This window comes from Canis aureus, chromosome 15, assembly GCF_053574225.1.
Source record: "Canis aureus isolate CA01 chromosome 15, VMU_Caureus_v.1.0, whole genome shotgun sequence".
Classification (NCBI taxonomy): Eukaryota; Metazoa; Chordata; class Mammalia; order Carnivora; family Canidae; genus Canis; species Canis aureus.
The window spans coordinates 64121696-64265874 of NC_135625.1; the positions used below are offsets into that span (position 1 = coordinate 64121696).

General features: G+C 35.8%; 1 long non-coding RNA gene across 4 annotated transcripts; it reads right to left on the reverse strand.

The window, feature by feature from the left end:
* Nucleotides 1-1043: 1043 nt before the first annotated feature.
* LOC144285043 (uncharacterized) lies at nt 1044-65620 on the reverse strand. 4 transcript variants are annotated; one of them, XR_013353442.1, is made up of 5 exons: nt 65488-65620; nt 44149-44283; nt 32152-32365; nt 6761-6800; nt 1044-2787 (listed from the first exon to the last, which is right to left on the reverse strand). It is a non-coding gene; the product is annotated as an uncharacterized LOC144285043 (long non-coding RNA). The 4 variants fall into 4 exon arrangements; XR_013353443.1 differs by having other exon boundaries at nt 6756-6800; XR_013353441.1 differs by lacking the exon at nt 6761-6800 and having other exon boundaries at nt 2228-2787.
* Between the last annotated feature and the right edge of the window lie 78559 nt (nt 65621-144179).

Consider the following 144179-nt stretch of genomic DNA (forward strand, 5'->3'; position numbering starts at 1 on the left):
GTTCTTTCTTAAATTCATATATTGAAGTCCTATTCCTTAATCTCCAATGTGATGAGATTTGGAGGTGGGGCCTTTAGGAGGAAATCAGGTTTAGATAAGGTCATAAAAATGGAGCCCCATGATAGTGTCAGTGTCCTTATAAGAAGAGGGAAAAACCAGAGCTGTCTCTCAATCCCTCATTTAAGGACATAGCAGGAAGAAGTCTGTCTACAGGTAAGGAAGAGGGCTCACACCAGACACCAAAGCTTCTGGCACTTTGACTTGGACTTCTTGGCCTTAAATGTGAAAGTAGATGTGTGTCGTCAAAGCCACCCAGGATATGGTATTTTGTTACAGCCCAAATTGACTAAGAGAGTAACTATATTAGGATTTTCCAGAGAAACTGGACCATCAGGAGATATAAATACAGTTCTTCTTGAAATTACCATGGGGTTACTTCCCAAAAGCCCATTATGATTTGAAAATAAAGGTGAAAATGCATTATAATACACCTAACCTACTGAAAATCATAGTTCAGCCTCACCCACTTTAAATGTGCTCAGAACTCTTTTGCCTATAGTTGGGCAAAATTATCTAACACAAAGTCTGTCTTAAAATAAAGTATTGAATATCTCACGTAATTTATTGAATACTATACTGAAAGTGAAAAGCAATGTTCCTGTGGGTACAGAATGGTTGTAAACATACCAGTTGTTGATCCTTGTGATTCTGTGGCTGGGAGCTGCAGCTTGCTGCTGCTGCCCAATATCATGAAAGAATATCCTACCATATTTCTAGCCTGGAAAAGATCAAAATTAAAAGTAGTTTCCACTAAATGTCTATTTCTTTCACCCCATTCTAAAGTCAAAAAGCAGTAAGTTGAACCATCATAATAAGTCAGGGACCATTGTATGTATATATGGATACAGAGAGAGAGAGATGTTTTATTATAAGGAATTGGCTCCCATGATTCTGGAGGCTGAGAAGTCTCATAGTCTGTATCTCTACCTGCAGGCTGGAGACCCAGGCAGGCCAGCAGTGTAGTTCCAGTCTAAATCCAAAATCCTGAGGATAGGGAAAATCAATGGTATAAGTTTCAGTCTGCAGGCAAGGGAAGACCTATGTCCAGCTCAAGCAGTCAGGCAGATAGAGTACATTTGCCCTTCCTCAGCCTTTTTGTTCTATCAGGCCCTCAACAGATTGGATGGTGCTCACCCAGATTGGGAAGGGCAATCTGCTTTATTCAGCCTACCAATGCAAATGCTAATCTCATCTGGAAACATCCTCACAGACATACCCAGAAATGTTTATTTAATTCAATATCTGCGCACCCTGTGGCCCTCTTGAGCTGACGTATAAAGTTAACCATTACAATAATCCTTCTTATTGTAACTGCTAGAAGCAGCTTCCTTGTTTTTCCTCATTATTTTACATTTTTGTAAGATCTTATATTCATCTATTCATTCATTTATTTGCCTTATCAGTTAACTATCATACAGTGTGAGGACTACTATATTTATCTTGTAAACCACATTATAATAAGATGATGAAAGGCAAGATGGAACTTTCCTAAGAACATCAGGAGTGTCTTACAGAGGAGGTAATGTTTTAACTGGGTCTTAAAGAATGAACACAATTTCATAAGAAAAGAAAGGACATAGCAAGAAAATAGTCTATGATAAGGCACAGAAGTTGGAAGGACCACGTTCTGTGTGATGAAATGGGAGGACTCTATGCATTTAGGTTCATATTAAGATGCTACAACAGACAAGCATAAGATTGTAATATGAATCCTCCGAGAAATTACTGTGTTTAGTTATCTAGCAGCAGCAACCATATCAACCACTTTCTTCTGCAACTCTCGCTCTAAATGCCTCTTCTCTACCTCTTTGAGATTTAGGAGAATAAATAAGTGTGGTCATTCTGTAGAATGCTTTCATTAGTCTCAACCTCCAATGATACTGTAATTCCTTCAGGTTGACCATATTACTTGGGATTGGTATTGCAGATAAATATGATTTCTCAGAAGGGCAGTAAAATGGACCATTAAAAACTTAGCACAAATTAGCTTTTTCAGTGTAATTGACTGCACACAGAAGGACCATAAGGGATTTGGGACCTGACGCAGACCCATTTCAATGCAAATGAAAAGGAACAAAAGCATGCAGATATGAGATGCTATTTGGTTAGGGCAGATCTCACAGAAACCTGAAAGAGAATTTTTGGAATATAAGAGGAAACATGAGACTTTTAATTCTCAAAACACAGGAGGTTACTATGGCAGTTATTGACAGGTCCTGAAACAAAATATGATTCAGCCAAAGCAGACCAGTTCCAAGCTCTTCCAGGTTGAAGAACTGGAGAGGAAGACAAATTGTCTTAATTTTAGTTTACTATCAGTTTAGCACACAAGAAGCGCAAAAGATTCACATAATATTAAGTTTAATAGAAGTGGTGTGGCTCACTGCTGTTTTCCTTTATTCTTCATAAAAATATATTCAATTTTCTCTGATCTAAGCAGCCCTGATGGAACCCTTATCCACAGGTGAGAGAACCCAGGGGTATAGACCCTGAGCCTTTGCTTTTTGTACCACATTTGGCTAGATGGTTGGAGGGATATGTCAGTACTCAAGGATCCACACTATTTTCCATGTAAGGAAATATTTACAGGGCCATAGTTATATAATCACACATTTTATATTTTACTGAGTCATTGTATCAATTAGAGGTGTCCATGTTGCTAGCCTGGCCATGTAGTCCACCACAGTTGGATGCTTCCATTTTCATTTCTGTCTAGGGCTGTCCAGTCTGTAGAAAAGAATAGGTATTTGAAAGAGATTCTTTTTCAACAAAAATTACTTTGTTTAATAACTTTACTTAATATTTAAATTTTTTTAAAGATTTTATTTATTTATTCGTTCATGAAAGAGAGAGAGAGAGGCAGAGACACAGGCAGAGTGAGAAGCAGGCTCCATGTAGGGAGCCTGATGTGGGACTCGATCCTGGGTCTACAGGATCAGGCCCTAGGCTGAAGGCGCCACTAAACCGCTGAGCCACCCGGGCTGCCTAATATTTAATTTTTTTATATGGAAAGAAACTATTGTCTGATTTCTTATTCTATGGGAAGTCACATATATAATTCTTAATTCTTCTTTGAATTTTGCAGTTTGTTTCTCCAGACCATCCAAACTATTGGCTGTTGTAACAGTTCCCTGTTCTCTGCATTTAGAAGTATAAACAATATAAATCTGTTAATTCTGTAAGTAATTTTTATAATTATGATGTAACTCTATCCTATCCTTAAAACATTTAAAATAAACCCTTTATGTGCAAAAAAAAAAAAAAAAAATTATCTATCCTCCTGTTAGTCAATTTATGCTTGAGTTAGGAGAGTTCTTGAGTTTAAATTCTGACTCCAGGGGTGCCTGGGTGGCTCAGTGGTTGAATGTCTGCCTTTGGTTCAGGTCATGACCCTAGAGTCCTGGGATCCAGTTCCACATCAGGCTCCCTGTGGGGACTACTTCTCCCTCTGCCTATGTCTCTGCCTTTCTCTCATTGTCTCTCATGAATAAACAAATACAATCTTAAAAAAAAAATTCTGACTCAATGTTTGAAAATCTAAATGCAGACCGTTAACTCAGTTTCTCTAAGCCTTTCACACAGGGAATGAAATTAAACCTTGCGTTACGAGAATTTTGGGTGAATTAAGCAAGGTGAAACATAAAATACATAATATATATGCATATACTAATAAATACATACTTATTAATTCTGAATCCTGTATTACTATCATTCTGACGTACTCACTCTGATTTCTACTAATATATTATTTTTATTGTTATATTGAATATTTAATTTGTAATTTGTAACTTACATACTTAAAGATTGTCATGGAGGTATGCTCGAAAGCATTTTTGAATATCACTCCAGGGCTTGATTTATGGCAGTTAGTAACAAACATTAAGCAACTAAGTGAATAAATATTGTGGCAGAGATAACTATAGAAATGTGCAAAAAAATTCTCATGATTCATATTGGTTTTGGACATTTAAATCATCATGATAGCAAAGTAAAAGGAAATCTGGATAAAATATCAAGGCAATTGATAAATGGCAATCGGAAATTGACAAATATATTATGAGGATGGTTAAAAAAGCAGCTGATAGTCTAACATTAAAAACTCATAAATAATATGAAATCCTAAAGACTGAGATTCAGAGACAAAGACGTTTTTCTGATTTAGTGTTACTGGTCTATTTATTTTTTAATTTATTTTTATTTATTTATTTTATAAATTTATTTTTTATTGGTGTTCAATTTGCCAACATATAGAATAATACCCAGTGCTCATCCCATCAAGTGCCCACCTCAGTGCCATTATATGGTCTCATTCATTTGGAGTATATAAAAAATGGTCCATTTATTTTTAAGAACTAATAAAATCAAAATTTCAAGAATATAGATAGAATGATTTTATTTTTAAAGTGTATATTTTCTTTTAATCCCCACTTCCAATCTCATCTCCTTGCTCGTTTAAGTAATTCCTGTGATATATGTAGAGTTTCTTAAGTCCACCAGATATTTGTTTAGATGTAAACCTTTGAATGATATTCTCCTCTGCTTTACATATACTTTAATATATGCTATTACATTACAAATAATAAATATGTTACATTTTCCACTTTTTCTTAAACTTTTATGCATTTGAGATCTACCAATTTGCTTTAGAAAATCTAAACATGTAACTGTTTTCTCCATAAAATTGTGTTCACTTATTTTAGATAATTTCCAAGATATTCTATAGATTGTGTTGTTATTTGAAATAGTTTTGTTTTTATTTTCTTGTTGATTATTAGAGAGGAATGCTATTGATATTTATGTATTGAGCCCACATAAAATATAATATAGTGTCTTCCCCGCTATCCTTTTTCCACTTATTTCACTTCACTTGTTTTATTGTTTACTCTAAGATTTCCAGCATCTTTTTGAACACTACTAGTGACAAGTAAGAAGGCAACCTTCTTTTCATACTGGAAAGAAATTCATCAACATTTCTACATTTAAAATGGTGTTTGCAGTAGTATTCTTATATTCCAAATTTATCAAGTTAAGAAGCCCCTGGTATTCTGACTTTTCTGGGTTTGTTTCTTAAATCATTAATTGGTGTTGTATGTTCATATGCATATATCCCACTTGAATTCTTTCTTTGCAATTAAATCTCTACACCATCCTCCATTCCTCCATATAGCAGGTGGTGAACTTTTTTTTTTTTTTCTTTCCTAGCTGGCTTTGCTGTCTTGTTCCTTTGTATTAACCAATGGTAAGCAATGATCTGACCAGGACTGTGCATGAGAGATGAAGAATAACAATTTCAATGCCTCACTTTTCCATCTTAATCTCAATCCATGGTTCCTGGCCCTTTCCAACTCAAAGCCAGTGTTCCTCCCATACCAGCCTCTGCATATCTCCCCTCTCTCACTGGTCAGTACTCAAGTGAAGGAGTGACTGTGTTCAAAAAGCCATGAATTAAGTCATGCAATGTGACAAAATATAATCCATTCAGGAAGTTTATGAGGATTTAATTAAGCCTTCTTAATAGATTTTTAGTAGAGTGTTCTTCTTGCATTATTTTTGATATGTAATTTTTTTCATTATGAACCATTTTAATTATCCCTAGCTCACATAAAACATTGGTTACAGAGTGAATTATTCATACACTTATTCTGTCTACAAAGGAATAATTGAATAGTTACATTATGTCAAACAATATGCTAAATTTGGGGAAATAAATCAACTTAACAAAAATCAACAGGGACCCTGTTTTCATGAAGCTTTTATTTTAATGAAGTATAAGGAAGGAAATCAATCAATCATATTAATATTCGAACATATTTAGTATTCAGAAGTAAAGGAACATATATGTTACCATAGAACCAAGAGATTTGATCGGATATGCTGCTATGGAAGTCATTCCTTTTGAAAATTATGATTAAGTATGATTGATGGGTGAATAGAAATTAATTAGGCAAATTGGGGTTGATTGATGGAGTGGGGAGAATAAAACATTCTAGCAGAAAAGAAAAAGTAGGGGCAAAATATCTGCTTGGAAGAAATTAGTGTATTTGAAGAATGGGAAGATCATTGTGGCTAAAATGAGAGTGGCTAACCTGAGATGAAGGCAGGGAGGAAGGACTTGGATTTTAATGAAAATTCTGAATAAAGCCTGCAATGAGACTACATTAAATGGTTTCTAGAAACTAGGCAATAGGATCATATTGGCATTTTAAAAGATTACTCTGCCTACTTGTAAGTAATGACTTTAAAGTGTGATCCTATTAATAAGAGAGCCCAGTAGTGAGGTCTTTACAGCGGTCCATGAAGAGATGATAACCCAGAAACCATAGTGACAGTAGAGATGAATACAAATACGTAGATTTGATAGGGATAATAAAGGGAACCTAGACATTATATTGTTTGTTTTCTTGGCTCTTTTGCTGTTTTTGAGAGAGTGAAGCACTAAGGATGAGTTCTATAAACTGAATATTTGTGTTCCCCCTACCACCCAAACTGTGAAGCCCCAATCTCCAATGTGATGGTGTTTAGAGGTTGGATCTTTGGAAGGTGATTAGGTCATGAGAGTGAAGCTCTCAGGATTAGAATTGGTACCCATATAAAAAAATAGACTGGAAAGAGATGATCTCTCCTCCTCCTATAAAGATATAACAAGATGGACATCTGCAAACTAGGAGGAACCAGGTAGTGGGTTTTTACCAGACCTTACTCTGTCAGCACCTTGATCTTGGATTTCCCAGCTTCTGGAACTGTGAGAAAAAAAAAAATTCATTGTTTTAGCCACCCACTATATAATATATATATAATCTTCTGTTATAAACTGATAGTAGTCTTACTCACTGAGGCAAGAAACATTTGAAACTATAAGACATTTAGACATTAACAAATACTTGTTGGACAGGTTGAATTTGAGATTACTGTGAGATATCTGATGGGCCTAATAAGTAGGATTATTAACAGAGAAAAAGTATTTGAAACTAAGGTTCAGATGAGGTCTTATAGGAAATGAATGTAGACTAAGAATTAAACAAGGCCTAAGGCCACTTTTAGAGAAAGGGAGAAAACCTATCAAGAGTAAGTGATGAAGTAAGAAGTAAAATGAGTATCTGATATGACAAAAAATAAAGGAACATTGCTTAAGGAAATAGGAAAAGGTTAATACCATTGAATGCCTCTGAGTGGTAAAGATGAGGATTGAAAATGAACTTTAGTGGCTTTAGCAAAAACTATTTTAATGAAATATTTAGGATGGAAAGAAAATTGAATTAAATAAAGAAATCTGGAAATATAAAGAGTAAAAGACAGAAACTCAAATTTCTAGAGAATGGACTGCAACAAGAGGAAAGATAGGATAGCAGTGCCTAAAGGGTCAGAAGGGTGTGTCAGCACTCAAGAATCCATACTATTTCCATTAAGGAAACATTTGCGAGACCATCATTAGGTAATAATACATTTTTTTGCTAAGTCTTCATATATATTAGATGCTCCCATGTGATTAGCCTGGCCATGGCCCACCAGTCATATAATCCTTGTATGTGAAGAATCTGTGAAAGTAGTTTAAAAATATACAATAAATTTTTAAAAATATACATCCTATTTCTTCAATATGCATTATCCTAGATTTTAGAGAACTTAAGAGTCATTCTCATAAATTGATGTCCCATTAATATCACATTCCTTAACTCCCCATAAATTTATGTCCGATCAAAACCACATTTCTAACTATTTTCATCACTTTCAAAGATAAATTTTTACACAGTCTAATTCACATTCATAATTACTTCAAATTATTCCAAAATAATACTTGGAATAATACTTAAAATTATTCCAAAATTTTTTTCAGTTTCTGCATTGTTTAGAAGACGCATATTACACACTTGAGGCTATCACTCTAACCAACTTACTGACATAAGTCTACCCACTTTGAGTAAGGTACAAAGTAAGATATGACTCCGCAGCCTATGTTCAAACTGTGCTATATCAATGAGGAGGAAAGACCCAGTGTAGAAGTTATGGAAGCCCAAAAGTACAATCACAATGCAGACTCACAGTGCGCTAAGTTAGGACATGCTATTCTTAGTGGAAGATTTGCATCAATTGACAAACAGTTCCTCACTTACCACTGGCTCCAGAAAGGAGAGTGCCTGACCATGGGATCCACAAGATCATGAGTTCACCCACTAATGTTTTTCATGTTCATCTTTCCAGGAAAAGAAACCAACTAAATCCTCAAAGAGCTTTTCCCAGAATGTATTATTTGAAGTAAGGAGATTAAGTGATCATTGTGGTATATCACCCAGATCCTTATTTCAGACCTGGGTATTCATTGCTCCAGATACTGTGGACTACTTGTGACTGAGAGGTCTCAGCTCAATCTCTCAGCAGGGATTGCTATCAGCCTAGGAGTACCGCCTTGCCTAAAGTCATGCTACCTCCTTTGAGGCTACTCTAAAAACAGTCACTACTAGTTATAGAAAGTAGAAAAGCCTGGGATGCTTGCCTGAAGATGGGACAACTATGAAGAAATTTTAGCTTCTAGAACCTTAAAATATCAGCTATAATCTTGTTTTGTGATTGCTCAGCAGTTCATGTTCACCTGATCCCACTTTCTTTACTTCTTCATGGGTATTAACTCCAAGGACTGTCTTTATTTTTTTTTTTAAGTTATTTATTCATGAGAGACAGAAAGAGAGAGATGCAGAGACACAGACAGAGGGAGAAGCAGGCTCCCTGCAGGGAGCCCGATGTGAGATTCAATCCCAGGACCCTGGGATCATGCCCTGAGCTGAAGGCAGACGCTCAACCACTAGCCACTCAGGGGTCCCCAACGACTGTCTTTAATAAACTTCTTCCATGTGAAGCTCTGCCTTTGATTCAGCTTACTGGGAATGTAACCTAAGACAGGATGTGATTTGAACATGAGATGATGGTGGTTTGAACCAAAGTGGTAAAAATGGGAGTTTGGTCATATCCTCAACATATTATGAATGTAGAACCCAAGAGACTTCTTGATAGATTATACTGTAGTGAAAAATAATAGTTTTTCCCAAAAAAGCAGTGAAATGGAAAGGTGGAACTTTCACAAATGTTCAAGAGGTGAAATAATTTAAAAAATGCATTTCTAGTGCTTTTAAATTGCTTCCCATTGTTATTAGACTAACATTTATATGCTTCATCAAAGCCTATGTGACCTTACCTGATCTCTATTGCCATATTGGCTTCTTGCATGTTGGCCTTTAATGTTTTATTGTAATTTTTAAAGATTTATTTATTTTGAGAGAGAGAGAGAGCAGGGGAGGGGCAGAGGGAGAGGGGGAGAGAAAGAATCTCAAACACTCCCCTATGAGTGTGGATTTCAACATATGGCTTGGTCTCATGACCCTGAGATCATGACCTAAGCCAAAACGAAGAGTCCAGTGCTCAACCAGCTGAGTTACTCAGGTGCCCCTTAAATGTAATTTCTTTGAGCAAGGACACTGTTTCACACAGCTGGCTGTTTGTCATCATTTGTGAGTTAACTGAAATATCAGTCCCTCTATACCTAATTTGGCAAATGGGTTGTATGCTCCACTACAATGCTCCACTACACTATTGTTAGTACTTCTTCAAACAGTATCTATCACATTATTGTTTTACACTTTAGCCCTCACAATATATGAAATTATTCTAGTTTTTTGTACATTTATTGTCTAACTTTGCTCACAAAAATTTGCACTCAGTATTGGCAGGATTCTAAAGTTCAATAGGAACTCAGGTATTTGTGGACATTGATGAACAAATACTATATATTTATTCATTCACCTTATAGTATCTTAGATGTATTTGTGTTGGGTGAAAAAGAGGAATAAAAAGTAATGCTTGACTGCTCAAGTTTGGAACATGTGTGTGGTGAGTGTATATGTATGTGTGTATGAATATGAATATAAATATGGATGAGTACAGGTAGAGATATTCCAAAAACTTCAGCATCTCAACATGACCAAACTATGGGAGTTAAGATGTTCCATATCAAATCATCAAAATCATGATAATATCGATGATCACTAAAACAAGGATTATTTATCCTACACTGTCATTCAAAGAAGTAGTTACTTTTATTTATTCCCCTTTACCTATGTGGAAATGGACAGAGGATTCAATGAACTAGTTCTTTCTGAGTTCTATGAGAACCATTTATTTACCTCACAACACAGGAAAAGCATAATTTGAACTTAAATTCATGTCTGAGTTCAAAATTCAATTTTTGAATTTTGGATTTTTTAAATAACACAATTTTCAAAGGTGGCCATGCAGTGTCCCCATAAAGAATACAATGTATGGGCCAAAGGTCACCTCCAAACAGTTGTCCCAAGCTCTAGTCAATATTTTAAAGTATTATATTTTTGATTTCATAAAATAGAGGAATGAAGAAACAAAACGCACTTGCTAAAAGGTAAGTTGCATCTCCAAGCCATCATATTTACTCTGGTTCTGATCTGACTGGCTCTTCTATGCCTTCTAAGACAGTGGTGGGGGACTCATTTTTGGTTAATAACACTTGATCTGTCTGTAGAAATGTGCATGCCATTAAAGTACTTTCTACATCCATGGATATATGAACCTATGGGATCTGGTGCTAAATATGTACCTATGAGGGGCAGAGAAAATCATTGCTCACTCCGTGGTAATCTATGGCTCATCTTTATCAAAAATAATAAACTCTTGTTTTAAGACTATGGATTTCAAAGCATCTCATTAGAACAACCCATGTGATACTTTAGGGGAAAAAGTGAGGTACTGCACCTACTGGATGGATAAATATATCTCTCTTTTGCTTTCTGAAAGGATCTCCCATTGAATCTGTTGTTAGAGGTTCAGGAAAGGGACAGTGAGAAAGCACATATGAAAGCCATTGGTCATGTGAAGTGCCCAGTGTCCTCAAAGGCACCAACACTAACAATAATTCTTGGAAACCAGACAAGGACTTTATATGGGAAGGCATTTTAAATGTCTCATGTATGTGAGCTAGGTTTCTCCAAAAGTGGCCTATATGATTCCTACTCATGACATATGTCTTCCAACCTAAGACAAGCACCTCTCTAACGAATATACATATTTAACTGCTTAATCCAGGGTTCATTCCAGAACAAATATTACAACCTTAAACTAAAGAACTAAATGGGGGCAAAAAAAATTGTCTTAAACTCTGAGGGACTTTATTCATTAATTTCCCCATTCTAATTTTGTGAAAAGTAGGCCAGGCAGTATGTCCTTCTTAGAAAAATTAACATCAGATCCTAAATGAACTGCATGAATATATATTTAAGCTGAACTGCTAATATTTTGTGCAGAAATGGGTTTATATTTGAAATGACAGATAAAATGGCAGATCAGAAGCACTGAGTTATGATATAAGTGTGGGACTGAACCAAAATACCTATCATGTAAACTTTGTCTTCTACTAATCATTAATTATTTTCCCCTTACATATTCTACTTGTTAAGGTGAAGAATTTGGACTTTTTGACCTTGGGTTCTTTCTCAGTAGGTTTCCATAATTATTAAATAGTAGAGCCACAGTAACTTCTTGCAAGATACATCCACGAAGGCAAAAGAAACAAAAGCAAAAATGAACTATTGGGACTTCATCAAGATAAGAAGCTTTTGCACAGCAAAGGATACAGTCAACAAACTAAAAGACAACCTACAGAATGGGAGAAGATATTTGCAAATGACCTATCAGATAAAGGGCTAGTTTCCAAGATCTATAAAGAACTTATTAAACTCAACACCAAAGAAACAAACAATCCAATCATGAAATGGGCAAAAGACATGAACAGAAATCTCACAGAGGAAGACATAGACATGGCCAACATGCACATGAGAAAATGCTCTGCATCACTGGCCATCAGGGAAATACAAATCAAAACCACAATGAGATACCACCTCACGCCAGTGAGAATGGGGCAAATTAACAAGGCAGGAAACAACAAATGTTGGAGAGGATGCGGAGAAAAGGGAACCCTCTTGCCCTGTTGGTGGGAATGTGAACTGGTGCAGCCACTCTGGAAAACTGTGTGGAGGTTCCTCAAAGAGTCAAAAATAGACCTGCCCTACGACCCAGCAATTGTACTGTTGGGGATTTACCCCAAAGATACAGATGTAATGAAACGCAGGGATACCTGCACCCCGATGTTTCTAGCAGCAATGTCCACAATAGCCAAACTGTGGAAGGAGCCTCGGTGTCCATCGAAAGATGAATGGATAAAGAAGATGTGGTTTATGTATACAATGGAATATTCCTCAGCCATTAGAAATGACAAATACCCACCATTTGCTTCAACGTGGATGGAACTGGAGGGTATTATGCTGAGTGAAGTAAGTCAATCGGAGAAGGACAAACATTATATGTTCTCATTCATGTGGGGAATATAAATAATAGTGAAAGGGAATATAAAGGAAGGGAGAAGAAATGTGTGGGAAATATCAGAAAGGGAGACAGAACGTAAAGACTCCTAACTCTGGGAAATGAACTAGGGGTGGTAGAAGGGGAAGAGGGCGGGGGGGGGGGGAGTGAATGGGTGACGGGCACTGGGGGTTATTCTGTATGTTGGTAAATTGAACACCAATAAAAAATAAAACTAAAAAAAAATAAATAAATAAAAAATAAAAACATTAAAAAAAATAGTAAGGCAGACAAAGGAAATGATAGGAGTAGTGACCATATCGCATAGTTTCATATGAAATTCCTTGTTAACTGCATAAAGTCCAATATCTTTCTCTTGATCAGAATAAAGTCTGAAGGCTGTATAGAAGTGGCTTCAAGCCATAGTTGTATTTCACTCATAATATAGACACTCATTTAACTTTAAAAACTAAAGTAAAGCAGAGGTCATATTGAAACCACTGAAAATACACTTCTATAGTTTCCTTTCTCCCAGAGATATGGAAAAGTTAATTCCAAATTTTGACTAAATGGAAAAATTTAGAGCACAATTTTTGATAAAATTCTGTGGTTTCTTTTGTACCACCTGGAAGTCATTAGGAAGTTTAAGGAAGATGGCAGAAGTCACCTTCTTCCTCCCTTCCTTTAAGTGATTTAAGTGGAAGCAGGTGTTTGCACCTTATCAGATGTAAATGACCCTTTGCAAACACCTGCCAACTAAAACCCTCAGGGCTCCTTGAGCTTTGGTGTGCCACCAAAACTTATCAAAAAAGTTAGTTTATATTTAGTATTTTCCAGTTCATCTAACTCTGTACAGATTTTTATCAGATGGATACGAGAAAAATAGCAAAACATCAGTTAAGGAGTCAAGTAGACTCTGGGGTCATTGAGCATGTCTAGAAAAAAAACACCCTGTTGTCTTCAGCAGCCTACATACAGAAGTTGCTGAACATATGGTCCTGGACAAATCATTTTTAAAATGCACTTGATTATAAAAACCATTGAAGTTATACGCCACCTATTTAAGTCTGTATACATATAAACAGTAATAAAAAAAGAAATTAATCAAGAAATAGTCTCTGAACTCATATAGGTAGATTGTGGAACTCAAAGTCAAAATGTGTTAAGAATAGGAAAAAATAAACTTGTGCAATGCCAAAGAAATTCATAAGAAACATAATCTTTGATTTGCTGTTTCTTCTTCCTATGATTCTCTAAATCATGGCAAGTTATATATCAATAAAGAAATGGATATAAAAAAAGAAATGGATATAGTTGTAGATATAAATACATAGATAAGTGTACATAGACTACCTAAATATATCAGTTTTCTACAGTCTGCTTTACCATGCTTCATAAATATTTCAATTTTTTGAGTCACCCTTGGTTATAAGGGTTTTCAACCTAATAAGATATAAAGGCCATTTTTTTTGCCATATAAATCAAAATCATTGTCATAAAAATAGAGATGTTATCACTTCTGAAATTTCAAACTCCACATACTCAGCCCTAGTTCATTGCTAATTTTAATTTTTAATATATTAATTTTAGGCTTTTAATTTCAGTACTGGATCTTTATATGTTAGTACTGATGTATTTTAATACAGCTCAGGGCCCCTTCTAGTTAATGGCTCCTCTGCTACTAGACAAAAACCATTCAAATTTCTGTTTCCATTATAAAATATTTGCCTATTGTCGAACTTTACATATGTGGAGAAACATAATATGCAGTCTTCTGTGTCTGCCATCTTCCACAGTTTCCAATGCTCTTGAGACTTATCCATGTTTCTTCATATATTAGTGAATCATTTGTTATTGCAGAATAGTGTTCCATTGTACAGGAATGCCACAGTCTGTCCATTCATTCCGCAATGGATGGACATATGGGTTATTTCTAGGTTGGGTATTTATTAATAAAGCTAATCTAATTTTTTGTATGATTATTTTTGCATATATATGCTTAATAAATCTAGAAGTAGAATTGTTGTGTCATAAGGTTAGCATAAGATTAAATGCATAAAACACTAAAAAATAGTACCTGAGGGGCATCTGTTTGGCTCAAACACCTGACTTGGTTTTGGCTTAGGTCATGATCTCATGGTCATGAGATTAAGCCCCAGGTCAGACTCTGTGCTGAGCATGGATCTACATCAGATTCCCTGTCTCTCTCTCTAGCTCTATCTCTCTCTCACTCACTCGCTCGCTCATAAATAAATAAATAAATAAGATATTTTTAAAAGATACTATCTGAAAGAAGTTCTATTATTTTAAATACGAACTGTCACTTTTTGGGCTCTATCCTTATACCATATATCCTTCCTAGCAATAGATATGGTCGATGTATGTGCTTATGTGTGTGTGTTTCATTTTCACAATTCTAGTGAACATAGGGTGGTGTCTTGAGGTTTTAATTTGCACTTCCATAGTGACAAATGATATTGAGTATTTATTTATTTATGTGTTTGGCATTCTGACATCTTTTTTTATATTAAATACTAGTTGATGGCTTTTGCGCATTTTTTAAATTAGGTTATTTGAGTATTATGCTTTATAAGACAATATTATATATTTTGCCCGAGTCCTTTGTTAAGGAGATGTGATATGTATCACAGATGTTTTCTTGCAGTCTACTGCTACTGCTTTCATTTTCATTTCACTTTCTTAATTGTACCTTTTGCTGAGAAAATTTTTTCAATTTTTATGGGAAAAGCAATTTATAATTTTAGGATTTTTTTTCTTTTATGGTTAGGCCTATATTAGTTCACTAGGGCAGCCATAACAAAGTACCACAAACTGATTGGTTTAAACAAGAGCAATTTATTGGCAGAATTTTGGAAGCTAGAAGTTTGAGATAAAGGTATCAAGAGGGTTGATTTCTCTGAGGCCTTTCTCTTTGCTTTGTGGATAGCTGTCTTTTCCCTGTGTCTTTATACCATCTTTCTGAGTAAGTCTATCTCCAAATGTCCCCTTCCTATAGGAACACCAATAATTTTGGAGTAAAGCCTGCTTCAATGGCCTCATCTTAATTTAACTAATTATATCTGCAAAATTTTTCTTCCAAATAAGGTCATAATCTGAGGTACTGAGAATTAGGACTTCAACAGACGAATCTGGGGAGGGGGACATAATGTAATCCATAACAGTGCCTTTTGTGTCATAACAATCTCTACTTACCACAATGTGAGAAAGTATTCTTCCATACGTTCTTCTAAAAACTCCCCAAATTGTAGCTCTCATATTTAGGTCAAAGATTTATTTCTAGTAATTTTTTCTTTGGTGCCATTAGAAATTAAACTTCATTCTTTTCATATAGTATCCAGTGTTACAGTACTAGTTGTTGAAAATAATTCTCTTTCCTCATTGATTTCTTTTGGTGCTGTTGTGTAAAATTAAAATTGGCCATACATTTGTAAATCCATGTCTGGATTCTCTGGTCTATTCCTTTGAGCTATTTTTCTATTTTGATGCCAATACCCACCTTCTCTTAATTATCACAGCTTTATACACAGTAGCTTTATAATAAATCTTGAAACTCTCTCCAATACCATGTCTTGCAAATTCCAACTGCCTTAGCAATTCCACATTCCATTCTCTGTTTTCTCCATCCAGTGAGATTGGCTTTTGTTCTTGTATTTTATTTCTCTGCATCATAGTTCAGAAAATGCTCCCAGGCAAAAGGCTGCAGTAAATGTAGAGCTTACTTCATTTCTCTTAAGACTAGCAGTCTTGCATTATCTGCTGCATAATAACGGTTTCTTCATAAATTTTTCCAGTTATATAATTGTTTTCTATAAGAGGTAAGTTTAAAACCAGCTACTTCATCATGTCAAGATCAGAAGTTTGCCTTCAGTTGCTTTGATTCATCAATTATTCTGTTCCAACATCTTAAGGAAATAGATTATGTTTGTTAACAAATAATAGGTTTTGTTTGCAAACTCTGTATCCTTACTTGCTACTTAGAATGACAACCTTAGTGATATTTCTTATCATTTGGCATTCTATAGTACTAAAAACTGAGTGTGGTTAATAACCAGATGGGTGTGGTAGTACAAACTCTCAATGGGGAAACAGCATAGGCAGATGAGTTGGGCATCAGTAATTTATCTGAGAAGAAACACACGCATAAAAACCATACCATAGACTTCAGTTAAGAGAGAGGCCTTATCTAGATATCAGAATCTGAAAAAGCCTGCAGAGCTGTTTTTTTTTTTTAATTACTTTTTCTTCCATGAGTGATAATGCAGTGAAAAGAGCAAGTCTTCACAGATTTACAAATCCAGTAGAAACCTGGTTTGAATCCTTATTATTCTATATTGTAACTGTCCCGATGCAGTTTTGAAATATAGGTACAGTTTGGGATGAGGTCCAGAAAGAATTCTTGAGACATCTTTGATGCAAAATGGTGGTTTTTTTAAAGCACAGGGACAAGACCCACGGACGGGAAGAGCAGCTACCCCAGGGTTGTGAGGAGTGGCTGGCTGAGTATGTACTTAGGAGTTGGGGGAAGTAAGGAAAAGGGAGGTTTTCAAAAGAATTTTTGCCTGCTAAAGAGGGCCTATGAGACACAGGAGGCCTTGCCATTGTCAAGTTAAGGTTGTTTTTCCTTCTAATAAAGCATTAACTTTAAGATAGTTGGGAGTATTCTTCTGGAAATCAGGTTTTTAATAAGAATGCTTTTTTTCTTGTAAATCACAAAGACATTTTGTAAACTGAGACTCATGTCTACAAGACTGTAATTTCTATAAATTAAGTATTTGTTTTTCCTTTCCCTTAGCTTTAGGGGAGCCAGGAATGTCTGAGGAATGTCACACATATCCCATTTCGGGGAGGGGCTCATTTCTGGGGTGTCAGCTTGTGCTCTGTCCTCAGCTAGCCTTCCCTCATCACTCCAACTATTAATCTTGATGAGTTAAAATGATATCATAGCAATCCTTTTTAAAATATTTAAGGATTAAAACAGCTAATTCATTTAGCACGTTTATCAAATAGCTGGCTCTCACTCTTTACTTAGTAAATGGTAGTTATTATTATTTTAACTGATGGTGAATGCAACTATTTGGCTGGATAGCAGAAGCCACCAAATGACATCACTTCCTGGCAAATATTCACAAGTGGCCTGGCAATTTAATAATGTGTGCCAGCACATTAAAAGATAACAAAGCAGGAGGAAGCATTATTTGGAGGTTTGGAGGGAGTAGAGAAGAAAGCACAAAATTCACATTGGTCCCCAACAAACACTAGTATATTTTGAGAAAATAATTCATTTGAAACTTACTCTTCTAGCATAACCTAAATTCCTTCACTTTCTGCATGGTTCTAAGGTGGTATATGCAGGTAGTGAATGAAAGCAAGAAGGAGCATTTAACACAGAGAATGTGCATAATATTTGCATAAATATGCATAGTTAGAGTCAATAAATGACTAATTTTGCATTCTTGTTAGTTTAATATTTATCAATTTTCCCACTTCAGACAAACATAATTTAATCTTTGAACACAGTACCCCTTAAGAATTACAATTTTATTTTGTGGCTATGGAAATTCTCTATTTCATGTGTTGTTGGAAAACTTTCACATAAAAATTTAAAAATTATACCACCTTAGAATTTTGGTAAAATTTAAAGAATCAGCAGATGAGAGAATATTTTCTAATTACTTACCACTCCTTGGTGATATTTAACTTAACAGATATTTAGTAAACATTTACATTTTTCTCGGCAACTTTACACACACACACAAACACACACACACACAATTAAATAGAAGGCACAATTCCAGGTCCTGAGGACCTCATACTCTTGCAAAAGAACTCCCCTGTGAAGCTATTGTAAATGTATTGCTATTGTTGTGCCCAAGATTGCGAATCTGAGAAACCACCAAGGAGCTGACACCAATACAAGTACATGAGGGTTTATCAACAAGCTCGAGCTTGGGTCCCAGTATACACGACACAGCGGAGCAGGGACTTGGACCCCGAGGTGGGTGTGCTAACGCTAAACTTAAGGTGGAATGGCCTTAATTTTCTTGGCCTCCACAACTACATTTACAGTGTAAAAAATAAAAGTTAAATCAACCCAGATAGTATCTATTTTCTTTTTCAGAAAAGTTGACAAAGGCTCACAGGGAAAGAGGCATCTTGTGTTTTAACATATCAATTATATTCTCTCAGGAGATCAAATAACAGGTAGAATCCTCTAGGTCAAGGTAAAATCACAAGCAAATGCATAGAATTATAAAAACATATGCCACAGTTAGAAAATAGGTTAAGTTAGAGTATAAACTTTATGGAAGAGAGTAAAAGAATGTGGTTTCAGAAAGATAGGTTGGGAACAGATTACAAAAGTTGTTTTTTTTTTTTTTTTTTAGGATTTTATTTATTTATTTGAGAGAGAGAGAGCACAGAGTAAGGAGGCAAAGGAAGAGGGGGAAGCAGATTACACACTGAACACAGCCTACTGAGGGGATAGATCACAGGATCCTGAGATCATGACCTGAGCCAAAGGCAAATGGCTTAACCAACTGAGGCACCTAGGCACCCCACAGATTACAGCTGTTAATGCCATTCTAACAAGTTAGATTTTATATTTGCATAGTTTAAGAGCAGATGAATTGTGACTAGATCTTCCTCAAAAATATGAAGTATGAAATAATCCACAGATAATATATAATAAAATACACATGTAATATATATTACATATACATTACATATAATATTGATAATATATACTATTACGTAGATTTAATATTCTATAGATAACTGCAGAGACAAAGAAAAATTTTTAACATACTAAGATCTGAATAAAATGTACTCATTTACTGCATGGAGAAAACTGTAAAATAGTAACTTTATGCCACAGAATGTATAAATGCATTTGTGTCTTAAATCCAGACTAAGGTATTTTTCTATTTTTTAAAGATCAGAAAGCATTTCAATATACTCTTCTGTATTACCTAGAATTTTGTTTGAGCATGTTAAAGGTACAGAGTGGATATTCATCATCTTAATTTCTCCATATTCTATGAACCATCTATTACTGTTTGGGAAGTTACCCATTTTCTAAATCTTGAGACTGCCACCCACAAACAAAGCTGTATCTCCTGAAAGCTTGTGTGAACACATGACCTAGGTACCTGCCTAAAATATTAATTCTGGAGGCAGTAACCAAAAAAAATGCAGGAAAGCAGGGATGGAGCATTTTCCTTATGGTTACTCTTTGTTTTATCTGAAGAGGTATTTTCTCTAGAGGAACAGTTGCAAAAGTGTACTGTCAGTGGGATCATGAGCTGTGACTTTTCACTCTGGATCTGCCTTGACAGCTGCTCTTTCTTCCTGCTCCCTGAGTTTGGTTCTTCCAAGTGCCTGGGCTTGCAGAAATTCCATGAGCCACTCAAACGATTTTCTAAACATTTAATGCCTGCATGTATCCTGCATTGATACATTTTTTTACATGAAAATCAGATCTCAAGGCAGGAAACAACAAATGTTGGAGACGATGTGGAGAAAAGGGAACCCTCTTACACTGTTGGTGGGAATGTGAACTGGTGCAGCCACTCTGGAAAACTGTGTGGAGGTTCCTCAAACAGTTAAAAATATACCTGCCCTACGACCCAGCAATTGCACTGGTGGGGATTTACCCCAAAGATACAAATGCAATGAAACGCCGGGACACCTGCACCCCGATGTTTATAGCAGCAATGGCCACGATAGCCAAACTGTGGAAGGAGCCTCGGTGTCCAACGAAAGATGAATGGATAAAGAAGATGTGGTTTATGTATACAATGGAATATTACTCAGCTATTAGAAATGACAAATACCCACCATTTGCTTCAACGTGGATGGAACTGGAGGGTATTATGCTGAGTGAAGTAAGTCAGTCGGTGAAGGACAAACATTATATGTTTTCATTCATTTGGGGAATATAAATAATAGTGAAAGGGAATATAAGGGAAGGGAGAAGAAATATGTGGGAAAAATCAGAAAGGGAGACAGAACGTAAAGACTGCTAACTCTGGGAAACGAACTAGGGGTGGTGGAAGGGGAGAAGGGCAGGGGGTGGGAGTGAATGGGTGACGGGCACTGGGGGTTATTCTGTATGTTAGTAAATTGAACACCAATAAAAAATAAATTAAAAAAAAAAGAAAATCAGATCTCAAATGCAAAGTATGTCAACTCTTTGAGAGCAGGGGTAGTGAAGTAGATGATGAACTAAACTTTGTACCTTTTATGAAAAGCATATGGCCACAGAATTGCTGCTGATGCCCTAGGTGAAGGATGGAGGGTTATATTGTCCAAATCATTGCTGGCAATGACAAACAAGTCTTCCCTACGAAGGAAGGTGTCTTGACCATGGCCATATCCTCCTGTTGTTGAGTAAGCAGCATTCTTGCTATGGACCAAGGTGGACTGGAGAAAGAAAGTGTAGTTCTGTTTGGGGTTCCATTGTGGCTGCCAAACTCAGTGTTCTCAACTTGGTCAGTATGATAAAGTCCTGGACTCACTAATACTACTCTGCTTTGTCACTCTGAAGAAATAGCTTACTAAGAAAAATAAGGAAGAGACTGAAGAATATGTGGAACTTTTGGCCAAGAGAATGAAGGAGGCCAAAGAAAAATAGCAGGAATAGATTGCCAAGAGACAGAGGCTGTTCTCTCTGAGAGCTTCTACCTCCAAATCTGAGTCCAGTCAAAAATGAGATTTTCTAAAAGTAACAAATGAATAAGATCAGATATCAAAGCTAAAAAAAGCATATATATTTGATAAATTAATAAATAAATGGTAAGCTAAAATTACACTCATGATTTGAAAATTATAGATAACTTTTGCAGGCTTCTTTACTAGAAACGGCATGCTTTGAAAAAAAGAATGTATAAAGTACTTTTGTGTCCAAGGAAATATCGAGAAGCCTCCAGAATTAAATAGCAGCATCTTAGAAATGGAAGACCTTTTGATGAGCTATTTAGTTTTGATTAGCCTTGTTCTACATAATTTGAGTATCACTGTGAGATAGTGCCATATGGTGTCAATAAATAAGTCTTCAGTGTGTTCACTTATCCTCTAAAATGTATATAAAAAGGTCAATTATCTCTAATTAAGTCACTATTTTTTTTGGTAAGGATATGTGTGTTTTTCTAATCAAACACCCAGTGAGGTTACTGAGTATTTCTGCATGGCTGACTAAGGACATGTCAAAGATATGACTCAGAAGAAAAGTTTAAATGCTTTGCTCTCTTAAAAAAACATATATTGGAATTGTTTTTGCACATTTTTATCACTCTCTTATCTCATCTATCCTCTACCAAAATACTCTTAAATTTCTATGCCTATTACCTGTGTTAATGGTATATAAGAATATCCTGGAATAGGATCATATAAGGTCTTTTTCTCAAGGATTTGGCATGCAAGGGTTCAGCATAAATACACAAGAGTTCATGGTATGAAGTAAGGAATATCTGAGAAAGGGGCACAGGAGCAAGCTGCTGGAACTCAATCACACTGAAGCTGGAATCCAGTGGAGCACTATCATTATGTGCTACACTCCCTTTCTAAGAATGCAGAAGGGAAAACCCACCTCACTTAAACACATGCAATTGAAAGGGTTACCTTCAAATCCCATAATAAATTAGTATGAGAAGCAATAAATGGGCAGGAAAATATGTATACAGACAAAGAAATGGCAGAAAAATATGCCCCACAAATGAAAGCTGTGAATTAACATTTAAAAAATGAACTAAAATAATTTTTAAAAAAGAAGGTATAAAAGCACTGCAAAAAAAAAACTATTTAGAGAAGATATGAAATAAAACTATTGGGCAAGAAGAATCATTGAAAAAAGAGCTAAGAAAACACAGAGAAAGAATTGGAACTAAAAATTCATGTAATAAGTTTAAACTACTTATATAATAGGCAAAAGAATATGTAGTAAAGGATAAGCTAGGAAGAACATAAGAGTAAATAAACATGATAAACAAAATAGTGTCATAAAAGAAATACAAAATGAAAAAAAGGAAATAAGCAACATTAACAAATGAAGAAAGACAACAGTTTAAGGAAATACATATAAATAATTTTTTATTTTTTTATTATTATTTTTTTTAATGTGGCATTCCCTCTTTTTTTTTAATAAATTTTTATTTATTTATGATAGTCACACACAGATAGAGAGAGAGGCAGAGACACAGGCAGAGGGAGAAGCAGGCTCCATGTACCGGGAGCCTGACGTGGGATTCGATCCCGGGTCTCCAGGATCGCGCCCTGGGCCAAAGGCAGGCGCCAAACCGCTGCACCACCCAGGGATCCCTAAATAATTTTTTAAAAGAATGAAGAAGTAAAATGAAAGCATGAGAATAAAACAACAATAACATTGAAATTAAAGAAGAAATTATTCTGAAGAAATGCATTCTGAAATTAAAGAAGACTTAAAGGTGTGTATTTATATAGATAGAACATTTCAAAGAAGGTAAGAATAGAATGGAAGGAAAAATAGAAACTAGAAATTATTAAATATACTTTGTTTTGTAGATTTGACTTCAGATATATGTTAAACAGGTTACAAAAGGTAAGTTAAGCAGAGTCATCCCATGTAGCAAGATGGCAGCTTAGGAAGATCCTAGGCTTTACCTCATCCCATGGATACAACTAGATAACATCTATATCAGTGTAAATAACTAGAACCCCAAAACTGGCAGAACTTACCCCCACAACTAAATGCAGAAAAGAGACCATATCAAAGAGGGTAGGAGGGATGAAGACATTGTCCAGAGCTAAACAGACTCATGGGACTATCCATGGGAAGGAGGGAAGCCACAGGCAAGGAGAGGGGACAGAAATAGACCCTCATATGAAGCACCCCAGACATGGGGAACCCACACAGGAAAGAAAAATCCTCATAACATTTGGCTTGGAAAACCAGAGGGACATAATTTTGTGAGTTCATACAATCAGTAGGGTCTAATACCTGGAACTATAAAGAACACTCACCTCAGGTCTGGAATCCCTAGGAGAGTGATAGGAAGCAATCCCTGCCATTAAAGAGAGAGTACAACAAACAGACTCACTGAGATACTGCATAGGGCAGCAGTTTGAAAAATGCCTGAGGTATATAGAAAGGAGATTTATTTACTACTCAGAGCATACACTGGAGGGACAAGTATTTTTAGGAAACTTACCCAGGGAAACAGGAGCTAACAGGCACAACTTTCCTACTTCTTACCCCAGCTTAGACACGTGGATACCTACAGGAACCAGTTCAGCTCCAGTGATCTCTACCAAAATTACTAAAAGTGCACTCTGCCCCTGTGTTCTCCTATGGCCATGTGCCTTCTAATAAGTTATTGGCCAGAGCCTATCCAAAATGGTGCCATAGGACAGAGAGTGTACAAGCATCCCCAACAGGGGCCAACACCATTCCAAAGAGACTCCTGTCCTGGGGAGAGGGGAAGATGACCTCACACACTTATTTCACTCTGGCCCCAGCATCTTATAGAGGCCGGCATCTGGTCTGACTGCAGGTCCTGCCCACCAACAAAAGCTTCCCAAAGGACAAAATTAGAAAGGCCCATCAGTTTGGTGCTACTGCATCTCTGGAAAACATCTGACCCAACTCAAGCCCAAGGCAGCTCCAGACTGACCCACTAACAACACAGGAACCAAACCCTGCCAACAACAGGCAAAGAGAGCCATTGCAGACAACCGGACTGAAGGAAAATGTGGCTCAACCACAATAGCAGGGTGCAGGCAACACATATCGGAGACATCCCTGAAGCATCAGTTTATGGAGAAAGGGGACATTGCACTGCAGGGTATCTTCTTCAGAAGGCCAGTACTTTCAAGAATAGGAGACATAGCTGACTTTCCTAACATAGAAACAGACACAAAGAGTTAGACAAAATAGGAGACAGAAAAAATATGTCTCAAATGAAAAAATACAGAGAGCTAAATGAAACAGATAAGTAATATGTCTGATAGGGAATTTAAAGTAATAGTCATAAAGATCCTCACTGGACCTGAGAAAAGAGTGGAGAACCTCAGTGAAATCCTTAATGAAGTGATAGAAAATATTTAAAAAAGAACCAATCAGAGATGGGGAACTCAGTAATTATACACTACATGGAATAAATGGTAGATATAGGGAATAGAAAAATGGTTCAGCAGCATGGAGGACAGAGTAATGAAAAGTAATCAAGTGAACAGCAGAAAGAACAATAAATGAAAATAGACAGGAAATGCAGCAATACCATCAGTACAGTAACATTCACATTATAGGGATAGTAGAAAGACAAAACAGAGAAAAGGGGTTGAAATTTTAAGAAATAGTAGCTAAAACCATCCCAAATCTGAAGGAACCAGAAATTCAAACAGGACGCACAGAGACCCACCAACAAAATCAATTCAAGGAGGTCAACCAAGACATATAGTAATTAAAATGGCAAAAAATAGTGAGAATGGGAATTATTAAGTATGGCAAGAAAAGAAGATGGGGGCACCTGGGTGGCTCAGTGGTTGAGCATCTGCCTTCAGGTGTGTTTAAGTGTTTAAGTCCCACATCAGGCTCCCCACAGGGAGACTGCTTGGAGAAGCAGTCTGTCTATGTATGTCTCTGCCTCTCTCTGTGTCTCTCATGAATAAATAAATAAAATCTTAAAAAAAGAAAAGAAGATGGTTACAAATAAGGGAAACCCCCATAATGTTATCAGTTGATGTTTCAGCAGAAATTTTGCAGGCAAGAAGAGAGTGGCATACAATATTCAAAATACTGAAAAATAAAAAATCTGCAATGAAGAACACTCTAACCCAGCAAGGCTATCATTCAAAATAGAGGAGAATCCAATAATACATTAAAAAAACATTCACCACAATCAAGGATTTATTCCTTGTGTGTAAGTGTGGTTCAATATTCACAAATCAATCAGTGTGATACATCACATCAAGACAAAGGAAAAAAAAAAAACATGATCATTTCAATGGATACAGAAAAATCATTTGACAAAGTACAACATACATTGTATCCATCCTGATAAAAGCCCTCAACCAAATAGGTTTAAAGAGAACATACTTCAATATGGTAAAGGCCACATATCAAAAACCCATAGCTAACATCCTACTCAATGTGCAAAACTGAAAGATATTCCCCTAAGATCAGGGACAACACAGAGATGCCCAGTCTCACCACTTTTGTTCAACAGGGTACTAGAAGTCTTAGCCACAGCCATCAGAGGTGAAAAGGAAATAAAAAGCATCCATGTTGATAAGGAAAAAGTAAAACCTTCACTATTTGCAGGTGACATGATACTATCTATAGAAAACCTAAAAGACTCCACCTAAAACCTACAACTGATAAATGAATTCAGTAAGGTCGTAAGATACAAAATTAATACACAGAATTCCATTGCATTTCTATAAACTAATGATGAAGATGCAGAAAGAGAAATTAAGAAAAGAGCCTATTTACCATTGCACTAAAAATAATAAAATACCTAGGAATAAGCTTAACCAAGGAGGCGAAAGACCTGTACTCTGAAAACAATAAAGCATTGATGAAAGGCATTAGTGACAACACAAATGGAAAGATAGTCCATACTCATGGGTTGGAAGAACAGATATTGTTAAAATGTCCACACTACAAAAAGCAATCTACATATTTAATGCAATCTATGTCAAAATACCAACAGCATTTTTTTGAGAACTAGAAAAAAATAGTTTTAAAATAAAAGAGCTACAGCAATCTTGAAAAAGAACAAAACTGAAGGTAGCCTAATTTCAGATTTTGAGATATACTACAAAGCTGTATTGTACAAAACAATATGGCACTGGCACAAAAACAGACACATAGATCAATGGAGCAGAATGCAGCCCCAAAATAAACCCAGAATTATATGGTCAATTAATTTTTGACAAAGGAGAACAAGCACATGCAATGAGAGAGACACCTGAGTGGCTCAGTCGGTTAAATGTTTCACTCTTTATTTTTTGCTTAGGTCATGATCTCAGGCTTATGAGATTGAGCCATGCCATAGGCTTCCATGCTCAACGTGGTGTCTGCTTGAGATTCTCTCTCTCCTTCTGCCTCTGCACCTACCCCGATTTCACGCTCATTCTGTCTCTCTCAAAATAATAAAATCTTTAAAAAATAAAAGAATATGTGGGGATCCCTGGGTGGCCCAGTGGTTTAGCGCCTGCCTTCAGCCCAGGGCATGATCCTGGAGTCCTGGGATTGAGTCCCACATCAGGCTCCCTGCATGGAGCCTGCTTCTCCCTCTGCTTGTGTCTCTGCCTCTCTCTCTCATTTTCTGTGTCTCTCATGAATAAATAAATAAAATCTTTAAAAAAAAAGAATAAAAGAATATAAAATGAGAAAAAGACAGTCTTTTCAACAAATGGTGTTGAGAAAACTGGACAGCTACATGTAAAAGAATAAAACTGGACCATTTTCTTACATCATACACAAAAATAAACTAAAAATGGATGAAGGACTTCAATGAGAGAACTGAAACCATACAAATCCTAAAAGAGCACCAGCAATCATTTCTCTAACATGAGCCATAGCAACATTTTCCTGAATTTGTCTTCTAAGGCAAAGGAAAAACAAACAAACAAACAAACTATTGGGATACACCAAAATAAAAACTTCTGGGGCACCTGGGTGGGAAAGCTGGTTAAGTGGCCAACTCTTGATTTTAGCTCAGGTCATGATCTCAGGGTTATAAGATCGAGGCCCTTCTAGGCTCCACACTCAGAAGGGAGTCTGTTTTTCTCCTTCTCCATCTGCCCCTCCCTCCATGCTCTCACTCTCTCAAATAAATAAATTAATCTAAATAAATAAATAAATAACTTCTTTATAGCAAAGGGGAAAAAAGCAAAAATAAACTATGAGACTGTATCAAACAAAAAGCTTTGCCCAGCAAAGGAAACAATAAAACTAAAAGACACCTGCTGAATGGAAGAAGATATTTACAAATTGTATATCCAATAAGAGATTAATTCAGAAACATATAAAGAACTTATGCAACTTAATACCAAAGTAACAATATTAACAATCCAATTATAAATGAGCAGAAGACATGAATAGACATTTGTAGACATCATGATATGAATAGACATTTCTCCAAAGAAGACATACAGGTGACCAACAGACACATGAAAAAATGGTCAACATCACTAATCATCAGGGAAATGCAAATCAAAAGCACAATGAGATATCAACTTATACCTGTCAGAATGGCTAAAATAAAAAATAAACAAGTGTTGGCAAGGATGTAGAAAAGGAAACTTTTTGTTTTCTTGTGAATGTAAATTCATGCAACCACTATGGAAAATAATATGGAGGTTCCTCAAAAAATTAAAAATAGAATTACCAGATTATCCAGCAATTCTACTATAGAACATTTACCTAAAGAATGCAAAAGCATTAGTATGAAAAGATATATGCATCCTTATGTTTATTGCAGAATTATTTATAATAACCCAATTATGGAAGCAGCCCAGATGTCAATCAATCGATGAATGGATAAAGAAGCAGTGTGTGTGCATGTGTGTGCGTTTGTATGACGGAATGTTACGCAGCCATCCAAAGGGAATGAAATCTTCCCTTTTGCAATAACATCGATGGATCTAGAGAGTATACTGCTGAGTGAAATAAGTCAGAGAAAGATGGATGCCACATGATTTGATTCATGTGTAATTTAAGAAACACGTAAATGAGAGAGAGAGAGAGAGAGAGAAATCAAAAAGCAGACTCTTAACTATAAAGAAAAAATTAATGGTTACCAGGAGGGAGATGGGTGGGGAGATGGGTGAAATAAGTAAATGAGATTAAGAGTATCCTTAAGATAAGCACTGAGTAACGTATAGAGTTGTTGAATTACTGCATTGTACACCTAAAACTAATAGAACACTGTATGTAAACTACAGTGGAATTTTAAAAGTAGGTAAAATGAACAATCACTAATAATAAAGGAATAATTAAAAGAAATAAATCTATTTATTTAGTTGGTAGCCCTCCCACCCAAATCCACCGAAAGAAGAATATGCCAAGTGACTCCACACAAATTACCTACAAAAGTAATTTTACTATACATCTCTTAATAGCATTCACTTTAAAGATAATAAAGTTCTGAAAAAAAAAAACAAACCTTTGTGCTGTTTTCTGATAATGTATGATTGATGGTATTGTTGATAGACTTAATCTAAGATTCTTTTGTTGTGCATTGTGGAAGAGAGCTAATAAGTATTGTGTTTATTTCATTGAGCATTCACTTACGGTCATGGAAAAAAGGGGGTACAAATGCAGGATTAAAGAACTCAGGTCAAAAATAAAATAAAATATTAAAAAACTCAATCTCTTCTGATTTTGCATCAGAAGCATCATCATGAACTCATACTGTATTATATTTTTTTAAACCCACGTATTTCCGCCCTTTCCATTAAAACACTTAAAAACAATGAGCAACACGCTAAGCACCCCAATGGCCATATTTCTGACTCTGGACAGCAGTAAGTGAACAAGAAGTCCTTGAACATGTATACCTGGTTTTAGAAACAGTGAAAGAAATGAGTCAGATGGTTCCAGACTACTTTTTCAACTTGATGCTCCTACTAACGAATGATGAATCAGTTTGAGCATCATGAGGAATAAGAATTGCAGTGCATTGAAAATTATCAAAATGGTAAATACATGAATCCATAGTAATTACATATACAGAGATATATGCAGAGCAGATAGATGATAGATAGATACTAATAGGTTGCCATTTTCTCATGATATTGGGGATTCAACTCATTATTTTGAAAATGATAATGGGTGGAAATGACTTTTCCTGTAAGAATTCAAAATAACCAAATGGCTGAGGAGGTAAAATATCTCTTTACAGATGTATAGCAACTACTGAAATGAGGATAAAATTAGATCACTATTTTATAATCCCTAATGAGATAAATGATGTGAGCAGCGACCATGGTTTCTAACCCTACAGTAAGTGAGAGTAGACATCATATCCTTCCCAATTTATGTACACTACATTACCTATGGAGTGCTCTTGGGAGGGGCTAACCTGACTAGCTGCAGACCCCTAACTACCCATTTATAGGCAAAACAGCATGCCAAGGAATATGTTAATGCCACCACAGCGAAGCAATAACACAATTTGGAATGAGGAACTCTGCGATTTGTTGTTATTGTTGTAACAAATTGAAAAGAAGGGGAACAAATAATATATGAAACTCATTTTTATCATGATTCTAATAAACAATTATGGGGTGTTGAAATTTCCCAAAGGCAGAATGAATATATAAAAGATGGCTCAGCAATTCCATAGAATATTTTGCAACCATTAGTAATGATGTTTTAAAGATTAGTCAAGGGGTGCCTGGGTGGCCAACTCTTGATTTCGACTCAGGTCATGATCTCAGGATTGTGAGAACAGCCCTGCCTAGAATGGAGCCTGCTTGAGATTCTCTCTCTCCCTCTCCCTCTGCCCCACCCCACTTACTCCTGCTCTCTCTTTAAAAAAAAAAAAAAAAAAAAAAAAAAAAAAAACTTAACTGAAAAATTAGAAATGCTTATGATTTTACCTTACGTAAGGTAAGCATGACTATCACATGATTGTACATAAAAGGTAGTATACATATATGGATGGATGGATAGAAGATAAAAAAACAAAGATACATTTCATACAGTGATGAAATTGCAAATGGGTTTTCTTTCTTGTGATTTCTACCTCATATATATCTGAATATATATTTCAGTATATTTTGTTCAATAAAAATATATTAGTGCAATAAAACAAAATCAAAATTAAATGACTTTTCAAGTCTTTTGCCTTGATCAAAATCCCTTCCTTTCAATGATGACAGCATGACATGAAAAGAACAGGGTTCTTGCAGTCTTACCTGGGGACAAATCTCAGACCTGCCATTATTTTAAACCTGGGGTTGTAGACATCATGATATCATTTAACACTTTAATCACAGAGAATTTCTTTAGGAATTCTTTGGCAGTTCACGTGGCATCAGATTTTACATCTATACATTTTAATTCTCCTTCTTTCTTATTCCCTCTTTTTAAACTCAAATTTGAAAATCTTTTATTTTTTACCATTTACAAAAATGTGTTAAAATCAAACCAAGCTCTACCTGAAGATTCAAGTACAAATGTTTGCATTCATTTTTTTTATTCACAAAACATTTATTGGTAAGTTATTATTTTCCATGCACAGACTTATGCATTGTCTATAATTCATCTTCACCAGAATCCCTTTGTAGTCTTTCTGATAATAAGAAACATGTTAAGAAAATTTACATTCCTGGTATTCATTTTCTATGGTGAAAATCCAATTTAGTGGTCTTTTTATTCTTTATCATTTTAGGGCTGTGTAAATTACAGCTGTCCTCATTCTTTTACCACATTAAAAAATCTCTCTGCCTGTCTTTTTTAAAGGACAAATGATATTTTGAAACATGGGCTTTGCTTTGGCCTACAATTTAATCAGGCCTCTGCATCCTGCCAATCACCTTCAGACTGAAACAGCTCTTCTGTTCAGATCAAAATATCACCTTTAGTGCTCGTCTGTCATTTCAAGTTCATGCCATTGTAAGTCAAGATGGTGTCCTTTGTAACTCTGCACTGAGATGACTTTAAGGAGCTCTCAATTTTATTCTGCTTCTCATATTTCAGACAACTTTAGACTTTCAATGACTCTCTTCTGAACTCATCCTCTTAGCCTTCTCTAGGCTCCATGAGCTGTCCAGAGTACTTTGAACTCATCCTTATTAGTCTCATTATTATCCTCTCCATATTTAAAGACCTACTTTCAGATCTGCCTCTGAATGCTATTCTGTAAAAAAAAAAAAACAAAAAAACAAAAAAACAAAAAAAAAATACAGTATACATTGCCCTTAGTCATAATTTTTTTTTTTTAATTCATGATAGGCACACAGTGAGAGAGAGAGAGAGAGAGGCAGAGACACAGGCAGAGGGAGAAGCAGGCTCCATGCACCGGGAGCCCGACGTGGGACTCGATCCCGGGTCTCCAGGATCGCGCCCTGGGCCAAAGGCAGGCGCCAAACCGCTGCACCACCCAGGGATCCCCTGTCCTTAGTTATATATTACAGCAGAGCAGAGTTCTCACAGCTGAAAAGTTGTCTAAGTATTGATTGCTGTAAATTAAAATTGATAGACATCGCTGACTTCCTTACTTAGCTTACTCCCTACAACTTCTTGGGGGAAAAAAAAGTCTGTTTCTAACTAAATTCAAGAGCCTAAATTCATAAGTGTTCACAGATTAATTAGTAACCATTCTTTCTGTATAACTTGAATCTCTCCCCTTCAACCTGCACTCCCAACGCTTCTACCCTGCTCTTTTTCCTCTTTTCCATAGCATCTATCACAATTTAACATCCCAGATATTTTTTTTTAATTAGGCTAATTCACATTATTTTTTCTCTTGCTAGAAATTATGTTTCACTAGGTCAAAGATCTTCACGTCTTTTATTCACTATTACATATCAAGGGCCTAGCAGTGTCTGGCACATAGTAGATAGTCAACAATCCCAATAATGGAATCAATACATATTTTTCTTTGTTTTGTTTGACAGGGGGAACCTGTGCAATGCTGTTTCACTGAGGTGGATAGAATAACCAAGGTTATACACAGTACACCACCCTTGCCAATAAATGTAACTTACTTTATTATAAAGGAGGTGACTAACTCAAGTGAAGCTTTGAGCAAAATTTTACTGTAATTGTGTCTTGTCTTGGCCTAATCCTCTGCTTTCTGTGGTTCTTGGTCACTTGGATACTTTGGTAGTGTCCTCCTCTTCCACTTGCACACTTCATCATTCTTACTGTACAGATGGGCTCTCAGAAAAAAATGCCCTTAGATGTCCCTGCAACACAAAGCTACAAAAACTGGTAAGATTAAATCTGTAACCTTTGCAAAAAGAAACTGAATTTTCATACAGAAAGAATAAAGCCTTAGACAAAAAACGCTGGAATGAGACAGAACTTAAAATGCATATATATGAGGAAAGCAAAAGTATTTTGGCAGAATGACTACTTTCTTGACTCTGAAATAATTACATAACTGTTAAGATTATGACCCTACCGATCCCTGCCCATTAATCCTCAAGGTGACTTATAAAATGATCTATGCTCTTATAGATTACTTCATTTCTTTCTTCAAATTTGGTCATCCGTAGGTCTTCTTTGGAAAATTGTCTAGTCATGTCTTCTGCCCATTTCAATTGGATCATTCATGTTTGGGGTGTTGAGTTTTATAAGTTCTTTAATGATTTGGGAAACTAACTCTTTATCCGATATGTCATTGGCAAATACTACTCCCATTCACTAGGTCGCCTTTTAGTTTTGTTGGTTGTTTCCTTCACTGTGCAGAAGCTTTTTTATCTTGTTATGGTCCTAATAGCTTATTTCTGATTTTATTTCCCTTGCCTCAGGAGACATATCTAGAAAATGTTGCTATGGCCAAAGTCAAGGAAGTTACTACCTCTGTTCTCTTCCAGGATTCTTATGGTTGTAGGTCACACATTTAGGTCTTTCATCCATTTTGAATTTGTTTTTGTGTGTGGTATAAGGAAGTGGTCCAGTTTCATTCTTCTGCATGTTGTCCAGTTTGCCAACATTACTTCTTGAAGAGACAGTCTTCTCTCTTTCATGAATATTCTTTCAGGCTTTGCTGAAGATTAATTGACCATATAATTGTGGGTCCATTTCTGGATTTTCTATTCTGTTCTGTTGATCTATGTGCCTATTTTTGTGCCAGTACCATAGTGTTTTGATCACTACAGTTTTATAATATAACTTCAAGTCTGGAACTGTGATGCCTCTAGCTTTGCTTTTCTTTTTCAAGATTGCTTTGGCTATTCAGGGTCTTTTGTGGTTCCATACAAAGTTTAGGATTGTTTTTTCTAGTTCTGTGAAAAATGTTGTTGATATTTTGATAGGGATTGCATTAAATGTGTGGATTGCTTTGGGGAGTATGGATATTTGAACAATATTTATTCTTCCAGAGACACCTGGGTGGCTCAGCGGTTGAGCATCTGCCTTTTGCTCAGGTTAAACTCACAGGGTCCAGGATCCAGTCCTGCATCCGGCTCCTTGTGGGGAGCCTGCTTCTGCCTATGTCTCTGCCTCTTTCTCTTTCTCTGTCTCTCATGAATAAACAAACAAAATCTTTAGAAAAAATTGTTCTTCCAATCCACGAGCATGGAATGTCTTTCCATTTCTTTGTGTCTTCTTCAATTTCTTTCATCAGTGTTTTATAGTTTTCAGAGCACAGATCTTTCACATCTTTGGTTAGGTTTACTCCTAGGTATCTTATGGTTTTTGGTGCAATTGTAAATCGGATTGATTCTTGGATTTCTCTCTCTGTTGCTTCATTATTGGTGCATAGAAATGCAGCAGATTTCTGTACATGTATCCTGTGACTTTACTGATTTCAGTTATCAGTTCTAGCAATCTTTTGGTGGAGTCTTTTGGGTTTTCTACATAGATCATGTCATCTGCCAATGATGAAAGTGAAAGTTTGACTTCTTCCTTGCCAATTTGGATACCTTTTATTTCTTTTTGTTGTCTGATTACTGAGGCTAGGACCTCCACTATGTTAAATTACTATGTTAAATTACTATGGTCTTGTTCCCGACTACTGAGGAAAAGCTATCAGTTTTTTTCTTTTTAAGCTATCAGTTTTTCCTCATTGACGATGACATTAGCTGTGGGTCTTTTGTACATGGCTCTTATTATGTTGGGGCATGTTCCTTCTATCCCTACTTTATTGAGGGTTTTTCTCAAGAACGGATGCTCTGTTTTGTCAAATGCTTTTTTGCTGTGTCTGTTGAGAGGATCATGTGGTTCTGATCCTTTCTTTTATTAATGGGAGGTATCACATTGATTGATTTATGAATATTGAGCCACCCCTGCAGCCTAGGAATAAATCCCACTTGATTGTGGTGAAAAATTTGTTTAATGTACTGAATTAGATTCAATTTGCTAGTATTTAGTTGAGAATTTTTGCATTCATGTTCATCAGGGATATTGACCTGTAATTTTCCTTTATAGTGGAGCCTTTGGTTTTGGAATAAAGCTAATGCTGACCTCATAGAAGGAGTTTGGAAATTTTCCTTCCTTTATTTTTTGAAACAGTTTGAGAATAGATATTAACTCTTCTTTAAATGTTTGGTGGAATTCCGCTGGGAAGCCATCTGGTCCAGGACTTTTGCTTGTTAAGAGAGTTTGATTATTGATCCAATTCCTTTGCTGGTTATGCGTCTGTTCAAATTTTCTATTTCATCCTGTTTCATCTTTGGTAGTTTGTATGTTTCTAGGAATTTGTCCATTTCTTCCAGATTGCCTATTTTGTTGGCATATTATTTTTCCTAATATTCTCTTATAGTTGTTTGTATTTCTATGGTGTTGGTTGTGATCTCTCCTCTTGCATTCATGATTTTACTTTATTGGATCCTTTCTCTCTTTTCTTTTGATAGAGGTTTATCAATTTTATTAATTTTTTCAAAGAACCAGCTCCTGGTTTTATTGATCTGTTCTATTGTTGTTTTTTTTTAAGTTATATATCACTTATTTCTGCTCTAATTTCTATTATTTCCTTCCCTCTGCTGGCCTGGGCTTTATTTTTTGTTCTTTTTCCAACTTTAAGTGTAAGTTTAGGTTATTCATTTGAGATTTTTCTCACTTCTTGAAGTAGGCCTATATTGCTATATACTTTCCTCTTATGACCACTTTTGTTGCATCCCAAAGATTTTATTTGTTTATTTATTTTAATCCCAAAGGTTTTAGACTGCCATGTTTTCATTTTCATTTGTTTCCATGTATTTTTTATTTCATCTTTGATTACCTGGTTGACTCATTCATTGTTCAATAGCATGTTTTTAACCTCCATGTGTTTGTGATCTATTCACATTTTTTTTCTTTTGATTGATTTCTAGTTTCATAGCATTGTGGTCATAAAAGATGCATGGTATAACTTCAATTTTTTTGTATATATTGTAACATGTGATCTATTCTGGAGATGGTCTATGTGTACTCAAAAAGACTGTGTAGTTTGCTGCTTTAGAATGTAATGTTCTAAATATATCTGTTACATCTATCTGGCTCAGTGTGTCATTCAAACTTGCTGTTTTCTTATTTATTTTCTGCATAGATGATCTATCCATTAGTGTATGTTGGATATTGAAATCACTATTATTATTGTTATTATTAATTATTTCGTTTATTGTTTCTTATTGTTTTATATATCTCCGTGCTCCCATGTTGGGTACAAAATATTTGCAATTGTTATATCTTTTTGTTGGACTGTCTCCTTTCTTGATATAGTGCCCTTTGTCTCTTGTTCCAGTCTTTGTTTTGAAATCTAGTTTGTCCAATATAAGAATTGCTACTCTGACTTTCTTTTGACATACATTTGCATGATACATGTTTCTCCATCCCCTCACTTTCAATCTGCAGATACCTTTAGATCTAAATTGAGTATATAGATGGGTCGTTTTTATATATATTCTGACACCTTATGTCTTTTGATTGGAGCATTTAGTCCATTTACATTCAAAGTAATTATTGATAGATATGTATTTATTGCCATTTTATTACCTTTTTTTTGTGGTGGTTTCTAGAGCTTTACCCTGATCCTTTTTTGTCTTTCTCTCTTTCATGTTTTCCTGATTATCTTTAGTAATATATTTGTATTTCTTTCTTTTTAGTCTTTGCATGTTTATTCGTGGCTTTTGATATATGGTTACCAGTAGGTTGTTTACAACATCTTTTGCAAATAGGTATAAAGTCGATGGCCATTCAAATTTGAACCCATTCTTTTCTATCTTTCCCACATTTTAGATATATGTTATTATTGTATATCCTTTCTTGTGTGTGTATTTGATTGATTTTTACAGAAATATTTATTTGTAGTGCTTTTGCATTTCCTTCCTTTATACTGTCACTTTTGGTCTCTCCTTTGCACTCAGAGTCTCTTATTTATAATATTTCTTGTGGGGCTGGCTTAGTGGTCATGAATTCCTTTAATTTTTGTTTGTCTGGAAAACCCCTGATCTCTCCCTCTATTCTGAATGACAGCCTTGCTAGATAGAGTATCCTTGGTTGCAGACTTTTCCCATTCAGCACTCTGAGTATATCATGCCACCCTCTTCTGGCTTGTCAAATTTTTGTTAAAAGAATCTACAGCTAGACTAATAGGCTTTTCCTTGTAATTTAGAAACTTCTTTTGTCTTGCTGCTTTTAAGAATTTATCATTATTACTATATTTTGCAAATTTAATTACAGTATGTGCTGGTCTTGGCCTGCTTTTGTTGATTTGATAGGAGTTTGCTGTGCCTCCTGAATCTAGATGTCTGTTTCCTTCCCCAGATCAGGTATTATATCTTCAAATAAATTTTCTGCCCTCTTCTCATTCTCTTCTTCTGAGACTCCTATAATATGAATGTTATTACATTTTATGCAATCACTGAGTTCCCTAAATCTACTCTCGTTTTGCATAATTCTGCTTTCTCTCTCTTCGTTCAGCTCTTCCGTTGCTTACCATTTTTTTTTTGTCTTCTAAGTCATTAATTCCTTCCTCTGCTTCTTCTAGCCTGCCAGAAAATGTAATGTTCATTGCATCAAACATCAATGTTTTTAATCTCATTTATTGCACTCCTCATCTCTGACTCTTTTTTAAATTCTTTATCTCAGTGGTAAGGTCTCAATGATGTCTTCTTTTCTTGAACCCAGCTAGTATCTTTATCAATCTTTATGATTGCAACTTTAAATTCTCCATCTGTTTTGCTTAGATATCTGGCCATGGCCTTATCTTGTTTATTATTTGGGATAAATTCCTGTCTTCACATTTCAATAAGTCTCTGCCTTTCCTCTCTGTCTTAGAAAAACCAGTTATGTCTCCTGCTCCTGAAAGTAATGGCCTTATGAAGAAGAGGTCATGTGGCACCCAGGACCTGGCACTTCAGGGAATATCTCCAGCATGTGTTGCATGTGCTCTGTTGTTATTATGGATATTCTATCCTGCAGGCTAGTCTTCTGTAGAGGCTCTCCTTGTTTGCTGTGGGCATTGTTTTGACCCTGGCCTGAATGTGGCAAGTTTTAGTGAGGTATGCTCTGGTCTGTTTGTGAAATGAGACCTTACATCATCTGCACTGGATCATAGACCCTGTAAAACTCTGTGGTCAGGAGATGTGGTGTAGGCAGGGGTTTGTGCTGGTCTTCTGGTTCCATATGCTGAAGGGCAGGGGAGGGTAATGGTACCAGCCAGCTCCTTTGTTTCTGGAGATGTGTCTCCATGAATGCTGCCTCTTGGGTGGAACTTATAATTTGAGCTGTATTTGGCAGAATCACTTTCCTCATACACACTTGAAAAGCCGATCTCTGGCAAAACCTGAAAGTAAGACTAGCATATTTCATATATTTCCTTCATACTAGCCCTTTTAGGATATACTAGGAAGAGTGAATGAAAGAAGTTCAAAGTGCTCCATACTGTACTCAGCATCCTTACTTCTTTTAATAAAACTATTTTTATCTTAGCAGACTGCTCAATAATCTATTATTAGTTAAAGGCATGATCTTCCAGATAATGATAACTTTATAGAACATTCCTGAACAAGGGATTTATTTCAAACACTGAAATTTTCAGAAATGAATAAGCATTTGGGGTCAGAGTATTTATAGGCATAAAAAGGGCTATTAAAATTTTATCTGTTCTCTGTATCCAAAGAAACAATTTAAGTTCAATATATAAGAATTTTCTCTCATTTTAAATCAAGAATTACTTCACTCTATTAAATCTAAAGCTCTACATACATTTTGGATAATATTATTAACAAATATTACAATATACCTATAACTTTGTATTTAGTATTTCTCAACCTGGAATATCCACCAAGCTCCTTTCTACCCCTTTAAAGAGCTCTCTGTTCAAATACTTCTCCTTGCAAAAAAATTCCTCAGTCACATGGACTTATCTCCCATGGCATAGCACTCTTATTTCTTAAATGGCCCCTTTGGAATTTTATCCTGGGATATTATTATTAAAATCTAATGGTTTTAAGTAAACTATGAATAATGAATGTACTTAAAATATTTCCATGCCTTCTGCAAAATTGTTTTGAACATAATAGGTACTTAATAACTGTTTGTTAATTTAAGTAAGTTTCTATATTTTTGATTCCTATATATATAGGTAAGTTTTTATTGCACATATGCCATATCTCACAACCAGATTATATTTTTAGTCCAGAGACATTTGTTATATCTTTGTATCCACATAGGGCCTAACTCAGTAATGTATATATAAACATAATAAACCTCTAGTTAGATAATGAGGATGTGGTTATTCCTGAGCAAAGTATATCTTTAAGTTAATTTTCTTTAATGGAACATAGACCACAAATTGCTACCCCACCAGAGCTCTCTGAAACTAATAATCTAATGCAGCATCATGTAATTTCTTTATGATTTTGTTTACTCTTAGATCTTTTGTTATCTGTACAGTAAGTGGGGCTATGTAAGATTGAGATAAATTATTAATATTCTACCCATCAATTTCCTGCTTATAAATTGTTTATAATGCCATTGACCTGATGCACAGAATTTATTAGTATGAACAGCAGTAAATCTATGATCCCTGGACCTGTAGACATCTTCTGATTGAGGAGAGGTCCATTAATGGTCTGCTTTTTGACCACATGATACAAATTGATTAATGATTTTTCAGAACTCAGTTTCCCATACATATCATTGAGATTTTAGATTTTATGAGCCTATCTTTATGTTCTATAAAAATACATAACATTATTGTCTATGCTATTGTGTTGTATGCAACTGTCAATCAATCGACAGGTATTTTTTTAGGATCTAGGGTACCCACTATGCTACAAGTAGTGTTCTAAGCATTGGGAATACATCTATGAACCAAAGCAAGGATTTGTCCTTATGAAACACTATATGGAAGAAAACAACACACTTAAAATGTTATAGTAGTTTGTCAGGTAATGGTAAACTCTATAACAAAAGTAAAAAAGAAGAGACAAGGATTCAAGATAGGTCAGGAAAGTGATGTTTGAGTAGAGACATGAATGAATTTAAGGATTGAACTGAGTGAAATCTGGGAGACAAAACTTCCAGCAGAAGAAATAGCTGTACTTGCGTTCTTATTTAGAACAATGGTAAAACAGCTGGAGGTTGTAGCTAGAATAAACACAGGAGAGAATGTTAAATAGCCAGGAGCCAGATAATAGAGGGCATATAGACTATAAAATAGAGATTTGGATTTCACTTTGAGCATAATTGGAAGATACTGAATTGAGAAATCAAAGATGAGTTCGGAATATTTTTTTGACCTTAACAATGAGGTCAATGGATGTGCTATTTATTGAAATAAGAATCACTTTGGGAAGAGCAGGTTTTGGAGGAGAAATCAATAGTTTGATTCTGGATACGATACCTTTGAGATACCCAGCTGAAGATCTAGTAGGCAATTGGTGATATTATAAGGCCAAAATTATGGTGAGCCAAATGAGGCACTTGCCCCAGATAACAAAATTTAGTGAAGCACAAAAACACTCATTAATCATGATAAGTAATACTTTAATGTGATTTTAAAAAATTAATGTGAACAATACATGGTGAGCAAAATAGCAAAATTTTCAGATAAGAATAGTTTGGTAGGCAGGACTTTGGGCCCCATGATTTTTATTCCTCAGTGTTATGCCCATGGATTTCTTACATTACATGTCAAAAGAGACTTTGTAGATGGTATTAGATTGCTAATCAGCCACCCTTAAAACAGAAGTATTACCCTGGATTGTTAAATGAGCCCGCTATAACCTCATGAACCCTTTAAAGTGGAAAAGAAAGCCAAAATAGTCAGATATGTGTGGTGGAAGGAGAGTCAGGAAAGCATGAGAAAGCTATAGTTGGCTATTGTTGGCTTTGAAGATAAGCCATAGTGAGTCGTAAGCCAGGAGACAGCAAGGTGTGGACACTAGAAGCTAAGAACAACTCCTGGACAACAGCAAGCAAGGAATACAGGGACTTCAGCCTTATAACTCCAAAGAATTGAATTCTGCCAATACCAGAGTAAGCCAAGAAGCTGATTCTCCCCTAGAGTCTTAAGAGCCCAGTCCATCTGCCATCTTGATTTCAGCCTTGTGGAGCCCGGAACAAAGAAACCACATCAGCCTACCAGATTTCTGACCCACAGAATTATGAGATACTAAATTTGTTTGCTTTTTTTTTTTTTTTTTTGCTTTGTTTTGTTTTAAGATGCTAAGCTTGTAGTTATTTGTTACGATAGCAATAGAAAACTAATACAGGCAGGATCAATATTACTGAGTTTTCCTTTTGCCTCAGGCTCCAATATGATTTGGCACAGTACTGTAAATCTGTCTGGACTGGAGATTTAGATTTGAGATTTATCCTATAAATACTGTATTTCAAAGCAAGATTCTGTGTGACCATTAAGGAGTGAATGTAGGTATGGCAACGAAAAGCTCTGAAGACTGAGCCTTGCTTAGAACACACCAAATGTTGTAATTCAGGAAAGGAAAATGATCTAGGAAAGACTGGGGAGCACCATTCAGGAGGGTGAGAGGGGAAACCAGAATAGTATATTATCCTCAAACCCAGAATAAGGATAAATAAGGCTCTACACCTTGAAAGTCAGTAGTCTCTGCCTCTGATATCCTTTCTGCAGATCAAATCTCCTAATTTCCGGTCTTTAATCATGAATAATGTTTAAACACGTAGTTGTGTATTTCCATGGAAGATTAAATATGTACTGAGAACCATGTGATTTTAACTGATTTTTTTGGGGAGGAAATCACCACATAGAATTTAATCCACCCATCTCTGCATAGTTCCCTTTAACTCACATCACTAGACTTGAATGTCCTTTTTAAAAATGTATAAACATTTTTATAGTGCTCCCTAAAAAACTATTTGGGTATGAGATTGTATTACAGATATACATTTCCAAGGGAGAAATTAATCTAATATAAATCACAGAATATGAAAGAAGTAGACTGCGATTGTTTGAAAGAACAAGGTATCTCTCAAAAAGACTTCTTAATATGATATTATTGTATGTTTTGTCATGAAGTAGATATTACACCAAAGCACTTTTAAAATAGTCATAGGTTACTTAATGCTTTAATGAGGTTTAATTTGCATACTATAGATTATCCTATTTAAAGTGTATAATTCAAGTTTTCAGTACATTCAGAGATATGTACTCATCTTTACAATAATTTAGAACATTTTCAACATGCCTCCCATGGAAACTCCATAACTATTGGCAATGCTCCCCAACTCCTCCTGCCCTTCACTCCCAGCCCTGGGAACTTCACTCCCAGCCCTATTACTTTATCTGTAGATTTCCCTATTCTGGACATTTCATATAAAATGAATCATGTAATATATGGTGTTTTGTGACTGGCTTCTTTTACATGGCCTATATTTTCGTGGTTCTTCTATGCTGTAGAAGCATGTATCAGTTCTTTTTCTTTTTTAGTGGTGATATTGGCATTTATTTAGCAAATTCTTTATGGCATTCTTTTTTTAAATTAATAAACTTCATATTTTAGAGCAAATTTAAGCTTAGAGCAAAATTGTAAAAAAAAAAAAGTTGTTTTAATTTGGGTCTGTTTTTGATAGATCAGAATGTTATGAAAATAGGGTAGATGGCACTTGCTAAAGAGATCCTAGCTTCTGCGTTTCTCCCATGTATCTTAGTAGTATTTATTACACAAGCCTTATAAAGTTAGGTAGATTAAGAGAGCATACACTTAGCTGATTCTGTGCAATAGAAGTATTTTTATGTGATTGAATACTGGAGAAGCTTCTTTTGTAAAAATTCCCCAGGAAAAGCTCCATAAGTTAGGCTTTGATAACACTAGTGGGAGTGGTCTTTAATCTAGACCAATAAGGTTCACTGAACAAGGTACATCTCCACAAGGAAGCTTCCTTCTTCTCAAGCTGAAATTGTTCCATTGTCTGGGTATTACTTTGCAGACCTGTGAATTAATGTTTACCACCACATAGGAAAAAGAATCCTTACCTTCAGAAACAATTGGGTTAAAATGGAAAGAGTGAATTTCAGTTATTAAAATAGAGAACCCCCTAAGGAAACATTAGAGTTAATTTAATAAAAGAATAGAAATACAAGTGCCAGTCAATATTGTGTGATAGTGCTGTTTCAGATAGTGGGTATTGACTTACTGACATTAATCCCAGGATTGTGTGCTCTTATTTTTAATATAAGATTCTGTACTTCATAAACAACCATATATTAACCAACTTTCTTCATATTTTTCATCTTTGGGACATTTCTGTGATCCTGCAAAATGTCATTCTTTCTCCTGATTTAAACCCTGATTATTGAGGTTTTATCAATACCCTAAAAATGGGATTGGGAAATACTTTAGCCAGTCAAATGTGACAAGTTAATTTGGTTTTCACATTTATAGCTATATCATCAAAAAAAACTGCTTTAAACCGTGAGGAAAATGGCAGTTTACAATTGCATTAAAAATACCAAAATGAATGAATCCCATTACTCAAGACACAGTCATGACAGGTCTGTAGTTGCTTTTTATTCAAGTGCCTGCCAATATTATCTTTCCTGGACTTGGACTCTACCCTATACTGGCAGCATTAACTCTTTCATGTCAGTTCCAGAGAAACATTATTTCTAAATACAGTGTGCTCCAAAATTACAACCTCCTTCTTTTTAAATCATAGTTAACAGATATTCAAATAAATAAGTGTAACAAATGATTATTTGTTAAGGAGAAAATTTTCCAATCTTGTTCTTCACCTTAAATTATACAACAGAGATGTAAATAGGTTAATAAAAACTTAAAAAAGAAAATGTGAAATATGCCTTTTAGATTGCTTAAGAGAAAATCAAAACGAAGCTCTCTGGAAGAGCCATAAAGCTGTGCCCTTTATGTGAGGTTTTTGTTACTTCTTCCACATAAAAATAGGTTTCTTAATGTATCTTTCAAAAAATTTGGTCCCGCAGTCAGCCTGCTTTGTGTTGAATCCTAGCCCAGTAGTTTTTAGTTCTGTGATTTTTGGCAAGTGATTTCAACCCTCAGTGGCTCATAATCCTAATCTGTACTCTACTTATTCTGTGGAGTTTTGTTTCAAATACTAACATAATCACTTAATACACCTAAAAGAAGTATATTCTAAGCTTCAACATGGTTTTAAAAATGATGCAGCCTGTTTTAGGGTCTCGCAGGCACAATGTTTGCAAAATGCCTGTTTTGAATTTTTGATATATTTCATCTTATCCTAGTAACCCATTAAAATATCTAACATTGGTGGAGCTTTTATAGTTTGCACACAGCTTCACATAATCTACATTCTTCTCTAATGTAATGATCACAACCACTCTAGGGGATAGATATTATAATCCTATATTAGAAAGAAAAATCTGAGACAAAGGGGTTCTAGCATGAAAGTGTATCAAATATATCTTGCCTGGTTTGCCTTTGATTGTTGGTAATGGGTCTAGTTTTTTTTTTTTTAATAAGAAAATACAATGAGAAACATTAATAATGATTACTATTGACCAAATTAGATATTATAACGCCTTATCTTTCATTTTTGCAGCAACATAGTAATATTATTTATTTGATGATTACCTTCATCAGATGAGGAACACGAGGAATTAGAGAGGATAACACCATATCCAGGAGTGGATACCTCAGAAAGACCACAAACATCTTGATTTCAAGGCAGTGATCTTTACCTCCATTTTCCACACACCTAAATGTTTTCTAGTAAAGAGGATAAAAGATCATGTTAAACCAGTTTAGAAGTTCAAAAACTTCTTGCCATCACAGCTTATTAAGTATATGGTTTATCATGTCAAAGCATAATACGCATAATTCTTAGTAACTAAATACATTTATCATACATAGATGAATGATTTCCAATATTCTTGGACCTTTACTTCCTGTCATTCTGATATTAATTTGGGGAATTGGGACCCAAGACCTTTTCTAATGTTTTCCCTCAAAAATGTGAGTATCAACCACTCCCTAATATACACATGCATGAAATGCCATCAGCTAAATAAATATGCATAATTACATGTCATTTGCCCTATTATAATATATTCATAATGCTTGTGTTAGTATTCTGGGATGCCCCATTGTTGTAATTCCAGTCCTATGTCCATATAAGCTACTGATTGTACAGATTAACTATTAACATGGCATGGCCTCAAGTACTCATTTTCAAGTACTTTCTATAGATGTACACTAAATAGCAAAACTTTTAAAATCAAATAGAGTTTCTATTAAAAAAGGAAAGTGCTTAAACCAAGGCAATAAATACACTAATAAATCTTTAATTCAATGGATTAGTATTGAATATTGATTAAGAGAGGGTTTAGGGCCCCTTTAGTTTCAAAGAGATCAAATTTCAAATATGTATGCTTTATCAAAACAGTCAGAAAATGAAAGGAATTCCAAGACTGAAATTACATATCTTAATCTTGACATAATTTAAGTACTTTAAATTCAGTGGTATGTGATAGACATTTAACTAATCCCGTTAGTGAAAGAGAATTACAATGTCTCATTTATGCATCCAGTTAACAATCGGTTTTGCCATGAATAATACTCAGATAACCATAATATCTTATTGACTGGGTTTACATTTTTCAATTCATAAAGACAAAGCAAAGATCTAATTCTTGTTACAGAATAAAATTTAAATACTGCAAACCTTGACATTTTGAAGACCTTTAAATTGCTAACATTTTAGAAAAGAAGATGTTAGAAATAGAGAATAATTTGCTCATCTTTTTGACTTGGGTGTTGACTGTGTTTTTACACAGTATCTGAAGTTGATGAATCAAAAAGCATTTAAAAATGATAAAGTGTAGAAATGGAATAAAATGATTTAAAACAAAAAGAAACAGGATTAAGTGAATGCTAAAACCACATTTTATTCCTATTCTTAAAAGTAGAGTCAACCAAATTCAACCCAAGAAACTGCCATATACATATGTTATTTAAATTGATAAAGATGACTACTAGAAGAGCCCAAATCCAGCCACTAATAAAAATGGTTATTTTTAATGAGGCAGATCAGAGGAGGTTGCTATTCAACTTAAGACATTTCTACATAGATTTCTGTTGTTCTTCGTTTTGTTTAGACAATGTCAGGTGACTTTTAAATTAATAATAAAAGTTTCTTCTTCCAATTGCCTTTCTCCACTTGAGTTAAATCACATTAAATAACACTTTTTTTCAAAATCTCCAAGTACCCCCTTTATTTAGCTCTCTGGAGAAACACTCAGTGAAACACTGGTGCAAAATAGGTCTTTTGTAAATATCAGAATACTGAGGACATTTTTTTAATGTATTGTTATTATGTTTTAATTACCACAGTTACCACAGAAGATTATATTGTCTTTTCCTTAAAGCATATATGGTAGATGCATATAATCTTGTAGCTATTTAGTAAAGATTGGAATACACTTCAGGCAACCTAAGAAAGATGCTGATAAACTCATCTCCAAAATAATCCTAAAAATAGGTGTGTTTTTTTTTCCCCTGGGGGGAGTGGGATTCACAGAACACAAAATAAGCCATTTTAAAGCATATAACTCACTGGCTAGGAGGGTTTAGTATATGCACAATGTAGTTCAACTACCACTTCTATCTAGTTCTGAAACCATTTATTCACCCCCCAAAAATCCTCATACCCACAAAGCAGTCACTTCTCATTGACCTGTTCCTCCCAGTCCCAGGCAACAAACTATTCCATTCTTTCTGTCTATGGATTTTCTCACTGTGTATGTTTCATAAAAATGGATTCATACAACATGTAATGTTGTGTTTATGGCTTATTTCACTTAGCATTATATTTTTGAGGTCCACTCACATTGTAACATGTATCATAGTACTTCATTCCCTTTAATGGCTGAATTACATTCCATTGTACATATATGATGGTTTTGATTGAACATTTGGGTTGTTTCTACCTTTTGGCTATTTTCAATAATGCTATAATGACTATTTTTGTACATGTTTGAGTACTTGTTTTCACTTGGTTGGTATACATACCTGAGAGTGGAATTGCTGGGTCATAATGTAATTCTACATTTAACCTCCTGTGGATACCCACAGCAGCTGCAACATTTTATAAACCTACCAACAATGTACTAGGTGTCTAAATTTTCCACATCCTCACCAACATGTATTGTTTGTTTGAATTATAGGCATCCTACTGGGTATAAAGTGGTTTCTCATTGTGGTTTACTGTTTTGCTTTGTTTTGTTTTGAGAGAGAGAGAGAGAGAGCATGAGTTGAGGGAGGGACAGAAAGAGAGAGAGAGAGAGAATCTTAGGCAGGCTCTAATCGGGCTTGATCTCACAACCCTGAGATCACAACCTGAGCTGAAACCAAGGGTTGGATGCTTAACCATCTGAGCTATCCAGGTGCCCCAGTGTTCATTTTTATTTTCCTAATTCTCAATGTTGTTGAACATCCTTTTGGCCATTTGTATATCTTCTCTAGAGAAATGTCTGTTCAGGTCATTTTCCCATTTTTTAAAATTGTTTTTTTTATCTTTTTATTATTATGTTATTAATATAGTTTGGATTTGGGACCCTTTTCAGGTATGTGATTTGCAAATATATCCTCCCATCCTTTAGCTTTACTCCCATATCCACTTTGTGGATAGCATCCTTTAATAGAGAAAAGGTTACAATGAAGTTCATTGTCTTTATCATTTCACATTGATAATACTTTGGTGTCATACATAAGAATCCCTTGCTAAATCCAGTTCATCAAGATTGATCCTTGTGCTTTTTCTAGGTGTTTTAACAGTTTTAGATCTTACATTTAGGATGTGCATCCATTTTGAGTTAATTTTCTATATGCTATGAGGTAGGGAACTAACTTTGTTCTTTTGCATTGGGAAATCCAGTAGCTCCAGACGTATTTGTTCATATATAGTTCTCCTGGTTTCCTTTAGTTATTCACTGACAATTTGCCTCTGCCCTTTGTGCATACACAAGACAGTGATTTAAGTTTTTGTATGGTACATCCAATGTCTGGGCTTCCTAGGGGAGGCCTTCTATAAATGTATTTTTTTCCAGTGAATGGGCCATTCATTCTTGTCTTTTTTTTTTTAATGTCTCATTACTTTAAAATTGTTATTTACTTATTTTTCTGAAAACTAGACATTCTGGACATTATAATATGATGACTCTGGAAATTAGATTCTCCCTCCACTCCAGTGACTTTTGTTGTTGATTGTTGAGGTTTCCAGTCATTTTTTTAAAGTGACTTTCCACACCATTTTCACAAGCTGTTTTCCTTTTTCTGTGTGGTCACTAAAGTCTCCACTGCAGTATGTGACTTGACAGAGATGTTCTTCAACACCAAAACTTTGTAGTCACTTGCTTCATTAAGCACCCACCTGATGCTTTAAATTCTTAGTTAAGTTTTGGAAATCTGATACGGTTTATTCTTTCAAGTTTTTTTTATTATTATTATTCATTTGTTTTAGGTTATTTTGCCTTGTTTTGCTTTAACAGTTGCTTCAGTGGAGCATTCTATTCTTAAAGCTCTCTCTTCCACTATTTCCCATGATGCTATTCCCACATAATAGTTTGGGATAGAATATTGCTGGGGGAGTGGATACTGAGAAGACTTGCAAAAAATCTGTTTTTTTTTTCCTTGCTCTCTTTGTAACCAACTCTTCTTTTAGGCTTCTGAGTTTCATTAGTCAGGGAAGTAAAAACAGGGAGACAATAGTATAGACTTATAATGTAGCACATAAAATGAAATATTTGGTAAATAATGACAACATTTTCTGGGGAATATTGTTGTGAACAATTTATGTATCGATTCCTCAAATATTTATCCAGCACCTATTACATATCAGGCAACTTTTGGGGTACACTAATGAAAAATAATTTTCCTCATTTTGTTTATACTCCAGTGGTGGGTGACAAATAATAAGTATAAAAGCAAAACATTAAGGGCATTAACTTAGTTTAAGCACAAGTAGAAAAATAAACCAAGGAAGGAAGATAGAAAGTATAAGGATAAGATAAATGCTACTTTAAATCACTAAGAAGGTGATTTGGAACAAAAATCTAAACAAGATATGTAAAGAGCTAAGTCACGTATAAAGAGCATTTTAGGTTGAGGAAACCACAAATGCAAAGGGGCTGAGCAGGATTCTGGTGAGAGTGGAGCAGCAAGAAAGAGAGTGTCTAGAATGCGATGAGTGAAATGAAACCTTAGTTTAAAGTTAGATGGAAAGGGGTTAGATCATACAGTAATGTGGGAGCCATTAAAACATTGTGAGAACTCTGGTTTCTTTCTTTCTTTTTTTTTTTTTTTTTTTTAGGAAATGTTAAGGGAAATAAATGACAGCCTCAGAAGAAAAAAAATCTATGTTTAATTGGGATTCCAGAGGGCGCCGAAAGGGACAGAGGACCAGAAAGTGTATTTGAACAATAGCTGAGAACTTCCCTAACTTGGGGAGGGAAACAGGCATTCAGATCCAGGAGATAGAGAGATCCCCCCTTACAAACAATAAAAACTGTTCAATATCCCAACATTTAATAGTGAAACTTGCAAATTCCAAAGATAAAGAAAAGATCCTTAAAGCAGCAAGAGACAAGAGATCCCTAACCTTTATGAGAACTCTGGTTTCAATAGAGGTGAAATGAGAATAAGTTGGAGGGTCAAAACCCTTATAAAACAAGGAAGTATTATGATGAGTTTTTTGGCTTTAAAAGATCACTCTGAATGAATGATTTGACAGTAAAGGTCAACAACAAGCATAGAAACAGGGAATGTATTTTAGAAACTATTGCAAAAATCTTGGGAAAACTGATAGTACATTGGTCCAGGTGGTAGCACAGGGGATGGAGAAAAATAATCAGAACCCAGACAAATTTTGGAGAGAAGTACAATTTATCCTGGCATAGTAATGCCATTTAAGGAGTCTATCACATGGAAATAATTAGATTTTATTAAAAAAAACTTATCAGGGTGTTTTTTTTTTCAGGCTGCTTATTGAATCATTACTTCTAGTAAATATGGTAATAACCTATATAAGCAATAGCAATACACATTCATTCGATATTAATTAGACATTTCTACAGAATAAATGAATAACTTCTCGCTCATGGAGTAGCTTTGACTTCTTGTCCTCTTACTATTTGATTTTTAATGACCTTTATTAAGAGAAAAGTCTTCCCATGGATCTTCTGCATGGAAAGATCTTTTCTAGTGTCAGACTTTCTTAATATAAAAACAGTCTCACCACTAATTTTACAAAGGTCAAAGAGAACAGAGGCATTTGAAAACAAAATGTTCTTATTACCATAGATGATTATATTTAAATCTAAGAACCAGCCTCTTAAAGATGCATGACATTTCTGAAGCTTCACAGTGGGATGCTGGGACTGATTGGCATCTGCTGTAGAGGGCCAGTCGTTAGGTATTCAGGAATTTTGCAAGCCACTTGGCAGCATATCAGTAGCTTGAAACCAACCTTAGTGAGAGGATTTATATCACAGAATTGGTAAGCACCCCAGACCCAGTCTCTACACATTTACTGACATATTACTGAGTTAAGTTCTTAATTTTAAGGAGTACAAAGATTGAGAGAATACAATGAGCACATAAACTGCATTGGATTATAACATTCAAAATAAATGCATTTTGACAATTTCTGTCTTAAAACGAACTTATCTAAAATGTACTAAAATATATTATGTTTTTGGAGATATCTTAAGTATTTGCTGCTATTCTGAATATATCAAGACTTCCGGGTATGCTTCCTAATGAAAGGAACAGTACAATTTATACATGGCCTATGTATTTAGTGACATGAAAAGAGAAATTAGCCAAGCAAAATCCAGAATTTGCAAGTTTTTTTTCTTAAAAGTATTTTACAAAGCAGCATATATCAAAATTTTTCTTATTTATCCAGATATCTGTGTTGCTCTTTTAAAGATCATGTGGCAAAATTGCTTACCAGCAGGATTTGTAGCAACCAAATCTGGAGGCACTGCAGTAGAGCAGATACAGTAGTTCTTTTGAAAATATCCATCACCGTCACCTGCTTGCTCTTGCTACAACTTTCCTTTCCAAATTTCACTTTCAGAACATATATCTAGTGTCTTTCTTGTTCAGTAGTAAATTGTCTTTGTTCCATTAAATTTACGAGATTTTCACCACATAAAATAGTCTCTGACAGAATCATTTTTGATCTGTCCATTAGGATTGGGCCAGATGGATCTGCTGTGATGCCTCAACCAGCCATGCTCAGCCCACCTGATCACACCTTCACCACGAGAGGCATCAAAAAGCAAATAATCCATTTGTTGTTTTAGTGGAAAGATTTAAACTACGGATAGCGGCTATTTCATAAATTGTTTAGAAAAGTGCCATTTTCTAATGTGTTGAAGTGCTTAGACTTGCAAATAAACAATTCCTGATTATATTTAAAATATATGTCAAAATGTTTACATTATTTTTAGGTAGCTTTACAGCTCAATTTATAGTAGCATCTCTGAGATACACATGGCTCTTACAAATTGTGAAGTCTTTATATTTTGGGGGAGTCGGATGCATTCCTTCACTCCTCATGTAGGGATTAATTATCTGCTCACTCATGGCACCATGGCAGTTAACAAAAGGCCACCTGACCTTGACCTGAAAGTTTTTCCTTGTAGACCAAAGATGCTATCTACAGTGTTGTAGACAAGACCAAGGATGCCTGAGGTGCACTGTGCGTTCAAGTTCCAGCTTTACTCCACTTTAGCTGTATGAACATGGGCAAGTCACTCAACCTGTCAGTTTTCTCACCCAGAAAATTCAAGCAAAAGTGAGATATCTCCCAAAGGATTTTGTTGTTGTTGTTTTATAGGGGGAGGAAGTTTTAAAGAACATCACATTATATGTGCTAGATGTATTTTCTATTATTGTTACTAATATTGTAGAGATATTGAAAAAATTGTGCTATAAGAATAACTATTATCCAGTTACTTCTGCACATCCATGTTTCTTCCATAGGGATTACTGTATTATTGTCCTTTCCTTCCATAGTTTACAATTTCTACCCACCCTGCGCTCATCCTATTCATTGAATAATATTCACTTGCTTTGAGGGCATAAATGAGTTCTTAGGGTTCACTTTTATTTCCTATGGCAGATATCACAGAACTTCACACAGTACAATAAACATAGCTAGAACCACAATCACAGATCGTCTTGTTTACACCAGCTTATGAGGGAACATTGCAAGTAAAGTCTCATCTTCATTAGAAAGACTTGATTGCTGAATGTTGAAATGTTGAAATCCATGTACTATGGGGATCTCTGGGCTACCTACTTATCGTCATTTCACTTGAAATTATGGTTAAAATCAGGTATCAATGCTCCATCTCAGACTTACTAATTTGGACACTTGAAACCAGAGGCCTGGGAATGTGCATGTTATCCAAATCCCCCAGATTAACATCCCCTTTAAAGTGTGGAAGAGTAGTTTCATGCCTCCTACCTTTTCAACTAGACTATTCTGTCTCACTACTGGGTCTCTCAGAATTTTTTTACTTATTTGGAAAAAACAAAAACACTAAGTCGTTCATCTTTTCTGCATTCCCTGAGGTCTACTTTTCAGAGTTTACTATATTAGCAAACAGTATTATTGTATTTACTGATTAGCTACACCACAATAATGATGCATAACAAGCAGCCACTAAAATGTAGCAGCATAAAACAATAAGCATTTATTTAACACATGTAATCGGGATTATCAGGAGCTTGATTGTTCTAGGCCAGGTTTGGGTGGGTGGTACTGCTCTGCTACATGTTTCTCTCATCTTCTTGACACAAGTGTTTTAGTTCAAAGCAAATTCTTCTTTTAGCAATAGCAGATATGCCAGAGACAAGTCCCCAAAGTGTAGATGATCTCAAGTCCTTGTGGAGTCATGTCTGCTAATATTCCATTAGCCATAGCAAGCCAAATATCCATGCCTAACATGAAGAGACCATGGAGAACATACTTTCTGTGGCAGTGATGGGAGGAGGGTGAAGTCTTTCTGACCAATATTCCAACTGGCCACATTGACTTAGGTCACTTTCCATTACTTTATTTCGGCAGTAACTCCTTTGGACTTCTGGTTTCTCCCAGTTAAGGAGAAACACTCTAAAACAAATAAATCCTGAACCTTAGTTCAGGTCTCAATACCTCTATTGTGTTCACCATTTGAAAGAGAAAAATGGAAAGACACAAAAGCACAATTGTTGCTATCAAGTTCTAGAAAAACATTTACTTTTTTTCCTGTTAAAATCCCTTATACCCTATAGAATCTAATTGTGGACTCTATCCTCCTTCGTGGAGTAAGCCATAAGAATTTGACAGTTACATGTGAAATCATGCTTAATTATAACTTTTAGTTACATTGCTTTGCTCTGCATTGTTTCCATACTATTGCTAAATTTTTCAATACAATAAATGTTTGGGGAAAACATTTTAAATGTTAAAATTCAACATTAACCTGAGCAATGGTAATGAGTCCCTTGAGACAGTTTGATAAATAAGGTAGTAAAAATACGTTCTTTTTATTTAAACATAAATGTTTCTTTTCAAATGTTCGTGTTGGCCACATATTTTGTGTTCTTTAATATGGCTTAAAATGCACTCAAGATTTCAAAGCTAATCTTTAGGCTTCTTTTAAACACAAAAATACTATTTGAAGTGTGGCGTTTTAAACTATTGCTATTCAGTTTTTATTTGATCATATCTCCTTGATAATTTCATGTATTGAATAACTAGAATGTCTTCTCTCAGTGAATTCCTGATATCTATTATAGTGCCTGATATAGAGTACATGGCCAAGCAAGAGTTATCAGGTGAATAAATAAAGGAATTACTTTTATAATTTTATCTTTTATTTCTGTGCTCATTAACATATGTACCATCCAGACTTGCAAGTCATTGACTGAAATATTAAATGGAATTTTGTAAGCTCAAAACATTCTGCTCATTGGATAGATGTTCACTACACAATAAAGATCAATTTTAACCTGTCCTCAATTGTGTTGAAAAGAATGTAAAGGAGACATATAATTCTACATAATATCTCATATTCCCTTGCCTTGTGAATTTGTACTGTCATGTACCTATTTTTTTTTGTCATGTACTCTATTGATCTGGTATAATTTCCTTCCAAACATGTTTCTTTTAGTTTTGCTTTGTTTTTCTGAGACTGAAATGCTAGCCTGCTGCTTTATTCTAGAATCTCAGGAAAATTTAACATTAGCTTAATCAGTATATAATTTCCAAACTCATCGTAAAATTACTTTCAAATAGGTGTAATACAAAACATATATATCTCCACTTTTTATCTGTAATCTTCAAATTATTTCTATATCTTCAGTGAGTTGTCAGAACTAATGGCTCAGTAATAGTATCAGCTAATTCCTAAATGCTTTCAATATACGTCAATATAAGTTGTTTTTAAAAACAACTTGATGAAGTTGTTTTTAAAAGCATATTTTTAAAGTAATCTGAAAACACGTGCCTTCCCTTTGTCTCCCATCATAAGCAATGGGCTCTGATTATGTGATCATATTTATAAATAAATTCCATATCAGTCAATTAAATATATGAGATTTGAATATATGAGATTCCGTGCAGTAATTATGGGCAAATGTATCTAAAAAACAAAATTTGCTGCCACTTCAGAAAGCATCTCCACAAAGTAGACAAAAAAAGGGAACAGTGTCGCCATTGAATAAGCATTAAACCGGAATGTGATGCACATCCCAGACAATCTGCTAAAGGGATTGCAGAAGGAATAAATCTCACCCTGTTAGATAGCCAAGCAGATAAAACCCATTATACATGTGTTCTCAAACAATAACTTGTCTTCAAGTTAGAGAACTTGATGGCACCATTTATCACATACAGCTCATGCTAAGTGCATTTTGTAATTGCGATAATCACCTGTGTTTGCTGTCATGAAATAAAACAGTAAATGCCTCCTACTTTTATGACCAGAGGAGGTTTGGCACTTTGGAGCCACACACCAGGTGAGGTTAGGCTCCTATCATCCTGGGAAGCTGGGAGCTAGGCCTCCCTGCTCCTTGATGATTACATTTCAAAGAGATGTCTCCCAGCTCTTTGAGGTAACAATCCTGGGCTGCTTATTTAGCCTTTAAAAAAAAATTTACACACATACCAAAGAGGCAGAGAAGGTGCCCACAAGTTTTCTAAAGCAATTGCTCTAAGGGAAGGGAGGAGGGGTTAGGTAGGATACTTCCTCTCTTTTCAACAGGGAGAAATCAGCCTTATTTTTTATTTGTATTTGCCCACACAGTAGATTCAAAGGTACATGTTAGGTTTAAAGGTTTTCTTCTGCTGATTTTAAAGATGACTTAAAAAAAAAAAAAAAAAAAAAAAGATGACTTCAAAGGTAGAAGAAACAGAGGCAGAGAGTGAAGAGAAAAGCCTGGGCGGGGGTTGTATACAGCTGTCCACTCTGCAGAAGAGGGGTGAAATTTACCATGCACAAATCTAGGAAAAAGAACTAAGAATAAATGGCTACAATCTGTAGGGAGACAGGTTTCAATATCACATTGGGAAAAAGCTGTCTAATTTGACATATTGGGCAGCAATGTCTCCTGTTTGGGGCTTACTAGAGTCTTCCAAGCACCAGCAGAATGTTCTCCAAGGGAGGAAAGTACAGAAGTCATCCAACATCAACTGAGTGATTGGACCTCCATGAGCTGATACTCAGGGCTTCTTCCAATACTGGGATTTTATATTTTCATATCTTATAAGAAATGTGTCCATATATGTCAATGTATACTCAGAGAAACACTTGATAGAATAATATCAAAAGTCTTGCCTTTTTGCATTTCTGTCTGAAACCACCCAGCCTGAGAGATCATCCCCTAGGAAGGCTTTATTTCCCTCACAAGATTTGTCCAGCTAACTATGTTAAAGACGGGGTGTAGAGCTAGCAGAAAATTCTTTATTCAAGTTTATTTTCTTTAGCAGGGTGTACAGGCTGTTTCTAGAATTCTGGAAAGTGCTTAGACCTAGAAATTGTTATAGTGGGCAAAGAGGAAGACAGGAAGTCAAGCAAAGGCAGAGAAGGCTATTAGCACTAAAATGAAAGAAGAGCAGGGGATGGAATAAAGACCAGGTTCAATACGTCGTGAAGTCATATAAAAGATCAGTTCTGGAAGAACTAAAGAGAGTGAGCAGGGAAGGTGAAAAACATCTTAAGGTGAAAAAAAAAGTGGGGGTTTCTAAATAAAGGAAGCAGCAAAGAGGTTACTTCAGGGCCAGTGAAAATCGAAGCAGGGAGACCTTGATCAAAGGATACTTGAACAGCCAAGAAACAGATGAAATATTCTACAAGAATTTGGTGCTTATGTGTGGAACATTCCCGAATAATCGTGCTGTGCATTGTTAAAGACTTCAGGTAATAAATTAAAAGTCTAGTTAAATCATTGTAGTATTTAGTTAGCATGATTTACTTTATATTTTCTCTGGTTACCAAAATAAGACAAGCTCATTGTTGAAAATAATTTGAAGTGCATGAAGATTTAAGAAAAAATTAATCTTTGGCGCTGAGGCTGTTCATCATCACTGTTAAAATTTTGTGTTTGACATTTCCATGTAGGATTTTGCTTTGTTTTTAATGCAGTATATTTTAATAGTTAAGTGCATAGGCCCAAGATAGCTTTAAATTCCTGAGTTACAAGGAAATAGGCTTCCATACTGTTTTATCAACTTAGAGAATCCTATCTCCTTGTAATTCATATAGCAGTACCTGGGTTTGTAACATCATATGGAATTTTTTTTCATATGGAATTTTTAAAAAAGATTTTTAAAGGATTTATTTATTTATTTATTTATTTATTTATTTATTTATGAGTGGGGGCGGGGAGAAGAGGGAGAGGGAGAAGCAGACTTTACACTGAGTGCAGAGCCTGATGCAGGACTTGATCCCACAACCCTGAGATCATGACCTAAGCCGAAATCAAGAGTCAGATACTTAACCAATTGAGTCACCCAAACACTCTTGGGACATCTTACTGAATTTTAGCATCTGTACATCATTATTTTTTTTTCAGTTTATCTCTTTTGTTAACCTGAAACACCATCCTCAAAGTTGTATTTCTCAGGTACCTGGGTGGCTCAGTGGTTGAGCATCTGCCTTTGGCTCAGGTCGTGGTCCTGGGATTGAGTCCCACATCGGGCTCCGGAGGGAGCCTGCTTCTCCTGCTGCCTGTGTCTCTGTTTCTCTCTCTGTGTCTCTCATGAATAAATGAAATCTTTTAAAAGAAAAAGTTGTATTTCTCCAGGACATTATGAGGAACTGAACACTAGGCCATCAAAAGTAATGACCTTAAATGTCATAGAGCTACAAAGGAATATCTTAAGAGAATACCTACTATGTGCCAAAGGCTTTAAATGCATTTTTCATTTTATTTTCATAGAATCTGTAAATAGATTATAAAATGGAAGCTCATGAGATTAGTTGTGTGCTAGGTTTTGTTTAAAATCATTTATTGGAGTAAGCATTATGAATTATATCTAAGTTATCTAAGTGGTCATTTCTGAAATACACTTAAAATCTTGCACAGCAAATTCTTAAAAGATACCATTTCATCTAGAAAAACAATGAAAGCATGCTAAAAATGCCCTCTCAAAACTGCTCTTCCGATGTCATTCTCAATTGGTGATAACACTTCATCCTTCCAGAGTCGCTTAGGCCAAAAACCCCGGAAGTCATCCTTGATACTGATACACCAGCAAGACCTGCCAGCTTTACCTACACAATAGAGCCCAAATTATTCTACTTTGGCTGGCTTCTGGAGCTACCTGCCTGTTGGAAGACACCATCCTCTCACAGGGAACATGGCCACAGCTTTCCAGTAGGTGCCATTGTTTCTTCCTTTAGTCAATACTGCCTTAGTCAATTCCCAGCACAGCAGATAGAGTGATCATTTTAAAGTGCAAGTCAGATTGTCACTCTTCTGTTCAAAATGTTATGATACTTTGCCACTTCCCTTAAGGTAAAAAACTAAATCTTTACAAGAGCTGACGAGACCCCATTTGTATGTCCAACACCACACCCTCCCTTCCTTCTACATCTTGGAACTCAGCTTCTATCCCATCATTCAATGGCCTCAGCCAGGCAGGTGTGCTAAGTGCATCAGTGCCTCAGAGCCTTTGCATTTGCTTTTCCCATGGCTGGAACCACATTCTTCTATACGCTAACCTCTTAGGTTTTCGTGATCTGTTTTTTCTTTTCCTTTAAGGTTCTGATATGTGTCACATTCTCAGTGAGATATTCTCTGAATATCCTAATTAAATCACAACTTAATATCCATGTCCACATCCCCTAACCTCTTTCCTGCTTCATGTGCTAATAGCACTTACCACTTTAACTTACAATATTTCTCTGTTACATGCCCCAAGAGACCATAAGCTCCTTGAAGACAAAGGGTTACTTTATGCTTATGTATTAATTTATTTACATTGCCTAAAACATTTCATCTCATAGCTGGTAGTCAATAATGTGTTGAACATATGAACGAATGTTTATTCATATAGGAATAGTTTTAGTTGGTTAAAAGCCCTAACTGAACACATTTCCCCAATTCTTGAGGAATAGCTACATTATTTTATTCAAAAACATGTCAAAAACAGAATGAAAGACTTTGACATTTTTGCCTTTTCCTCTCAAGGTTGACTGAATAGCTAAAAACAAAAGCTAAAAACAAAATAGAGGTAAATCACAAATAATGAAAAGTAGAACTACTGACTTCGCTCTCAGTTAAATAGATAATCAAATTATCTAGAACACCTTATGTACCACACTCAGTGGAGAAGTGGGATTGTATGTATGTTTATGGTGTGCCATGGATGAAATAGGGTATATTGGCAAAGCATCTGCATAGCCATTTTCCTTCTGGAAGAGTACACTAATATTTTTATGTTTCTCCCACTGACAGATTATCTTAGACTCTTTATGTCTAAAATGATCTTTTTTTTCCCCTTTATCCTTGAGGGATATATGGGTATAGAATTCTTGGTTGATTGTTATTGCAGCAATTTGAAGAAGTTACACTCTTGTCTTCTAGCTTCCTTGTTTTTGGATGAGACGTCAGCTGTTGAACTTACTGTTTTTCACATGAAGGAAGGATTTTTTTCCCTAGCCATTTTTAATATTTTTTTTCTTGAATTTTGGTCTTAAGCAGTTCTCATGGTGTGCATGGGTGTTTTCTTCGGATTTTTTTTTTTTGAGGTGTATAGTTCTTGAATTTTCTTGGATTTAGGTTTGATAGGACTCCTCAGTTTGGGGAAATTCTTCTCAAATATTTTATCTGCCTCCTTTCCTCTTCTTTCTGAGACTCAAATTACATTGTGTTAGACTCTTCCACTATATCCCCAATGTTCCTTACATTCTTTTTCACAATGTTCTCCTTTTTTTTTTTTTTTTTTTTGGTCATGCTAAGCTTGACTTTATCTCTGGCTACTTTAATAGGTGTCTGATTAGTCAGTCATCTTCATTTTCTGCATGACTTTGTAAATATTTTCTGGTATTCTCTTGTTTTATGTTGAATCTATCTTCTTGTATATCTTTTATACTAGTGCCGGACAATGTGTACTAACATTAATAGAGACATGCTGAGGCTCTTACTCTTATTAGCTTCTACTAGTGAGGATGACTCTGGCTTCCAGAGGACAGAAGCCTAGAGGAATCAGTTAGTGGGAGCACTGTCTCATGCTGGGTTTCCTCTTAGTCCTTGGATTTATCCTCTTAGGTAATAATGAAAAGCCAACAAATATTTAACACACTACCATTTCTTCCCAGGAGACCCTAAATCCTAATTTTTATCACCCATCTCTGTAATATAATAAAACATTAAAAGTACTCTATTTTTTCTGAAGAAAAGCAGTATTACTTTTTCCATGTTCATCAAGAATGCACCTCGAACTATGACAATAATTGATAGAGTAAGGTAAAGCTCTTTGAAACTAAAAGTAGGTGATAAGTGGCAGATGATATTATTAACTTTGAAAGTAGTGTTATTGTTGCTTTGTGTTACTCTCAACAGTTTTGAATTACCAATATGTCATAAGCATAATATAAACACTGTAATTGTTCATTTGTACAACATTTTGTGTAATTGGGATTTCCTAAAAAGCAATATCTTCTTAAGTTGCTTTTGAAAAACTCTATTTAGGGAACTGAATAGAATATATGATAAAATATATTTATTGTTAATTATTTCAGAAAACATGCTAAAGATTTTTGTTTAGCAATAGTCCACATTAGTGGTACAAATATAATATTCTCTTAACAAGAATAATTCTGATGTAAAGCATATGATTATGCATTTAATCTTTCTAATGCTCTTTCCACAAAGTGACTAATAGCACTTTGCATATATTTCAGATGTATGTCTATCCTCAATGTAGTTTAGATTTCCTTTATCGTAATTCCTCATTAAAATAATTGCATTAACATAATATTGAAATAATTTGAATAAATATTTAAAATAAGATTCACATGAATATAAGGTATAGACCAACACCTTCGTTATTATGTGCTGCTCTAACCTATATATCTTTACAAGACTATGGTGGGCAAATAGGGTTCAACTCCTGTGCCAACTCCAGTCAATGGTGAGTGGTTGCCTAGCATACTATTTCAAAAGAATATCTGAAGTTTTATCCATATATCTGACATGGATGCAGGAAAGAGAAGTTTTGAACAAATAAAGGTATATTTTCCATCACTGAGATACTTTCATATAGTTCTTCCCAAAGATACTTGTCATTTGTCTTATTTCTTAATCTATCAGAGTTCAAGTGGTCATGGCTACCATGAACCTCCTCCCATACATCTTAACAAATGCTATCTCTAATTCTTTGATTGCCCCCCATCCCCGCCTCCCATCCCTCAAAGAGAGACTGCTGGTAATATCTGTGTTTTCATTCTGTGTGGTTGACCCTTAGAAGATCTTTGAAAATGGAGATATATAATAGCTTTATATCTGAAGCTCAACTTCCTACTGGTCTGTCTCCACAGACAGTTTTATAACTTAACCTCTGAAATTAATTCTTAAAGACTACTTTCTTATCTGAATAATCCGGCACATTAAACAGCTCTAAGTAATTAATTTTGAAAGGGAAATTACAGATACTGAGTACATAGGAGTATGGAGATAGAGCAGTAGCTGGTTTGACAAAGAAAGATGTAATGAATTCAGTAGAGACTCCTCCCTCTGCCCATTATTATGGCTGGTGTTACTCCTGCCTAGCCTGCTTTCCCCGGGAGTCTCTCTCCCCTTTCTTTCTCTCTGCATGTATGTTTACTTTTAGTGAAATCATAATTGTTCATGTTTTCTTTGACTACCACTGCTTACATATATATTTTTATGAATATATGAACACATCATGTATATATTATATATGTGACATATTCATATATTTGAGTATACGAACATGTCATATGTATATCAGAATATCCCTGTGACTCATTTCTTTGATTTGCTAAACAATTCTCAATTTGAAATTCCTAGGTAAAACATTTTTGTTATATGTTATTTGGTTGCTAATATGATTAGGTTTCTCTTTTTTGCTTGTCTCTCAGTATTTTAGATGCCACTTGAATTCCAAAACAATATAGTTATTTTTTTTTAAGATTTTGTTTATTTTTGTGAGAGAAAGCAGCACAGACACACAAGCAAGGGGAATGGGGCAGAGGGAGAAGCAGACACCTCGCTGAGCAGGGAGCCTGATATGGGATCCCAGGGCCCTGGGATCATAACCTGGGGCCAAGGCAGATGCTTAACCGACAAGCAACCCAGGTGCCCTAGTTAAACAGTTTAATAGTGTATTCTTCATACCATTATAGCAGCTGTGTGTGTGTGTGTGTGTGTGTGTGTGTGTGTGTGCATGAGAGTCTAATCATAGGGTAACATAGTCACATATTCAAGGATTTACCCTCTAAAAAGCAGTGGAAGAAAATAGAGTTGAATTGGTACAGCAAGTCAGATTATGAAAAAAAAAAGTTGCTTGCAGAGTAAACATTATAGCAGGTACAGAGTTGGACATTCTTCTTTCCAATCTGAAAACACTTTACTTGTCCTATGTTTTGCTGAAATAATCTTCTGTTTCCTATAATGAGCTGCTGTTTATTTTTAATTGATAGCAATAGAAAATACTAAGGTTATAACAAACAGTATCAAGATTAACTGACTTTTCTTTTTTCTATTTTCTTTTCATCCTCTAATTACTTTGGTCCTGATCTCACTGATCTATCTTGATTTCCAAATGTCTTCTTTAGTAATTTGGCTAACTTCATATTTCATGTTTCCTGCTCTAGAGGAAATAGCTCTGTCCCTTAAAGCAGAGTGTGCAATGACATTTTAAAAAACACAAAGCCCAGCAAAGAATTAAATATACTGAGAAGAAAACTTGTCAGGGCTCCCAAACTTTAGAAGTATATTTCCATGACCAAGCATACTGTTTTTTCACTTAAAAAGCAGGACTGGCATTCAGGTAGCACACACCACCAGGGCTGGACCAATCATTGAAGCGTTGAAAGACTTCTATGTTTGTTGACAAATAGGCTGCTGCAAACCTCCAGACTGTCCCCCACCACCTTGCAGCCCTGCCACTCCCTCAGTATACTCTGACCTCTTTACCAACCAGCAATAAAAATGTCAGACAAGTGCCCCCCTGGACCCATTACCAGCTAGAGCTTATCCCACTTGGTCAGTGACTAGATAAGTAGCTGTTAAATAATTTTAACATGAGTCAGCTCATGAAATTTAGCCTCTCAGCTACTTCAGTCTGTTTGGCACACATGGAATTTAACATTTTACTGTCCCCATGCCATTGCATTACTATATAAATTATTCAAAAACAGTATCACTTTGATTAATTAGAACTTTAATGGATTTTTAAATTAAAGACAACCTTGATTGGAAAAAATAAATCATCTCTGTCACAGAATGAGGAACTGAATGTACACCATATTAGGCCATGTCGCAGAAGGGCCACTGCATTTGCTGATACTTCTCACACACTCCTGTCTTAACACTCAGGCTGCTGTCTTCAGATGCTATTAATTTGGGGGGGGGGGGGGACGGCTAAACCAGAATGAAAAGAAAATATCATCAGAAATGAAAACACATGAGAAGATCCAGCCTACAGCAGATATTCTTTAATGATAAAATCCGATTAAAATATGAACCCTCAAAAAATAAAAAATAAAATATGAGCCCTCGCACAAGGCATTAACTTTAATTCCAAAAGAAAGGTTTTGAGGGAACTTAGCAACCAAATGCTCTGTTCGGATTAATTTTTAGAAGGTAGTTTTATACATGTGGCATCTATAATATTATTAAGTGAAGTATCCAGTATGGTGCTAGGTATCCTAAAAATGAAGCATTTTTGGAACATACATACACATACACGCACACACACACACAGGGCTTTGGCTCAGAAACAGCTTTAATCTGAGCCAAGAAAGCACTTGAGCCAAGGAGCTTTAATTATGCACATGCTGAGAAATTTTAGGGGAAGTTTACTGATGTCTGCAGTTTACTTTGAAGTGCATCAAAAACTAAGATGGATTACTAATTGGATAGCAGAATGGATAAATGGATATTTGATAAAGCATTTATTGGAAAATATTAATTTTGGAATCTAGGTGATGACTTCATTGTAAAAGTTGTTCAATTTTGCTTTATGTTTAAAATTCTTTCATAATAAAATGTTGGAAATAATCTATTTCCTGCATGAATGCCACTGTTCCTTAGATTCACTTTTATGATATTTTCCCTCCAAGGGACTGACACAGTAAATGATTTTGGGGTCATTTCGGTTGTGTTAAAATACTTTTTTTAGGGGCACCTGAGTGGCACAGTTGGTTAACCACGTAACTCTTGGTTCTGGCTCAGGTCATGATCTCAGGATCATGAGATTTAGCCCCACATTGGGCTCCACACTCAGTGTGAAGTCTGCTTAAGATTCTCTCTCCTTCTGCCCCTACCCCCTGCTTGCTCACTCTCTCCTTAAAATAAATAAAAAAATCTTTAAGAAACATACTTTCTTTATATATTATATAGTTAAAACAAGGATGAGGCCCAGAAAAAAAAATAGAGTTCCTCAAACCTGAACGTTTTATTTATAAATTTATTTTTATTGGTGTTCAATTCGCCAACATATAGAATAACACCCAGTGCTCACTCCATCAAGTGCCCCCCTCAGTCCCCATCACCCAGTCACCCCCACCCCCCGCCCACCTAAACCTGAACTTTCTATAATTTTCTTGATACATTTTCTGTATAGCACTCAGCAGATTAGACTCTTGGTATTATAGAAGATAAGAATTTAGGGAATTAGTATTTTAGTACTATTTTTTCACGTAATATGATTATCATTGAGTGATCAGGCACATTATAAAGACATATTTATGCTTAATGATTAGGATATATGCAAAAAGCAAGTATGATACTTTAACAAAAGAAAGTGAAACATGGAAATCATGACAGGTAAGAAAAACATTAACTATTTTGAGATGCACTTGAAAAATAAAAATTTATTTTTATTATAAATTAAAAAAATATTGGATAACCAGTATCCCATTTAATACATAAGTTCTTTTCTTTAGGAGTATAACCTCTATGCCCATATCAGAAAATCTACACCTACGTCTTTTTGATTCCTAAATTATGATGATTTTGTATTAAAAGCTAAATGAATGAATCAGATACTAAACACTATAAATTCACAAATACCTAGAGATGTTTTATGAATTGAAGAGTCAAATAAGGTTATATCATGGTATTTGAGATAAAGGGTACACTTCCTCACTTTAAGATTTTATTTATTTATTCACGAGAGACACAGAGAGAGAGGCAGAGACACAGGCAGAGGAAGAAGCAGGCCATGCAGGGAGCCTGACGTGGGACTCGATCCCAGGTCTCCAAGATCAGGCCCTGGGCTGAAGGCAGTGCTAAACCACTGAGCCACCACGGCTGCCCCACTTCCTCACTTTTATTTTGCTACTACCTATAATTGAAGACTCTTTAGAGTACTACTCAGTTATTCATCCCCATTAAGTTTCACACCTTCTTCATACAATTCTTTTCAAAATTCTCCATGGCACTTGCTAAAATTCTCATTGAATTAGAATTTTTTTTAAAATTCTACAACTGGAGTTTTTTGTTTTTTTTGTTTTTGTTTTTGTTTTTTTCAGAATGCTTCCTCTAAACCCTGGCCTTCATGGAAACCATATTCTTACCCAAGGACACTGCTTTCCTATCATGAAGCTACTTGCTTCTCTACTTCATAAGACATGGGCTAGGGGAAAGGCAGTGGCATCCTTAGACCACTTAGACCACTCATTACTCTTCTACTTTTCTGCTCCATACCTCTCTTGTCTGAGTGTTCTGACATGCAGGTAAAAGTCTCTGTTGAGATAATCAGAAATCCTTCTGGACACTCATTCTCAGTCACGGACCACCTGCTTCCCTGAAGTTCCCTCCACTGCATGTTCTGATACCACTTTGAACCACCTCAGTATCTATGTGACCAGTCCAGCAAATAGCGATAAGCCAAAGATTTCTGACCCTGGACAAGAGCTTACGTCTCCACAAATTCTCGCGATCATACCTCAGAGCTTGTCATTTCCCTCATCTGTAGCTACATTGAATCTCTATTTCCATGACAGCAAATCTCATTTTTCACTCTTCATCTTATGCTACTTAGAAACCAAGGCTCTCTTCTTCTTTTCTTTCTTTCTTTTTTCCAAGGCTCTCTTCTACTGAACCCTACTTCTCATGATGATTCTATTCTTTTACACGGCCTGGTTCCTATAGCTCATGGGACTCATGGTTCATAAACTCAACCACTTACCGTCATCACCCTTACTTCCTAGATTCATTTACCTTGTAAATCCCCAGCCTTGGATTAATCCACCCAAATTGTCTGATAAGTAGGTTTCTTAGTCTGGCTGAATAGTAGAACACCATCAGTCTGGGATTAGTGTCACTATTAGGTCATGGTCTCCAAGCTCAGCTGGGCTCAGCCACTATTATGACATCATTTTACATGATCCTGCTTAGACCTATTTCCACCTGCACAATGGCTAATCTAAACCCATATTTCTATTTCTCGGGATACAGCCAGGTCCCAGATTTGCTGAGAAAAGTTAAGACTATCAGTATTATTTTCCTAAACTGTTCCCATTTTTAAATGTTATCTATATGTATGTGTGCATTTCCACTCTCTTTCCTTCAGCTTCTTGAGAGGAGCTGTATCATTTTTAAGTTCAGGTGTATCTTTTCCCTGGGCTCCAGCCCTCGGAACTCACCACAAGATTTCAAACCCAGGTTTCAGAAAGACAGTAACAGCTAAAAAAGAAAATTTCTATGAAGAGGAAGTTTTGAGTATAAGTAGAAAATTTAGTTTTAGTCCTGAATAAGGAAAAAAAAGTTCAAATTATGTATAGTCTATTTTTCAATTTTCTTCATAATAGTCTAGAAAAATTAAAAATTTAAAAAGAATCAAAGTTTAAAAGTTACATTATCGTGTTTTATACTTTTAATAAAAAATATAAAACTTGAAACATTTTTTAGTATGTGTCTGTGGTGTTGGCATATTGCTACTACAGCATCAATAAAATTGGCCACAGAATTAAACTTTGATTTTTGACAAATTTTGATAGTTGGGATTAACATATTAATCATAGATGGCAGTGCAGTTAAGAATGCAGGTTTCAGAGCTTGGATTTCTGATTGTGAATCCTATCCTTACCTATGACCACAAGAGTAAGCAATGTGATATTAGGAAAGTTATCTAATTGTAAAGTTCATATATCTTATCTGTAAAATAAGGAACAGGAAATACTCAAATCATAAAGTTATTTTGAGGCATAAACTAGTTATTGTGTATTAAACATGTGGTACAGTGCCTCAAGCAGATTGAACACTCAATAACTTATAGTTATTATTAATACTTCATCGATTTTACCAGTAATTCAAAGTAAGCTAATAGAATTGCTTTTTTACCTAACTTGATATATATGAAATGATGAACACAAAGCAGAATTTTTCACTTGAGGAATGCAAGTGTTCAGTATTTTGATCAAACTCAAATAACTTTTTAATACATATTTTTTCTTCATTTTATTACTTTTATTCCTTAAGTTAAAAAGCCAAGGTTATTCAGCTGGAATTCGAAATTTTTCTTATTTTAAATAACTTCACAAATTGACTTAATTTATTTATTCACTTATTTTTTAGAAAGAGAGAGGGTACAAGAGCAGAAAGTGAGAGGAAGAGAGAATCTTAAGCAGGCTCCATGCTCAGCGTTGAGGAGCCTGATATGGGGCTTGATCTCATGACCCTGAGATCACGATCTGAACCAAAATCGAATTGGATACTTAACTGACTGAGCCACCCAGGCACGCCTCACAAATTGACTTTAATATCCACCAAAATAGCCTTTTGAATAATTCAGTGTAAAAAAATAAGCACTTACTTGAGATTGGCTTACCCCTACACCGTTGACTTTGACTTGATGATGTTATGTAATTAAATGTCTACTTGTACAATGCAATACAAATCTCCCAGTATCTTCTAGTACTTAAAAGTTTTTTCAGATGTTTTTATGTAGATACAGAAATGCATGGTAAAATACCTTATATATACTCTAAAGCCCTGTATCATTGATCAAACTTGTATTGATGATTTTTCAAGAAAGATTATTACAACATGAAAAGATTATTACAACATTGATAGAGGGGCTGAATAGTAGCAATAGAAACTACCTTGACAGGGAGGGGCCCCACAATTTGAGGATGAATTGTAATTGAAAGCATGTGCCTGAAAAAAAAAAATCAATGAAATGACAGTATATCAACAAGCCAAGGCAGATGGTCCATTTTTGTTCAGAGTGGGCAGATGAGACTGCCAAAGCTAAAAATCATGGCATCCATTTCAGCACCAGAATTTCCAGATATTATATCTTATGTGGTGCATAAAAATAAATGTATCCTTTTATAGACCAATGCTCTCATGGGGAAATAGCTATTACAAATGAAATATTGTCTCTCATCATTGTTAATTATAGCACCCTGTCCATGATTAGTTTACTCATTTTTTATGTAGCTGCCACTATATAAACAATGGAACATCAGCAAACAGATCTAACATACAACTTAAAAATTACCATAAAAATGCACTCAACTAAACATTATAAAATCACTTAGTAGGAAAGCACACAGAGGGAGGGGTTGATGTTAAAAAGGATGAGGGTGGGGATCCCTGGGTGGCGCAGCAGTTTGGCGCCTGCCTTTGGCCCAGGGCGCGATCCTGGAGACCCGGAATCGAATCCCACATCAGGCTCCCTGCATGGAGCCCGCTTCTCCCTCTGCCTGTGTCTCTGCCTCTCTCTCTCTCTCTCTCTCTCTCTGTGACTATCATGAATAAATAAATAAAATCTTAAAAAAAAAAAAGGATGAGGGTACTTTCTATTGACAAAGTTTTTTATTTTTTATTTTTTTAAAGATTTTGTTCATTTATTTACCTGAGAGATGGCATGAGCCAGTGGAGGAGCAAAAGGAGAGAGACAAGCAGACTCTGCTCTATGAGTGCAGAGCCTGACGCAGGGCTTGATCTCACGACACTGAGATGATGACCTGAGCCAAAGTCAAGAGTCGGAGACTTAACTGAGCAACCCAGGTGCCCCAGAATACAAAGTTATTTAAACATAATTTATATCAGAAGCATAAACATACACATATACACAAATCATTAATATCATGATCAGACAATACCCTATTTTCAACAAATTGCTCTTTTTTTGCTCTTTAAAGTCTGCTGCAATAAAATAAGGGAGGTATAGTTATGATGCACCAAACATGTGGTCACACTATATTAGATATATTGCATGCAATTTTATACCAAAATATGAATAATGATGAAAGCATTAATATTCCAATTGCATTTATTAGAAAATCAAAGATGAGGGAGGTGAAATAATTTGAATATATTTCCAAAGGTAGTAAATGTCCAATCTATACTTCTAACTTACTTCTGACTTGAATTTCCTGTTTTATACTATACTCACCAATGTCTGGTTGGTAAATGGAACAAAACTAGATAGAGTGACATGGGTGACAATTAGGTGTTTCAAACTAATTTTCACTAAAGAGCCTTATCAGGCTGATGACACTCTATTGTTTTAATATATGGTATACCCCAAAACTCTTTAGGTTTTTACCATGTTCACTCTGTTTATCTTCCAGGAGAAGTTTAACTTCACCTCTGTGGATCTTTCTGCCACACAAGGCCAGCCTGGTGTTCTGTAGATCTCATTGTTAACATCTACTGCAGCACTTTGCACATCTTGGTGTGATTTCTATTTACCCTTTTCTCCCCCCCGCCCCACCTCTAGATCATTTATAAAGTTTATGTGAGAGGCTTTATAAAGTCACTCAGGGATAGGGGGAAAGCAAAAGTTCACAGGCTTATCTTGTCTTTACAATAATGGTATCCCTCATTTAAAAGAGAGAAACAAACTTAAGACTTTTGATCCTTTACAGAGAGTTACTTGGCGATCAGAAAAATTGTTAAACCACAAAAAAGACCAATAATGGGCAGCTTTCGGTTTGGAGTTTCTGCATGGTGCACATTACATTTGAGCTACACTAGGACTCTCTTTCCTCTTTGTACCAGACAGAAAGGAATGCATGTGGCACTTCTGCAGGATCAAATCTGGAATGATCGCCTCTGACTGTTGTTCTGCTTATTGTGAATAATGACGCATTAAGTACATTCTCCTACAACTTTCTACTTCTGGCTTCAGTATATTGGTCGTGTCACATTAGACATGACTTGCAGCTGATTTTTGCTTAAGTGTCTTCACACTCAGTATCACGTTAGACTTGCATGGACCTTGTATACCCTCAAGATTAGGACACATAGAACCTCTACACTGAAAAACACCTGGGAGTGGGCCCTTCTGACAAAACAAAACAAAACAAAAAACAAATAAGGAAACAAAAACTTGTTAAAGTATGGGTTGTACACTGTCAGGAAAACCATTTAGTGGCATAGTTGTTAAACATATGTTGACATGGATATCAAAATGATCAAGTATTTAATGAAATGACTAATATCCAACATTTGCTTCCAAGGCAGCAGCAATGGCCTTCTATCTTGTGGTCAACATTAATTTCTACAATGTGTGCAGCTAGCAAACCTATTTTTCTTAAAGTGGATTTACAAGATTATTTTTAGTGTTATGAATATTCCTCAGGAAAAAAAGTATACATCACCTTATAGATCTTTCTTATTTTCGAGATACTTTTACTTGCAATGTTAATATTCCCCACTATATTTCCAACCAGATAGTCTAGAAGGAACTTACCTTTACCCAAAATTAGACTTGGTGAATATTGCCCCCCCAAACCAGAGCTTTAAGAGTTTATGTTTGTCAAGATTATAATATTATAAATATGCATTCAGAAGGTAACCAAAATTATAGATACTTTTCAATAAAGTAACAAGTGCAAAAAGTATAGTGAACTGGAGACCATATACTTTTAGTCTCCTAAGGATTTATGTACTGAGCATACATTTTAAAGTAATTGAAATAGAGGCTCATAATAACCAAGATAAATGTTTTTATAAGGATCTTCTATTTGGGTTTTAAAAATATAAGATTTAAAAATTGATTTGGCGCCGGGACACCTGCACCTCAAGGTTTCTAGCAGCAAAGTCCACAATAGCCAAACTGTGGAAGGAGCCTCGGTGACCATTGAAAGATGAATGGATAAAGAAGATGTGGTCTATGTATACAATGGAATATTCCTCAGCCATTAGAAACGACAAATACCCGCCACTTGCTTTGACGTGGATGGACCTGGAGGGTATTTTGCTGAGTGAAATAAGTCAGTCGGAGAAGGACAAACATTATATGTTCTCATTCATTTGGGAAATATAAAAAATGGTGAAAGAGAATAAAGGGGAAAGGAGAAAAAATGAGTGGGAAATATCAGAAAGGGAGACAGAACATGAGAGACACCTAACTCTAGGAAACAAACCAGGGGTGGTAGAAAGGGAGGTGGGTGGGGGTTTGGGGTGACTGGGTGATGGGCCTTGAGGGGGGCACTTGATGGGATGAGCACTGGGTGTTATTCTATATGTTGGCAAGTTGGACACCAATAAAAAATAAATTTATGAAAAAAAAAAAGATCTAAGCAGACATGACAACCCCCAAAAAATTGGTTTGGAACCTGTGTGAACAGTATGTGTGAATATGAGTATATGTATATACACACATATACACACATATAGTTTATATATACATGATATATATGTTTATATTATATTATATATATATGTGTGTGTGTGTATGTATGTGTATATATATATATATAATGCTTTTGCAGGGGTACCTGGGTAGTTCAATCAGTTAAGTGTTCAACTATTGGCTTTGGCTCAGGTCATGATCTCAGGGTCATGAGATTGAGCCCCACATTAGTCTCTGCGCTCAGTGTGAAACTGCTTGGTATTCTCTCTCTCCTCTCCCTCTACTCCTCCCCTTGCTCATTACCTCTCCCTCTCTTTCTCTCTCTCTCTCTCATAAATAAATAAAATCTTTTAAAAATTAAAAATAATGCTTTGCAGAAAATTAAGGCAACATTAAAAGGCTCAAAAATATACTAAAATCATGAAATGCTAAAATGTACCAACTACTATAATTTCTGCAATTTAGAGCATAGTAATTTGGGACTTAGACTAAAGGGGAAAAAAGCTAAATTATTTAATACTCATTCACTGATACAGAAAATAAATGCATTTTTCTGAATATATCAGTTTCTTGACAGATAATTCTAGGAAGAATTAATTTCTAAATATCCACATAAGCTGCATTGCATACTATATTGGGCAATATCCTGGAGCAAAGTACAACTATGTTATGTTTGTGTATTGCTTATTTCTGAATGCTCAGGTTGTAAGAAAATATTATCTTTGGATTTTAGAGAAGTATACAATATTTCCTACAAGACAAGCCTAGTTGGAAATCACTTGGGTGCTATATAAGTCTAACGCCAGAGCTTCCCAGTTCTGGGGTGAATCTGTGTGGTAGCTAAGCTTATAAAATTTGGAGACTCTTCTTTAAAAACAAGAATAAATTAAATCTTACTTTTGGAACATTTATAAGAATATTGCCATGTGTTCACATAAGATTAGAAAGGGCAGAGAGGGTTAAGCTTTATTTTTTCCTTGCACAATCTGCTCCTGTCCTCACTTCCTCAAATACAGCCATCTTCCTGAATTACCCTGGATATTCCCCAGATTCTCAGAGAAATCTGGGAGTCATCATAAATAGAGTCTTTTTAGTAACACCATCTCTCTCCCTCCATTCTCACTCTTCTTCTTCATATTCCAAACTACTGGTAATTGCAATTCTGAGGACTTACCGTGTCCTTCTCTGAATTAATGCAGCAAACTCCTTCCAATCCTTTGTGATTCTGCCCAGATCCTGCTCACCTAACCCATGCATTCAGCACTCTACGGTCACGTGATCTCAGAGAGCAAGTGGTTCTCAAACTTAGTGTATTACAATCACCTGCACAGGTCTTAAAAAGTTTAATACATCTGGGGTCCACGTCATAGATTCTTATTGATTGGTTCTGGCTGCTACCTTGAAATCTTTTTTTTTTTTTGTAAAAAACAAAACAAAACAAAACAAAACACATGACATAACTCATCTACAGATAGCCCACAAGCCTCCCTTTGCCTTATGGAAATGACTCACTGTGTCTTTTTCTCCTTTTATACGGTACAGAATCTTGTATATCACAAGCATTTAACAAGTACATAATTAATATATGAACTGGTAAGCATTAAAATATTTCAATGAAGCAACTTCCAATGGAATAAAGCTTCTAAAAAAAAAAAAAGCCCCCGATACTTTAATTTTCTATGGGAATTACATTTGGAGAACCTATTAGGGCCCAACCATCACTAGATTCACCAGAGGTGTTTGCTAGAGTTTTGATTTCCAACATCACCCACACCTACAGGCCAATCTCTGAGTGGCTTTTTCATACAGCTGAGTTTGGGAATCACTATTCTAGATTTCATATTCTGCATTTACACTTCCTAACATATTCTTCCCAAATGACAGTCTTCTTATGCAGGCTATTAGAAATTGTCAGAGATAACTGTGGTTAATTCAGAAAATAGCCTTCAGGTATCATTTGTAAAATGAGTTTATCAAAGCTCATGTCAAGACCATCTTAAGGAATATATACTGTCCCTGTATGTATCTCTCCTGTCATCCCTTTATTATGGAATGAGACCACAAGGGTGAATGTGCAGGTAATATTAAAGGAGAAAAAAGAGTTGAAATTCCTAAACAACTTGGGCAGGACTTTAGTTGGAACCCTGGAGTTCTGAGGAGAAGAGTTACCCTCTATAATGTGCAGGCCAATAGCCCATTTAAATTATCTGTTTTTTCAAATTTAGAATTTGTTTCTTGATTTCAAATAAAGTAAATGCCAAAGAAAATATGCTCATAACACCTTGACCAGAATAAATAAAATATCAAAAGCATCCTGCCATGACTGAGGATTTGAATATTTTTCATATTATTTAATCTATGATGTGGACATTTTCAAATTTTCCCTGAATGTCCCGGTGCCCCAGTTTCAAATAGCCTAAGCAGCCATTGGAGTAATTGAACTCCTATTAATATCTGAGATTCCTAGTGTATCTACATCCTTAGTAAGTAGAGAAGGAAAATAAGTGTTATGATGGACATAGTGGAAAACCCCAGCTTCATCCTTCTGCTTGGGTGTTTGACCTTCAGCGAAAGGCCTCAAAACAGCCAAACCTCATTTTCCTCATCCTCCTCCCACCACCTAATAACAGAGGGAAGTCTTCACAGCATGGTTGCAAATGGTAAAAGAATTATATAGACAGAAGTATGTAGAACACTATTCATGGCACTTAAGACGAAGGACGGATATTCAAGAGTCTTCCGCATGGCTCTGCAATTGAATCAAGCCATGCTACATATTTAAGTGTTAGAGTTGAATTCTGAAGGCATAGGTGCTTTATTGAAGAAATCTGGGGAGTGATTCTGATGAATTCCTGCGCTATATATAATTTATCTTGATCTTACACAATCCTTTGAGTATTAAACTGCCCCTACTTTTAGACAAAAATGTTATCTTGGGAATGAGGGAGTTTTTTTTAAGCTGCCTCAGAAGATGGTTATTTCAGTATCAAAGTCCATGCTTGCTGTGAGTGATCTGTGCTATAACACAAAATCCCTGTTGGATTCTCATTTCTTAGGGCTTTCGACCTGCTCTTTTTGTTCCAGGAGGCTTGACAGTCTGTGGCTGCAACTTCGGCCTATATACCCCAGATTCTCTTCCTCCCGCTTTCTCATTCTAGAGCTACTTGACCTTGTCTGAATTGTGAGTCTTTACGGTCCAAAAAGGACAACGTTCTACCTTATTTGATTGCTCTGCAAATCAACCCTAGCACCTGGACTTCACTAACTGCCTCCCTGCAAAATACTTGGCCTTAACCCCCCACATCGCCCTGCTGAGCCTGTTACATGCTGCGTTTCATTTCGATACCCAAACCCCTGCTTCGTCATATATACAGACTGCTTGCTTCTCAAGCTTTTTGAAACTATGTGAAGGTGTCTTTTTAAGGCATGAATTTTTCTGTGGTGACAAAAGTAAATTTCCTTTTAGTGTGTTAAGTGCAATTTTAGCAATAGCTTCCAGCAGATCATCAGATCATCAGAGGTTCTATCCATCAAATTGTCCACAATCACCATTTTTATTTGCCCAGTTGGGAGCAATTCATCATCATTAAATGTTGCAGGGAGGGCCTTCGTAACCAGAACGTGTGTGAAACCTGTTTCTGGTATTCCTTGCCAGCAGCTGATATATGAAACAATTTGTTTTCAGGCATAAGAACAAAATATTATCATTCCCTAATAATATATTTATCAAATTGTTTTGGCAATATAGTATTGGGTAGCCTTTGAGGGTGTACATAAAATGATTTCTCTAGTAGTGTATGAAAGTGTTCATCTCCAGATACAACATTTGTAAATGCTCTGCAATAATTCATATGTGTATTAATTTGATGAGGCTTTTTCTCCAGCTCTGGATATTAATAATGACAATTCCACACACAAAAAAATAGAATACATTTGCATAGAAAGTCACAACTTCCAAAATTCCCTCACATAAATTATTCCATTTCTTTACATCAAAACCTCTGTGACGTAGGGGAGATTTTAGTATACCCACGGTAGGCTGAAAAGACTAAAGCCCATTGCAGTGGCCTGGTTCTCCCTATTTCAGTAAATGTAGACCAAAGTATAGCTTTCTTACACCATGCTCAGGGTTTACTTCATCATAAGGCTTGCCTGTAATTACTGACAGGTGCATCAGATAAAAGCAAAGCTGCCTCATTGAACCTAGGGAAAAGCATGCCCAGGATTCTGTTAGCTGAGACTCTTATTCCATAGTACTCTATAGAACACAGTTTGAAGGAAGGAGTTATGTGATCAAAGCTGCATTTTCAATAACAACGACAACAACAACAAAAGATAAAAGAAAAAACCAGATAACTCTGGCACGAGAGATTTGCGTAGAGGAGAGCTTGGAGAAGCAAAAGTCACTGTCAACTCATGAGAGGTGAGAGAAACCATAAAACTAGAAAACATGCTGAAAACATCCAGTGAGTTTTGTGTGAACTAAGCTTAAGCAGATGAGGTATCCAGACAAGTGTACCCTAATTGTCTTCTAGATAAGATCTTTCTAACTTGATCTCATTCTTTCTTTCTAGCAATTATCATTGAAAAATACTTTAAAATATTTGTGCCGTCTATATGCTTAAAGAAAAAAACCTCATAACTGCAACTCTATTGAATATTTTATAAAACGACTCACAGACTACTTATAATACAATAAATTCTGGACAATCTGTGAGACTTACCCTCTTAAATTTTGCTTTTAGGTTATACTCTGCCTCAATTAATGCATACTGTTATCACAGCAGAACTGAGTATCAGAGAATAAGGACCCGATTTGCTGATCAACAAAACTAAGTTCAAACTGGCTTTGGCAATTACTTTTTAAATGACCTTGGACAAATTACCTAACTGGAAAGGGTATCATTTTATCATTTTATTTTATTTTTTTAATTTTCCTTTTTTTTTAAGATTTTCTTTGCCTACTCATGAGAGATACAGAGATAGAGAGAGAGAGGCAGAGACACAGGCAGAGGGAGAAGCAGGCTCCATGCAGGGAGCCTGACGTGGGACTCGATCCCAGGTCTCCAGGATCAGGCCCTGGACCGAAGGTGGCGCTAAACTGCTGAGCCACCTGGGCTACCCCTCATTTTATCATTTTAAAGTGGAGATAGCAACACATACTTTGTAGGCTAATGTTATATATTTGAATTAGCATATATAAGACCAGTAGCAGTGTCTGGCACATAGTAAATAAATGCAATTATTATTCAAATTATTATTTATTAATTTAACAATTAATATTTATCATTTCTACAACACCTACTGCTTCATCTTGAGCAGAGTCACAAAATGTGAAAAATGACCTGAGAGCTACTCTGAATGACCAAACTGATCTCTAAAGTGAGTCTTTGCAAACAGGATTCCTCAGATAGTCATTGATTCCAAGGTTGAGGAAGAGTAGTTACAAGGTGAACAGACACCATCTTGTTCCAGAAAGTAAAGAAGTGCAATCAATCAATCAATCAATCAATAAAAGTGCAGGTGTAGTGTGGTCATTATATACATAGATGTAGAAATGTTGAGGAACATGATCTGGAAAGACATGACCAGGACACTTGGGTGACTAATTTAGTTAAGCGTCCAACTCTTGGTTTCAGCTCATATCATGATCTCAGGTCATGAGCTCAAGCCCCGTGTGAGGTTCTGTGCTGGGCTTGAAGCCTGCTTGATATTCTTTTTCTCCATCTCCCTCTGCCCCTGCTCTCTCTATCTCTCTCAAATAAATAAATAAATCTTAAAAAAGAAAACGAAAGAAAAGAAAGAAAGAAAGAAAGAAAGAAAGAAAGAAAGAAAGAAAAAAAAAAAAAAAAGACATAGCCACCAATTGACCTGTAAGCTGGACATGCGCCCTGGGAGGCTCCTCACCTCCACCTCTGTTCTTAGAATGAGGGCTTCACTTGCCCTTCCTGCTCCCACAGGCTGTCCCAAGGACAGCCTTGAGATACTGATGTGCTGTTGAAAACAGCTGCACAATATACAGGACTAAACCCAGTTAGGACCTCTTTTAAAACTTTTGAAATTTGGAGGGTGGTGCAGGGATCCATTCACCTTGCTGCCCCCCAAGGCAAGTCTCTTATGTAAGTTTCCTTTGCTATTACTAAAACTGCCACCTCACAACATGGAATGGCCTGCCTCTCTGTTTTTTCCTACTCTATGTAGGGTGGCAGGTTTCAGATTATACCAGGGTTGCTCCCAAGAGGGTTTTGAATCTACATCGGCTAAAATGAATTCTCACTAGTCAAAATTCGGATCATTGTAAAAATTAAGTATTGTATTGAATTATAAACTACTGAAAAAATAGAGATTCAAGAGCCTATATTGAAAGTAAGTATATAAATGAATGTGTACATACATGTATGCATACAAACATACGTAAACAAGAGAGAGTATTTTGCTTAAGTAGAATGGGGAAGGACACATGGTAAATGTTTAGCTATAAATGAAGTGGGAAGATCACCATTTTGCTTTTCTCATAGGAGAGATTGGATCAGGCGAGAATCATCAATGAATACTACATCTAAAGAAATTCTTTGATGAGAAGCAGAATACTTTCATGGTCCCAAAATCTCTCCCCAATGACTACTTATTGGTTACAAGAGAGAAAAAAAATAGTAATTACAAATAAGGGTAATGGTTCAAGTGACCAAAATGAATTTTACGGTAAGGAACAGATGGGTATTATGTGTCTTCACATATGATGACCTGAGGACCTATCACCTGTGCAATAATCCTGCTCAGAATGAAAACAAATAAACACCAGATAAACACAAAATCATATTTCTATTACATACCAAAAAAGGGGTAGCTGCATTCTTTGAAAGTGCTAATGTCATAAAAGACAAAGAAAACCTGTGGAAATATTCTGGATTAGAGAAATCCAAAGAGATATGACAACTAAATATAATAAATATACATATACATATAAATATATATAAATATATAAATAATCCCTGACCCTAGACTGGATTCTACATGGAGAGGGGGAAAAAACAAAAAAACTCCTATAAAAGACATTATTGGGCCATCTGACAAAATTGGAATATTACTGGTGAATTTGATTAAAATATTTTTGTGTATTAATATGGTAGTCATGTTAAGGCTATTGAGACTGATAATAGTACTGCAACTAGGTAAGAAAGTACTGTTGTATTCAGGAAGCGCATACTGAAGTGTTTAGGGGCAAGAAGCCATGACATATGTAACTGATTCCTCAAAAGATTCACAAAAAGATTATGCATGTGTTTATGTGTGTAAATTACAAAATTGTGTGGGGTGGGGGGAGTGCCTAGGTGGATCAGTCAGTTAGCCTCCCACTGCTGGTTTTGGCTCAGGTCATGATCTCATCATGGTCATGAAATCTAGACAGTGCTGGCTCTCCAGTGTAGAGTCAGCCTGGGATTCTCTCTCTCTCCCTTGGTCCCTCCCCCTGCTTGAGAGCCCACCACACGCACGCATACACATGCACATGCACACATGCTCCCTGTCAAATAAATAAATAAATAAAACCTTATAAAATCATGTGTGTGGGTGTAAATAGAGAATGGTAAGGATAAACAAATGAGATAAAGTGTTAGCAATAAGAGCATTTTTGGTAAAGAATAATGGGAATGTTCTTTTTTTAATTATTTTTTTAATTGGAGTTCAATTTGTCAACATATAGCATAACACCAAGTGCTTGGGGGAGTTCTTTGTACTATCTTTTTGCAACTATTCTGTAAGTTTGCAGCGATTCTGTAGGTTTGAAGTTATTACCAAAAAGAACTTAAAAAAAAAAAAACAGGTCTTTGGCTAGCAGCACATTATTTCCACCAAATAAAACGGGGATAGTGAAAGTCCCTGAACTGAAAGTTTGCTTGTATGTTTATTTTATGGTTGCTTTTTCTGAGTGTCCTACAAACATTCATCTTGTTATCCAATGGAAATGAGTATTCAAAACCATGGAAGTGAAGATACATTTGCTTTGCTTAGTTCACGGATCAACTATCTTGCTTTTCTCACAGTATTTTGCTCCTGCTTTTTGCTATGTAGTCAACAATGGCTCGTTTTTATGAATAATAAAATGCATATGAGTTTTACTTTCAGATTTTATGGAAGAGAAGTATCTAAGGGCAGGGACTACATCTTATAAATTTTCTGAGTATTTTTATTGGGTTTTTTTAAAATTCATAGTTCTAAGACTTTTATGGCTTGGAAATAAGGTACATTGCCTATCCTCCATGCTTCTTCACTATACATGTAGATTTAGAGGGCATATATTTTTTAAAATTACATATTATCTGATATAAAATCTGTGATAAATTAATAATTTCACCTGTTTTATGTTTCCTGGGACTTTCTTACAAAGGTATGAAGGTATGAAAAATATCCTCAAAACTTTCAGATCTTTGTGTCCATTTTGGAAGAACTTCAAGTTCGGCTGAGTTGCTTTTAGATTTATGAAGGTATTTTTGTATCTTATCATAATTCCACACTGATATTACCTTCGTCACTTCTGCTTTTATTTTATTTTTAGTTGGACATTTAGAAGACAACGCTAAATAAATAAAATGCTAATTTCTACCCCAGAAAACACACAATTCATGAGAATCAGTGGATTGAATATTTACCAATATTTGAATGTGCAAAAAGAGTGCCAAATAGATAAATAAAAGATTTCATTTAAGAAGTGAATTTTAATAATCACACCTTTATTAACCTATAATGCACATTTTTTGGTCCAAGCAGATTTATCACATTGACACCTGAACATTCATGCATCTAAAAATATCTGTAGCTGAACTACTAAAAAATCTATTTGAATTTCTCTGCCCTATTCTCTCTAATAAGATATTTTAAGTTTCTAAAATCTAATAGAATTGCTTCAGGCTTTTGGTTTGAATTTTCAGTGAACTGTCTAAAATAACTCCAGGAATAAAATGTAGCACATTAGCTATTTCTAAAACACTGTGATGGACCACACTAACTCTAGTGAACACTGCAGAATAAAAAGGCAATGGGCAGAGGAATTAAGAGAAACATAAAGGAAGTTTTATATAAATAAATGACTTAAAGGAAATCATTAGAATATTTGGTTCAGGTCTAGGATTTCGAACTGCATAAGCAAAATACATTTATATTCTATGGCATTATTTATTGAAACTAAATCATTGATGTGTCAGTCTGCCATATGACAATATCACAGACTAGGTAGCTTAAACAAGCAAAATTTATTTTCTCACAGTCCTGGTGGCCAAAAATCTGAGATCAAGGTGCCACCTGATTTGGTTCTGTATGGAGGACTCCTCTTCCTAAAGGTAGATGGCCACCTTCTCTCTGAGTTCACACATGTCAGAGAGAGAGAGAAAGGGGAAGCAGGCTGACTGGTATCTCTTTTTATAAGGGCACTAGTGCCAGTAAAAGGACTCACCTTCATGGCCTCATCTAAACCCACTAATCTCCCAAAGGCCCCATTTCCAAATGCCATCACAGTGGAGGTTAGGGCTTCAATATAAATTTTGGAGGGACACAATTAAGTTCACAGCAATTGGCTTAAAAGAGTAAGTATATAACTTTGAAAGGGTTTTGATGATCCTCTAACATGACTCTTACTTATATCCTGATCACCCTTAATTTTCATTGCTGTTTCTTGTGAAGAACACTGCAGGCATGTCTAGATAAATGTAAAATAATAGCTTTAACAAAAAGAAAAAAAATGTCATACATCTTTTCCACTTCCAAGTAGCCTTTTGAAATTTGAAAACTTGTCATTATAATTGTCTACCATTCTTAAAGATGGCTAAAAATGGCTTAGTCAATTTCTTCATACTATGCAAATTTTATTGTCTAAAATAAATGGGTACTTCTAACCTAGAAATAAACTTAATCAAGGAAGTGAAAACCCTGTAGTCAGAAAACTATAAAACTTTGATGAAATAAAGTGAAAACAACATAAACAAATGGAAAGGTATTCCACTCTCATGGTTTTGAAGAAGAAACGTTGTCAAAATTTCCGTACCACCCAAAACAATCTACAGATTTAATGCAATTCCTATTAAAATATCAACAGCATTTTTCACAAGAACAAAAAATTCTATATGGAATCACAAAAGATTCTGAATAACCAAAGCAATATTGAAAAAGAGCAAAGCTTCTAATGGCTGAGTAATATTCCATTGTATTCATAGACCACAGCTTCTTTATCCATTCATCTTTCGATGGACACCGAGGCTCCTTCCACAGTTTGGCTACTGTGGACATTGCTGCTATAAACATCGGGGTGCAGGTGTCCCGGCATTTCACTGCATCTGTATCTTTGGGGTAAGTCACTTGCCATCAGGGGAATACAAATAAAAACCACAGTGAGATCGCACCTCACACCAGTGAGAATGGGGAACATTAACAAGACAGGAAACCACAAATGTGATGAGAAATGAGGATGGAGAGGATGTGGAGAAAGGGGAACCCTCCTGCACTGTTGGTGGGAATGTGAACTGGTGCAGCCACTCTGGAAAACTGTGTGGAAGTTCCTCAGAGAGTTAAAAATAGAGCTGCCCTATGAGATATCACAATATCAGATAGAAAGATATATACTACAAAACAATGGCAATCAAAACAGTATGGTACTGTCCAAAAATATACACATAAATCAGAACAGAATAGAGAGCCCAGAAATAAGCCCACAATTATATGGTCAATTAATCTTTGACAAAGGGGGCAAGAATGCACAGTGGGAAAAAGTCTCTTCAACAAATGGTGTTGGAAAACCTCGGCAGCTATATGCAAAAGAATGAAACTGGACCACTTTCTCACACCACACACAAAAATAAATTCAAAATGGATTAAGGATCTAAATGTGAGTCTGAAACCGTAAGAATCCTAGAAGAGAACTCAGGCAGTAATTTCTCAGACATTGGCCACAGCCACATTTTCTAAATATGTCTCCTGAGGCAAGGGGAAAAAGCAAAAATAAACTATTGGGACTACATCAAAATAAAAATCTGCACAGCATAGGAAACAGTCAACAAAACTAAAAGACTCCCAAGAATGGGAGAAGTTATTTGTAAATGACACATCTGATAGAGGATCAGTATCCGAAACATATAAAGAATTCTGAATTTGAAACCACAATTTAAATCTCTAGGCACAGAGGAAAAAAAAGCCTTTTAAATATGTAATGATAAGAGCACACTAATAATTAGAATCAATAAGAAAATAAAATTTAAAATACTCAGATAAACATTTTTATAATATCTTTTAAACATGATTCAGAGGTGGTCAAACTACCACCCATAAGCCAAACCTGGTCCATTAGCTCTTTTTATCAATAAAATTTTATTGGAACATAGCCGCACCCAGTTATTTATATGCTATCTATGGTTGCTTTCATGCTATAACTCAGTAGTTAGAACTTCTGGGCCATAAACCCAGAAATATTTGCTACCTGGCCTATTATCAAAAAAAAAAAAAAAAAAAAAAAAGTTACCAGGCCCTGGTTTATACTAACATTATGCCAGCTTACCCAGAGTGGATCTCTCCTTATTTTTATCAAGTAGTTGATTTGGCGATTATGCTTACATATTTTTACTGGCTAACACTTCCCCCTACTTTTGCCTTTAATGACATTATTCTCACAGATTCGGGCTATCATGTCTGTACCTGTCCTTAGATGTTTATGAATTGCTCATTCTATAACACACATTCTATTTCAAAATAAGTCAATTGCAAATGGCTTCACATGACACTTTACTTTTTGTAGAGATGTGGCACCCTCTTTTGCTTCCTTGGAAACTTTGTGATTTTTAAAATGTCAAAGTTTGGGGATTTAGAATACCCTGGGCCTAAAATTTAGGCCCAGTACTATGTGTCTCTTGACATCTGAGAAAATCCAGGAAAGCCTAGAATGGCTTAACCACAAGTTCCCCACGCTGTTCCCATTGATAAAGTCCCCTTACCTAACAAGCCACTCTCCATATATGATGGGGACAAGGCCCAGTTTCTGATTATCCCTCAGTTGTGGCCTTCACTCCCTGCCAGCCTGTGGGATTATTCAGCCAAACTAATCTCATCCTCTCGGGAACCTAGAGCCAGATCTTCCTCTTAATACTAAGCAGCTTGCCTCCCGCAGGACTTATTGTTCTCTCTATTCCCAAATGCAACATTGTGCAGCCCTGCGTGGCGTGTGGTGTCCTCCTCCCCACAGCTGTGAGTCTATACAACTAGTAAACTGCTTTCTCATCTCTGTCTAGTGGCCCCACACCCATAACCCTAGGATGGGAATCCCTCTTCACCAATGGGCTGAGCAGGAGATCGTTAAAACACATCCCTCCCCTCTCCCCACACCAATTCTTTTGAACACTTTCAACTTTGGAAGCCTCCAGAAATTGGATATATATGTGCATTCTTTCACCTTTTACTAAACTGCTTTGTCAAAGTTTGAGGACAATGTCTATCATTTTGCTTAAGTCTCTTTCATAAGAGTATACTTTATATCATCTTTAAAGTATTATCATGCTCAAAGTCACTGAGCAAACACTGGCAGGATAATTGTAATCTAGCTCTTTTAGTCACTTCTTAAAGTTTCATTTCAAAAGAAACAATGCTTAGCTACATTCCTTTGCATCTAAGAGATTGGTTTATAGTCTTAAGAAATCTCTGTTGAGAAGAATAAAATAACATTTTTTTAAATAGTGGCCGTTGAGTTTCAGTGTGTGCTTTTGGTGATATCTGTGTAAGCAGGCTCCTACTTCTGAACTCTAAAAAGATAATTTGGTTTTCTCAGTATCATCCAACACTACTGCTGTGGCCATGGCAGCTAGGAATTTCCTTCAGCATCTCTGAAGCTGACTGCCTCGGAGGCTGTTTTGATTCCTGACAGCAGGTATGAAGCAGGGCAAGGGGGTGGGGGCCAGACAGAGGACTTTGCAAAAGAAGCATTTTTCTTGATTTTTCTTCAAACACAGGGAAGAATAAATATGCAAAGAATTCAAATAGTGGGAAAACTGTGCATTCTGGGAAAATAACTTTTGGCTACATTTGGAAAGGACATTTTTAAAAAATATATTTTAAGATTTAAATGAAAACGGGGGCACCTGGGTAGCTCCATCGGTTAAGCATCTGCCTTTGGCTCACGTCTTGATCTCAGGGTCCTGGGATCGAGCCTCACGTAGGACTCCCTGCTCAGTGGGGAGCCTTCACCCTCTCCCTCTGCTGCTCCCCGCTGCTTGTGCTTGCTCTTTCCCACTCTCTGAGTCAAATAAATAAATAAATAAAATCTTTATAAAAAAAAAGAAAAACAGATTTAAATGAGAGCAACGTAGGTGGCACCTGCCTCTAAGCAAACTCCAGGCATGATAGCTGAAGCCTGGAGGTGAGGAGGTGAGGTGGTAGGAAATAGACCAGGTAAGGAGATGTTGGGTGATGTGGCTTCAGGGAGGGATAGAAAAACCTCCAAAACATCTTCGTGCTTGGGAGAAGAGCACAGAAGTTAGCTGAGAGAGAACGAACACACCTGAAAGAGTGTTTGGTTTAGACCATGGAGATCAAGCAGTGAATGTTGCATGAACTGCACGTGAAAGTCTGAATAAATGGTGAGTCTCTCAGCAGACACCAGGGTTTGGAGTGGATCATTCTGAGGCCTGGATGGGGCAAAGCACATAGATGCACACATGTGGACAAGCACAAACTAAGTGCAGACCAAAGAAGAAAGGCTGTTTCATCCATCCCAAGTTCCAACATTTTGACTCCAGAAGGATACACCAGGAGGGAGCTGGTAGGGGTGGAGTGGGGTGGGGATAGGACTGGACCTTTCTGGAAAGACTGAGCTTAACCCTACAATACTCAGACAACCTAGAATTGGCTACCATGGTTTTCTGGTATTAGAAAGAATGAGATGCTTGAAATTAAAGTGTTGCTGAGTAATCAAGAAACAAATTTCTTGCCTGAATAGATCTCTTGTAATTCACCTCACTCTTTTCAATACCTGTTTCAAAATGATTAATACTTATTAATGCTAGTATATGAATCACTGTCTTGGTGAGAATCTGCGTCCTTTGTTCTTTCCAGGTTTCAAAGGGTAATGCTAAAGAAAAACATATACGCCGAATAGGTTTACTTTCATGCTCTTAATAATGTATACACACATTGATAGGCACACAACAGAAATGAATCCTGTATTTTTCTCATTTAGAAATAGCTCAAAATATTTATGCAAATTATTTTCACTTTCGGCATGTATGCATGTCTTCTAGATCAGCAAGGTAACACATGCAAAAACTTTTAATATTACATTCCCTGACAAATAACTCACTGAAAATGCTTATATGCTATATTTGATGACTGAAAACTTATAGCCTTTACCAATTTCTATTCCCTTAGGAAACTGAATTTATTTGTATAAAATAAAAGCATATAATGATAATCTGATTTTTCTATTTTCCTTTCATAGCCACCTCAATATACTTAATTTGAATTTCCCTTTAATACTAACTTCCGAGTTATTCAGGTTTTTCTTTTTTTTACTTTTATTTCTTCTAATTTCTTCCAAATGACTATAAAATAGACTTTCTAAATGTCCAATAAATTATATAGGAAGAAGGAAACACTCTCATAATAGTAGTGTCTATAATTACGTCAATAGACCTCAAACAAGAATATCCTGTGCTCATTTAGAGTCTAACGAGTTTGGAGTCTAGGAGAGAAGCTGTCAGTTACACCCACATCAGGGATATTTTATCTAACAGCACTGACGTTATTTCCTTAACTTGAGACTTAATAAAGACAGCAGAGGATTAGGATTAGTAATGACTGACAGAAGGTGATGTATCTAATGAACTATTAGTAGCTTACTATGAATATGCTTACTAAGAACTTGATTGGGGTTGCATTGAATCTATACCTCTAAATAGGGAGAAGTGACATCTTTTACTGTAATCAATCTCAGTCTATAAATACATTTTATCTCTTCCTTTATTTCCATGTTTGTTGATTTTCATCAGCAGCTAGCAGTTTGCAGCATAGATCCTGCACATATTTTATCAGATTTATACCCAAGTGTATACATATATTTTGGTGCTAATGCAAATGGCACTGTCCTTTAAAAATGTTTTAAATTCCGATTTTTCGATGCTGATATAGAGATATACAATGGATTTTTTAAACTTACAAATACATACTTTAAAAAATATATTGAAATGGACTTTGGGCACCATAAGGAAGGTAAATTTTAATTTAGTTTTAATTAACGTCACCACCTACACTTATGAGTAAGTAAAATGATTTCTGTCTCTTCATTTCTGGTTTTGCCAGTTAGATAAGATACATTGTACTTGATACGTCATTGATATTTATGATTAATGGAAAAAGCTAAGAGCAATTGTGATGGGGAAAGATAGTGAATGTTAGTACCTCTATAAAAAATACTATTAAGCTTTTAATTAGTGGACTGTTACTGTTACCTAAAACCAAGTTGTTCATAGCATTCCTTCACTATCTCTCTCTCTCAATGTCCCCTCCAGATGAGAGAGAAAATAAAATCAATGAAATATTCTTGACCACAACACATATTCCAAAAAAAAATTATCTTTGTACAAACAGCTGAAGCACATGAGGGCACAAACTATTTTGATTTTATTGTAATGTCACTTATGATTGAAAAGTTTTTCTTTAACACAAGCTACTAATTATTCTGAATATAAATTGATCTGTCTGTAATATATAACATCCCGAAGAAATGAAAATTTGAAGCAACAATAAAGGGAAAAAGGCATAAGATTGACATTAGAGAAATTTAGAGGTCTCCAAACACCTGACACTCTCTAAATTAGATCAATAAGTCCAACTCTGTGGGCTTGCATCAGCTGAAATGAAATAGTACAAATCAAATAGTCCACAACATCCGTTGGTACTATAGCAGTAGACATATCAGGATCTTGGATTTTGAAAAATAATGGTCTTGGAATTGTTTGTTTATGATCTTAATAACAAATATAAAGTTCTAATCTTTGGTAAGCTACTTACTTTGGATTAAAGACATCTGCATATTTAAAAATATCATGGGAATGTAACAGAGAGTATGGTGGCTATAGTTAATAATACTGCATTGCGTATTTGAAATCTGCTAAAAGAGCAAATCTTTAAAGTTTTCGTAACAAGAAAACAAAATTCTGTAACTATGTGCAGTGATGGATGTGAACTAAACTTATTGTGGTGATTATTTTGCTATATATACAAATACTGAATCATGTGGTACACCTGAAATTAATATAATGCAGGTTAATTATGCCTTAATAAAGTAATCTAGAAAGGAGAACATTAGGAACATAAAAAGCACAACTACAGATATATTTTTAAAATGCATAAAAGATCAGATGGGTGATATAATAGCTGTGTTGTAGGAAAGAGACCATCATGCTGTGTAGTTTTAATTGCTCAAAGTACATGCATATTTATGATGGAAGCATTTTAAAAGGGGAATGGAAAAAAAAATAAAAAATAAAAGGGGAATGGATAGAGAGGACTCAGTGAATGATTTAATAATTATGACGCCTGAAATTATGACTTTGTGAAATAAATTATGATTGTTAAATAATTATGACTGCCTCAAAGTGCAAAGTTTTTCAGGGGCAATGTTCAAGTGAACCATTGGAATGAACTACAAGATCTAATAAGATGTGAGATAAAATGCAAAAATAATAGCTGTTTTCAAAAGAAGAAATCTATGTCTACGGTAGGTAAAACAAAGAAAGCTAGCCTGATCTGGGGGCAGGGAGGGTAAAAATGTTGCTAGGAGAAATGTAAGTGAAATGACATTGCAGAGACCACAAGGTGCTCACAAGCTGGAGGGGGGTGACCTAAACTGTTCTGTGGATGGGAGGAAGAGAATGGTCCCTCCAGTTGGTTGTCACTGAGTCACACTATAAGAACAGATGCTCAACAACCCTACCATCTCAGGGCTTTATGACAACTAGGGAGTTTTGGCAATCAGATTAGATGTCTTTCACAGGTCAGCTGTACCTGATTTGTGGTTTGACGATCTCAGGGCAGAGGGAAAAGAACAATGGTAGAACCACGTGTTGGCTCATAAATTCTCTGTTCTGAAGCACACACAGTGCTACCAAGCATGTCGTCTCAAGAGCTGCTCAGTGACCATGGCAGCTTTTCTCACAGCCATGACTGTTCTTAGAACCAATGTTCTCAAGTAGCATCAAGAACACTTCCTCCAGTTTGGGACATAACTGCCTGATTCTCAGTGAAACTGACCCTTCAGACACCCCTTCTGTTTTGCTGTGCAGGAAAAAAAAACAAAACAAAACAAAACAAAAACGCTCCAAACTATATACCACAAGAAGAAATATAGTTCTTTCTTTGACAGGAAATCACATCTTTCTCATGTCAGTCTTCAGTTTCAGCTCTGTTTTTTTGACTCTCTTCTCCTTTCCTCTGAAGACAACATTTCCTAGGTATCCATTCCAACCGGCATCCTGCCCATTTGCCCCAGTGGAAGGCACTGGTAGAAAGTGGAGGCTGGAAAACTGGGGAGAGAAGGAAATGGAGGAGTTGGGTCATTTCTCTGCTAGCTCATGGACTTCTGTAGCGTCTCCAGCAGAGGTTGCATCTCCTTTTTGTCTCCACCACCGGCCAGATAAACCCATCACAATTCCAGTGGGTAATTCTGCCCCTGAGCTATGGTGCTGCTTCCCTTCTTCCCTCTAGCATCCACAGCTTTGCAGCTTCCTGCTGTTGCTAGATTCTGGATTGTTCACTGTCTTCTGTTCGGGTTTTCATCACCTGTGTAACAAACAATTCCCTGTAGTATATTCTCTCCATTTCAACAACCAAAGTGATTTCATCTCCCAGTTACATTCTGACTAAACTTGCCCTAAATATCACTCAAGATATCTTCTTTTAACAGTTTTATTTCAACATTATTAGAAATAAAATTCTCGGGATAACAAATCAACCACAGCCATCATAAAGTGTATGATAACTTGGTCAGTCACACTATAAAAACCAGGACCTATTACAAACATTCTATTTATGTTGGTTGAACTTAAAACATATCACTGTAGTGTCGATATAGCCACACAAAATTTCTATTTTTCCTATGTCTTATATTCCATCCTAGATCATTGATAAATGTGCCTCGTTGTACTCACAATTCATTGTAACTGCGCTGATCAATAACTGATTTGGTCTTTAAGAGCTACTGATTTATCCATTATACCATATGGGACTGACTACAGCTTTTAATATTTAGGACTCATGTGATTCTATTTTAATCCACCTCCAAAAAGACTGCCTTTATCACCGGGAGAGCTGAAGTCCCCTCCCCTTCTTTTTGAGAGTCATCAAAGGCGTATCACCAGAAGCTTCAAATCATATGCCCAAGTCTCCTAAAGTGTGTTGAGACTCATACAGTTCAGAAAATGCGGTGTATGCATAGGTGACTTTTCTCAGACTATTATAACCATTTCTACCTTGAACAATAAGAAAAAAGAGCAAGTTTCATCTGTTTTTCTTAATCAACAGCTCTTCCATGATAAAATCGCAAGAATAAAAATCTTATACAGTTCAAACATTTGTATTATTCCCTTTTCTAATAAATGTTGCCTCTCTAAGCAAGGATAAAAAATAAAAGAGACATTGTAGTGTCTGTAGTGTAGTGTAGTGATACTTTTCTTGAATGTGTTTGGTATCTGAAAAAGCAACCTTCACAGAGGATGAACAGGAAAACAGTGTGGGCAGGAATCTATCGGCAAATGTATTGGAAAAGAATAATCGGATGGCCAATGTAAGGGGATCAAACCTAGGTTATAGAGTGTGGGGTATAAAAGAGATTGTGTTGTTGCAATGCCCATATCTGCTCACTCGTACCTTTAGTGCCTCTCAGCCTATCCATCGCAATCATCTACATTTCTTTGACAGAGGCATTTCTCCTACTACCAGTGCCTGTCTCTGCTGGTGCGAAAGGACGGAAGTGCTAGAAAATCAATGGTACCATCAATTCATCACATACATAGCACCAAACCAATGATTATTAAAAGTTGGGGTGTAAATGCTTCACCTCACTCCTCCCTGAAGGTCAATCATTTCGGAGGTTCCCCAGCAAATTAATCCACTAACTTTTCAGAGAGACAACCATTTTTTTTATTGGCTGCCTGCCTTTCTTCTTTCACTTCCCATTACCATTCTGGTGGTTCCTTCACTTCCCAAAATAAATACTTGCCTTTGAATCCTCATTCAGGGTTTGTTCCTGCTACAACTGGAAGTGCAGGATACAGACCTTCAGGATGGGATTTTAGAATCGGGTTGTGTGCTGGCCAGGCGATAAGGACTCTATTGCTGGTGATTCAGGAAGGGGAGATATTTCATTATCTGTTCTAACATCACAATTATTCAGACCTTTACCCGTGTTGAATTGGAACAGACACAGGTGGAAGGAGAGTAGCAGCTCATGAAATATCTTAAAAATGTAAGAGTAATGGTAGCGATGGTAACCAAAATGTTGTTTATCCGTAAATGAAATTGAAACGCTGAAGAAAGAAAATGGCAAGCCTAGGGCAGTCAATTACCAGCTCAGGACATGACCAGAAAGCTTCTCTGGTAACATTCGAAGAAATTTTCAGATCCTGCAGTCATAAGGCAAATGGTACTGAAAAGCAGGTCCATTACATGATTAAGAGAAGGCTAAATTCTTACCTTAAACAAGCTCCTTTGACTAGAAACCCAGACCCTTCATAGAGAAGAATACTAAGGTTTGGAAACAGGGACACCTAAGGATGTACTATGACTTTGAAGTCACCTTCCCCCGAACACTAAGTCATCAGAGGTATCCCATTCCTACCTACTTGTAGATGATGCAGAGGCCCAATGTGAGGCATGTCCCTCACGAAACATTTGTCCTCCACAGGGTGATTGGTATTCACCTCCCTACACCAATAATAGAAATAAATATCAGTATGGGTCACCTATGGTGATGTTGTTCCTTCTGTAAGAGGGAAAAATTCTTCACCAAAGGGCCTGCAGGTGGACATGGTGGAATGGATGTATTATATAAGAAAAGACAAACCTACAAGTTGACCATGTTCTCTGATGAACCCAGAGAATGCTCCTGTACTCAAATATTAAATAATATCCCAGTGAGAGGGGCCCCAGCAATTATTGAGAACATTCGTGTCATCTGCCCTTCAAAGGCCAGGGTAGACAGTAGAGGAGGCTGCTACAGAAAGGGCTCCTTACTGTCAGTGGAGATGAGACGATTCCAAAAATTAGTGGCAAAGTGTCAGCACTTAACCATCAGAGGCAAGCTGGATGTAAGCTCTCTAACAAGAATCCAGGGAAATATCTAATAGTCACTGGTTCTTAGGAGTGGAAGAAAAATGCACAGTCCACAAGGGCATTGTTTGACCTATATAAGCAAGAAAACAAAAGCAAGAGCACATGAGCAGAAAGCTGAGGTTATTTACCGCAAGGGAAAAGGCAGGATCCTTACCCTGTGCCCAGATGTAAGTCAGTCCTCAGATCCATAAAACGTAAGTTGAGAGGAAGGATTTTGCAGTATAAAGCATGTGTATTCAGAATGGATTCCCCAATCTTCCTTCTCCAAAAGAACTTACGGCTACTTGAATGTCAGGAAATTGAAAAAAATAGTCACTTCTGGGTATATATTCAAAGAAGATGAAATCAGGATCTCAAAGACTTAGCTGTACTCTCATGTTCATTTCGTAATTATTCACAAGAGCCAAGATTTAGAAATGACAATAAATGCCCATCAGTGAATGAATAAAGAAAATATTATATTATTCTGTCTTTAAAAAGAATGAAATTCTACCATTGTGATAACACAGATGAACTTGGAGAACATTATGCTAAGTAAAATAAGCCAGATGCAGAAAGATAAATACTGTATGATCTCTCTTCTATGTGGAATGTAAAGTGATCAAATTCACAGAAGCAGAGAATAGGATGGTGGTTCAAGGGGCTCAGTGAAGGAGAAGTAGGGAAGTAATGGTCAAGGGATACAAAGTTTTAGTCATGCAAAAGTGAGTCCTTGATCTACCAGACATACAGTGTGACTATAGTTCCCAATACTGTACTGTATTTTATTGTATTTATTGTATTGTACTGAAATTTGCTAACAGGGTAGATCTTAAGTATTTGCATCATGCACACAGACACAGAAGTGGTAACTATCTGGGGTGACAGGTGTGTTAAGTAATCCTGAATGTGGCAGTTTTGTTCATAATATAAATGTATATCGAGTCATCAAATTGTACGCCTTAAACATGTACAATTTTTAATTGTCAGATATATCTCTACTTTAAAAAAAAAAAAAAAAACAGCTACCTGTCTCAAAACTTATTGGATGAAGGGTCTGAGCTAACATGACACCAGGTCTCCTAAAATATGATTATGGCTCCCTTATCACACCCTATGGAAGGCAGGCTAGCAAAATCCCCACATTGATTTCCTAACCTTCGTCGTGAGATACATAATGTAACACAGGCCAATTAAGAGCCTCTGATATTATATTCTTCCTCAGCCAATACTTTAAATTGGAATCAAAACTGTGTCTTGAGTAGAATGGCGGATATTAGAGCCACCCTCCAACGTGTAAAAGATGCAGGAGTTGTGGTCTCCATTATGTCTGCATTGGTCTCTCTGGTCTGGTCATTGAAAAATTCATGTGGAATATGTTAGATGACAGAATTGTCAGAACCTAACTAAATGGTGGCCCCAGTCACTGCTGTTGTGCTAGATTTGTATTTGTTGGAGCATCCCAATGTGCAAGCTGAGAACCTGATGTTTAGTCACTGACATGGCAAGATAATTAATATCAATCCCTATTGGACAAAAGGAGGATCAGTTTGCATTCACTTTGAATTGACAGATATATACTTTTATTGCCGTCCTTAGGGTCATACTAAACTTCCCCACCCTCAGTCACAATAAAGGCAAAAAGTTGGGAGAGACATTTAATAGATATTGGTGATTTTCCCCCCATTTTTGAAGCCTTTACTTACAAATGTTGGATACCACTATAAATATGAGGGGCTTTAAATAAAGGGCTTTAAATAAATGCCTCAAATTTATATGAATCTCAGCTCTGACCAAAAGGAGATGTGTTATTATTCTATAGCTATTACTATTTATTTAACCATTTCTCTATTTGGGGACTTTCACTTTGTTTCTGAGTTTTTACTATTATAAATTATGCTATAAGAAATATCCAGTGTATAAATAATGATCTTAATTCCTAATATTTTTTTCAGAATGGATTCTCACAAGTACAACTTGCGGACCTGAAAATATGATCAATATAAGTCCTTGATACTTACATCTATTTATACTTTTTCTACAGGTCAATATACTCTTGTAATTTTGTCATCATAACTATTTTATTTTTCAATTCATAAATTAATAATTGATAAATCAAAAATAACAATATTTATTTAAAATAACTTTAAAATAGTTTAAATCAATTACCCTACGCAAATCAGGTATATATACGTATATCAACAAGATTCTTGAAAAAAATAAAAACATCATGTTATGCAAATTATTGGATGTTGTTTAGGCAATTAGGATACAATTTCCAAAAACACTAACATACACGAATTGAGAAAGCGCAGTACTTAAAACAACTTGGATGAGAATTGAAGATAATGTGCTATTGAAAACTGTGATAGATGATTCAAAAATTGGCTGTAATGATGACAAAAATACTGATGTCAAAATTTAAATAGAAGAGTTTGAATAAAATTAGCTCAGAAAATGTTGACAGTATAAAACTATCTTTTCATGGTAATCCATTACTTAATATTTCAAATATATGTGCAACTAAATTTAAAGTAAACATAACAGGTAAGCATGTGCTATTTAATCAGGGCTTTTTTTTTTTAAGTATAAATTCAAATTAGCCATGGTGAGCTCCTTCCATTTATGTAGCTGGCTCAGAAATGAAACAGTACCATTTCCCCCAAGAGAGCTGCTCACAGCCAGGATGTCTGTATCAGACAAGTTCAAGAGACACTGTACTATATTTGGAACCACTACCCCCATTTGACTCATAAGCCTTGTTCTACTATTTGATTTGGAATAGCAAGAGCCTTCCTTGATCACGATTTTTGTCTTCAATTTCTCTGCAAATCATTGTTGCTCTGGGTTCCTTTTGACCAATCTTTTTTCTGCCCAATCTACTAGGCACTTCTCTGTATATTTCAAAACTAATGATAAATAGGGTTTAACTTTCCCCAGGAAATGCCTCAAATTTATATGAATCTCAGCTCTGACCAAAAGGAGATGTGTTATTATTCTATAGCTATTACTATGTATTTAACCATTTCTCTATTTGGGGACTTTCACTCTGTTTCTGAGTTTTTACTATTATAAATTATGCTATAAGAAATATCCAGTGTATAAATAATGACCTTAATTCCTAATATTTTTTTCAGACTGGATTCTCACAAGTACAACTTGTGGACCTGAAAATATGATCAATATAAGTCCTTGATACTTACATCTATTTATACTTTTTCTACAGGTCAATATACTCTTGTAATTTTGTCATCATAACTATTTTATTTTTCAATTCATAAATTAATAATTGATAATAAATCAAAATAACAATAGAATAAACAAATTATTTATCAATTACTTGAAAATACTATGAAGCCAACATTAATTTTTCTCTTTGTATTTAAAGTACAGTCAGGTCAAGTCTTCCAAAACAAAGGAATTGCCAAAATAGTCAAAGAATATCTTTATCCATCCATCCACTGATGGGCACTTAGCTTGTTTCTTTTTTTTTTAAAGATTTTGTTTATTTATTCATGAGAGACACAGAGAGAGAGGCAGAGACATAGGCAGAGGGAGAAGCAGGCTCCCCATAGGGAGCCTATGTGGGACTTGAAGCCAGGACCCTGGGATCATGATCTGAGCCAAAGGCAGATGCTCATCCACTGAGCCACCTAGGCATCCCAGATTGTTTCTATGTCTTGGCTATTGAATAAAATAAATTATAATTATGTGACAAGATAGAAGTCCTAGCTAATTCTACAGGGGCAATAATATTGCAATATATAAATGTGTCGAATTGACATATAGTGCATCTTAGACTTACATGATGTTATATGTTAAATATATTTTAATAAAAAAGCAATAATCACAGAACAGATTTTTGGTCAGAATAAGACCATGATGTCAACAGATCTTTTGAACCTCTACAAATTTCCCTATTAGTAAATACTAAAGCAACTAGAAGAGAGCAACTTCACCCAAGCAAGTTGCAATGGTGCCCCCATGATGCAGAGTAAGAGTGCATGAGGCCAGCCGCCAATGGCAGGACACTAGTGTGCTCCGTGAACACCTAGATAGAGTGAAATGAAATACTTTGACATAAACCTAGGAAGAAATATTTAAAAGATATATGAGAAAGATTAGAGAGTGCTTTCAAAAGGCACATGAGGGACTTGAACAAATGAAAAAGACATGTTATCATATATCCCCCACACCACAACTGGAGACAGCAGATCTTCATTCCTGCAAGGATTTAACCCGGACTTCTTCTTTCAAGGATTACCTAACTCATATATATATGGATTGGTAAGGGAATAGTTAATATATTAATTAGTCAAGTGATATAAATAGGTAATATATAGTAGTAAAGAAATATGATATATATATATTATATGTATTGGGGTGTGTATAAGTATATATATCAAGATATGTATATCTGGAGATATGTGTGTATATATATATATACTTATGAGTGTGTATTCTCTTCCTTTAAATTCTAAAACATTTGGTGGCATCACGAGTCCTGTTGTCTCACTTTTATTTATGGTTCATAGTTTTATGTCTTTTCTCCTAAACTAGATGGAAAGAATATCAAAGGCAAATGAAGTGCTTAGCATTACCAATCCCTACTCCCAACTCCACTTTCACAGCTCCAGACTTAGCAACGTGCACATATAATCCATACAGTTTCCAGAAATACGTTAAACCTAACAATGCTGAGAATCACGGACCTGCAGTTTACAATTTCTTTGACTCTATTGTTTAAGTACAAGAAGCAATAGGTATGCTCTGAAGTGGAAAACAGAACAGTCTGTAAAAGAAAAATAAGGAAGAGGAAGAGACAGAGGGACCCTCCAGCAGTCATTTCTCTTGTAAAATGTGGCCTCATCAGAGATGAATAAGTAATCCTACATTAATCCTCGTGGAGAGTGGTCATTTTGTATTTTCAAGAGCATCATCTTTTCCCACCACGATGTTAAAGTAGTCAATGCTATTATGGTTTGAGTGGTCTTTGTTGATAGAGTCACAAGTGAAGAGGCAGAGAAGACACTGCAGTGAAAGAGTAATTGTGAATTACAAACCCTGACTTAAAAAACATTTGTGGTAAAAATAAAAACCATACACAGAAGAATGCCTTAGGAGGTGTTGTGGCTTAAGAGAGAGAAGTCAGGCCCAAAGTGAACTAGGATTTTATTGTAAATCTGGTTTCTGATGTTTTCTAGGTGTCTATGATTCGGCAACTTACTTAATCCTTCTCCTTCACATCTGTAAAATGGGATTTATGGAGAAATTATAGTGTATTGCCTGGTATACAACCATTTTATCACAATCACGATAGCTTTAGTTGATTCAAAGTCCTTACTTTGCTGAAAAAGCATGTAATATTAGATACAATAAATGATGGCTATTATTATTGTAAAATAATTGTTTTATCATTAAAGTTCTAACTTTAAAAAGGTTTTAAATTAGGGATGCTTTGTTGGCTCAGTGGTTGAGCATCTGCCTTCAGCTCAGGGCGTGATCCTGGAGTCCTGGGATCAAGTCCCACATTCGGCTCCCTGCATGGAGCCTGCTTCTCCCTCTGCCTGTGTCTCTGCCTCTCTCTCTCTCTATGTCTCTCATGAATAAAAAAATCTTTAAAAAAATTTTTAAATTAAAAAACAAAAATAAATAAATAAAAAGCCTTAAATTGTAGAAATACCATACCAGGTATTTTCTTTCCACTATAAGGAGACATAAATAGTAGTATCAGTTAATACTATAAAACATCCAAAATTAAGAGGTATTATTTAAAAACTGACATTCTTAAAAAAAAACCTGACAATAACGTACATATGGAAAATTAGGTATATATGTTAGAGATTTATTGTTTATCGAATCCACTAGAATCACCATAAATAAATTTCTATATATGTGTGTCTCGCATATTTTCTTGTGTAGCCGCTTACAAAATGCTTTGGATTTAAAATTCCTAAAATTAGGTTCATTTACTATTCATTTGGTTGACATTTTAATGTGATGCTTAGGGTTAATTTAGTAATCTCTCCTATCAAAGCTATGTTTATAACCTTTAAACTAAACTTTTCTAAAAGTATTCTTTACAAATAAGTTTTACATGTTTTCAAAAAGAGAAGTCAAATCTTTATAGGTTTGAATGGAATTGGAACTCTGAACAGATATCATATGAATGGCTTAGACATTTTGTATTTTCCTCCAGAATTGTGTAACTCATCATTCATCCAAGTATCTCACGACACAGGGTAACAACCCGTATTATGAAATGTAACAGTGAAGAGCAAGTTATATAAGGCATAAGCTGGTTGGTAGCATATATATATATGAAAATGGTTTTCAAATCCTTAGGTTTCTCGTATCTCAGTCTGCCATTTACTAATACAAAATAAAAATCAAAGCAGCGTGCAGAGCCAAAAAGAGACAACCCCAACGTCCTGTGAATGCATTATCGACAGGTGGAACTACAATAATCTGATATTTCACTTTAAAACTATTAAAAGTCATGAGTTACCTCTAAGGCACCCCTAAGAATATGAAACTTCTGGTAAGTAAGTAATCAACCACAGCAGGAAAGAAAAAATTCCTTTGGCAAATACGACAGAGCGTAAATTCAGATTTTTTAACATCACGGTAGAATGTCTAAATAACCTCTCTAACCTTGGTGTCTCCCTACAGTTCTTCTCCAAAACGTTCTCATTGTGTTTCATGAAAAAGGTCTTTTCTGCATTATTGTTAGTGTGTGGTGTTTTTTTGTTTTTTTGTTTTTTTTTTTCCCTTTACTCCTCTGAAGCCTACCCTTCTCTGATGTATTTCCTCCTTTTCCTTGAAACTTTCCAGATAATTGCAACTCACCGTGATTCCTCCTTTTATTTATTTTTGTAATTAAGCTTTCTATTTTAATGCCAGCAACATACAGTGCTATATCAGTTTCAGGTGTACAAAATACTGATTCAACAATTCTATACACCATTATTCAGTACTCATTATGATTAATATAATTTTGATCTTCCTTTTAAAATATAATATTTCTAGATTAATTTTGTTACTCATACTTGTATGAAATGCTCATTTTTTTCTGTTTCCTTGCAAGGTGCAATATTTATTTTTTTTCAAGATTTATTTAACTATTTTAGAAGGAAAGAGAATGCAGGATGGGAGAGGAAGAGAGAGAGGGATGGAACCTCAAGCAGACTCTTTGCTTTTTCAAGATTTATTCATTTATTTTAGAGGGAGAGAGAATGCAGGATGAGAGGGGAAGAGAGAGAGGGATAGAACCTCAAGCAGACTCTTCACTGAGCGCAGAGCCCGATGCATGGCCTTGATTCCATGACCCTGAGATCATGATCTAAGCCAAAACCAAGAGTCAGGTGCTCAACCACCTGGAGCCCCCCAGGTGCCCCTACAATATTTATTTTTAGAAGATTGATTATATAGGTTGTAATATCTTCTATGTTTGTCTCATTGGTCATTTAATTTTTTAAAAAAAATCTTACTATCCCTGTCTCCACACTATGTTATATTGTTCTTTGAGACAAGGACATTTTTACAACATGGTTGCTCATATTCTCTATAGCCTATAGCACAAGTTCTCAGATCTAACAGATTTTAAACATGTTTGTGTACATATTTGTTGATTACCAATTATGTAAGCTTTAGTCATTGATAAAAATGGTCAGAAAAAAAAGTGTTAATTGGATAGGTTGGGGTTTCTGTTTTGTTTGGTTTTAACAGAAGGTAATATAGCTTTACAAAGTATATTTAAATGCAGGAAAGTATATCATATTGCAGAAAATTTTAAAAAGCATAGAGCCCATAAAATATCCCTTCTTGCACTCTGTGTATATCAAAGCGTTTTATTGTTTCCAGTCTTTAAATATCATATGCTTATTTCTACTCCAATTTTTTCTAAAATACTCTTATAATTGTAACTATGAAGGATTAATCAAGAGAGTAAAATGTCAACATCCCTCACACTCTAATAGAGTAAGGGGAAAAGGCAATATAAAGCAATAATTAGTTGAAATATCTTTAATTTGACATTTCTCAGAAGCCTGACTGTGCTAAAAGTGCGAGAAATATTCCCTGATTCGAAGGAAGATAACAGTGGCAACACAAACTAGACTAGGGTAAATGAACAATATGTGGTATAGAAAGAAAGAATTATGGGGATGGAGAGGAGAGAGTAAGTCCTCAGAATATTCTGTGACTTAAGCTAAGTCTTGATAAAGGGTAAACTTGGTTCCCATTTGTCAAGCTGTGGTATGATCCTTATGTTTTGATCAATATGTACACTTGGTCTTTGCAATAATTAAAGACAAACATAGCTACAGTCATATCTGGGGGGAGGGACAAATGATATATTTGAACTGATCGGAACAAACTAGAACAATGGCTGGACGGGAGCACCTGCAAGAGAGAGAAGACATGACATAATAGGAGGTTGGGCACTTGGGAAGTGTACACAGGTTATATACATTTGCCTTCACAAGAAGAAAACAGCAGCTAATTACTAGGATTTCTCCCAAAAGGTATATTCTGGTAAGACTGTTTGCAATATAAGGGGCTTTGTCTCAGGACTAAGAGAAAGCAAGAGAGGCAGTGAATTGTCCTCCTCTCATTGCATCACGGGGCATCCAGGCAAGTGCGGCATCTACAGTGATTGAACTATCATAGCTGGCTTGTGAATGACTTTAGTCTTTTTAAAGTCCTTTAAGTGTGCCAACCAAAAATGGCATTATTTGAAAGCTTGTTATCAATAGAACTAAGCTGAGGGACACCTGGGTGGCTCAGTGGTTGAGCGCCTGCCTTCAGCTCAGGGTGTGACCCCGGGGTCCTGGGATCGAGGCCCACATCAGGCTCCCTGTGTGGAGCCTGCTTCTCCCTCTGCCTATGTCTCTGGCTCTCTCTGTGTCTCTCATGAATAAATAAATAAAATCTTTAAAAAAATAGAACTAGGATCGTTGAGGATCACGAATTTATATTAATAGAAGCAAGGGTGGAGGGACTTCCAGGCTGAGGCAGTGCCCTGAGTGAAGGTATAAGTTTTCATTAACACTGCCAAATATGCAGACCAGCAGACTCTTTGAAGGTTAAATTTTACAGGTTGTCTGTAAGATCATACAAAAAATATATATTTTTTTAATTTTCTGAGATAAAAGAAAAGTCCTAACTGTTCATAAATACTATCTGTGTGTAATTATGAGAAACCACCCTACCAATGATTAATATGATGAAAGATTATAGAAATTTATTTTAAGTTGTACACATGGTATATATACAAGAAATATAAGAATATTATTTTCCCACAGGAATAAAATAAAGGTGAAGATCTTAGACCTCTAGTACCAAAAGGTATATTGTAGCAGGAACGAAGTGATGCCAAACTAGAAACAGTTTAGATCAGTGTGTTTTAACCCTTCCCAGGAAATAAGTGGGGAGGATGGAAGGAGCAAAGAGAATATTTGGAAGTAAGTTGCAGGTGTTAGATGTATAAAAGCAGAGCCAAGTGGAGCATGTCAGTGATGATCTTACTGTTATAGCCACGTCTAAGTATTACCTGGACAGTTACAAGTGGTGTCAATAAATCAATGCATTCTGGGGTTCTTGGCAGCCTCTGAATCTTTTTTATCTTGTTCATCTTCAACAACCAGCTGATTCTCATATTCCAGACAAGAGAAGATGAAGGTTTACTGGTCATGATGAACAACAGCAAAATACAAACTTTCCGTAGGAATCTGGGACTCTCCTCTTATTAACCGCCACATCATGGGTAATCTGTCCTTATCTTATCAATTCAAAGTTCACTTCCTCAGTGTGACACCTGACGAGGTCATGGTATCTTGCAAAATGAACTCTAACATTCCTTTCTTTCCTTTGCATTATCTATTACAGTTGCAGTTATATTTTAGGTGGCTATTTGACTAATGTCTTACTATGGCTTTAATCTATACACTCCTTGAGTGTAAGAAACATTATTTTTTTTGGTTACCATCACATGTAACACCCAATGCAGAAGCAGATATACAGTAGATACACAAATACTTTTGAGCCAAAGAATAAACGAAGAAGCGCAATTACATGAGAAACATTTGTACATTTTTTTACTAAAATATAATTAACATATATTAATTTCAGTCATACAATATAGTCTATACATTTCTCAGTGATTGTCAAGATAAATGTACTCTTAATCCCCCTTTTCTATTTCGCCCATTCTCCCATCCTCCTCTCCTCTGGCCTCCTTTTTTTTTTTTTTAATGTCTAAATTTTTCAAATGATAAATTATTAAATAAAATTGTAAGTACAAATCTCTCATAATCAGAATAGGAGTTGAGAGTGTGATCAGAGATATCCGTTTCACAGATTAGCTTTTATTTTTATCTAAACACTGTATTTTTGAGCCAGATGTGATTTTAGCCTTATTTAAATAAAAGTGATATTTCATATTATGCATGTAGTTTCAAAATAAAATATTTGCCATACACTCAAGAGTCTAAAAATAGGAATGTGGCATAAGAGAAAATGATTATGAACATAATTTGAAAATTTTATGTCCAGATTTAAGGTAATGGAGAAGGAAAAGAACATTAGCAAAGAAGATAGGAAAGAAGTATTCAAATAGTTGAAACAAGAACAAGGAAAAATTATAAACATCACTGATCAGAGAGGAAAAACTTGAGGTCTGATTAGCTTCATATAAAGGCAAAGAAGTGTTTATTGAACACATACTACATGCTGAACACTTTTCTAGTACTTTTCATATGTCCTATGTCTCATAATCCATCAAGAACATCAAAAATTGTATTATCATTTTGTCTTTTTTCATAGGAGGGAACCACTTCTCAGAAAATTTAAACAATGTTCCTGCTGCTATAGAGCAAATAGACTACGAAATTCAAACTCAAACTCAGGTTCTGTTGGAGCTCACTATCATGTTCATTCTACTGCATCTCTTTTTGAAGATTTTACAGTTCCATAAATTTTCAAAAATTTTGATAAAGTTCTTATCAACTCCTGTAAGAACAGTATTTCCAGAATAGGATAGAAACTGCTATGTCTTTGGGAATCCATAGGAAAAATGGATGCATCAACAAAATAAAATTAACTTTATGGGTACTAGGAAAAGAAAGGGCCTGTGGCTAGTCCTTTCCTGTTAGGAGAGTTCAGGGGAGTGAGTAACCCTTGCCAGATCTCCTTCATAAATATGTTATTGACCTTGATTCAGCCTCCCTTATTAACATGATATAATATTTATATAGAAAAGAGAAGTTCCTGGGGCACCTGGGTGGCTCAATCAAGCGCCCAACTCTTGATATTGGCTCAGGTCCTGATCTTGGGGTCCGAGGATCAAGCACCAAGTAGGGCTGGCACCAAGCTCTGTGCTCAGCAGGGAGTCTGCTTGAGATTCTCTCTCCTTCTCCCTCTGCCCCTCCCCCCGCTCCTGCATGTGCTCGCTCATTCGCTTGCTCTCAAAAATAAATAAATAAATCTTTAAAAGAAAAGTGAATTTCTTATCTGGTAAATGGCCCCATCAGGATATATCTCAATGGCCAAGACTGCAATATTTAACATTAACATAGTGTTGTTGATTTATGCCACAGAAGCTACTTGGGGAATTGGGGTTAGTTGTGTAATAAATAGTGTATATAACAGAGATTTTTTTCCCCAAAAATTGAAGTGGATCTCTCTGTGAACAAAAATAAACTAAGAAGGAGGAAAGGGGACACTTTTGGATGTTGCCTGAGGGTTTCTGTCTTCCCCTGAAAAGATTGTTTTGGCTGTATTTGAGGTGTACTGGCACCACCTGAATCATAGTCAAGATTGGTGCTGGGTAGTAGCTAGGTTCCTGGGAATTTGCTCTGACAACCTATTGTGCTAGAGAAATCAAGAGAAACATGGAAAGGAGTGAGAATATTGGCAAGAGGGGATGTGACAAGAGAAATATAATGGTTCTGCTTCCCATGATCAGATAGATACATGCAAGTGAAGCACCTGTAGACCATTCAATGTATTTAAAGAAAATCCATTAGGCTGGCCTTTCTTCTTTATACTTTAAGCTATTAGGCACTTCCTACTGAGCAATCTTAACCTCTGTCTATATGTGTAAGCCTCTTAAGCTGGACTAACTCACTTGGGCAATTGAGTTTATTAACTTAAAATTAATTGTTGAATGCGTGTATACATAAAGCCTTCCAGCAGACTTCCAGAAATAACTCACTTGCTATCAATCTGTAATTCCGGCACTGAAATTGATTTTTAGAAATAATATCTTCAGGTAACTCATATTCTCTTAATGCACAATTTAAGCCCTTGAAGGTATAACTTTCAAAAATCTCAGGATCAATTTGCTTTCATGATCAAACAACTAACCTTTCTGTGAGACAAAATGGCATTCCAGCAGTGTGAGACAGATGCACGCCCAAATACCCTACATAGTAAACAAGCTTATACACGGCAGGCACATTGCCAAATTCTGGCCACAGCAATGTGATTTTTGACCTTTAGTGGTTTATAGAAAAGTGAACTCCACTTACTCACTGCTAACCGGTCTCTTCTTCATTGTTTGAAACCATTAATCAATTTTAAATTTAAACTCCCTGTATACTAAATTTCCTCTTCCTACTACTTCCCAGCTATGCATTATGTATAAATGTTGACATCTGAAAAACACCTCAATGACAGAACACTGTACCCAATTCAGAGCATGTGCCTTTGTGGCTTATTATTTGGGGCTAATATTTAAAACAACTGTTATTTTGTATAGTACTTTAATATGTGGAATGTCTCTCCTGATGTACAGGTAAATGGACAATTTTCTGAATGTCTACTTTAACTGCTGCAAGAGAATGACTCCAGGGTCCCAAAAGTGAATTTGGCACCTGTCACATAACTTCTGTATCATAGGAGACTATCTTTAATGGCCCTTGTAAATTTAGTGAAATATCCACCCAGAAACTTTGCATGACAACAATAAACATGGTAAAATATCTTATATTCTAACAATAATTCTAATTATATTGGTACTTTTTAATATTTATCATGGCTAATTATTTTATAGAGTATACAAATCCTATCTACAAATACCTTAAAAATAGACACCTTTGCTGTTAAGTTTTAAAATAAGATTGAGGTATAGACAGATACACACGCTATTTAAAATTAAGATCGCTCATAAAATGGATTCACACTGGTTCAGAACATCTTTTGTCGCAAGCACGGATTGTGAGTTATAATGTATTCTAATTTGTGTGTAGGAAATGTAAGAGACACTGGTCTATAACAGCTTATCCTCAGGTCAGTTGTCATTTTTTGCACAGAGTATAGTTAATCCTATCAACTAGATCTTCATTACAAGGAAGCTAAAACTTTTATGAGCCTGAGATGGAATTCTGCTTGTATAACATTTGTGATCACAGCAAACTGATTACAGTGTCTTCACAAATCCCCGGACTCATTAATCTCAGAATTTGAGAGATTCGAGAAACTAGTCCAACCTCTCATCTATGGAAAGAATCCTCTCCATAATAATGCAAACAAATGTCACTCAGCTTCTACTTTAGTCCTTTCATGTCAAAAAAAATCACCAAGTCCCAAGGAAATTTTATTAATTTGTGGGACAATTCTAGTGGGTAAAGAGCACTGGTTCTTGTTAGCGTTCAGGAATCCGTATCCTAGTAATTTTGCAATTTGAATGGTTCTAGGTCATTGGGTAACAACACTTGAATCTAGCTTCTCCATTTATAAAACACCCGATATACCTCAGCTACCTCCCCCTCTCTCTCCCTCCCTCTCTTCCTCTCCCTCCCTCTCTTCCTTTACCTGTTACTTGTTATCTTTAGAACCTATTTAATAAAGAGTCATCTTGGTCTCAACGCTCACAGCAGACCCAATTCACAGTCTTAGAAAACCACAAACTAACTGGCTCTTTAATGTAAAACCAGCAGTTGTCGACTACACGTCTTTACAAAACCATGTTTCAATCCTGCTCCTATCTTTAACAATAACATATGATGATTAGTTAAATATTTATACTATAATTTTAGGAAAGAGTATTACAATTATAGGGGAAAAAAGCCTATGGACAGAGCAATATACTGAATGGGCTGATACTCATTCACAATTGGGGCATTCATGACAGGTCTATTGACCTGTAGATAATCAAGTATTATTATTTGTGAAAATATTCAAATATTAACAGTTGACAAATTAAGTATCTATTTTTTTGAACACCCTCTATATTGCAGGCATCTTTCAGATGGTGGGGATATAAAAATGAGCAAGAAATCCTAGGGCCTATCAGGGATAGTTAAAATCAAACAGTGACAATACATATAAGTGAGACAAGAGCGATTAGTGGTCCTATGGGAAGCAAGACCATCTGACCTCATCTTTGGAAGACAGAGGATTCTTACAACAGAAATATTCAAAATTAATGAAACATAAGGATGGATGTGTTAACAAATTGAATTGAAAGAAGAAACACCTTTTGGCGGGAGAAAAAAAATCTGTATGAAAACTAATGATAATGTATTTTGTTAGATGAACACAGTAAAGGTCTTTGGGGCTAGAGCATGGGAGAGGATGCTGGAAACCCTGGAGGGACAGGAAGGAGGTCCAAATGAGGGGGGCATATACTCCAAGTTAGAGGATAGACTTCATTAGGCATTGTTAAACATTTAATCTTTGATAAATTCATATGTAAAATTAAAAAAAAAAAACCCTTTCCTTTCAATGGTACTAAATCATGAATGCGATCAGTATTATATGATAGCTTCATTGGTTGTTTGAATGGCTTATTCATGTTCTTTGTCCATTCAGCTATTGCATCGCTCATCGTTTTCTTATTGATTTTTCAGAAAGAGAGATGAAGGGATATCAACTTTTCTTAAGAGAATTTTAAACAGCCCACGAAGAGCCAGCCCCTCCCCAGACAGCCTGGGCCTCCCGGAGGACCCTTGCTTGGGCCCCAGGAATGAAGATGGCCAACTGAGGCCGAGGCCTCTCTCGGCAGGGCAACGAGCAGTGTGTGTGCATGAGGACCAGCTCCAGGCCCCTGCAGCTGCAGCGCTCCCCTGTCCTCAAGCGGAGGCCGAAGCTTCAGGCACCCTCCTCTCCAAGCCTCGGATCTGGCCCTGGAACCCAACCTCCACCCCCACAGCCTACAGAGCCCTCCAGCCCCGAGCCAACCTCCCCCTCCCCAGCCACAGACCAAAGAGACGGCGGCCCCAACCCCTGATCCCTCTCCTTTTCCTGCCGCATGAGATTATTTTCTTAAAAAACACAAAGGAAAAAAAAATTATTTTGTTAATTTTCAAAAATTGCTGACTAGAAATTTTATAATTATATAAGTACATTTATGGCTTAATTTTTAACATGCACACACAGTAGGATATATATAAAACTATGTGCATAATTAAAAGTTATTAAGTCATAAATGTACTTGTATAATTATAAATATAGAGTAATATATATACAGATAATCAACTGTAGCTATCAGATGGATAAATGAGTGGAGGGCAACCAAATTGAAAGCAAAAAGGCTAATTGGGTATTTGTTGAAGTCGTCTGTAGGTTAATGGAAGGGATCATTTATAACAGAAATAACTGGAATCATTATTAAAGGTAGGTTGTTGAACTAAAACTAGAAGCTTTGCTAAGCCCATGTTTTGGTAAGAAAGGACATAACAACTAATGCCAATAGTTTCCACACGGAAGAAGGAAATTCTTCATTGAGTCATTATGTAATCAGAAATGTGTATCTTCATGCATTTACTTGCTACAAAAAGCCTATGGGATTGAGACTACATACTGTATTTTACAGATGAAAAAACTAAAGCTCACAAAAGTTTCATGACTTTTTCAAAGTCACCAAAGGCCAGGAAATAACAAAGGTTGCTTTGGTTCCAATCTAAAATTGATTCCAACATGTAACAGGAAAAAAGAAAGAAAGGGAAAAGAAAAGAAAAAACGAAAAAAAAAAAAAAGAAAGAATTGGAAAGGTACCCAAATGTGAACAAAGAGATTAGACAAAGCAAGTTAATCATTTGAATCACTGTTGGTTGGAAAAATTAAGATTCAGAAATCCAACAGAGAGAGCTCAATGTCAAAAGCATTACCTAAACATAAATTTTCAGGAAAGAATTCTCAGGAGGTTCGAAAGTCAAAGCACTAGCAAGCAGTCCAGGAAATCAGTGCCATGGGCCTTATAATGCCTGTTAGGCGTAAATCAAAAGAGAACAATGACCAAGTACATAAATGAGAGAAATGTGACCCAGAAATGTGGAAGTAAAACCTTAAACCTTAAGCAAAAGGAGTGCCGTGAATTTATAATGGGAGAAGATTTGATGGTTTGAGAAATTAAATGTGTAGTCAAAACCAACCAAAGCTGCACAGATCAAATGTGCCGTAAAAGCTTTGCTGGGCATAAACAGCTCAGACCTATGGAAATACCCTCGTGACCAGCTTAAAATCTCAACCGGAATCACTTCTTTGAGTTATAGCATGGCTAGTTTGCAAATAAGACATCTTGGAGGGATAACGTATTAGCCTACTCCTAACAACCAGCACAGTCTAGTTTGTCAAAACTAAAATGAACAAAAACTTCCTTGGATGATGAGGAAGAAATGAAAAACCGTTCTTCAGAGACAGTTTTCAGATTTATATGGGAAAAGCATTCATGAAGAATGATGACCTGACTATCCTTTATGCCTATGTCCCAAGAGCCAGTTCCTTACATAGCATCTTCAAAAATTTCTAGGGAATGTATCAGTTATTTATAACATAACAGTCAACTAAACAGGTCAGGGAAGATTCCTTGTACATATCCTTGTAATTAAGAGTGATTCTTCCTTAACTAAGATCCTGGCTCACATAATGCTCATTATATTTCATATTTCAAATTGTAGATGAATCGAGAATTAATTGAGTAATACTGTTGGACTATAAGAGCGATAAGCAAGAAAGAGAACACACAAGAACAAACCCAGGAGATCGCTCTCTGATTCGTATTAATAATCTAATTTATTAGTTCCAAGCTATTAGGCTATTAGAGGCCCTACGGAAAAATAAAGATTTTTTTCAAGTTGGCTAGGGTTATTCAATATATGACCCTCTCAGCAACGGTCCTTGGACATGATATACATTAGTTCATAGTTTTATCACTGTATAGCCAAGGAACAAATATTTACTAATCTTTTCATAGACTTCAAATTAGCATACTGGCCTAGGGCTTATGATTAATGAGAAGTGATCTGAAAAACCCTGCCACGGATAATTAATATTGAAAAGTACGATCCACCAAATTAATAATGCATTTCTGCCAACCACTAATAATCATTTATACCAGATGTAGCATCTCTGTAATAACAAACTGCTGAAATGTTCTAAGCTTCTGAAGGGGTTTGTTTGTTAGGATTTAAAAATAAATTGGTATTTGTTTAAATAAATATAGATTAACAAATTTCTGAATCTCCTACCTGCAATTTTAAGTTCGTTCCTTATAAGTAATCTAGATTCCATTAAAACAATGCTCTGCAAGCACACAAACTATCATATATCAAAGTTACTATCTACTCTGACTCAGAGACTTCAAGTCAGCTTCATAATAGCAGATTATCAAATAATAGTAAGAAGCCTTTTAGAATGATGGTTGGGCAAAAGTTATCAAAAATTCAACTAAAATATATACTCTTAAGAGATATATATGACATATCTATGAGGTTAAATAAATCTTGAAAGCCGTTTTCTAAATCATTGATGCTTCTACATGTGAAATATATCTATTTTTGTTTTTTTTTCAAATTGATGTCCAGAACTTGTCTCTATTCACACGTGTTGTTATAATCATATACAAATGATTTTCATATATATAAATAATTCTCACCTGCACAAAAGGACCTTGCCATTTTTACCTACAAAAAAATGGCAACTTTGTATGCTTAAGCCACCCTCTGCTCCATGTCATATGAATATATTCTCTTATTTGTTTAAATTTACTTGTGTAGCAGCATATTTTCCCAAAGTCACAGTTTTTTGTTTGTTTTTTTGTTTTGTTTTCCTTTTTCAAGTTTTTTCTTAAACTCCAGTTAGCATACAATGTAATATTAGTTTTAGGTGTAGAATTTAGTGATTCGTCACTTACATACAACACCCAGTACTCATCACAGTAAGTGCCCTCCTTAAGGCCCATCACCCAGTTACTCCATCTCCTCACCCCTAACTCCCCTCCAGCAATCCTCAGTTTGTTCTCTATAGTTAAGTCTTTTTATGGTTTGCCTCTTTCTTGTTTATCCCCTTATGTTCATCTGTTTCACTTCTTAAATTCCACGTATACATAAAGTCATATATTTGTCTTTCTCTGATTGACTTATTTCACTTAGCAAAATATGTTCTAGCTCCATTTATGTCCTTGCAAATGGCAAGGTTTCATTCTTTTTTTGGTTGTTGAATAATATTCCTAGATATAGATATAGATATAGATATAGAAGTCATATATAATGATAAAGAAGTCATATATAATATTCCTGTATATATGGATAAAGAAGTCATATATATATAAATCATATATGTCCATTCATGAGTCAATGGACATTTGGGCTCTTTCCATAATTTGGCTATTGTTGATAATGCTGCTATAGACATCAGGGTGCATATATCCCTTCAAATCAGTATTTTTATATTCTTTGAGTAAATACCTAGTAGTGCAATTCCTAGATGGTAGAGTAGTTCTATTTTTAACTTTTTTGGGGAACCTTCATACTATTTTCCAGAATGGCTGCACCAGTTCACATTCCCACCAACAGTGTAAGAGGGTTCCCCTCTCTCCACATCCTCTCCAACATCTATTGATTCTTGTGTTGTTAATTCTAGCCACTCCAATAGGTGTGAGGTGACATCTCATTGTAGTTTTGATTTGTATTTCCCTGACAAAGACTGATTTTGAGAAGGAAACAACAAAACTAAAAGGCAACAAACATTCAGAATGGGAGAAGATATTTGCAAATTACATAATTGATAAAGGATCAGTATCCAAAATATACAAAAGACTTATAACACTTAATACCCAGAAAACAATCCAGCTAAAAAATGGATAGAAGACATGAATAGACATTTCCCCAAGGAAGACATACAGATGGCCAACAGATACAAAGTCAGAGTTTGACCATAGAAGAAAATTGTCTCTGTAAGTAATTCGATAAATAAATGCTTAAGTGTTACTCCAAAAATCTTAAAACTAACTTTCAAAATTTCTAAACCTAGTTCGAATGAGAAAATCTGAAAAAACAATCACATTATTATTAATTTCTTAGATACATTATCTTCTCATCATCTCCAAATTTGTTCCTATCCGCAATATATCCAAGATTTTCTTGGTGTTTCTTTCCCTTTTTTTTTTTTTGTTCTTAGTGATTCTTCCACTTTGATTCCGAAACTCTGGGCCATATTAGTGAGTGAAAATTAATCCGTCCCTCTTCCTTTTCAGGAATCATGTAAAAAAATAATATTTAATAACAGTTCTGATTTTTATTCCTTTTCTATAACAATGTTTATATATGAATCTCAATATCCAGTGTGCCCAATAAAAGCATCTATCATTTAATAAGTTACATTAAGCATCAGCCTTTCATAAATCTTTATTTATTCTGCTATGGATTTAATAAAAGATAACATATGTTTATAAAAAAAATAAGTACCTAATTCTTCAGGAGGACCTAAACCAACTCATTGCTTTAGGCTAGTTTGCTTTTTATTCATTAAATAATTCTTCCAGCAGTGATTTGTGCTATATTTTTTTGCAGTACATCATTACATGGGGGAAAAAAGGAGAGTTGTAGTTATATAGTTTTGATGCGTAAGGAAATTTATTTTCAGTCTCAAAATGGCATCATTTTTTAAGGGGTTTGACCTATCATGAGCTTAGTGAAATACACAATATGCACATTATCTCTAAAAAAAATTATAAATTATACACATAATTATATACAAAAATGTAAATATGTATTTGTAACATACTTTTATATATAAATATATAATTAAAATAATAATTCTATAGTTTATAATTGTTTATTTTAGAGATACTATGTATTTCTAATGCCATTATATATTCCTAAGAAAAACTGCTTAGTTAGATACATGTATAAGAAACCCACTTAAGTTAGCTGAAGCAAAAATATACAAATATGCTATTGGGATATTTTGAGTATTCATGGAATCTAAGACGAAGGAAAATATAGCCAGTTTCAGGAAGCCTGGAAATAAGATTATAAAAGCTATCAGGAATGGAAGCTTTTCTTTCTTGGCCCATTGTCTTCACTTTTTTCCTCTTAGCATACAGTGTTTGCTTCCCTTCTCTGTCTATGGGCCAAACATCACTGTCCAAGACTCATGCCATATGACTTTACATTACACTGTGTGTGTTTTGGGGTGCATGTCTATAAATATTAAAGTATCTTATTATGGATATTGGCATTTCAAGTGAGCATTCTGCTATGGTCATCAGATGGATATAAATCTAGATTATAGCGATGCATATAATTCATCACAGAAGTCACGTGGCATATAATACCCATATCACTAGAGAGAAACAGACAGGTAAGCAAATATGTAAACAGATCCTAGAAAAGTCAAGTAGATACAGAAGCCCATGGATGAAATATATAAATCAGTTTTTATTTTTAATTATGAATATATATACCAGATAAAATTTCTTTGTAACCTTACAAATGTTCCAATGAAAAAATTTAATAAAAATACAAAGTTCAATATGCCAAGTTAGCTTTTTTTTTTCCAAGTTAGCTTTTTAAAGATATTTGAACTATATGTTTTCAAACATGTTTTCATAATAATTTGTGATGCTTTTAAGTAAAATATTGTTAAAATATGAAAATACCATTGAAAGAATTTTTAAAACAAAATATGGCATTTTGTTTCATTTTAAGTAGCATTCTTGTAGTAGGCTGTTGCTAGATTTCAAGAGAAAAATTCTTTTTTATGTTCCTAGAAAGGCAAATCTGAATGAATCACAATCATTATAAAATTGTAATCACTTAATGCACTTTTCTTAGACAATGCACTTAATGATGATTTTATTGGCTAGAATTCTTTGTCTCTGGAATGTGTCTCTAGATATGTTTACCCTCTAATAAATCCTATTTATCAAATGGTTATGTTTTCACAGTTTCTATTATGAAAATATAAAGTCTGTTTTCAACTATCTATTCAATGTTAGTTGATTATCTTTTATTAACTGTTTAAATTATTTTATTAAGTTTTATCTCTTTAAAAGTTTTTTTTTAAGTGAGGTTTTCTCCTACAATGATACCACAATCAAAACATTTTCTTTTTTTCAAAGCTAACGTTAAACTATATCTTATATATTTCTTCAAACATATTCAATTGATATTTAAGTTATATTCTCTTCATATTGTTTTTGACATAGAGAAGCAAATGACTCAAGTGTGGGGGATACTGGGACAATTAATTGTATCTAAATAAGTTTTAAGAACAGTCTTCAAATATCAGATGGCTTGATCAAAACCTTTTCTGATCATTTGAAATTTTTAAAAAACATACAAAATTATGTACTTTGCAACATGTATTACTTTAAAAATAGAGTTTTAAAAATGTTTCAAATTTATTTTCCTTGAAAAAAATTGGTACATTACAAGGTGATAATCTTGCCTCTTAGAAATTTATCTAATCCATCATACTAGCAAAATAATGCAGCTAATAATTCAACTACTGCTTCAGAACTTACTCTGTACCAAGCAACATATTAAATGCAGGTATCATCTCATTTAACCCCCCATCAATCCTATGGATTAATTATTGTTATTTCCTTAGCATCACCACCCATCTAGAGCAGGAAGCAGAGGTTCAGAGAGTTTAAGGGTAGTGCGCACAACCACTCTGCCAAGCAATACAGCCGAGGTTCTAACTGGCTGACTTTCTCTGGCCAAAGTTCTCTAAGCTTCCTGTTAATGAAACATCCTGAGAGTATATCTGACTGGGGGCCTGCCAACATTGATGAGCCTGGAATGTGGAAAAATACTCTATTGTCTGAGAAATTATTGCTGAAAATTCCTCCTTTGGGCTAAGGTATTTCTTTATTGCTAAGTCAGTCCTCCTGAGGATAAAATAGGAGTTTATGAGTTACTAATAATGTGGATTAACACATTGCTTTCTAAGTGACAAAATCTGTCAAGATCCTTGTGAAAGTGAAGACGTTGTCAAAGGAGGAAAGGCAAGTAAATCAGAGCACTTACAAGGAAAAAGTGGCATTTTAGGGGAATAGATTTTAAGACTAAAAATTCTCTTTTACGTCTATTCATCGATCATGATATTTACGTGGACAAAATCTCAATCTAATGATTGACTCATGTAAGACTATGAATATTTTTCTTTTTTTAATAATTTTTATTTATTTATGATAGTCACACAGAGAGAGAGAGAGAGAGAGAGAGAGGCAGAGACACAGGCAGAGGGAGAAGCAGGCTCCATGCACCGGGAGCCCGACGTGGGATTCGATCCCGGGTCTCCAGGATCGCGCCCTGGGCCAAAGGCAGGCGCCAAACCGCTGCGCCACCCAGGGATCCCCAAGATTATGAATATTTTTCTACCTTGATTTTCCTAATGAACTTTTTCCTTATGTTTGGACTTTTCTATAATGTTTTGCACAAATTAAAGTCCTCAGAAATCACAATAGGCAAAAATCTTAATGAACTTTTTTTTCTTAATGAACTTTAAAAAGGGAGAATTATATTGGTTTTGTACTTTTTCTATTATCAAACATTAATAAATCAAAACAGTAAAAAATGAAGAATATAAGATTAATTAGAATTCATTGTAAGACAGAAAATACTTCTTATTAAGTCAAATTAGAAGAAAATGTACTTTAGAGAATCTAAAGATCACTCTTAAAATTGGCCTAATTGGTTCATCAAATTAATTATGCCCCATCCCCCAAAAAAGGTTCAGAAATGACAGGTTTTCTAAGGAAGAAGCCTCATCGTAGAGTAACTTTGGCTGTGCACTTGCCCATGTCAGCCGATCTTATCTTCCAACCCCGCAATTATTAGTCCTCTGTGTGTAGTGCTTAAAATGTGGTACTTCACATAAGAGGACTGTAAAGAGAGAACAAAGACTTGTAAAGTACAAAAGGAAGAGCATCTCAGGTCTATTTGGTTAACAGTGCATAGTACATAGGAAAATTACAGGAAACAAACTGTAGCCCAACAAGTAGCTTTTACCTCCAGATTTCATGGTATTAAAAGTGTAACCAGAACAGAGAATTCAGATGGAAAGCAACCTAGCAGTGACCAGTGGTATTAAAACATATATGATCTAATATGTAGTTCATCATACTGCTTAATACTTGGGGGAGGTGTCTAATTCACAAAATGAGTCGCTTTCTAATAATTGTAAACTTTTATCTGGCTTCTAAAAATCTATTTCAGACATCTGTTTGGCCACAGAATAATCTGGTATGATTCGTTGATGCACAAGATGAAACAGCTCCAACCTTACTTACCTAGGTGACCTGGACACTACATAGCACACTCGCCACCTAGTGGATATTCCTTGTAATCCTTGTAATTTTTCTCTTTATTTTGCATCAGTCTTTTTTTTTCTAGGATGCATAGAAATCCTACATTTCAAAATACTAAATGAATCCTACATTTCAAAATACTAAACGAATCCTACATTTCAAAATACTAAACGAAAGGGTGCGTTGTATGTGCTTCTTGAAACTATGGCCAAGTGGTTTCTAACATGTATTTTACAATCTAAATAGTTCACAACATGTGAAAAGAAAGGCCTCCTAAGCAAATTAATATAACCTCTGTGAAGAGGTCAAACTAATCAAGTTCTGTATAGAGAACCAGCCGTTGTAAAAGTTTCTACTGCTAGTCCTTCTTCCTTCTCTTTATGGCCATTGCCTATCCCTGCGGCGGCTTAAAATGCACTGTTCACACTTGTCCATTCGTTGGGTTTCAAGGCGGCATCCCACATGGGTTGGGAGTGGAGTTTGCATTCTTTCATTCAACTGTCTTGACTTGAAGAAAAACTACCACTCTGCTATTAGTCGAGAATAACTAATGCGGTTTTGTATTTTTCTTTTCCACGCTTCCTCCCACTATGTTACCTCTTTATCCAGGCAGTCTTTCAAGGCCCAAAGAAATCTATCTCTAATGTTTGGAATGTAAGCATGATGGCAGACCAGAGACCAGCTGTTAGGGTTTGCAGGCCTTCCGGACACCTATCAGATCCCAGGAGGGCTGCCAATCTGCTTTTCTGCAATGCTACTCGTGGCCATGGAGTTTCATGCTACCATCTGGCACATCAGGACTGCCTCCCCAGATAGTAATCACCATCCCAACATCAATATAGTGAAATTAGAGTTGGAGAATTGTAACGGATTTTGCAGCTGGATTATGTCTGCTACCAGTCTCCACAATGCTTGATACACTTGTCAACTCAACAAGCGTCATATCTGATGATGAAACTTTTTCTGCTTTACCCTTAGAATACCAGCTATCCATGACATATAGTTCTTCATTGACTGTTAACTGTCCCATACTATGCACAGCAAGTTACCTAGAAGTTTCCACATGTATGCTTCGTATATATTATATAAACACTCTACATCCCTCCATAAAAGCCCTTACTATGTACCTGTATTTGAGGCCTGTTATTAATGAGTGGCTTAGTTGTTGCTACAATCATTCTTATAAGGACTTTTTTTCATCACTCCAAATTTCTCTTCTGTTTTGATCCTAATACTTGTATCAATTCCCCTACACTATTATCTGCTTACTTAGTATGAATTTTAACCACATAAATCAAACATCAACTCATATCATAAACAATTTCACTCAGCACAAAACGGTCACAATGAAATAGAATCTGGAAAAATGATGTAGTTCATAAAATGCAATGTTATTAATATGTAACTAAAACAATGACAATATGGTTACAGGTTTACTATTAAACGTAACCAATTAAAGTTCTCTTGGACATGCTGGTGTGGCAATAATTCTGTGGTATAAATGTTATATTTAGTTGATAAAAGTTTTTCTGTGAAAAATCTAGGAGTGAATCATAGCAAATGCGTATTTGGACTAAACAGGGTTGAGAATCTCCAGAGAGCCAAGACAGAAGAGCATGAAATGGCATATTTACTATTCTAAAAGTACATGGGTTATTTGCAACAAGGTGGATGGAACTAGAGGGTATTATGCTAAGCGAAATAAGTCATTCAGAGAAAGACAAATACCGTATGAGCTCACTCATGTGGAATTTAAGAAACAAAACAGATGAACATAGAAGGAAAAATACAATAAGATGAAAGCACAGAGGGAGACAAACCACAAGAAATTCTTAACTCTAAGAAATGAACTGAGCGTTGCTGGAGGGGAGGGGGCTGTAGGGAGGGGGTAACTGGGTGATGGGCATTAAGGAGAGAACGTGATCAAAAACACTGGCTGTTACATGCAACTAACTGATGAATCACTAAATCCTACCTCTGAAACTAATAGTATACTATATGTTAACTAACTTTAACTTAAATAAAAAATTTTTAAGATGTATTATTTTTCAGAAACTTTAATCAATGATGTGCAATGTAAGCATTTATAATCTTGAAATTCATGCCATCACTTGTACCAGATTTGATATATGTATGAAATGATTTTATGACATATACTATCACACACACATCACACACACCATGCACAGACACATATATACATGCCACACATGCACACACACCCCACACTCACATACACATCACACACATACATGTACCACACAGATACCACAAACACACACACTACACCACACACCACACACACATCATGCAAATATACCACAAACACACCACACATATACCATACACACTACACACACACACACACACATATACAACCACATATACTGCAAAAAAGGGTGGAGAGCACATCAGAAACATTTTCAACCAACCAAAATGACTTATCATGCTCTTGTCATCCAGTGCTAGGGCTGGCTTGTACCAGTTTGAAAGAGCCAACTGAGCTAACTGTTAAATATTTAGCAATTCCTGGGCAGCCCGGGTGGCTCAGTGGTTTAGCGCTGCCTTCAGCCCAGGGTGTGGTCCTGGAGACCCAGGATCAAGTCCCACGTCGGGCTCCCTGATTGGAGCCTGCTTCCCCCTCTGCCTGTGTCTCTGCCTCTCTCTCTCTCTCCCTCTGTGTCTCTCATGAATAAATAAATAAAATCTTAAAAAAAAAAAAGATAACAAACAGTTGCAGACATACCTTTAAAAAGAAAAATATTTAGCAATTCAGTGACTGGTTATTAAACAAAACCATTATTAATGTTAAATTACATCAATTCTCAGTTAAATAAATATATTGAAAACAAAAGCAATAAATACTCAATTCCTAATTAGTTTAATATGTTGCATTGTTATCCATGTTTCAAGTTATTTACTTGTTTTCTCTGTATTTTATCATAAATACAAAAATATGGACACAAATTCATACTTTAGGAATAATGCAAAATGGTGAGCTACTACACATCACTTTGCAGCTCCTCATTCAGAATCATGTTGGTATCTTGAAATTAGCCATGGTCAAAATCACATATACCATGGAAATCAGCATGTGCTACAATTCAAGGTTTTTTCTCCAGAAAGCTGGTTGCCAAACAACTACCTGGATATCAGCAGATAAACTGTAACATGGGTCTGTAAGACCCCAGCTCAGACCTATCTCTGTAATATAGGCCAGTTTTTTTACTGTTTTAAGCCACATTATACTCATCTCCAACGAAGTATTGAAAGCATTATAAAACATCAAGTTTTAAAATAAATCCAACTCAGTTGCCTGATGGACAGAAATGTAACATAAAGCAGGGACACCACTTTAACACTCTAACAGAAAGACATAAAAAAAGAAAGGCATACAGTTTATCTTAATATTGTGTTAACTTCATTGTCAAGAGTTTTATTTTAAAAAAGGGATGTTTAAGGAAAAAATCTGGGTAAATTGATCAACCAATAGATTCTATTTTGTGAAGAACATAACTAAGTTTGTCTATCTGATTAATTTTATGATCTCATGAAAATTCACTTGTTCTGTGGCATTGTAATTTTTAGAGATGTTGAAACTCAAAGTACAAACCTACAAGTGATATTTTTCCACTAGTAGTTCAAACTTATTAAACATTATGTAAATGTACTGTAGTATTTAAATCGACCACTGAAATTCATTTGTGATGTTTGATTTCATATCTCTCTGCTATAGACACAAAGCAACTTTGCTTTGCAATATAAAGACCTTTCTATTCTAGTGCTTATTACTTCTTAACTGCAACATGAAAACACTGTTTAAGAGAATCATTTTTAAAAATTGAATGGCTCTTTTAAGAAAAAAAAAAGGAGTACAAACAGTAACACTATCTGATGTCATGAAAAGTAAAGTCCTATGTTCCAGTCCCTGTTTTATCACTTATTAGCCCTTTGAAGAAAGAAAAAAATCATGTATCTTTAGTAGAATGAATTTTCAGTAAAAACATGTATGATCAGGAGAATGAATTTGGCTTTTTTTTAATAACCACTTCCTCTCATAATTCATTAGTAATGAAATCTTCTAAATGTCATGGGAACCAGCAGCAAATGGTAATTACTACTAACTTATTTTTCAATGTATCTATACTGGTAACACACTAGAGCCCTTGACCCTGCAAAAAAAAAAAAAAAAATCACCATTTTCCTGCCTTGCAGCGATGGGAGTCCATCAGACATCTCCAGCACCCGACCCTGGCACATAGTAGACACTCAATAAAACACACAGCATGAGCAAATGCTTAGGCCGGTGTGAAGCATTTTCTTCAATTGAGATTCAGCTCACTGCCTCAAGTGAAAAAAAAAAAAAAGAAAGAAAACGTGAGAGGAGCTTCAGAGTTGAAAAGATTATTTAACATTCATTTCAAAATGCAAAAGTATGTTCTTTCTGCTTCTATTCAGTCTGTTCCTCGCTGGTTTGAAGTGCTTTCAGCCAGCCAACTGGACTTAATTGAGTGTGCCATTGTGCATTGAGTTGCACGAGTTACCATGCAGAGTGAAGGAGGAGGCGAGGTCCCTGTCTGGAGAAATCCGTAATCTAATACCCACAAGAGGGCTGCTACAGGATTTCTAAAAATAGTGTACACTTCCAGCCCACCACGATAATACGATTTCTTAAAGTTGATCTCTGATGGATTAAATGATTTTACATGTTCCCTTTTGTACATGTTACACTCACGAAGCTCCCTCCGTGCAAGGCAGCTGCCCGTGGCTAAGGGGACAAGCTGTGGCTGGCAGGATGAAATGTCTCTGCCACCCTGGCCTCATTAAACTCCTTGACCAGTGAGCCCTGACTTGCCTTTAGATTAGAAGCTGGTCTTGGGGTTGATGGCTGTCCTTACCCAAGAGGACTAAGGAGCCTGAGTGTTCTGTGTCCCTGGCCTTCCCCCAGAGATGTGCTCAGTGGTAGTGGCAGAGAGCTGAAGGACTCGGGAACATTATTCAGCGTTCCAATTATCAGCAAAAATGCAAGCAGATGGAGCGGGGAAATAATATCTTTTTGCTAATTATCCGAATGGATGAGCTGACTGAGCTTTACACTCTCCCAAGAGACCCAAAGGGTCACGGATGGATCCCTGGCCAATTCTGGCCAAGTTGGCTGGCTGCCACCCAGCACAGGGCCTGTTCTTTGGCCTCCTCTTCCCCTCACCTGCTCACCTGAGGCTCCTGCTGGGGACCCCTTGCACTTTTTATTTTGGAGGGCGGAGGGGAATTTTGTTCTCTCAATAATAGTTCATCCTGAAGACAGATCCTCTAAGTGTCAGAAGCAACATTTAAAATTAAGTTTCCTAAATATAGGAGCCCAGGTATGTTTCCAAACATCCACGTGTCCTTTTGAAATGTGCTGTGATATTTCAGTACGTTATTTTTCTTGCAAATAATGCACAGACATATTATTAGTAGATTTCCCATCCAGACAAGAAATAGTCATTAATCCTCCCAATCATCTCGCTGAAGACTTTTCTCTTCCTTTCTCAGCTCTGGTTGCTCAGCATTTCAGCAGAGCCCTGATGGCACTACACTTACAAGTTTAATTTGTGCAGAAGCCTGTTAGTTCCATTCTGTTCAACAGCTTTCAGCTGCCCTCCTAACCCCGCACAGATGTCTCACAAACCCATGCTCTGCTCATGGACAATGGGCAGAACAGCAGGGCAAATCCATCACACAACAACTTAAAGCGCAAGACCTGTTGAAGGTGAGTCAATAACACCACACCTATATGCAAAGCAAGTACATTACATGCTGGGGGTTCTTACCAGCCCTTGTCCTTATGTTGAAAATTTTATACATTTGCAGAAAATGCTGCACGCCCTCTATCCACCTTTTCCACTTCATTGAAACTCTCAAAGTCTCTAGCATTACCTTTCTCTCACACCATTACCTCGAGTACAAATGAGCTACCTCTGAGGTTCATGCTTCTCATCTTCCAAGAAATATTCCATTTCCTCTCTGTGCCTCAAGACCCCTAGCCTTTCTAAACTCCTCTAAAGTTCCCTTTGCTGAAAGAAATAATGTGACCTATTGTGTGATATTAAGTGAGGTATATAATTTCAGGTGGCATTTCTAGCCCTTTCTGGATAACTTAAGGATAGCAAAACAAAATGGGCTGACAAAGGAGTTCAGGAAAAGCAATAAATAAGTAAATGTGAATCAATGGGGATATGGGATTCCATTTCTCTTATTGGCAGCCTGCTTTTGGTTAACAGAATAGGACTTTAAAATGTAGAAAAGTGTTAGGTTGGCTTCGTTTGGCATTGTAAAGAATATTCTAATATTTATCACTCTTTGGAGGAATAAAGTGAAAAAAATTGCCGTATAAGTGCCTCAGCAACTCAAAACAGGGGGTAGAGTTTCCTTTATCAGTCATGCATTATCAAATTATACAACGTTTCTTTCTGTCCTGGTGTTACTGGCAGAGATATAAGATCACAGGTATAAGGTTCAAAGGAGAGGTCTAATCGAAACACTTTGCTTCAAATATCATTGTTGTCTCTACCTCACATGTAATTTAAAAACAGAACAAAACAAAAAAATAAAGAAGGCTTAGAGATGTTTCAAAAGAAGAGGGGATAGATCTTACCTGAATTCACATAGCTGGTTTGTGCTTGAGCTGATATTTGAACACTAGTCTACAGCTAGGGCTTTTTAGACACTTTACTATCTAGTAATTTGATCTGTAAATGTGTGTGCATGCACACACACACACACACACACTCTTAACATTTATCCTCTTTCATCATCAAAAGATGCTATGTGGGGCACCTGGGTGGCTCAGTCAGTTAAGCATCTGCCTTAGGCTCAGGTTATGATCCCAGGGTCCTGGATAGAGCCCCACCTCTGGCTGCCTGCTCAGCTGGGGAGTCTGTTTCTCCCTCTGCCTCTCCCTCTGCCTCCACCCCTGCTTGCGCTCGCTCTCTTTCTCTCTCTCAAATTAAAAAAAAAAAGATGCTGTTTATTATTTTCTATTTCACATATCTTCATGACAATAATTAAACATAAAATCCAGAGTTAAAACGTCATAGAGATATTTGATTTCTTATACATCACTCGTGGTACATTTGAATTGTGAAAAAAGTGACAATATATTTCAAACGCACAAAGACTATGACTATATCCCTTTGCCTATTTGAGCAGGTCCAGACAGAAAATAGATGATTCACTCAAAGAGTATAAATGAAGACAGACTAAGGACTGTGCTCCTTACAGGGGTGTGGTCATGGGGAAGAGAACCCAAACACTGTAAGGCATTTATAGACTTACAGCATGGGGAAGGCATTCCCACCTCTCTGACAAAGAGGTTTAAGCGGTGAATGAAGGTACTCACACATGAAGAAGGGAAAGAGAGTGCACCACAGGATGCAGTCACTGTCAGCCCCATGTCCAGTCAGTAGGAGGTGGGAGCAGGGTAGGATAAATGTCCCCAGTTCTTTCTTCTCCCACCTGCTAATCTGCCCGTGTCAATGCTTTCCCATTGCACAAAACCAATGGAAAGCCAAAGTCCTAAGAGATGAGGCTTCTCACAGTGCCTCTCCCTGGGCACCATACATGACGGAGAAGGAAAGCAGACGGATCCTAGGAGAATATGAAACAGAATAATCAACCCATTTCCCAAGTCATTTCTAAACAAAGAAGCTGAACTTTGTACAAAAGTGTAGGCACAAAATGTTAGTGGCAGCATTATTTATAAATGTAAATATGGGAAATGATGGAATCAGTGGCATGATACTAGAAAAGTCAATTTTTTTATGTGACCCATAACTTTTCAACTGAAAATTGGGGGATGACTTTAAAAGCACGGTATAAAGAATGGGTGTTCAAATGCAAATGGGCATATTCATAGATTGTTAAAATGAGAAAGCTATAAAATATGTACATGTTTATATATGTATACCTCTGTGTAAATAGAAATATATATGTATAACTACACACTTACAGTAATGCTTATATTAAAACTAAATTGATTTGCCAGGCCTACAATGAAGGATTTAAATTAGGTTGGAATTAGGGTCAATCTACTTATGAGAGTGACATTCATCCTTAAGGAATTGTAAGTATTATTTATTCTCTTTCAAAATCAAATAGAATCATGGGGCAGAGGGGGCTAGGGCCTTTGTGTTGAAATGGATCGACATTATGATTTCATGAACATTGAATGCATTTTCTTTTTCATATAAGAACAAACTTAAAGCAATTGAGTAAAGTATGGATGTCCTCTAGATCTAGGTCAGATGGTAGAGAAATATTTGACTAATAGTCCCAGTTTTAATGTATCTTTGAGCTTAGAAAACAGGTTATAAAAAATGTAAATTGTTGACCATCATCACATAAAATCAGTTAAAACAAATGGACATCTTGCGATCCAGATTTATGATTACTTGTCATTATAATACACTGGTATCTATAGCTCCTGATTTTTATCTGCCCTATTTTTCCTACCTGTACAAATTTTAGTTGAAAAACATTTTGTAATTTTTTTCAGCTGATAACTATAATGAAACTAGTAGGATACTAGGTGATGATGTAGTGAAAACAATACACATTCTCTACAATGGAATGTCATCATATAAGCACCTGGGACATTTCATTACTTAAATATTCAAATATCCTCATGTGTAGATAGGTGTTTATTCTTCGGGGATCAATTTCTTTGGCTAAATATTCATCTGGGTTTAACAATGAAAAATGTGAGAAATGTATTATTTTGCCTAGCCTAAGGAAGTAGACTTACCATATTACTTCATATTATCTTGATTGGTAGAACCTGTGACTATTTCCATCTGAGACTCATGACAATCTTGTTTAGAGTTTTAAAAAAAGTATAAGGAATATTGGTGAGAACGATGGAAAAAAAATACCAAAGCTGTACTATAATAATATTGGAAAATTCTGAGGAGGCACCTGGGTGGCTCAGTGGTTGAGCGTCGGCCTTCAGCTCAAGGTCGTGATCCCAGGGTCCTGGGATCAAGTCCTACATCGGGCTCCCTCCTCTGTGTCTCTCATGAATAAATAAATAAAATCTAAAAGAAAAAGAAAAAAAGAAAATTATGAGATACAGACCCCAAATTCTAAGCTCTCAGATAAATCAAGCAAAACTATATGGCTGTCATATCCAAAAGGGATTGTTGTAAAGTGAAAGAAAAATGACATCAAAATATAAATAATGACCAAATGATGCCTTTGGAAGTCAACAAAGGATAATAGGCTAAGCAAAGCTTGACAATTTTTAAAAAATAAAAGCAAAGGAAACTTAGAAAGAGCAACAAAATCAATTACAACAACAAAGACAATAATGTTTCCATCTGGTAGAAAGTTTCTTTTTTTATTTTTCACCTTCCATCATTGCTGCTTCACTAGACTGTTCTCACAATGATTTTAATTGATATATTCAAGTAGCTTGCTTTCCCTAGCAATGTCCCAACAACAACTAACTTCCATTCATAAGCAACCAATACACAGATTCCAGATCTTTTTCTTAAGTGGTTACATAATTTCGTGATCAAATCAAATTAGAATATTACGTGCATATATAGAAAATAGGAGCCTTGTGAACAAAGCTTTAACTGTTTTACAATGAAATATACGTATATATGTGTATACACGTATACACATGGTATACCATATACTAGGGTGTAGAATCCTGGAAACAGAGGAGGTTGAAGATAAACTGGTTCCAAAACAAGATGCCATTTTTAACAAATCTTTGGATGGGAAAAGAAAAGAATGTCAAACACTGGAAATTTGCCAGGAGCAGGTGGACAAGAAATAGTCAGATTTGTCTCTCATCATTGCTCTCCTCACATGGTTTCTTCTGTTTTACCCTACATACTCTCTCTCTCCCTCCCACTCTCTCCTCATTTTGCAAATTGTCATAAGTCTAATTAATGATACCTATCATGTTTTTTATTTCCTCCTTTACCGTTGCAGGGAAATTTCCTTCAAAACTTTTTTTTTTAAGATTTTATTTATTTATTCATGAGAGACAGAGAGAGAAGCAGAGACACAGGCGGAGGGAGAAGTAGGCTCCCGGTGGGAAGCCTGATGTGGGACTCGATCCCAGGACACTAGGATCACGACCTGAGTCAAAGGCAGATGCTTAACCAGTGAGCCACCCAGGCACCCCTCCTTCAAAACTTTTATCTGATTTTCCATTTATTCAAAACAGTTAAATTGATATTTATTTGAATATGATTTTCAATTAATTATACATACCTGATAAAAGATGATCAATTTTATGTAATGTATGTGGAGACTTAAGGATCCCTTAACATAAAAACCAATATAGCCTAACAGATTGCTCATTAGCTTTTTTTATGTGATTTTTTTTCTCATTTGCTGCATGGCAATTTTAGAAGGCAATGTAGAGGCAAGCCCATAGCCTCTAGAGTCAAATCGCCTGGATCCAGGCTCTGCAACTTATTGGATATCACTGACCTTGAGAAAATCAACCTGTCAGTTCCTCAGTTTCTTCTGTGTAATGGGGATAATAAGGTAGTTGTTGTAAAGCTAAAATGAGCTAGTATCTGTGAAGTTTTAGAATGGCTCCTGACACTTGGGAAATGCTGTATGTATCTGCTAAATAATGAATCAAAAAACTTATTAACTCCATGGAATTTAGCTAGGTAATGAACCAGCTTCTGACCAGCCAAAATAGATACCACTAATTATGCTGTTTTAGGTCTAAGGCTGAAACAATGAAAAAATATGCTTGCTAATGAGAGTATATCTAGAGTCACATCACTGAAATAATGACCTTCCTTCCATTCTTCAAAACTCTTCAAGTGGTTGCACATACGAATAAAAATGGTCATTTTTGCAGACCTTTAATAAATATTTTCTTCCTTTCCAATGAGTTTAAGTTGAAAACTAAGTAGAGATTTAAATAACAAGAGGGCACCCCCGGTGGCGCAGCGGTTTAGCGCCGCCTACAGCCCTGGGTCTGATCCTGGAGACCCAGGCAAGTCCCGTGTCGGGCTCCCTGCATGGAGCCTGTTTCTCCCTCTGCCTGTGTCTCTGCCTCTCAATCTCTCTCTCTCTCTCTCTCTGAATAAATAAATTAAAAAAAAATACGTATAAATAACAAGAGATCTGTTTTTCTGGTCTAGCGATTTGGAGGTACCTGGCTACAAGAAGACTTAAGTTTAATGCAAACCCCAATATCATGATGATAAGAATCAGGTCAACCTCAGCCAGTGAAATGCTACTTTAAACGCAAAATATCATAACACTTTCTGAAAGAAAGTTCATAGATTATGCAACTTACTAAAATCAAAATAATGCCTTAACTCTAATGTAAAAGTATAAAAGAATAATTTATAGGGTGCCTGGGTGGCTCAGTCAGTTGTGCCTGCCTTCAGCTCAGGTCATGATCTTGAGGTCCTGGGATAGGGCTTCTTCTCTCTCCCCCTGCCTACTGCTCTCCCTGCTTGTGCTCTCTTGCTTACTCTCTCTATATTAACTATATAAAAATCTTTTTTGTACATAGTTATAAAAATTACATTATAAAATTATAATTATTTTTATAAATATAAAAGTTATAGAAAATATTTTATTTTATAATTATTATAAAAGTATAATTTATAATAAGTGACATGAATTTCTATTTATTAATACTCAAGGACATTGAGATTGGAAAACATTATGAAGTTTGCAGAGCCTCTGCTGTATTCAGAGTCTCCATGATTGTGTGGATTGCACATGTGGTGAAGATAGAGATCCTCCTAGTGGTCAGCTATTAGTCCCATAAGTGGTGTTCCCATGAGTAACCTGATTTTGTGAAATGATGAATAATGATAAGTTCTAGGGGAAGAAGACAAACTAAAATTTTCTCTCAATTTACACTGTGGTTGTATTTTGAGAAAATTCAGAGTATTTTAAAGTGTACAGAAAGTTACTTGAATTTATTGCAAAACCAACTTGGGCTCTGGACTCAGCAATTATAAACCAATGTCCAGCTGTAAATGCACAATGCACAGTGCCTAGCATGCTGCATTCAATATGTGCAAAACCCCTTTACGGTATCATGAGCAACAGAGTATTTCAGTGGTTGAAAATCCTCCCTTGAAGTAGTATCTCTATTACTAGAAACCATGGCTTTAGACTCTGGGATTTGAGTAAAGATGTGAACCTTTTACTGAAGTACATCTTTAAAAAATGAAACTGGAGGTGGGGCCAGATGGCAAAGGAGTAGGGTCCCCAAGTCACCTGTCCCCACCAGTTCACCTAGGTAACTTGCAAACCAGACTGAACACCTATGAATTCGACCTGAGATTTAAAGAGAGAACAGCTGGAATGCTACAGAGAGAAGGGTTTGCACTTCTATCAAGGAAGGAAGATGGAAAAAAATAAATAAATAAGAAAGATTCTTGTGGGGGAGGGGCCCTGCGAGGAGCCAGGCTAAGGGTGCGGGGACAGCCTGGGGGACAGGAAAGCCCAGCCCCGGAAGATGCAGGAACTTTAAAAATGTCATAAATAAATAAATAAATAAATAAATAAATAAATAAATAAATAAATACACACGATTCCAGCAGCGCAGGCCCCAGATCCCAGGGCTCAGGGGGTACAGCCCAGGATCCTGCGCTCCCCCCAGGTGGGCAGAGAATCAGCACAGCAGCCCTTCCCCCAGAAGACCAGCTGGAAGGACAGGGGAAGAGCAAGTTCTGGACTGAGTAGCGCTGGAAGCTCCAGGACCAAGAGGAAATCAAGGCAATATAGCATATAGAACCAGAGAGTCCCCCTCTAGTTTTCTCCTTTTTCCATTACAACTCGTTTTTATATCAGACTAAACATTTCCAATATTTTTTCTCTTTTCCTACCTTAACTACAATATTTTACCACCTCTTCATTTTTAAGTTTCTTCCTTTCTGACGTCCATATTTCTATAATTACATCTCTTAGAAATTTTTTTCCACTTCTATATTCCCTTTAACATACTCAATTTATCTTTGGGAGATATATGAGATATGGTTTTTTGTCTGTTTGTTTTGTTTTGTTTTGTTTCTCTGCCTCATTTTGTTCTACAATGGCAGGAGTTAATACCTTCTAAAATATGACCAGCATGGACCCAAAACCAAGTGGAATACCATGCTGGTTCATTCTGTGAAATTATATTCTCTCTTCCTTCCCATTCTGCCCTCCTCTTTTATCTTGTTTATGTTTTGGTGGTCAATGTTGGGGCTTTCAACAAGTATTGCTTGTGTATATAAATTTGGGACTGAGCATCTTCTAACATATAGAACTTAATACACTCAGAGCCAAGAGAATCACCCTCTAGGACCCCTCAGGTAGACTACATTCTCCCTCCACTACAACTTCTTCACCACCATTTCCCATTCCCTCCTTTTTTTTCTTCTCTTTTTTTCTTTTTTTTTCTCTTTTGTTTTTTTCTTTTCGTTCTTTTTCTTTCTTTTTTTTTTCTTCTTCTTTGGGATTTTGGGCCTTTTATTTTTTACTACTTTGTTTTAAAATTTGTTTTTCACTTTAGTGGTCCTTTTATTTTATTTTGTTCTGATCTTTGTTTTCATTTTCTGGTCTCTGACCTCGTCAGAATCATCTAGGGTGAAATTTACTTCAGTCATGGTTGATATTCTTGATTCAGCCTGCTCATATAGCCACTCTGCACTGAGCAAAATGACTAGAAGGAAGAATTCACCACAAAAGAAAGAAGCAGAAACAGTACTCTCCCACAGAGTTACAGAATATGGATTACAATTCCATGTTGGAAAGCCAATTCAGAAGCACAATTATAAAGCTACTGCTGCCTCTGGAAAAAAAGCATAAAGGACTCTAGAGACTTTGTTACTGCAGAATTTAGACCAAATCAGGCCGAAATTAGAAATAAATTAAATGGGATGCATTCCAAACTGGAGGTCCTAACTAGGGTTAATGAGATGAAAGAAAGAGTGACATAGAAGACAAGTTGATGGTAAGGAAGGAAACTGAGGAAAAAAAAGAGAACAATTAAGAGATCATGAAGAAAGGTTAAGGGAAATAAATGATAGCCTCAGAAGAAAGAATCTACGTATAATTGGGATTTCAGAAAATGCCGAGAGGGCCAGAGGGCCAGAAAGTATATTTGAACAAATCATAGCTGAGAACTTCCCTAATTTGGGGAGGGAAACAGGAATTCATATCCAGGAGATAGAGAGGTCCCCCCTGAAAATCAATAAAAACCATTCAACATCTTGACATTTAATAGTGAAACTTGCAAATTCTAAAGATAAAGAAAAAATCCTTAAAGCAGTGAGAGACAGGAGAGTCTTAACTTATATAGGGAGAAATATCAGATGAACAGCAGACCTCTCCACAGAGACCTGGCAGGCCAGAAAGGGCTGGAATGGCATATGCAGGGTACTAAATGAGAAGAACACATAGCCAAGAATACTTTATCCAGCAAGGTTCTCATTCAGAATTGAAGGAGAAATAAAGAGCTTCCAAGATAGGCAGAAACTGAAAGAATATGTGACCACCAAACCAGCTCTGCATGAAATATTAAGGGGGACCCTGTAAAAGAAAGAGGATGCCCAAAGAAATAAACCACAAAACAGGGAATGAATTGGTAATACAGTGACAAAAAATTCATATCTTTCAACAGTTACTCTGAATGTGAATGGGCCAAATGATCCCATCAAAAGACCCAGGGTATTGGACTGGATAAAAAAGCAAGACCCATCTATTTGCTGTCTACAAGAGACCTAAAAACACCTCAGGCCTGAAAATAGAAGGTTGGAGAACCATTTACCATTCAAATGGTCCTCAAAAGAAAGCTGGGGTAGCAATCCTCATATCAGATAAATTAAAGTTTATCCCAAAGACTGTAGTAAGAGATGAAGAGGGACACTATATCATACTTAAAGGGTCTATCCAACAAGAACACCTAACAGTCATGAATATTTATGCTTCTAATGTGGGAGCTGCCAAGTATATCAGTCAATTAATAACCAAAGTAAAGAGACATTCAGATAATAATACACTAATGGTAGGAGATTTTAACACGACACTTTCAGCAAATGACAGATCTTCTAAGCACAACATCACCAAAGAAAAAAGGGCCTTAAATGATACACTGGACCAGATGGATTTCACAGATATATACAGAACTTTCCTTCCAAATGCAACTGAACACACATTCTTCTCCAGTGTGCATGGAACTTTCTCCAGAATAGACCACATACTGGGTCACAAATCAGGTCTCCACCATTACCAAAAAATTGGGATTGTCCCCTGCATATTTTCAGACCACAGTGCTTTGAAACTAGAACTCAATCACAAGAAGAAATTTGGAAGACACTCAAACATATGGAGGTTAAAGAGCATCCTACTAAAAGATGAATGGGCTAACCAGAGAATTAGAGAAGAATTAAAAAGATTCATGGAAACTAATGACAATGAAGAAAGAACCATACAGAATCTTTGGGATACAGCAAAAGCAATCCTAAGAGGGAAATACATCACAATACAAGCATCCCTCAGAAACTTGGTTAAAATTCAAATACACAAGCTAACCTCACACCTAAAGGAATTGGAGAAAGAATAGCAATTAAAACCTACACCAAGCAGAAGAGAGATAATAAAGCTTTGAGCAGAACTCAATGAAATAGAGACTAGAAGAACTGTAGAACAGATGAACAAAATCAGGAGATGGTTTTTTGAAAGAACTAATTAGATAGATAAATCACTAGCCAGCCTTATTAAAAAGAAAAAAAAGACTCAAATTAATAAAATCATGAATGAAAGAGGAGAGATCACAACCAATACCAAGGAAATACAAAGGATTTTAAAAACGTATTATGGGCAGCTATACACCAATAAATTAGGCAATCCAGAAGAAATGGATGCATTTCTGGAAAACATCAAATTACCAGAACTGGAACAGGAAGAAATAGAAAACCTGAACAGGAGGAACCAGCAAGGAAATTGAAGCAGTCATCAAAAACTTCCCAAGACACAAAAGTCCAGGGCCAGATGGCTTCCCAGGAGAATTCTATCAAACGTTTAAAGAAGAAATAATGCCTATTCTATTAAAGCTGTTCTGAAGGATAGAAAGGGACGGAATACTTCCAAACTCATTTTATGAGCCAACATCACCTTAATTCCAAAACCAAAGACCCCACCAAAAAGGAGAATTATACACCACTATCCCTAATGAACACAGATGCAAAAATTCTCAATAAGATACTAGCCAATAGGATCCAACAGTACATTCAGAAGATTATTCACGACCATGTGGGATTTATCCCTGGGATGTAAGGTTGGTTCAACACTCATAAAGCAATCAATGTGATAGATCATATCAACAAAAGAAAAAACAAGAACCATATGATCTTCTCAATAGATGCAGAGAAAGCATTTGACAAAATACAGCATCCATTTCCAATCAAAACTCTTCGGTGTATAGGGATAGAGGGAACATCCCTCAGCATCTTAAAAGCCATCTATGAAAATCCCACAGCAAATATCATTCTCAATGGAGAATGGCTCTCAATTGAGAGCCTTTCCCCTAAGATCAGGAACACGGCATGGATGCTTACTCTCACCACTGCTATTCAACATAGTACTAGAAGTCCTAGCCTCAGCAATCAGACAACAACAAAAATAAATAAATAAAAGGCATTCAAATTGGCAAAGAAGTCAAACTCTCCCTCTTTGCAGATGACATGATACTGTGCATAGAAAACCCAAAAGACTCCACTCCAAGATTCCTAGAACTCATATAGTAATTTGGCGGTGTGGCAGGATACAAAATCAATGCCCAGAAATCAGTGGCATTTCTATACACTAACAATGAAACTGAAGAAAGAGAAATTAAGGAGTCAATTCCATTACTATTGCACCCAGAAGCATAAGATACCTAGGAATAAACCTAACCAAAGAGGTAAAGGGTATATACCCTAAAAACTACAGAATACTTCTGAAAGAAATTGAGGACAACACAAAGAGATGGAAAAATATTTCATGCTCGTGGACTGGAAGAATTAATATTGTGAAAATATCTATGCTACCCAGGACAATGTACATGTTCAATGCAATCCCTATCAAATGACCATGGACTTTCTTCAGAGAGTTGGAGCAAATCATCTTAAGATTTGTGTGGAATCAGAAAAGACCCCTAATAGCCAGGGGAATATTGAAAAAGAAAACCAAAGACTACAGCATCACAATGCCGGATTTCAGGTTGTGCTACAAAGCTGTGATCATCAAGACAGTGTGGTACTGGCACAAAAACAGACATATAGATCAATGGAACAGAAGAGAGAACCCATAAATGGACCCTCAACTCTATAGTCAACTAATATTCAACAAAGCAGGAAAGACTATCCACTGGGAAAAGAACAGTCTCTTCAATAAATAGTGCTGGCAACATTGGACATCCACATGCAGAAGAATGAAACTAGACCACTCTCTTACACCGTGCACAAAGATAAACTCAAAATGGATGAAAGATCTAAATGTGAGACAAGAATCCATCCAAATCCTAGAGGAGAACACAGGCAACACCCTTTTTGAACTTGGCCACAGCAACTTCTTGCAAGATACATCTATGAAGGCAAGGGAAACAAAAGCAAAAATGAACTACTGGGACTTAATCAAGATAAAAAAGCTTCTGCATAGTAAAGGAAACAGTAAAAAAAACCTAAAAGACAACCTACAAAATGGGAAAAGATATTTGGAAATGACATATCAGATAAAGGGCTAGTTTCCAAGATCTATAAAGAATTTATTAAACTCAACAGCAAAGAAACAATCTAATCATGAAATGGGCAAAAGACATGAACAGAGATCTCACAGAGGAAGACATAGACGTGGCCAACAAGCACATGAGAACATGCTCCGCATCACTGGCCATCAGGGAAATACAAATCAAAACCACAATGAGATCCCATCTCACACCAGTGAGAATGGGGAAAATTAACAAGACAGGAAACCACAAATGTTGGAGAGGATGTGGAGCAAGGGGAACCCTCTTGCACTGTTGGTGGGAATGTGACCTGGTGCAGCCACTCTGGAAAACTGTGTGGAGGTTCCTCAAAGAGTTAAAAATAGACCTGCCCTACGACCCAGCAGTTGCACTACTGGGGATTTATCCCAAAGATACAGATGTAGTGAAACGCTGAGACACCTGCACCCCGATGTTTATAGCAGTAATGTCCACAACAGCCAAACTCTGGAAGGGGCCTCGGTGTCCATCGACAGATGAATGGATAAAGAAGATGTGGTCTCTGTATACAATGGAATATTCCTCAGCCGTTAGAAATGACAAAATACCCACCATTTGCTTCGACATGGATAGAACTGGAGGGTATTATGTTGAGTGAAGTAAGTCAATTGGAGAAGGACAAACATTATATGGTTTCACTCATATAGGGAATATAAAAAAATAGTGAAGAATTATAGGGGAAAGAAGAGAAAATGAGTGGGAAAAATTAGAGAGGGTGATAAAACATGAGAGACTCCTAACTCTGGGAAATGAACAAGCAGTAGTGTAAGGGGAGGTGAGATAGGGTGACTGGGTGACGGACACTGAGGGGGGCACTTGACGGGATGAGCACTGGGTGTTATACTATATGTTGGCAAATCGAACTCAAATATATATATTTGAGTGAAAGTGAAAAAGTATACAGTTATATAGATGATGCATTTTCACGGCAGGAAAAGTCCCCATTTATATAATAAGCCCTCACTTTAAAAAAGGTTTATATTAGAAATTTAAAAAGGAAATAGTTGACTGTTGAAACTGAGAATAGTTTAACTTTCTGAAGGGAGGAAGAAACTTGCTATTGATCTGTTTTTAAAGATGACTGTCATACAGCGAAGGGCTTCCTCCTGTTGCTGGGGCTCGACAACGGACTCTAGCGACTACAGATGGGTTGACTTCATTTCCATACTTCTACCCTAGCAGTCTGGTGCAATCTATCATAAAGACCAGCTTCACTGAACACTTAACCAAATATGACGTATTGCAGGAAAGGCAGTGGAGCTCCTGACCGTGGATGCCATGCCTGACTACTCAACTAAGTGACATAGCCTAGTTCTTGTTTCATTCAATTCTCATCCTTATACATCAAGAGAAATAGGAAGTTGTCTTTAGGGCTCGGGATTGAACTTGTGTAATTCTTTACGGGAACTGCATGCAGACAGAACACTTTCTCCCAGTCTTCGTCTGCTAGACTTGCCATGATACGGTACCAGAGACTGGGCAGCGTAAAGAACAGAAATGCATTTCCTTGGGGCCCTGAAGACTAGGTGTCTGAGATCAAGGCTGATAGAGTTCATTTCTCCTAAGGACTCTCTTCTTGGCTTGTAGGTGACCATCTTCAGGTGGTCTTTTTCTGGACCTTTCTGTGCCCACATTTCCTCTTCTTGTGAGAACGTCAATCGTGTTGGATTAGGGCTCACACTCTTGGCCTTACTTTATGTTAATTAAAACTTTAATTCAATTAAAGTTAATTCTTTAAAGACTCTACATCTTAATCCAGTCACATTTGCAGGGGCTACGGGGAAGACTTGAGTTTTGAGGGTAAACACAATTTAACCCACAGCACTACCTACCTGTGATTGCTATAAAAGATCATTAAGGAGCATAATAAGAACTATCTGAGACAGTAAATAAAGCAAAGTTCTCCAACAATATGCCTCTGCTACCTAGAAAGGCAATAGGAGCTATTCTGAGATTCCATGTTGCTTCTTGTCCTGCAACCTGAATGCTGACTCCCACAACCCATGGGTTATCTTCCCCTGGGGTCAGAAGCAGACTGAGTCTGAAGAGATAAATATACAGACCAGGGCATTGAGGATGGCATCTCCCCTCCACCTGGGTGCACCCCCACCATTTAAAAAATTCATGCTGATGTTCACATGGTATGTCAGAAAATAAACAAAGAAGCCCATCTTTTCTTATTACGCTCTCCCTGCGCACATTTGGGGCTGGTGGAGAGATGTCTCCCTAAAAGCCCTTGTAAAGGCAGCTTCTCTGTTCACTGTTGAAGCATGGAAAGACTAGTACAAGTTGAAGAATGGCAGGGTTGCATCCAGGTGAAGGAGGGAGAAGAAGGTTAATAAAACAGGCCTCATAAATGTTGAAATAACTGGAAAATAAATTAAGAAAATTTAATTCATCCTACCTCAATTTTCAAAACTTGTTCTTTTCTTCATTTTCATAACACAGCTTCTTCTGGTTCTCTTCCTAGTCACTGGCCACTCTTCCTCAACTACCTCTGCTTCCTCCTACCATCCAGTTTAGCTTATATATATATATATATACATATTGAAGTGCTCTAAGACTCTATTCCTACATGAATTCCTTTCTCAATTTTCACAGTCTTCACAGACGCAATTCTATGTAATTTATTTCCACCCTTAATTTCTATCTGAAACTCCAGACCAGACATTTATCTACATTATCCACATATCTGACATCCAAACTTGCATTTCTCATAGGCATTACAAATTTTCATTGTCCAAAAGAGAATAATTGTTTTCACTACAATTGTTGCCCCAGTCCTCCTCATCTCAGTAAGTCATATCATTAGGCATTCAGTTACTTAATAAAAAATTAAAAATAAATACATAAATGCATAAAAATGGCAGGCATACTTGATTTCCTCTTCTGTTCATATTGAATCCATTAGTAGATCCTATGACCTTAGCTTCATCCATTTTTCCCCATCTCCATTATGATTGGAGCAGTTCAAGGTATCACTATCTTGTTGGACTTTACAGTCGCTTTCTGATTTATCTTCTTCCTACTCTGGTAACTCCACCTGACTTCTATCTCTCTTGAATACCTCATCACCTACTCCTTTCCTGCTTGCTCATTGGTCTCTAACAATTATACATATATGTTTCCAATTTAGAGGCTTGCACAGGTATTTCAAGGAAGGAAGGAAGGAAGGTTGGAAGGGAGGGAAGGAAGGAAGGAAGGAAGGAAGGAAGGAAGGAAGGAAGGAAGGAAGGAAGGAAGGAAGGAAGGGAGAGAGAGAAAGAAAAGAACCAGGGCACCTTTATGATTCAGTCGGTTACGCATCTGCCTTCAACTCAGGTCATGATCCCAGGGTCCTAGGATGAAGCCCCAAGTCAGGCTCCCTGCTCAGCAGGAAGCCTGCTTCTCCCTCTCCTCCCTGCTCTTACTATTTCTCTATCTCTGTTGTGATGTCTGTTTCTCTGTCTCAAATCGATAAATAAAATCCTTAAAAAAAAAAAAAAGAAAGAAGAAGCATCTTCACATGATTAATTCCTTCTTGCTCTTTGAGTTTCAGCTTGAGAAAACGCAAAAACCTCCAGTAGAAGTCCTTATAAATCATTCAATCTCTGGTAGCCCACTAGGCTTTGAATCACTTTAATTTTAATGTTAATCAATCATTTATTAGGGGATTTATGCATAGTATTTCATCCCACCCCATTATGATATAACATATAGGAATCAGGCATCTGAATGGTTCTGTCATTACACTATATTCAATACCTAAAACAATGTCTAAATCATGGAAGGAAGTCACTAATCCTTGTGAAATTGTGGAATGAAATGAATCAATGGATGAATGAATCCTTGTATGAGATATTTGCATCATTTATTTATCTGATATATTTTCCCCAAACAGTTGAATGGAAATGAAAATAATGTTTTAAGTTTGAAATGAGAGTGATTTAAATGCATTTTATGAACTTTGAAATGCTATGTGAATGTTCTTGTTAAAAAAAGGAAATAGAAAAAAAAAAAAAAAAAAAAGGAAATAGTCTCCATGTTGCCAGTTTTTAAAAAGCCCAGATATTAACATTTAGGAAGTGCCAGTCTTCCTAATGAATTCTATTCAATAAATGTTATCTGAATCATAAAATTATTTTCTTCACATTAATTCAATATATTTTTATTTTGAATGTAAATAATGCAACAAAAATATTGTCTCTGGTGTGAGGGGGTGTATGGCGGAGATTATTTGCTCATGAAACAGAGGAACCGGAATTTGACAGAATAATGGATTAATGATGTATTTTAGACAAATCATACATTATTTTCTTTCCTTGGTATTTTGGAATATCCATGTTCATTAGTCGTATTTCCTGTTGGAGCAAAGGAAGAGTTACCTCTACTTTTTTCCCCTAAAACCAATCTTTTCACTGTGGTCTTAATTTTTTCTCTGCCTGCTATAAGACTATGAACCATAAGTTGCTTTTTATATGTGTTTTAAATTTAATTTCTTTTCTTCCTCTGATTCCCTCTCTAAGGATATGCTTTACGAAAATCCTAAGTGCTATTCCAAACTAATAATTTGGTGATTAATTTAAATATTAAAATCTTTGAAATCCTTTCTAATGTTTTAATGAATGTTACATAAAAGTTAACTGATCGCTCTGTATTCACAGAACTATGTGAAAAGTAAAATAGTACAAAGGTTGAGGTAATATTTGGATTTTATGTCTTTCAAGTTATGTTTAAAATTAATATTGTTATTTTTTGAAATCCACAGAAACCAGTATTAAAGTTCTTTTTCCTTCACCCAGTTTTTGTCCATTGGTATTATGTACTTGATGTTGCAGACACCATGGAATATAAGCTAATGCTCTGAATTCAGGAGTAGAAATTTTAAGCCTTAGATCTTTACAAACTATTTTACACTCTGATAATATTCTGTTAACACGGTTTTTGTTTTTGTTTTCATTATTGAGGTTTATTCAAATATTAGAACTAGGGTATGGTCATCTTCCTTTGATTTGACTTCTTTGTACTTTAAGCAATTCCTAGACTGTGGCGGAAGTGAGTGTCACTCAGATGATGGCCTTTAGCAGCGATAAATGAGCAAAGAATATATGATGGTTGAGATCATCTGGGTATCTTCTTTCTTCACTTTGCTTAGACAAACTAAAACATCTATGCTGTGGTTATTTTTTCCTTTCTGAAAATAAGGATCATGTCGAAATTTAAAGTCAAATAAGGGAAAAAGTTTATTTAATTTCTCTCTACATTCTTTCCAGAGTAGTCTCCAGAAGATAATTAGTTTGCTAATTATCATAAAACAATATTATCAGGTCTTGAGTAATCTTCAAGTGCAATGATTAGAGAAATGGAATTCAGTCGAGAAACTAAAATTTGATAAATGAATTAACAAGAATGCTTTACACCGAGGGATTTACACAGAATGAATCTAGGAAGTAAATGCTTTAACTAAATATTTATTATAAAAGGTTCTCACCAAATTGTAAGGGAAATTCAACTGCATTATTGATTTCTTCCACTGAAGGCAGTCAAGTATGATTCAGATTTGAAACTGGAGTTTAGGTTTATGAAATCCCACTTCATTTTCAAATGGGCACTTTGGAAGCATTCTGTCCAGAAGTCTCAGGAACTATGCAAAAGCCTGTATTTTTGTGTGTCTGTTATATGATAAAATTCAAATCCCAATTCATAGTTTAGGGAATGGTGTCAATGCCATTTCCCTAGGACAGACCTCCTACGTGCGATTTTTCTTTTTTATTCACTTCTCCGCTTGTCCTTATTGTATCTCTCATGAGTCATAAATTCCAAGCAAATTCTGATAAGAGACACCAAGTCAGATGAGGTGTCTGATGCAATGATGGTAACCTGAGAGCAAAGGTTGGGAGGAGGAGCATGGGTCACCGACTTATTCATAGGACAGTTTTGGTTTTTTTCAAACATATTTGTGATGTCACCAGACATCTTGTGACTAGTTCAGTTTAATTTTCTGTGTGCTCATCTTCTTTAAGGAGGCACTGGACAATCATTAGAGTTGACTACCTTGGCCAAGTTGATCTTTTTAGGGTGAAGTTTGACAATCTTAGCGGAAGTTACCTTCTGATTTTTCCTGTCAGAAAGCCAACATTAAAAAGGAGTAAAGGGCAGCCTGGGTGGCTTGGTAGTTTGGTGCCGCCTTCAGCCCAGGGCATTATCCTGGGGACCTGGGATCGAGTCCTGCGTGGGGCTCCCTGCATGGAGCCTGCCTCTCCCTCTGCCTATGTCTCAGCCTCTCTGGTTCTCTCTGTGTCTCTCATGAATAAATAAATAAAATCTTAAAAAAAAAAAAAAGGAGTACAAATGCTAAAAATGTCCGCACAGTTTCTTCATCAATAAAACTGAGAGAATTCTATTAAACTGTTTTTTTTTTTTTTAGATTTTATTTATTTATTTGAGAGAGAGAGAGAGAGACAACAAAGCAGGGGGGGGGGGGGCAGAGGGAGAGGGAGAAGCACGCTCCCCAGGAGAGCAGGGAGCCCAGTGTGGGGCTTGATCCCAGGACCTCAAGATCATGACCTGAGCCCAAGGCAGACACTTCATGACTGAGCCACCCCGGCACCCCATTAGGTTGTTTTGATTGCATATGTGAACTAATAACTCTAATGAGTTGGAACAAAAGCTACATTTTAATAAATCGAGAATACTGAGAGTCTACTACCTGTTAGCTTAAGGCATTCCCAACCCAAATCATCCCTTTCAACATCTGGTGGAATTTAAGTAATGGACTCTAGCAGAAGAGAAAACAGGAAAGTCTCCTTTGAGCCTGTCTTTCTGGTTATTTATGCCAAAGTGAAAGTGAACAACAACACTTCCACAGCACATGAATTTAAAAAGTAATATGATGAAAGCTCTTCTCACTAACTACAGATATTAGAAATTATAAAAATGGCCAGTCACATTTCAAATGTGTTAAAAATAAATAACAGTGATTTTTACTCTCAAATTACATAACCGTGAAAAGTATGGTATACATTGGAGAGTACTTTCATGTTGTCATATAAAATTACTTATTATTTATTAAATGTAACAGATATTTATAAAGATTCCATATAAAATGAGAAAATGCATAGCCTTATAAGAATTCAACACACGTGCATTTTGCCCTTCTTTTACACACACACATACACACACACACACAATTTAAATCACCTCAGGAAATAAAAGTTTTTTAGCTAATTCATTCCAGTGACTCCCAACATGGAAATCTGTAAATGGTTTTTATTTTTTTATTTTTTATAAAATAAAATGAACATTTTATTCCGGCTGGGGCAGAGGCGGGGCCCGTAAATGGTTTTTATTCTCCACTGTCAATTTCATGAACAAAAGGTTACAGAACCTTCTGAGAAAAAAAAATACAAACAGTTAAGCCCACAATCTGTGTAGTAACAACTAATTATTAGCTTAAGTCAGTGACTGGAACTCAAAAGAAACCAGCATTGTCTTCTGTATTTGGCATTTAAGAAAACGATCTAAATTGAAAATATGAAAATTGGCACATCTATTATGCCAATGACTTGAAGTTACCTGTGAAAGAGATAGAATCTTCCACAATTATCTACAACCATGGTTCCAAAGCAGAAATAACACTAAATAGTCAAATAGTCGTTTTCTACCATTGAATACCATTGAATACTACTGCTTGGTCCATGGAATTGGATCACTCAGAAAGAAAGAAAGAAAGAAAGAAAGAAAGAAAGAAAGAAAGAAAGAAAGAAAGAGAAAGAAAGAAAGAAAGAAAGAAAGAAGAAAGAAAGAAAGAAAGAAAGAAAGAAAGAAAGAAAGAAAGAAAGAAAGAAAGAAAGAAGCGTCACAAAATGCTGACATAAATTAAGAGATCAGCCTATCTCGAAGATCATCCACCTGTATACATTTTGGCCCTTAGACACAACCTCACTCCCATCTCTCTTAAGTGAGTAGAGAGTTGCCTTCAAAATAGTAAGAAATTTCAGTCTCAACTTCATGTGTGGGCACTCAGGTGTTTAAGAGGATGAACAAAAGATCAGGAAAAGCAAATTTAAAAGAATGTCACACTAACTCTGAAATCAGAAGAATTTTAATCTCATACCCTCAATTACAGTATATGCAATTAAAATGAAGGGTAACATTATCAATTTCATGAATTATCAAAGAAGGATTCAATTATGTCACTCTACTCAACATACCAAAGCAGGTATGTGTGCTAATATATATTAGAAATATTGGGAAACAAGATATAGCTGGCAAAACTAGGTTTCCCTCTCTCCTCCTCATTCCTGACTAAATAATAATCAAGTAGAAAGTTCAATAGACCCAGAGATCATTAATTATTATATTAACACTTGAGCTAGCTTGAGTATCATTAAACTACACACCAGAGATATTTGTATGTTAGAATTGTCATAATAGAACTTTAATATTTACATAATCAAATAAAAAACATTTTTAAAAGAAGAATTAACCATGTTATACTGACGCATGTAGTTAATACTATCTCTAAAATTCAGCTTATCATATGGAACAAACTCAAATAGAATTTATTCTTGGTTTTATGCAAATGATATAAAAGATAGCTATCAGTTCCATAATTTTCTTCAACTCCGAAAAAGTTAAAGAGGACTTTTATCATTTCCTACTGCCGAATGAGGCATTGCATCCCCACAGGAATTTAGGGATGCTATGAACTATGGAATCTAGCTTTAAATGTTTTGGCAGCAACTATGCAAACTAGCTTAAACTGTATGGACAGTGTTCATTACCTCCAAGCCTGCTCCACTTAATATCTTCACCACTGCAAACTGAGGACATAAATGAATGGTAGAGAGGTTTAAATCAACCCAGTTCCCAGAACAGAAAGCCTGAACAGTAAAAATAATATTCTTAGCAATCTTTAGTTTCAAATCAGAAATGTCAATTCAGTGTGAACAATGAATGTCTCTGTCATTCTGCTTGTTTGTTCTTAAAATGCACAGATTCCTCAGTATAAAATGCCCCGGTCCAAGCTGGCTACTAGTTCAATCTAATACCTGGATAGGGTTTTGGATGCCACCTGATGCCATTCAGCTTTTTCAGTAGGTCTGGTATTATCAAACTCTAGTAAGAAGAAACTGAAAGATGAAGTCTAAGAAGCACTTAAGGAAAACTTTGAGGATCTTAGTTTGGGAGCATTCAACATGCAGGCGTCATGTATTATTATAGCATGTAAAGATGTAATTTAACATGGAAACTATCTCCCAAATTGGGTTAAATGTTTATAATTTATATGTGCTACCTGGCGAGTTTTCTTAACCTCAATTTATTGTTGATCTTGTTGCTGCTACTGAAAAGTCCAGTTTTGCATTTCACAGGATCCCCACTATTACTGTATGCTCATTAATCTGCTAAGTGTCTAGAAAGATGTCTAGAAAGACAGAGGAAAGCGGGACTACCCAAGATCATTACAGACTCCATGACTCAGAAAAGAGTTCATTCTTATTTGGAGAGAGTGTGAAGCACTCTGGCTTGAGTATATGGTTCTTCCTTCACTGACACTAAACGATTCTTAGTGGAAGGATTTTCTCTTCTTCAAGCAACTGGAGATGCTATAGTAGATAATGGCCCCGAAAGACCTTGAGGATGAGACAGACTGAAAAACTTTGACCAACCCAGTGTGTGTGTGTGGGGGGGGGTGGGGGGGGCAGTCTGCAAATTCTTCTAGCTGAACTGACTTCTTCCAAATTTCCTTTGACCATCACCACTCTAACTGAATTTTCTACTTTCTGTGACCAGCCTATCTATACTTGTGAAATTTTCTTCTTTTGTCTCCTCTCTCTCCTCGAACTATTGCTTTGAAAATGGGTCCCCATTGTTGCTAAGGAAAATCTCTACTTCTATATCTTTTCTAGTCTTATTAGGGTCCTATCACCTTAATGCTTGGAATTATTGAAAACAACAGTGTTTTACTCTTTTAATTAAAATAATGGTACTTTTCTCAATCTTAAAAAGGGCTCTGATGTTGGCAAATATGCACTTCAGTTCACATGCCCCACGTCTTGCCCTATACTTCCATAATCCCACTTTTTCATAGTCCTCTCAAATTCAAAAGAAATATCTAAAATTTTATTTCAATATGCATTTTATTTTTTCCCACAGTTGTAGCACCAATTAATACATTGTTCTTCTATATGTTCGGTCTCAAATATTTTTTGATAGAAGCTTTTTTTTTTTTAATCTAGAAACGTCCAAATGATTTTGGAATGTGCATATGTTGAAACATGAACTTGAAATTCTGGGACTTTAGTTTAGAATTTTGGTATGTTCATTTATATCAATAATAATAATAATAATAATAATAGCACTTGTATGTACCAGATGTATAAATTATTTTTAAATCTCAAAATAGTCTAATTGCGTGGATATAAATATTACTCTGATCTCATATATAAGGAAATTAAGGCATTACAGAGGGGGTTATAGAGATCCAATACATAGATCCCAGAGACCAGACTCAACATCCATTCTAAACTGTTTCCTGTATGCTCATCTAATTTTTCCTAAATTCTATACGCTTATAGCACTCAAAAGCAATCCACATAATATCATCGTGGATTTTTTTGAAATTTTCTCATTCCTTGGGTATAACTTATTTCTTGACATTCTTTTTTTGCAATCCATTTCTAAGTAGTTTAATCTCTTGTGTAAATAAAATTTTATTTTATAAATCAAACAGACTTTACAAACATTAAGCCTACTAAAAAGTTACTTGAATTTTCAAAAACCTAAAAGGCATGCAAACTGCTAAGTGATTATACTTTAGCTATTGTCCTTTTATGTAATTGAGTATTTTCATAAGAGTTTACAACTAGGAATTCATAGGTATGTACTAAACCTTTCTTCTGGCCTTTTTTTTTTTTTTTTTTTTGGCCTATTCACTATTTTTCTTGATTGTTCCCTTTCTTCTCTAGATTTGTGATTTAATATAGCAACACTTTAAGGAAAAATGATAAGCCAGTACAAATGTAAATCAAAACTAAGAGTGTTCTCCCTCCCCCTTTAAACCCATAGTATTAATAGGAAATTACTACACACTTTGATATTCAAAGTATATGCATTTTATTCAAATACTATATTAATTCCTTGTCCAAAAGATAGATAGTATATTTTATGTTTTTGAAGTTATGGCATTTTTTTTTCCTGTGAAGACACTCATTTGAAATTGTATTTTCCTTAATCTGTGAGATAAATAATGGAATATTTTTGGAAATAATCACTATATAAATTGTAGGTTAGATTTGTCAGAGCCAAAGCTGTGCAATGTCACAATGGAAGGTAGTTTTTAACTGCAATTCTGGAAGAACATTTATTCTGAGTTATATGATTTAACTATAGTCTAAAAGAAAGAGTATAGTTAAAGGAAAGTTGGGTTTCCAGAAAGTGAAAAATGTCATAAAGATGAAGGCCAGGTTCCATGTTCGGAATATTACAAATTTGTTTAGCTATCCTCCTTCTTGTTTGCTCAATGTGATTATTCATTTCAAAGATGCATTAAAGAACACCTCTTTCTAACTATACCATTTCCATTAATGTTAAATGATATAAACATGACTTGTTTCTAAACAAATGTCTTCAGAGGGTTTAGTCCAAATAACACTAATTGCCATATATTTCCCTGAAAACTTTCAAGTAGACTG